Source organism: Antennarius striatus, chromosome 1, assembly GCF_040054535.1.
Source record: "Antennarius striatus isolate MH-2024 chromosome 1, ASM4005453v1, whole genome shotgun sequence".
Taxonomy (NCBI): domain Eukaryota; kingdom Metazoa; phylum Chordata; class Actinopteri; order Lophiiformes; family Antennariidae; genus Antennarius; species Antennarius striatus.
Genome location: NC_090776.1, coordinates 21839538 through 21983716, shown reverse-complemented (window position 1 = coordinate 21983716; position 144179 = coordinate 21839538). Strand labels below are relative to the sequence as shown.

Sequence of the window (144179 nt, the reverse complement as noted above, 5' to 3'; positions counted from 1 at the left end):
GATGGCTCTAACCTGATGATGAGCCTTGTGTCTTTGTGAGCAGAAACTCGTAGATGTTCAGCACATTTCAGAGCCCGGCTTTAGATATTTTTCGGCAGATTGTCTTATGGTCTTTGAAGCCCAGAAACCACCTGCTTCAATCCCAGTAGCGTTACCGCTCGGGTTTTCCAGGCTGTGGTTCCATTGGTCAATGTAAACAGCACCTATGAGCTGTACCCTCAGGGGAATTCTTATTTATTACTGACCGAAGTCTGAGAAGAAGCCCTGCACAGATCTTCAAAGAAGCACTCACAAATGTGCGCCCTATGAAATATGAATCATTTGGGAGAGTTGCTGGAAATCTAAAATACTTCTGTGTGTATGGATAAGTCAACATGTATCCTTGATCTTCTTCTATGGATTATAATTTAAAAAGAAAACCAGCCCTGCCGATACAAGAATCTGAAACAAGACTGCTAAATAAAGCAGTGCAGATTTGAATCTTTTAATTTGAATCTTTTGAAATCCCTGACATTTTCATGCATTTCAAAAAAACATTGAGGTGTTTTACATCATTTCATTGAGATCAGTATTAGGGATCACCGTCTACATACCTCCACCTGTCAGTGCTTCTCCGTTCGTCAGAAGGTGTCAGCTGAAGATCAATATATCGAGTCAAAATAATGTTGTTATTCTGTCTCTAACACATAAAAAGGGTATTACATTGAATCCACATTCATATGGATTGACTATCTTCATATTTCTGAATCTGACACATAGATGCATACCTTGAACACATGAAAGCTCGTGACACACAACCACTGGAAAACACAAAACACTTCAACTGGAGTAAAATGTCATTGGAGGCACATTCAGTCACAACTTAGTAAGTATTAGCAGGCAGGCCCTGAATGGAAAGGGGTCATCTTGCACTCTACCTTCAAGGTACAATGTATAATAAATGGGCTAGCAACAGACACAGAGAGGCATTATCAATATTTTAGTACTTTCACCTCTAATTTCAGACTCACTCCTAGATTGCCACCAATGTCTCAATACATTTTCTTAATCCTTCATATTTAGGACACGGCATACGCACAAAACTACAACACATATCAGAAAGAAAAGCAAAGCATCACCTGAAATTGGGGGGGGGGGAATACAGCCAAAGAAGTGTGCATGATTTTTGTCATATTTCAGAAAACACCTTTGGTGCATCTCAGCACTGGTTATCGCTGGGGACAAAATGAATGCAATAGTTAGGTTAAATTAAGCATACTCAAACTTCATTACTTTTAACTTTTTTGGGCTCATGCGCTCAAGTTTAAACTCAGGTTTAAAATGAGACGATCTCCTGCCAGGCTTTGTCTGTAAATCCTTTTGTTGTGCTCTGTCTCATAAAGTGTCACCGTCCTGATTACCCTGCAGTGCGGCAAAAGAAGCAAATGGATGAGCAGCAATGGAGGGGGGCGTGGTGGGGGTGGGAGGCAGTCGGGGTGGTGGGGGGGGAGGGGTGCGAATGAGATGCTCACTGACCCTGCCACCATCACAAAACCACCAGTCTGATCTAATATCATGACTGGTTGACTGAGTGTGTGGTTGAGTACGTATCAGGGCACCTCTCCCTCAGCTGCAGCCCTTGTTCCAACCACTCTCTGCACACACAACCCCATCATTAGGCGTCCGCCACACAGCTAGTTGGTGGAGGGTGATGTCTCTGCCCTGACACGGTTTCAAAGCACCGTAAAAGCAGTTTAGAAACTTAAACTCGCAACTTTGGACCAATCCATAGATGCTGACAAACACACTCCACTCTAAGAGCTTATTGCTCCATATTTGTTAAAGTCATAATACTAGTCTGCAGTGGAATGGCGCCACTTTGAAGGTTAACAAATCAATATTTCCAAGCTAGTCATTTATTAATACTGGAGATAATGATGACTGTGCAGATATCCTGTGACCATTGCAACAGGCCATTAAGAGCTGCGGAGACCATGAAGTAAAGAAAAGGACTCTAATTGAGACACTTATTATCCGTCTGTGGAGAAATCACCTCAGATATTACAAAGTTCTCTCCACAGCAAAGGCTGTCATTCAGATTTGTGTCCAAACATTGTTGTCCAAACCAGTCTAAAGTTAAAGCTCAGTTCCAACCAAGCAGCAACTGAGATGAACTTAATTTCTTAATTTGTGATGGTTCGGAAAAGTTAACTTTCATGCTCATCCCCTCCAGTGGAGTGGACTCCACGTGCCAAGACGACGTTGTGTGTGTGTGTGTGTGTGTGTGTGTGTGTGTGTGTGTGTGTGTGTGTGTGTGTGTGTGTGTGTGTGTGTGTGTGTCGAGTAATGGATTTATCCAAGCAAGCCGCATAAACTTGAGATCCGAGGCCACCAGACAGGCTTTACACACTGCTGATCTGAAGTCAGCAAAACGGACAGAAGCGCCAGGCACCGGATGCATTCCGTGTCTGTTCAGATTAAATGAGAGGCTGACGATGTTAATTAGGCAGAGTAAATTTACATCAGTAAATTATGTAAGCAGATAAAGGAGTAACAAAGCGTGATACCAGTTAAGTCACAGCTTGGCAAGCGCTGCCCTACCACTTCATGCTAATTTGGCCATGGTCGATCAAGCACAGAGGCCTCAAATGCCAATTAGACATGAGTGGGTAATTGTGACAGGGGGGGCTGGTGGCACAAGGGACTCTGATACAATGCCCTGAGGCACTTTGTGTTTCCCTGACAGAGCTAGAGACACACATAGCCTAAATGTTCTCTTGTACAAACAGTCAGACCAGCAGAAAATAAGCCTACATTCTAAGATGTTCTTGTAAAAGGTTGTTTGATATCTATTTATGAAAATGAAAAGGAAAATGTTGCACAGGGAAAATGCCAGAAAGAAGCATAAAACTGCAATCACACTGCAGATGCTGTTGGTCCGATAGCTAGATAGAAACGATGTATTACCCCACGATAATAAGAAACACAAACTCTCACCACTAACTGTATGTGCCTATAGGTTGCTTTAAGGAATGTTTTGCCAAAAAAGCCATTCTGATTACATAATGGTCTACAAATGTTAGAAATTTTTCATAGCAGTAAATAGTTAGAAAGAAAAAAAAAGTCTTAAAGCTCTCCAGCAGCATATTCCACATGTGCTTCCAATCCGTATACATGTAGTTACACAAAACTACAGATAAATGTAAGGTATCTGACTCTGGTCCTTGTGTATGACCCTGCTGTCAACTGTTGTAAGTCTTAGTCTGTACATAATTCATCAAGATGCACAAACAATATCAACAAAAAACATGCTTACATCATTTCATGAATGATAAATATGAATAGCAGTGATAATGTGTACATCAAGACAACAAGAAGGTAAAATATGAAGTTGCTATAGTAAAGTTGATTTGATTGCTATGTTGACCTCTAACCACATGTCAATGTGTCTCTGAGTCTGACATCCAAATTCTCCAAATGAGTTGTTTAAATGGAGACAAAAAAATTATAAAGTATCTTCTAATGTACCAAAACATCTGTCCAAAAATGTAGTGTGATTTTAAATATAGCATGGCAAAGACGTCAAAGAGTTAGCTGACACTGCAGACATGATTTTTCATACGACATCCCACTCCACACTGAGTTTAATCAAAATTCCTGTGGTGGTTTATGTGGAGATGTCCAAGATTTTTTTTTTAAATCAACCCTTTTATTTGGATATGATCAATCATATTAAAGTTTCCTCTTTGGTATAGGTGTTGAAAATTAATTTTAAAAAGTTTGAAATTGAAGAACTGTGTTCCTCAATTCATTGTGACATCATGCGTAAACACACATGCTGACTCCATGATCTTACTGTGTTGACAAATAATAATTTATGTCAATTAATTTTTATTTGGGCACATTTGGGGATGAATGAATGAATGAATGCATGAATGAATGCATGAATGAATGAATGAATGAATGAATGAATGAATGAATGAATGAATGAATGAATGAATGAATCACACCCCAGGCAAGACCACTTGGTACATAGCCCATCTTCACTCATGGTTTCACGCTAACTCTTTTTTTTTTTTTTTTACAGAAATTGAATTAGAAAATCTTGGATCAACTGTTTAGCCAAATTGACTCCAAAATGTGTTGCTACTTCCATCTATTGATTTCCAAATGCGGTAAGAAGGCTGTTTTTATGCTGGTCATGTTAATGTCATAACAAAACTCAAGCCAGTGTCTTCAACCTCTTCTCTGAAGTAACGCTTGCTTCCATCAGGCGCTGGTTATGATCTCCTCTCTCCCACTCACAGCAGGAGCTGGTAGCCTGAGATGCTCACCCACACCTCCACTTTCCCTCCTGCTCCTGATTGTAATTGGCTCAGACTAGTCGTATGCCTCTGTAATCCCTACATGTTAATACTCCCATGGTAACACTCTCTCAACTAATGGCCGCACAGTGAGAGGCCTTTTCAACTACATTACTTCTTATTGAATTACGGTGCCCCATCGTTCCAAATAAGACAAATTTAATTGACCGAGTCTATAAAAATCTCAGTGCTGCTGTGAAAGACCTGTTTCTTCGGCTTTCTTTATTTACTTATTCACTCTGTATTCCTGCCTTGGAGAGCAAAGCTCTGCATGAGGTACAAGGAAATTAGGTTTATTTTATGCCATACAAGAAAAGGAAGGATGCCGAAGAGGAATTCAAAGGTTTCAAAATTAGATCAATGACCAAAACAATCAATCAAAGGCAAGGTTCCTCAGGCATCAGCCTTAGCTGTGAATTCAAAATGAACCTTTACAACAGCAGGTAGTCCACTCCTTAGTGAACTATATACATGAGAGTCCCAAACAGCCAAAAAAAAAACACAAACGTGGAAAATAAGTAGAGGTTATGTTACCTTGATCTTACTTTTTGTGTCATTCTGGACACTTTATCCACATTAAGTAAGATAATTTACAGAAAGAAATATCAATAACAGAACTTGTGAACTGAACTGTCAGACGAGAGTGTTTTAAAGTAAAAATTACTTTTTTTACTGCAACTTTTTTAATGCCGTATGTGTAAAAAGTATGTTTTTGCCCAAACTTTGACCCATAATACAGATAATTCTGTTACGACTACTGAAGACTTGGAGCTCAGCATGATACTTACATGATTAACCAACTAAATATTTTTCCCAGAGTAAAAGCTTGGGATTGAATAGCGTTGAGCATTAAAACACTGGCCTTACACCTGCCTGTTGAGAAAAAATGTGATAATAAGGAAAAAAATGGCGAGCGTATACGAAAGTAATCCCTCCAACGGACTGCTTCCCCCCTGTGAAGGATTTAACTATTCCCAGCAACAAGATAAACCAGATATTATATTGCAGAGCAGGATATGTGTTGGTGCATGTGTGTGTGCAGTTTGCAGTATAGGTAAGGCATGTGTATGTGTGTACTCAAGGGGGCATAACCTCTGTCTCCCTTCAGAAACGCTGTGATTATAGTGGAGAAGTCTATAATTTGCCCAGGAGGATTTTGCTGCCTAACCGTATTTTGAAAGCAGCTGAATTAACTTTCTGTCCAGTAAATCCCATATCAGGACATATAATTCCTTTTCTATTCCCTTTTCTCACCCGTTTCGAAAAAAAATCCTATCAATCTCATTTAATGCATGATTACAGTTTTAACGAATGCTGGTCAGAGTAATTGCTGGGGTTAATCTCAGCTTTCTCTTATTAAATGCTGGTAACTGGGTTAAAGACTGCTGATAGAACTCCGGGATGGTGAAACTAAAGATTTGTTTTCTCATCAAAGGTTTTATACTTATTTAAAAAATTTGACAATACCATCATATGAGTGATTTCACAGTTAATTATCCATCACAGAATCAGTTTCACTTAATCACATCAAACCTTTCTGGATCTAATTATATATAGAATCAATACATCAGTCTTTTTGATCATTACCATTTAACATGGTCTCTTTATAAACAGCCAATAGACATGTTTGGACCTGACAGTATGATTCCCTCTCCCTCCAGTCTTTTACCTTTGTTGGGTCTCTGTTTTGTCTCCATGCCTTGTGTTTACCAGGGGTGTGGCTTACAGGTCATTTCTCACCTGGAGTGTCTCATTCATCAAGCAGAGCTGAGATCTATCTGGCTCACCTCCTCACCTGAGACCATTCTCTGTCAGATTTACTTTTTCTTCTTCTGGTTTACCTGTAAATCCACCAACTGCACTTAGGGGCCATTCTCAGTCTAACTAGTGTCGTCCCTTTTTGACCACTCACTCTCCTTCTCTGGCTGGATTTGGCTGAAAGACTTTTCCTTATAGCTTTACCTGCCTGCTCCAAATTCAAATTAGTTTCCTTTTGATTTGTAAAACAATCAATCAACCAATGAACTTTTATTTATATAGCGCTAAATCACATCTGGATATATTTCAAAGCGCTTAACAGATAGAAAGCCAACAGTGCCCTCCAGAGCAAGCATAAGCGACGGCGGCGGGGAAAAACTCCCTCAATGAGGAAGAAACTCGGGGCAGGACCCAGACTCTGGAGGGCGGTCCACCAGAGAGAGAGAGAGACAGAGAGAGAGAGAGAGAGAGAGAGAGAGAGAGAGAGAGAGAGAGAGAGAGAGAGAGAGAGAGAGAGAGAGAGAGAGAGAGAGAGAGAGAGAGAGAGAGAGAGAGAGAGAGAGGGAGTGGCAGATAGGCCAGACTGAGTTTAATATCCATAGTGAGCTGTTGCTGAAGTGGGGGCGAGATTTCCAGGCCTTTGGTGTCCTTTGGGTGTAGGTTTTTAGTCTACTCTTAAATAAGCTAAAACAAGTCAAAGCTTGGTCCAATCATTGACCCCAATCACCAATGAACTTGTCCTGCTAACCTGAAATACTACTAGAAATCAGAGAGGTAATTTTCAGTCTGATTTCAGTGGGTGTACATATTCAGCCGTATACATCAGTCACGTCTCCATTCACTGTCAATGAAGGTGCATGCAAAGTGTCATGGATGACACAAGGCAGACACCAAGGATGCTGTGTGCACCCACCAGGCACAGTCTGGCTTCACATTGAAAAAAAAAAAAAGTTCATTTATGGTTTGAAGTTATCTGGTAATCAATAATTTCTGAACTTTCTCAAGACAAAAATGTTCTGCTCTGTTGTTTTGAACAATTGGTTGCCCAGAAACCCCGTTTGTAACTAAATAGACAAATGACCCTTACCTTTAATGTGTTTACATAAGATTTAGAACAGTGCTAGAACAAAAACACTTGAATAGAATCAAAGCTTTTGTCTCTTGAAATCCTTTTATAAGTCTAACTTTCAACATCTGTTACTTTCTAAAACATCAAAAGGCATATTTAGAAGATGTAGTAACTTTAGAACTACGTATGTTACTCAGTCTATCAAGTAAGATATAGCGGCTTCAAGTGCGACTGTATTGGGAGGAATAGAACTTGCAGTGAAATTATTAGAATGGTTGTTAGCATTCATTTATGAATAATAAGATTTAGTGTCAGAAAAAGACTTTAAAGTTCAATGAAGTAAAATATTGAAATCAATATTATTCAAATGCTAGGTGAATTCTAATGAACATCACATACGGACCTGCTAGGAGAAATTAGGAATAGTGCAATTAAATAATGCCTGAAGCAACTTAATCCAGGACAAAGCACCCAATCTTTCTAATTAAATTTGTGGCAAACACCTGTTCCTTCACCTCCTCCTCCATTTTCTCTGTGCTCCCAGGTGGCCGTCACAAAGAACGGCTTCTTACAATCTCCGTACTTTTGTCAGGATGACAAAAAAAAGATCATATTATTCAAGAACAAATGTTCCCAAGATATATAACCAGCAGTAGTGGACTAGAATCATGGGATGTGTATAAAAGTTTCTATTTACCACACATCCCTGGCTCCTGTAGGAGTAGTCCAGCACACTATGTTACACTCAAAAGTCATCTAGTGATGATTCAAGCTAGGATGAGTGAACAGTTTTGAGCCATTAAAATAGCCCCAATCATGTCACTGTGTCATAGATACATGGGTGGTATTTGCATGGTCTGTATGCAATTTGATATGCGTTTCAGTATCAAACATCAAAAAGGATTTTTTTTTTTTTAAATACAAGAAAATTAAATTGAAATGCAAGATGTTTTTCATTTGTTGCCCAAATGAGAAGACAAAAATGTTAAAAACGATATCAGTAGAAAATAGAAATGAAAAAGGTCAGTTTTTCCATTTTCTAAGATTGGATGCAGACATATGGGTGCAAAACATGAGTGACAAGTGGTAATGAAGGGCTGCCAGTGTGTCAGAGTTGCTTTCACCCAGTCAAAAATGTCATTGTAACCCTTGGAAAAACAAGGTCTGTCATCCACAAAATGCTGAGGTTCATTTCTCTAGCAGTTCATCTCAGGCTTTGTGCCCCTGGACGCCAAGCCCAAGGTCACAAACCCTGGTAGTCGGGGGGAGGGAGTATTCAAAATTCAAATATCGACCAATTTTAATTTTTTTTTTAAAAATATCTGTTTTGGGAAAATGTTGGGTTTCTCTTCCTCTAAAAGCACTTTGAAATGTATGTTGATGTGATTAAGCGCTGTACAAATAAAAGCTGATTGATTGATTGAAATTACAAGACATCTGAAATCTATGACTGGCACACATTACACAGAATTTTAAAGATGGTGGGGCACAGTGTCTTGTGATTAAAGGGAACACATAGTCCAGGATAAGTGAGGTCTCAGTGAGGACAGTGAGGACGAACAACTATCAAGGGGAAGCTTCTTGGTGATGGTACGGAAGTTAATAAAATGAAGGAAGGTAATGGAAATTGGTTTTAAACCACTGACCACATTCCTCCTGAGACAGAGATGGGTTCAGCTAATGAAACCTGACAGCCTATTCCGCCGCAGCTCCACACTTACAGCACATTCACCTCCAACACCAGGACGAACCAAGGCAGGGGGGATAAAGTTACAACTTCACACCGATTAACTACTCCCTGTTATCTAGTTATTTAACACTCAGTCAAACTTGTCAATGTGGAGTGTTGGTATGGCCCCTCTGGCATCAGTGCACCAACACATTTCTCATTCCTCTGATATTTCATGTCGTGTGTGTAATAAATACGTGTCATTAAATAAATGACATCGCTGGCAGTGAACTTCTAGGATCAGAAACTGTTGAGCACAATCAATATCATGAAAAGGAGAATTAAACTGATTAAAATAGAAATTAATCATTAGTTATTAGATGAGGCCTTGGCCTTTTTATCATGGAGATGATTATTTTTAGAGAATTAGCTCATAGACTATGAGTAATCTTAGGGTTAATTGCTTTGGTGCTATTGCATGATAAAATAAGGTCAACCACGTACAGGGGAAGGGAGGTTATGAAGATGCTTTTTGTGTTCTACAATGTAAAATTTGACTTTGATTGTTGATTACCACCAAAATACTCCAAAATGACACCAAAATATGGTTTTTCAGCATTTTCTGATCTCACACCTTGAACAGTACATAAACACTGCATGTTCATTGCAAAAGTTATGATAATGAAGAAAAAAAATCCATTTAAATTACATATTAGATTCATTGTCTTTATGCAACTGGATAATTTTGAGCCAAAAAGTAAACAGTTATAATTGTGACATTATAACATTTCTACTGAATGGAAAGCATTAGAAGCAAAAGTCTTTTAACAGTCAGCAGGTTAAAGGTTGGCATTTTGTTTTTTCAGAAACTTATCACAAGACCCGAAACGTTTAACAGTTTAGAACATATTAATCAGATACTGTATCTGGTAAAACTGGACACAGTCTCTCAATGAACATAAAATTACAAGGACAAGAGAGAAAGGAGCAGCAAATGAGGTGCAGTTAATCTACATTACATGTGTGCAATAAAGTTTGGAGGACAGAATGAAGAGAGAGGTGCTTGAGCACTCTTTCTCTAGAGTGTCCCTGTCCACTAATACTCTGCAGGTCGTCTACGCTCGCTCCTTCTCTTTCTGGTCCACGTCAATGTGGTTATAATGCTTTGTTTATTTGTCCCCAGAGAAGATCCTGAGATGTGCTGTTTGCACAGCCTCTCCTTATTTTTAGCCACCGAGACTCAGGAGTGATGAGTATACACTATTTGGGGACAATAGTTTCCAATCTGAACAACCTGTGTTGGTGTTACACAATTATTATTGTGTGTTTATTCTAATATATAGATATGAAAAGACAGGGGATAGATGGCGCAGACTGTTGGGAGTATAAAAGTGGAATTCTGTTGAAGTTTGCTTGATACAGAATGGATTTCAATCGGAGGGAAACGAAAGGATCTTCTTGACAGCACATAAAGTAGACGGCATATTGTTCAATTAATTCATATTTTCACAAAGCTTTCCAAACCAACTTGTTTTTGTACACACTTTCATAATTTATGGATTGTTACCAATGTACCAGGACCAGACAGGTGTTTTTGCTTGAGCATGCATCAGCTTTCACAAGTCTTTTGTTGCTGCTATCCCAAATTATTCCTAGTTAACAGGAGAGTACTTGCTTAAAATCAGGATTACAAACAAATAAAGTTAAAAAAAAATTTCAATGTACTTAGTTTTTGTTACCACAGTTTTTATCCCCAAACCACTGTACACAGTATTGCCATACAAATCATAAGCATCAATTAAATAATTTTACCTCTGCTGTCTCATAAAGAATCCTTCTGCAGTTGTTTCAGTCTATGGAGGGAAAGCTCGACATAAGACCAAACAGTCTGCACTGAGAGCTTCATTCATTGGACATAAAATGCTGTCATTTATTTTGTGATAAGACATAATCCACGTAAGACTGCACATGCTGATAAAGGTCCACCTGCACATTAGTGAAAACACAATGGGAATTTCTGAATTGAAGATGTCAGTGATATATAATTCCTGCTACACAGAATATAAGAGACAGAAATAAATGTAATATATTCTCAACTCCTGTGAACATTCATAAATAAAATATTAACTAACTGAGACCCTAAAACCATCCCCATCAGGCTCCGCAGCAGGAGAAGCAACCATGCCTGCATATAAGAAGGGCAACCAGGTAAGAGTTTGAATCCAAGTGGAGTTAGGTGGTTGTATGTAATGAATTGGAATCAGGAGCAATTTTGCTAGGTTGCTGTGCCCCAGGTTGGACCCTGACTAGACCAGAGGCAGCCATCAGAGAAAGGTGCTCTGTCTAATCTGGCCTCATTTTATGCTTCTTTAACTGTGACCAATGTATTTAAATGCCTGTTTCTTTGACACATGCTCAACTCGAATTATTCCTAACTAGAAATTTGTAGGAGTGATATTAAATATCCTGCAGGCTAGGCTGCCTAAAGAGAACATAGGGACATCAAAAGGCCAAGCACTTCAAAAACTTAAACTAATGATCCTATCCCACCTCCAGGGAGAAGGAGGGTTTCAACTTTGTCCAGAATCCCCCTGGCCCCAAAAAAACATGACCACTTTAAATGGAGATTTGACCATTCCTCAACCTGAGTGCATTTACAAGTGATCCAACATGAGATAGATGGTCTATATCTATTTCCACATCACTGACGCCACAGGGGAGCAGTTAGTATGAACACATGCCATCTTATCTGACAGATCTATCCCTGTCTTTACAAACTCCACAATATGAAGCTATGAAATGAGGAAATCCTCCCCTCCATCTAAACTGCATTGTGCAGAATTTCAGGAACGTGTTCGTTGAGTCTCCAGTCTGAGTCTCCAGCGAAGTACTCACCCGTAAAGCGTCACCACCACCATGAGGCCACAGCATGTGGAGCAATCTGATATGATGAGAGATCAAAAGACACAGTCAGAAAGGAGAGAAGTAATGAGATCAGGGCAGCAGATGGAAACATTCATCATAAACCCAACTGGGAGACAGCGGCAGAGATTAAGGACTTATAAACTATTCAATCTGGAGTGAAATACCTGAACAAGCACACCTGGTCAGACAACGCAGAGGGTCAGACAAATGAAAGGAGACAGACGCAAGCAGGGTAGAGTTGACTCACTGTTCTAAGGCCTGCACAAGCAGATACCATAAATGTATGCGAAAGGTAATGGATAGACAACTCAGAAGTCAATCTGCATACATGACCACATTTTCCTTGGCAAATCATGCATCATTTTAATTTCTTTATCAATACTATATCAATTTTTGTGGTATTTAACTCCATATGTTAAAACAACTGATATTTGGGATCCATCCATTTTAAGTTTAACATAAATAATATAAATGAAGGAAAGTAACCAAGGAGCAATAAAAGAAATACTTTTGTGTTAGGTATTATATATAATAACTCCATCAATTATCAAATCCAGAAAAATGCCTTCTTTTAGTCTTGGTGGTGTTGCGACCCTTTGATCAGGTTTCTACAACTTGTACGTGTGTGAGACAGTAGTAGAAAGAAGACCATGACTGTGATTTAATATGAGGTGGATTAAAGCTGTGACGATTTCTACCTTTTAACAGTAGCCAAATCAAAGACAATGAAAAAAGAACTCGCACTATTCCATGAGACTGGTTTTTGTGTGTGTATGTCATTATTAAAAGATCTCTTACTTGTATTTATTGAATGTTTCCAGCAAGTTAATGGTTGGCTAGGATTTATTCTCAAATTTTTCCACCTATAAAAACATCAGATTGGGCAAACACATTAACACTAATACATTTAATGTTTTCTCAGAGTGTCATATCATACTGACAAAAAGTATCTGAGACATTGCTATAAAAAATAAACAATGCACATTAGTGACAATTGCAATTAAAATCAGTAAAATTAATTATCACCATATGTTTCTCAATGATTTTTTTTACAATGGTGTGCTTTCAGTCACAATAAGAAAGACATGTCTTCTTTCTATTGGCTGTTTGGCTAAACAAAAAGTAATTATGAAACTTCATTTCTGAGAAGTTTTGCATGGCATTGAAAAACAAAATGAACACTTCATAGCCAAGAATCACCCACTGCTTCACAAGACAGAGCAAATACCTGCACAGTTTAAATAATTTATGACACCATTACTTTAAACACCACTGATTTGTTTTTGTTTCAACAGCCAAGAACCAAGTGAGGCGAAATACCTGACAGTGAACTTTAAACTGGTTATTTTGAATGAACACAGTGTGGTTGTTACAATGGAGGCTGGTGAAGGTCGAACGACACTCAGGTTTTCCAGCCAGCAAGCTAATATTTACCTAGAGATGCATGCAGAGACAGACATTAAGTAATTTTGGGGGTTTTTGTTGTAATTTTAAGTCATTTTATAGGCTAGAAAAACAAATGAAATGAAATATCTCTAATTTTAAGACTAATTTCATAACATAACCAGTAAAGCTATATATAAAAAAATACAAGAAAAATGTATACCTTAAGGTTTTAACAACAAAAAAAAGGCTATTAAAAAAAAAGTTTTCATCCTTTCATATTTCAAATTACATTCACTCATTGTCTGCAGGCAATAAAACAACTCATGTTGTGTTATGAAATTCTTCTTTGTTACTGGTTATGTAACTTTTCATAGAATAGTTCCTCATGACCTTTTTTTCAGTGCTGACCACTTAAATCTCTCCAGGCCTGTCATGACCCAGCTCTGAGGCCAGAACAATTGTGTGAGGGGAAATGAAGCTTTGGCAACTGTTCAGTCTTGAAGACCAAACCTTTACAGACTCTTGGCACATTTTATTCTCATTTCACTTTGTTATCCATACTTCTCATGCATCCTCAGCATTCATTTCCAACTATCAAGATCTGTGACTGTCAATTGAGTTAACAGCTGTTCTCATCAGCTGATTATCAATCCTGTAGCCTTTTTTTTGTGCGGAGATTGAACAACAACACCGCTACAAAGTCCCTTCTCTGTGGCTCATTTTTTGGGTGGGGTTACACAAAACAATACAAGGGAGGGACAAGAACATCCAAGTGCGTGATTTTACATAATGTGCCAGCATTCTATAAGTAAAGTGTAATGAATACAGCAGCTTTGAGGTGACATATTAACACAAAAAAGATTCAAAATGACTAAAAAAGATTCTGACCCAAACCTTAACCCTTTAATATGATTAGAATACATCCCTGTAATAGCCTGATGGTGGATGTCATCCTTTGATTCGATGACCCGATGATGACCAGTTTCTCCATGACATTTTCAGTTGATTTTCTTCTTTCTTCTCTCAAACAAGCAAATGTTCCTGTTTGGTTTCTAATATTTAAAAAAAAGCCATTTAGGTGTTTCCTATTTAGGTGTGCAGATAGCACAGAAGTGTAATAGTGCATCAGAGGAACAGAGACCTTGGGTCCGACATGGTGGCTTTGTGTTTGATTTGACTCATATCAGTGTCAGCATTTTTCCTATTTCCTGTCACATTCTGTCCTTTTAAACAAGGTAAAAAAGTTTCACACAGTTTTGCTTTGAATGATTGTTACAATCACTGATGTCTTCATGTAGATCCCACTGCACCATTAATTCAATCACACTGGATGGATGGATGATAATTTTGTATTTCCTAAGTTTAACTCTTATCATAGAACACATTCCACTTCTTTCTACTCATTCACTCTTCATTATTTGAATTGCTCAGCATCATTTTTGTGTTCCCTGTAATTCAATGAGCTTCATCTATCATCAGATAGTGCCATCTTCATTAAGTCCTATCATTGCTATTAGTTAATTTATGCTGATGTTTTACACCCTATCCACCTCCTCATTACTGCACAGTCTTTGTGGACCCTGTAGCTGCATCATTTATCATCTTCCCTGAAGTCACCAGCCACCACCACCAGCAGTGGAGGGATATCCACATGCCTTGCTGCTACTCATGATAGATGCACTTCCACCTCAACCCCCCTGAATAGGCTTAGCACCAAAAAACTTCCTGACAGACTGATCATAACATATGTCTCTTCTGATTGAAAAAATATTTTTTTTCAGAACATTGCAGAACATTCTATTGCATTCTAAACCAACAATGCACAGTGGGAACATCATTGGCACCAAGTCATTTAATACAACCAACCTGTAGTACAGTGTGACCAATTCTGAGGAATCAGACTTAGTATTTATGATGTTGCAAAAACAGCAATATGCATCAGAAATAAAGTTGTTGTTTTTTTCTGAAGGAATGTTTTAAGTAATCTAAGCTATGGCTGACTGGATGTAAACCTGTGTGTTTTAACCCAGAACAGCTGTCCTCAAACCTCCAGGGCCAGCATAAGAAGAATAAGTCCACAGTCCTGTTAGCCACATGCTTCATGTATTTAATTCTCAACATCTGCTGAGCTTCATGCTTCTATGCTTTCCATTCCCACTGCACATTCTTCACAAATTCAGTAGCTTCCTTCTGCATTTGTAAATGTTGTTGATTGTGGAATCCATCCATGTTTACTTTGAATCTCTGGCCATTTGCTGGCCCGCTGTAATTACCTGCAGCTGTTCGCTTTGCTGCTTCCATTGGTTTTATCATTTAAACACAGTGTTTCCAATGTAAATTACACATTCCTAACACGACTTATTCGAACACACACACATACACGCACAGTTTACTATAGAAAGAGATTCCGTTTTGGGGGGAAGGGTGGACAAAATTGTCACAATTTGTTTCCATCCACAAATGGCAAATTAATGTTTCATGATTTGCTCTTATATCCAGCTGTGCATATTTGGTTGACTTCTTATAAATCAGTATAATGACTTGGTGCACTAATACACTGTCAAATTCAATATGCAACCCATATAATGCATGTTTCATTGCCAAGATAAAGTCAACATCACTGTTCTCTACTGTTCAGAAAATTCTACCCCAGGGACATCATCTGTATGAAAACTTTGGTATTTTACTTTGATTGTTGCTCTATTGAATAACATGTTTATTTATGGTTTCATGCTTTTAACATTTGACTGCAAAGAGAGGAGAGAGAAGTGAAATAGAGGGAGAGACGGAAACTCAGTCAGTTGCCTGCTGCCTGAGGACTCACCTGCTCTGTTTGGAAGCAGCGTAACAGCAAATTTTACACCATCTGGGACACAAATTGGCATTCTGAACTCTGGTTATTCCTACAGTATAATCAAATTGAAAAGACACTGCCAGTGGGCAAAATTGGAGCTTTATATATTTTGATAGACAGACATGAAAGTCTTTTTTTCAAAACATACTGGGCAAAAGTGTAAGACAGTCTTGGCTGGAAGAAGTTATGGCTAACTTAATTACCCTAACTGCATGTTCTGTGGTGGATATAGTGTATGCACGATTTTAAGCACTGAAATATGATTGACCATATTTTCAGGTTTGGAATCCAGCCAAAGATTTAAAGAAAGATGAGTTAGCTGGATAATAGGGAACCTTATATCAAAGTCAAAGTCAGCTTTATTGTCAAATGTACCATATATGCATGACATACAGCACAGATGAAATTGCAATCCTCTCTGACCCACGGTCAACAGGCAGTACAACAGCAAGTACAATAGGGAGTACAACACAGACAGTACAACACAGGCAGGACAACACAGACAGGACAACATAGGCAGGACAACACAGGCAGGGCGACACAGGGCAACACAGGCAGTACACCACAGGCAGTACAACACAGGCAGGACAACACAAGCAGTACAACAGGCAGTACAACACAGACAGTACATCAGACAGTACAGCACAAAGTATTAGACGAAAAACAAGGGATGGTAAACATCTCTATACACTCTCTAATCCCGTAGGGGAAGTGACGTGTGCGTAGTCCCTGAGTTGATGGGGGGAGAGACAGATAGGTACTCAGGTGCTGGGGGGAGGACAGGGTAGTTTCAAGTTTCAAGTTTATTTATTTTTATATAGCCCAGATTCACAAACAATGTCTCAAAGGGCTTTACAATCTGCACATGGACGATATCCCTCTGACCTTTGTGCACTGCAAGCAGTGCGACCCTCGCATCGGATAAGGAACAACTCCCCCCAAAAACCCTTTTAACAGGGGAAAAAATGGATGGGAGAAACCTCAGGAAGACTGCAGAGGAGGGACCCCTCTTCCAGGAGTGGACAGACGAAGCAATAGATACCGCATGTACAGATTAACAACACAATAATAATAACAGTAACAATAACAGTAACAATAAATGTATAACAAAGGCATGCCGATCCATCCAGTGGAGCGAGTCATCACCAGCCGATGAAGCACACAGAGGTCACCGATTGCCGAGGATCCACCACTCTGAGGACAGACCAAACAGTGCCTAAGTCATTCAGCTCAAAAAAGTTAAAGTCAAGGTTACTCTGGCAAAACCCCAAAACCACAGCAGAACCAGCTGAGGCAGAACCAGCACTCCCCTAGTGGATGGTGAAACAGGACCACTGTACAGCTTGTGCTATCGCCAGCCATGGAAGCAGACAGAGGTAGCCGATTGCCGATGATCCACCACACAAAGGCCTGTGAGAGAGAACAGCAGAAGAAGGAAGAGAAAAAGAGATAGCAGAGATAGCAGGGGCGAGAGTGGTGCTAGAGGGACCAGAATAGCAGAGAATTAATGGGAGGCAGGGGCCTAACTAAGAAATCCTATGACTCGTCGGCAGGACTAGGCTAAACCTAAACATTGAGACCGCCATCCCCGATATTACTTATATGTTAGGTCGAACAGATATGTTTTGAGTCTAGATTTAAAGACATTTACAGATTCAGACTGTCTAATATTTATAGGGAGGTTATTCCACAAGAAAGGGGCACGATAGGAGAAGGCCCTCTGGCCAGCTGACTTCTTTTTAAATCTAGGAACACACAAGAGACCAGTATTCTGAGAGCGGAGAGCCCTAGTCGGCGTATAAGGTTTAACAAGATCAGACAGATAGGTTGGTGCAAGCCCATTAAGGCTTTTGTATGTTAGTAAGAGTACCTTAAAATCGGATCTAACATGAATCGGGAGCCAGTGTAATGCAGCCAAAACTGGGGTGATATGGTCAAATTTCCTAGTTTTAGTTAATATTCTTGCTGCTGTGTTCTGAACCATCTGAAGGCCCCTAGTTCTAGACCGAGGCAACCCTGATAACAGAACATTACAATAGTCAAGTCTAGAGGACACAAAGGCATAGGGTAGAGTTCAAGGCTATGGCAGGGGGCAGAACAGGGAGGAAGTTGAGCCTCCTGACCGCCTGGTGAAAGAAACTGTACTTGAGCCTGCTTGTTCTGGCCCGCAGACTCTGCAGTCTCCTACCTGATGGCAGCAGGCTGAAAAGGCTGTCAGGGGGGTGGGTGGGATCACCTGCAATGCTGATGGCTTTACGGGTGAGGCGGGTGTTGTAAATGTCTGTGAGGGAAGGGAGAGAGACACCAGTGATCTTTTCAGCTGCTCTCACAATCGCTGCAGGGTCTTACGGCAGGAAATGGTGCAGGCGCCGTACCACACGGTGATGCAGCTGGTCAGGATGCTCTTAATGGTGCCTTTGTAGAAGGTGAGCATGATGGGGGGTTGGGCTCTCGCTCTCCTCAGTTTACGGAGGAAGAAGGGGCATGGTTGGGCTTTTTTTGCCAGTGATGCGGTGTTACGGTCCCAGGACAGGTCCTTGGAGATGTGCACACCTAGGAACTTGGTGCTGCTGACCCTTTCCACTGCAGCACCGTCGATGGTTAGTGGAGCATGCTGAGTGCGTGTTCTCCTGAAGTCCACAACAGTCTCCTTCATCTTCTCCACATTCAGATGGAGATTGTTGTCCTTGCACCACATAGCCAGATGGCTCACCTCATTTCTGTAAGCTGTCTCATCATTGTTGTTGATGAGACCCACCACAGTCATGTCGTCTGCAAACTTGATGAAGAGGTTGGAGCTGGAAGTTGGTGTACAGTCATGGGTTAGCAGAGTGAATAGGAGGGGGCTCAGTGCGCATCCTTGGGGGGCTCCAGCAGCCAGTTGCGTATGGAGGTGTTGAGTCCAAGCTGGTCCAGTTTATAGATGAGCTGCTGGGGGATGATTGTGTTGAATGCTTAGCTGAAGTCGATGAACAGCATTCTGGCGTACAAGTCTTTGGTCTCCAGGTGGGTGAGGGTTGAATGTAGGGCAGTGGAGATGGCGTCATCGGTCGAGCGGTTGGACCGGTAAGCAAACTGAAAAGGGTCCAGGGTTGAAGGGAGGGCAAATTTGATGTGCTGCATGACTAGCCGCTCGAAGCACTTCATGAGGATGGGAGTGAGTGCAACCGGGCGGTAGTCGTTGAAGCCAGATGGGGGTGACTTCTTCGGGACTGGGATGATGGTGGTGGCTTTGAGGCAGGTGGGGACAACAGCTGGCTCAGGGAGATGTTGGAGATGTCTGTGAAGACATTTGTGAGCTCATCAGCACAGTCTCTCTGGATACGACCAGGAATGTTGTCAGGACCTGGGGCTTTTCGGGCGTTGGTCCTTCTGAGGGCTTGCCTCACGCTGTCCAGAGAAAGCGTCAACGCCTGGTTGCCAGGAGGGGATGGCCCTTGCTGTCCTTAGGCCCACCTCGTCCCCAGCTCTGAAGGCCGCAATCCGTGCCCTCAGTAGCCTGTGGACTTCCCCTGTCAGCCATGGCTTTTGGTTGGCTCAAACGGAGATTGTTCTGGTGACCGTGATATCATCCATGCATTTTTGCATGGATGCCGTGATGGTCTCCGTGTACTCCTGGAGGTCTGTGGTGTTGTTGTGGGTGGCTGCGTCTTTGAATATGTTCCAGTCTGTGGTTGAGAAGCAGTCCCGGAGTGCCTCAGACGACCCATCAGGCCACACCCGTATCTGCCCTTAACATTAGAACGCCTATGGCCGAGCCATTTGGCTCAAAGGGTGCTCATTCCTTACAACCGAGCCGACTGGCAAGAAGGTTTTTATCTACACCTTTAATCACCTGTGAACGATCGCTATTGTTATGTAAATGAGGACATGCTGAGCCTCGTCAAGGGAACCTAATCACTTTCTCACTTTGTCATTTTAGGAAGAGATCCAAAGCTGTCTAAAACAATCCAGTGGACTTTAGGTTTCAAGAAACTTGAATCCAAGTCCAGTGGATTGATTTTAACAGCTTTTTTTGCACCACACTCTTGGGGTTTGCATGGTTAAAGTCCCCCGCCAGAATGAAGAAGGCATCTGGGTGTACTGTCTGCTGCTCACTGATGAGATGGTAGACATCATTTAGTGCCTCACTCCTATTGTTGCTGGAGGTGGGAGGGATATATACTGCCACCAGCAATTTGGCAGAAAACTCCCTGGGCAGGTAAAATGGCCGGCATCTGATGATCATAAGCTCCACCAGAGGAGAGCAGTGTGTGCAAACCACAACAGCGTCGCGGCACCAAGCTTCCCTGATGTAAACACAGAGTCCCCCGCCGGGGGTCTTCCCCCACTCAGCGAGCGCTCTTCAGCCCGATAGTACGTTAGCCAGTCCAGCTGAATGGCACAGTCCGGGACACTGTCAGTGAGCCATGTTTCCACAAATACAAAGACACAACACTCATCCACAGACTTAGTTGATGACCGGAGCAGGCGGATGTAGTCTAGTTTATTGTCCAGAGAGCGTACGTTAGCGAGTGTGATGGTCAGGATTGCCGGCCGGTGAGAGCTAGCTGCTAGCGTAGCCCGGATGCCTCCGCGCTTGCCCCGCTTCTGCTTCCGCATATTCCGCCTGTGGCGCTTCCACTGTGGGCTGGGTGCAGGAGTGGGGGTCGGGGGACTGGGGTCCGGAGCAGGCCGCACTCGAGCAGCATTTCCGCGTCAGCTGGGTCCAAGTCCAAAAAAGTTGTTCTGCGCAGGTCGAGCAGAAACTCAAGGGAGTATGAGCACCTTGGGGTAAGTAGACATGATGAAGATGGACGTGACAAAGATGGACAAACACACGGAGAGACAAGACACAAAAAACATGAAAAAAAACACTTTATCGTGAGAGAGAGGAGCCGCTGTGTGTGCACACGCTGCCATCCTCAGCAAAAAAAAAAGTCTCACTTTTTTTAACTGTAAATCATGGCAAATGTAACTATTCACATTTCAGAGATCACACCAATGAACAAATTAACAAAATGTAACAAATACATTGTTGTTGAAAGTGGTACAGTCAAGCAAGGCCATAATGTAAAAGATCATCCTACTGTTCTAGCATGGCAGGAGAAAATAAAAAATATATATATATAATATAATATAATTGATAAGAGTAGGGTTCCCAGCATGGGGGTCACAGCCTCTGAGGGTTGGGTGATTTTCTAGAAATCAAATAAATTGTTTTCTAAATTGCATGTGTGTGGGTGTGTGTATGTGTGTTCAGAACACAGAATTTCCAAATAATGAAACAGAAAGGTCAGTCATCCTCTAACCATGTGGATTTATTGTCAGACTCAATGAAAGTGAGACTTGGAACTAGCTCTGTTGATTATAGCCATGATTGACAAATGCTGTCCTACAAAAGATAAACTATATTCAAAAATTATGGTTGCATTGGTGAGACCAGCGGTCTTGTTTGGTCTAGAGACAATGTCACTGAGGAAAAGACAGGAGACAGAGCTGGAGGTAGCAGAGATGAAGATGCTGAGGTTCTCTTTGGGAGTGACCAGGAAGGATAGGATCAGGAATGAGTACATCAGAGGGACAGCACATGTCAGAGGTTTTGCAGACAAAGTCAGAGAGGCCAGACTGAGATGGTTTGGACATGTCCAGAGGAGAGATGGTGAATATATTGGTAGAAGGATGCTGAGTTTTGAACTGCCAGGCAGGAGGCCTAGAGGAAGACCAAAGAGGAGGTTTATGGATGTAGTGAAAGAGGACATGAAGGCAGTTGGTGTGAGAGAAGAGGATGCAGAAGACAGGGTTAGATGGAGGCAACTGATTCACTGTGGCAACTCCTGACGGAAAAAGCCGAAAGGAAAAGAAGAAGATGGTTACATTTTTTTAAAACTTTGAATGCCAAAAAAGACTGAAAATGTATTATTGTCTCCACTTTTCTGTACAGACTTCATTATTAAAATTATGCATTGACCATATAAAGCAATAATACATTCCTTACAAAATCTAAAGGTTAAATAGGAGATCTGTATTATTAACTATGAAAAGGATAATCACGTGCAGCATTGAAGCTACCCAACATTTCAAATAATTTGCAGTTACATTATAAATATTCATTGTATAAAGTACCTTGCGACAGATCCGACTCAAAGAAATGACTATTCAAAGAACAGTAGCTTGGAGCACTTTAAGTAGCTACCACAATATAAACCACTTTAAGGACCATTGGACATCTTCAGCATGAGTAGAAAAGCATTATCTCTTAAATTGCTCATCCATTGAACTTCGGAGAATTTCAAAAGGTAGGAGTAAAACTCTGCCTTTTTAATGTGCAAGCACATTATAACAATATTTCACAGGAAAATGTGGAAAATCTTAAAAGACTATAAAGAAATATAAGGTTCCCTATGATGTCCGGGACAGCTGTGTGAAATGTAAATGGCAATCCATAAAGCAGGCTAGGAGGCCAAAAATTATTTCCATAGTATTTAAAATATGAAACATCCTGATAAGGGGATATACAGGTGTTCACAGAGCAGCATGTCCATCCATTGTCAAAAGACAATTGCAACACATGACTTAAATGAACTGAACCCTTAACTAACCCTAGCCTTAAACCAGACTCTAATCCTAACCCGAACTCAAACCTAATCCTAAACCTAACCTAAATTTAGCATGAAGATCACATTTGAGCTGACCTTATAATCTTCTCACTGCTTCCTTGATACTGACATATGTGATGAACAAGCTGATGTCAACACTTGAAGTATAAGGCATGACCAGAAGGAAGGAATTAACAATGGAGTATGATTATTTGATGAAAAACAGGTCTTTTCTATCTACTTTCTTCACATGAATTTATTTAGAGTTAACTGGACATTTTGTTTATAAAAAAAGGTTTTAAGGGGAACTCAGGAGAGTCTAGTTGAAGCCAGAACTAACAGACTTGCATCTCTTCCCAATAGATTCCTTGAGAATTCTCCAAGGTACTTGCAGAGAGGTCCAGTACAGCAGCATTTAGCTGATGAAGACAACCCCACTGTGACTGGAGCCCAAGCCAAAAAATTGTGAAATACAGCTAGATACGTAATATGGATTTACATGGAGACGATTGCCATTTATAATGATAAATCGTCCACATTTATACATCGCACATGTCAGTGTATGTACTGTATAAGCAAACGTGTCAGAGTTGGGGTATTTTTTGTTCTGTCATGGACTCCGACCCATTGGAGTCCAACTTCATGTCAGAAAGAGATACAGTATTGTCAAAATGATTCCTCTCTTTCCAAATGGTTTGGGGTCCACATTTCCAGAGGCCTTTTATCCCACTCACCTGTCATTCAAGTCAAGTGTTGCAGACAGACAGTCCATCACTTGAAGGCCTTTGAGGGATTCAGCCCAAAAAACAGGATGTGCGAAAACGACACCGGGGTTAGATTGGAGAGGGTGTGTCGTTTAAGGTAAGACAGTGAAATACGGCTCAGGTAGTCTCGCTGGCGTTAAAGGATTCATGAGTTAAATCATTTGTCAGACACTCAAACTTTGTACAAACTTTTTAGTATGGACTCTTCCAATACTAAAAACTTATATATGACCATGTTTTCTTTGTTCCACAGTGATTGTGTGCACAAAAAAAGAAATAGATTGCCATAGAGGAAGAAAAACTGAGGTGAAAGGTGGAAAACTAAGGTGGCGCTAAACTAAGCAGACATAAAAAGTTGGAAAAATAACCTAAATGTGTCCTTTCAAATAGGCATTAACCAAAGGATTATCAAACTCAATGAGTAGTTCAAAAATCATTCTTGAAACTGCATTCAAGTCAATATTATTTAAATTAGATATAATAAGGTAACCGGTCCTATGCTCTCAGCTTTTACACCAGGTGATTTAAGCATATGTTTCAATAAGTTACTCTAAGTCAAAGAATCACATTAGTGAAGGATAGCAGCTAGTTTCCATGCTCAGATGTTTACACATAACGTTTACACATTTGTTGAAGTTTTTTTCATAAATGTTGTAAGACCTCCTTTGTCAGGCAGTGACAATTAGCACATTTCATTTCTCTTCACACCGTGTGTAAAAAATGATAATGGAAAAATTTCATTGCGTCTCCATTTATTATCCATTTATATCTTGTAACTCTTCTTTTCATAATCTTAAATAGTAAATTTCTGGAGACACTTGTAAAAAAAACAAAAAAAAAGGATGAAAGAAGACCAGAGCATGAAAATGGTTACTGTGTTTCCACTCCATCCAATTCCCCTCAGTCTTCTCTGGCAGAGGTTTTTTTTTTAAAGAGTTTTATTTAATTATCCCACAAAGCTCTATTTTACACTGGGCTGTCTCTTTATGTGTCCTACTCCCACTGTGTGTGCTTTGTAATTTAATAAAGCTTCATTTAAGAGAAGAACTTGATTAAAAAATTAGGCTCCAGTGATCACCACCGTCTCAGCCCTCCCCATTTTCTTTTTAAAGATCCAATATTTTATAATATGAACATGTCAGGCAGAAATTAGCACCGCAGGACAAGTTAATGCTTTCCATACAATAATATGACAATGACAGCAAACCCCACTGTGGTGAAGTCTCATTAAAATGGAGAATTACAGGAGTTGAAACAATTTCGCTAATTTACTGTAGGTCAGCCTTCTTTTCTTTCCCCCTGCTGTCATCCACATGTTAATTTTTTTCATTCATATTTCGTATTTTCCTACGTTGTCTGACAGGAGGTGACTGAAAATCTTTTACACGGCTATGGAGGTGATTTCTTATATTTCTGTCTCTTTGGATTGAATGATGACACTGTACTGCAATACTGTATTGAGAAGGAGAACTTACTGCCCTCTGCTTAGTTTCACTGTGGAAAATTGCACCAACAGCGTCATCACTTATGCTCCAACAGACTTTGAAACACAATCTGCCTAACTTATCCCATCTGTGTAGCAATGTGTACACAAGACGTAGAAATAAAATGTGCAGGTTGACAATTCTTAGTGTAAGGAAAGAAATTAAAAGATAAATGCAGTATCCACTCTGCAGCTTAAGGTTAAATACCTTCTAACTGCCGGTGAAATATAATCCACACAATTAATGCTTGACAATTTTAGCCTGGATCTTGCGGCAGTTTTGAAACATAAGTTATTGATTTGGAAATGAAAACCTGTACTCTTCAAGGTTAAATCCAGTCCACCCTCATTACTGCTCTGTCCTTGAGAGGCCCTCACCAGGGCTGCTGCAAGGAGTCGAGAGGACTGCTTTAATGAAGGTGAATTTAATGGGATTTAATGTTGCTGGGGGCAATGGAGCAGCAGAGATATGGTTTTAACAAAGAGCAAGGGACCAAGGGTACAGCCAAGAGAGCAGTCATTTTCCTTTCTTTTTATTTATTTCACATTTGGCCGAGCAGGGAGAAAGCATACCACATTTTCTTTTGACTGAGGCCCCCAGCTTTACATCTTTGCATTCACACAGATATTGTGTAACAGGCATCCTTTTAACTGACGTGATTGTGGAATTACATTTATTCCTGCAGGAAGAAAAAACACATTATTGACTGTGCAGTTAATATAATTTGAGATTATGCAATGATGCAGGCAGTGTTCCACATTCAGAGTTCTACATCAAACATCGTGACTACTTAACTGTTTCGATTCAGTGTTGTGATTGTGCCTTTACAAGTTTAAGGTTACACGCCCAAAATCCAAAATACATATTCATGTTTTATTTTGAAGTGACTTTCTGAACATGACGTATCAAAATTGACTGTAATAAAATGGAGACTAATGGAAGTAGATTAGCTTGTGGTATTTCTAGCTTTGAACGACACAAGCCAAGTGAACTCTTGTTCCATTATGTTGGTGAGAAGGCAGAAATATCTAACTCACAATTGCAAAACTCGACACAACAAAAAAACATAAATAGCACTAATGGTAATGTAATATTTATATATTGTTCATATAAGGGTGAATAATCATTTTGGCATAAATCCTGAGGAAAAAAAGTTTTTTTTTTATTTTATAACCCCTGGAATCTAAGTCCCATTTGCCTCATGCTGGTTGGCTCCTCAGCTGCAAGCTCACTGTCACATGGCTTTGACTTCAGCTTTTGTAAGTCTGACGGTAACATGTGCTTTCTGCAAATAACATTAAATGGTTGGCTATTGCAATAATGCACCATAAATATGCCAATATCCGTTCATACCTTTTTTTGAAACACTTGTGCAACCATTTGTCTTCTTTTTTTCTCCCTTCTTTTGCCCTTCTGCAGTAGAGCTAATTCACAAACACAAGGACAGGAGGGAAAGCAAGCATGTGATTGCAAATTCCACTGCTGTGATGTTATTCATACGGCGTGTGTTCTTATCAGTAGCGATTTTTAATCATGTTGGACCAATGGCCAACCTCATAAGCATTGCTTGTCTTTCCTTTGGCTTGTCTGTAATATAAAAACTGTTGGTCCAAACCTCAACTTCTTACACAGTCTCTCATTAAGGAAACATCAACATGAGTATTTTTATTTCCTTCTTTAGTTGAATATGTTTCACTGCACTAAAAAGTGATGAATTGTATTATCAATATGCCACTGTAGGCAGAAGCTTTCAAAAAATAACTCAAAAAAGATCAGCTAAAAAGCAGATTTTAGTACACATTAGTGCTGTACAGTATGCATCACCTAATTAAGACATACTTTTCATACACACAAACCTCCTGCCAGGTCCAGCATGAGTGGATATAATATCAGAGGTCAGGAAACCACAGAGACTATTCAATCTGCCTTTTTTTTCATCCTGAGGCATTTCAAGACATTTGAGGCAGATGTTCAGGGATACTCGCTCTAGATCAAGGATCACTCTTCTTCTTTTCCTTTCGACTTTTCCCTTCAGGGGTCGCCACAGCGAATCAGTTGCCTCCATCTAACCCTGTCCTCTGCATCCTCTTCTCTCACACCAACTACCTTCATGTCCTCTTTCACTACATCCATAAACCTCCTCTTTGGTCTTCCTCTAGGCCTCCTGCCTGGCAGTTCAAAACTCAGCATCCTTCTACCAATATATTCACTATCTCTCCTCTGGACATGTCCAAACCATCTCAGTCTGGCCTCTCTGACTTTATCTTCAAAACCTCTAACATGTGCTGTCCCTCTGATGTACTCATTCCTGATCCTATCCTTTCTGGTCACTCCCAGAGAGAACCTCAGTGTTACAGCCGTAGATCATCTGTGTATATTGTATATCCCTCTACAACCCTGCCTCTGATCTGCTGGCCCTGCTCTGGGATGCTCCACCCTCCGTCGTCAGTGCCAGGTGTGGTATCTCTGGGACTCCTGGCCAACCCCATCTCCTCATTGGTGTGCCATCTTCCTAATAGGCCCAAGCCCTGACTCATCACCTGAAATGGACTGCTTAAAAGCTCTGTATTCAGTCAGGGCGACTGTCTGACTGTGGCAGCATGATTTTGAGAGCTCATCGAACTGTGACCTTGTGATTTTTGGTTAGTGTACACCCTCGTTAAAGATTTGGCTGTGTTTTTGTTCCATTTTGTAAATTTGTTTTAGTGAAGTTTGCAGGTTTGAATCTCCTAAAGAGTCCTAAGTGGAGCGCATTTTTGTTATCGTTAAACAGCGCCCATTGGCCTTCCTTTGTTAAGTAAAAGAACAACCTTTATTAAACACTTGTACTTTGCTCGAGAATTTGAAAATAAATGTTTTATGTTTGCCCTTTTTATATCCTAGTTATGCTATTTCCCCAGTCCTCTTGCTTGGTCATAACACTCAGCATCTTCATCTCTGCTACCTCCAGCTCTGTCTCCTGTCTTTTCCTCAGTGACACTGTCTCTAGACCAAACAACATCGCTGGTCTCACCACAGTTTTGTACACCTTTCCTTTCATTTTAGCTGAAACTCTTCTATCACACATCACACCTGACACTTTCCTCCACCCGTTCCATCCTGCCTGTACTCCCTTCTTCACCTCTTTTCCACACTCTCCATTGCTCTGGACTGTTGACCCTAAGCACTTAAAATCCTCCACCTTCTTGATCTCTTCTCCCTGTAGCCTCACTCTTCCACTTGGGTCCCTCTCATTCACACACATGTACTCTGTCTTACTGCGGCTAACCTTCATTCCTCTCCTTTCCAGGACAAACCTCCACCTCTCTAGCTTCTCCTCCACCTGTTCCCTGCTCTCACTGCAGATCACAATGTCATCTGCAAACATCATAGTCCATGGAGATCCCTGTCTAACCTCGTCTGTCAGCCTGTCCATCACCATAGCGAACAAGAAGGGGCTCAGAGCTGATCCCTGATGCAGTCCCACCTCCACCTTGAACTCCTCTGTCTCACCTACAGCACACCTCACCACTGTCTTACAGTCCTCATACATGTCCTGCACTGCTCTAACATACCTCTCTGCCACTCCAGACTTCCTCATACCATACCACAGTTCCTCTCTGGGCACCCTGTCATAAGCTTTCTCCAGATCTACAAAAACACAATGCAGCTCCCTCTGGCCTTCTCTGTACTTCTCCATCAACATCCTCAAAGCAAATACTGTATCTGTAGTACTCTTTTTTGGCATGAAACCATACTGCTGCTCACAAATGTTCACTTCTGCCCTTAGTCTAGCTTCCACTAGTTTTTCCCATAACTTTCCACCCTGAAGCTTTGAGTGCTGCTAGGCCAGCTATGCATTACAATTGTTTTCAGAGTTTTGTCACAAATATGTACATTTCAGTGTTTACAAAAGATAGTACCTTCTTTGATCATTAATTTAAATTGTTTAATAATTTATTTAAATTCACGTCAAACAAATAAATGTAATACTTACGTCCCTTTCTGGTCTCAACCTTTTAAAAGAGTCATAGCGAGGTTCAGTGATCATTTTATTGGGAGGTGAAAGGGATCGGAGCATACCAATGTGACAGGGGTGGTTTATTTTAGTTAAAAATTATGTTTCTGTTATAAATAGTGGGGTTGCTGAATTTAAACAGAATCTTACAAGTGGGGTGGGCAATGAGATTATTGTGGATTGTGATTAATCTTGATGATGTACAAAATTTGCTTTTTAAATTCCACATAATAACATTTACTTGGATATTCATGCTGTACAAACACCATGTTACCCTCCTTAAATGTAAAGAAAAATCTGTAACATATGAGATGCCACTATGTTGAGTTATATGCAAATGTGACAGAACAAAAGGCACTTACAGAACCAAAGAAACAGAAAGAAAAAGAAACAAAGTAGCAGGGGCCCCAGCCAAAACAAACAAAAGAGGGAGAAGGCCTCAAACCATACCGCTAACTTGGCCTTCAGAATCAGAATCTCCCCAACCTAAAACATAGTAACTAACCTAATATAAAACAAAGCCAAAAACGGGACTGCCGGTAACTCCCAACTCAACTCATGAGTAATATTACTAAGATGTTAACATTAATATGAGTGGAGGAGAGAATGTCGTTCTGAATGTTGTTTAAATGCCAACTGACCACGCTCAGCCAGTCAGCATGGAGACTGTATTTGCACATCCCAACTCATGTGGGAACCAGTTGTCATGAGGTCAGCTCATCAAACAGATGCTGGAGATGGGGGAAACATTACTGACAAGGCATTATATTTATGAATGAATGGGAAAGAGCATGTAAACATGAAAGTGTGCATAAGAAAGTGAAGTAGCCAACAAAACGGTTATGTTGATTGGAGAATTAGATATGGCAAGTGGTGTATGTCAAGGTTGGGGCTAAGCACCACCAGAAAATCACTGCCTTCAGATATTACTTGGTTTTGGTTTGTAACCCCAACATTTTTTTGTTTTCCTTTGGTTACACATGTATAATGCGGCTGATTCAGAGCTGGCATTACCAGAAAATAAATTATTATAAGTACTATTTTATTTTGAAGTGGAAATTTGAGAAATTCATTGACTTTTTTTTAAGTACTGTTGTGGAGCATTTTAAAAAACATTTCCAAACATTTCCTTTCAGGTTACATTTACACACTTCAAAATACATTATCGCGATGGAAAGTCATAATAAATTAGAAAAAAAATTCAGGTATGACGTACATGATGATTCAACTGGACATTGTTGATAATGTGCCTGACAAAAATAAATATGTTTACCTATTGACCTTTCAACTTCCTTTGTATGGTGCCCTAATAATTTCCAGATTTTTGTTGTTGTTGTTGTTGTTTTGAGGAATGTCATCTGCATTTCTTATCGATGCCAGTCAATTTTTCAAAATTGCCAAAAACTTGCAATAGTTTTAAAATAACCTGCATTGTTTGCACATCTGCATTTTCCATGTAACCTTTGACTTTCATTGGTGCCCTCTCTGATCCCACAAACATGTCTGATGGAGAACATGAAGTAGAACTTTGTTAGCAAGTGGTTTTAATTAAAATACTCTTTCACAGAGGACCTTGGACTTTTAAATCATTCCTCTAACTTACAGTATACCATATGTTTTTTCTTTACAGTTTTAGACACACTCAAAGCTCAAAAAGGGAAAAAGAACAAAAGCATACCACCATAAAAATCATCAGGAATCCAAAATTCAATATGTGAATAAATGAATATGTGTGAAACAGGTTCAGATTGATGCATGGAGCTCTAACACTTTCAGTGTCTGGGTTTCCTTTTTACTTACCAGTCTAGATGGGTAGCATATCAAAGCATCTTGAGAAGGCCCCACCTGCTGTACATACTTTATTGATTCTGACAAGAAAACAGGCAGAAAGGTTTCTCCACTTCACAGCCATTCTTGAACTTCTGCTCTCAACTTACTTAATCAACTGTACTTGAAGAAATTCTGTGTCAGGGTCATGGTGACACCGCAATCTTGAGACCTTAAATAAAGAATAATACATATGGGCATAATCACCGTAAGCACTCAGAGTTTGGGGTCCACTGGACGTCTTTGGGGTTTGATGTCCCCATTATGTTTCATCACTATAACAGAGAGTGAAAAGCTGTCAAAGGATTTTACAGGGAGTTGACTTGAAAATCTTACAGTACAGGACTATACACACCCTTGGTACTTCACAGTTCTTTCATGTTCCTACTTTATGAATTTGTTTTTAGCAGTTATCACGACGTGTATCACCACTGCCCTCCTCTGTTCTTCGTTAACCATTGCGACTTCCTGCTGGTTAGCAAGCAGATGTTAGTCAGTCTGGATGATGTCCCATAGTACCATGGCCCCTCTTGTACTTCCAGTCCTTACTGGGTACAGATGTTCCTTCCAGCCACTTGTTGGTGCCTCTCCCTGTACACTGTCGCTCCGGTGCTTTCCAGTCATCAGTACAGCTTGTTTATAACAGCCACTTCCTCTATCTGGTACATGCCATGCCCCTCTATGTTGTATGCTCTTCCTCTAGGTGTCTACTGCTTGAGGCATGCACTTGCAGCTAATCCTTTGGCGCCATCGTCTTGATGCACCTTGTTGTTACCAATCAGCTGTCTTTTCAGGACTTGCCCTAAGTTATCTGGAGGTATCAGGGTGTATCTGTTAGTTGACTTCCTTGCAGCCACCTCATAGTTTCTATTAGCCTGTGAGATCTCAAGAAACAATGCAAACACTATAGACATTTCAATATACCCATACTTAACTAGGCCTGTTTTTTTTTTTTATTTCTATGCCTATTTATGATTTTCTATTTATATATTCTTGATGGGTTATTTATTAATCTTTCTATTTGGTGTTTTACTACTTTCTATGTGCTGGTGCTTGCTGTGTGCTTTTTTCTGTGTTTTGTGCACTCACTGTGCTGTGTGCGATCGAACCTCCTTAAGGGATAAGTAAAGTTATACTCTACTCTACTTTCATGTCTCCTGGATGTCTGCAGGCTGGCAGGCAGGCAGGCAACAATGGAATCTAAGTTGAGAAATTAACAAAAAACAACAGAAACAAGTAAAATCAGATGACAAAAGTCTCCAATAAGCTATTTAGAAATAGCCTAAAAAAATTTAAAAAAGGGAAACCATGACACAATAAACTAGAGTCACAGTGCACTTATTTCAAAACATTTGAGTGAGACATCATGCATAATAGAACTGGTCAACTAGGAAAGACCTTTCTAAAAGATTGAGGGCAATCCACCAAGACAAGACAGTAGCTCCACCAGGGAGTGGCGGTGGGTTCGAAGCGATCACATTTTTTAAAAAAGTATTTGAAGTGATATTAACTTACATATTCACTGGAGATCAAAGGTACAGTCTGCCATGCAGCAGAGGGGAGGGAGACACAAGTCCATGGTTTGACCACAAGCAGCAGACCAGAGTTACATTTTAATGGGAATCATTGTGAAATTCCACCACAGCAAAAGCTAACTTGAGCCGATCTACCCCACTGGAATGAGGTGCTTTAAGCAGGGTTTCAGAGTGGATCAATCACATTGGGTAGCTGTGCTGGAGAAAAACGAGCAAAGACTAGTGTATCACCAATTTCACACCAATAATCAGTACTGAGTAAGACTGCAAGAGTGCCTAACTTTACCTTCTGAATAACCAGAACCTGACGAGATCAGATACCTCCACCAGCAACAACATACAGTCAACTTAAAGGAGGGAGAGGAGATGACAGCTCAGAAAGGACACTGGTCCACTTATTGGGTCAAGATTGGTCCACCCACCAGTCAAAGCATAGGTAAACATCTCACAGGATAACTAAAGTAGTAAGATTTGTAATAGTATTAATGGTAAGTAACCTTTGTAAACTTTTGACAAGACTTACGATCGTGTCTCTGGACAGAGGGACTTTTTTATTCTTCAGAAAAGCTGTCACCCTTTAATTTTGATCAAAGTGTAAAAGACAAGTACAACATAATTGTAGTCGAAGAAAGAAATCCTGAAACATTTTACCGGTAGAAATAGGTAAAATAATGGGCAAGACTTAAGGACTGTAAAGTCCTTAGTCTAGCCCACTTGAACTTTTGTTTCAAGATGATAAAAAAAAAAGTCCAAGTTTGTCCTCAAGTAATTTAAACGCAAGATAAATTTGAAATCATTTAGTTTTTCTCAAACCCCTTATTTCAGCTGATTGCGTTTACCAGATGAATGAAAAAACAGGCATGAGATTAAAAACATGCCTCGTGTATAGAGATGAATAGTACTGCTTCAGTAATTCATCGCAGAGCATAGTTCATTAGTTCAGAGACTGCACATGCAGTAACAAAACTCCTTCCATTCAATTCTGCAGTGTTACAGTATAGCCTCTAATGCCTTTTGTGTTCCCATCATCTGGTTCTGCAGCTCTCTGCTTCCTAAATCTGGTCCTCTACTTTGCAGATAACAACCTCCATCCCTCAACACTGCTGTGACAGTGGAGTTGCAGAGCATCAAAGACAAAGCACTGATCGCCCATCTATGGTCTGTATGTGTCCGTCTGGAAAAGTCATTTGAACAAATAAGTCATATAAGAACCAGATTCTCTCTCTTTCTCTCTCTCTCTCCCATATCCTGGTGGTGTCTGACAGGCCCTCTCCTGGTGAGCAACCCTCCATGATGAATGGCTACCTTTCCACTCTTTAACGCCCCACTAAATCATGTGCTTACCATGCTTTTATGACCAGTTTTTGCTGCTTTGTTTTATTGTTTTCCCATTTTGTGAAAGAAAGCTGTGGTTTCATTTATATTAATTGAGCACTTTTTTTTTTTTCATGCAAAGAGATTAAGGTGGATATCTGATATCTGGCTTTAATGAACTTCAATGAGGAAAACATGTCAGACATTGATTGAGTGTGGTTTTATCCACAGCACATATACAGTATTTCCAGAATATTTCATTTCATTTCTTCAGTATAACATAAGTTTTAGCTGTTTCACAGAACTACTGTCTTTTATTACCACTGTAAATTCTGGAGAAGTATTAATTATTCATGTGAGAACCACACAGAGTTGGTTAGAGCTAAGAGATTGACAGACTGTACATCAGAGCAGGGAGCGGGCCTCGGCCTCTCCTGAGCTGTGATGAATATCAACACAATGAAGTTTGCTTTGTGTCTGTGGAAGCCCTTGTTTTACATGTACTTGCTTTGAACATTTAAAACTGCGCTAACTTGATATTTGAATTTGTGTTGAGAATAGTAATTCAGTAGATATATGATCTAATTCAAAAGATTGTAGAAAAGATTGACAATATTTCTTAAAATTGAAGCCAAATGAATGATGTAAACTCGTAAAATAAATCATGATGCGCCCATTAGAAAAAGAAACATGGTCAGTTTAACTGTCATAAGTCAATGAATAATGTATTTAGAGACACATGTTGCTTTTGATTACACAAAATATTGCTAATCAAAACTCACAAATAAACTGTAGGTAAATCTCTAGGTTTTATAACTACCCGCACTACATCAGTCAGTTTTTGTTCCAACACAGATTAAAATAAAGGCACGTTCAGCCACATATGATGTCCTCTCTCGCCACCTAGTGGAGAAAAATATTCCTATTTTGTAATCTGACCGGAATGATGTTCATCAGTATGATTGCTTTCTTTGTCCATGGGGATTGAACACTTAATACTGATGGACAGAATGAAATCAACTTTAAACATTACAATTTTTGTTTCTTCTTGAGAGTTTAAGAAATGTATTCACAGGCTGCTGATAATATAATGAATTGTTTTAATTTTGATGGTCATGTTTTCTTTAGATTCACACCCCTAATCATTAATATTCATTGGCCAATTTTAACACATACTTGATGGGACCCCTGCCTACTCGGCAGTCCTGTTCTGACTTTGAGGTTTTGATGATCTATCAATCACTTAAACAAAGCTTGAGTGCGAGAGCCACTGCCAGGGGAGGTCTGACCCCCGGCCTAGCGTGACATTCAAGGAAGGAGTGCTACTCACCCAGGAAATCCCATTACACCAAACTATGATGGATATCAGTACTGGGAAAGCTCATATGTGGCCTGACATCTAATTTGTTATAATTTTAAAAAAAGAAAAAAAGAAGAAGAATGCTATGAACACATTCACCTTTATTCCTGTCTTTCACTTTTTTCAAAGCCATCCCATTGATGCTTGCAACTGTTTCTGAGATCTAGAACACAATACAGATCCATCTGGTCACTGATAACACACCGAATACTAACTTATTAAATAAAATTCAGTGTCTTTATTGCAACTGTACAACACTAGATTATAGAACATGTACAGTGCCTTGCGGAAGTATTGGCCCCCCACAACAACTTTTTGACACATTCCAGGCCTCAAACGTAAAGACACAAAAGTGAAAATATTTTTCAAGAATCAACAACATGTGAGACACAATCTTGAAGTGGAACCAAATTTATTCAACATTGTATATTGTGTTTATAAATAGTTTCAAGTTTCAAGTTTATTTATTCTTATGTAGCCCAGATTCACAAACAATGTCTCAAAGGGCTTTACAATCTGCACATGGACGATATCCCTCTGACCTTTGTGCACTGCGAGCAGTATCACATCGGATAAGGAACAACTCCCCCCAAAACCCTTTTAACAGGGGAAAAAATGGATGGGAGAAACCTCAGGAAGACTGCAGAGGAGGGACCCCTCTTCCAGGAGTGGACAGACGAAGCAATAGATACCGCATGTACAGATTAACAACACAATAAGAATAACGATGACAATAACAATAACAATAATAAATGTATGACAAAGGCATGCTGAAAAGTGGGATGTGCAAAGATATTGGCCCCCTGTTCTCTCAGCTCAGGTAACAGACTCCAGAAGTTCCCTGATGACTTCTGAATGATCCAATGTTGACCTAAATGACAAACAATGACAAACAGAGTTCACCTGTGTGTCATTTGGTCTCACATTTACACATCCTACTTTTCAGTTTTTTATTTGGAAACACAATATAAAATGTTGAATAAATTTGGTTCCACTTCACGATTGTGTCTCACATGTTGTTGATTCTTGAAAAATATTTTCAGTTTGTTATCTTTAAGTTTGAAGCCTGTGGCAAAATGTCAACGAGGTTTTGGGGGGCTAATACTTTTGCAAGGCACTGTATAAATGTGGACCAGCCTCAGGGAATCAGTCAAAGGCATTTACATTGTTCACTTCCTGCATCTGCCCATCACTAACCCCAACCCAACCCCCTGGGTTATTTGTGCTTTATCATTCACCTGTGTACTGTTGAATCAGCTTATTGACGGGCCAATGTCAAAAAAATTGCCACGTTAATTTCCTGTTATGATAAATAAAAGACATACCAGCTTCAAACTTTAGGAAACATTCTTGATGTTTTTCACTTATATAAATTAGATCTTAAGGTATTGTTCCATGTAACTTCTGCATCCTTCTCACAGATCTCATGTGTTGTTGGTCTTCAAAGTGACATTTATTCCTCTCTTTTTTTTTCTTTCCTGAACTCATCATTGTAATGATCAAAGTTGATTTTTGATGCAGAACATCTGTTTTTGACCATTATTTTCTGAAACAGAACTTTATGAAGCATACTGGGTGAGGATCATTTCCATGGCCTGTTAATCTACGTTTTACTGCCTCAATTAATTTGGAATAAAGTTTATTTTAGCAGAAATAAAGTCAAAATTTCACAGAATCATATTTGCTTGCCTTTGATCTACAGCAGAACTATAGTTTACAGTGATAGAAAACAGCTAAAATATACTACAACTTTAGGTGAGATTAGGACCAAGATAGCTGTGTACACATTTTCTGCCTTTAGTAGTTGTGTCAGCACTCCACATTAATTTATATTCTGTTCTCATTTCTATCTTAATCCTATACCCTGTCTTCTTTATAATTAGGGTTCTGCTGAGTTGAATCAGGCCATTTCCTTGCCACTTTAAATGATGAGGCTTTTTGAGAAGGCCACTCTTCAAACCAGATAACTAGGAGGCAAATGTATTCTAATCTCTTCATTCAATCTAACTGATCTTTGACCACAGAAAGCATTTTCCTCGTTACATTGTAATCCCTGCTGCTTAATCTTCCAAAACTAAATATGCAATTTACATACATTATAGCTGGTGGTCCGTGCGGTGCAGGATCACGCTGTGACACGTGTTTGTCAGTGTTTTAAAGAGAGACAATTCCGCAGCAATCAAACATGGGCAGGATGCAATTTAGAGCAACATACATGGACACCGAATTTAAACAGTGTTCAATGTAAAACCAGCCAGAGGAGAGTAGTGGACCTTGGCTTGCCACTGACCTCTAACTGCTTTAATTAAATGTGGAGTTTCCTCTTCCTCTTGAGTAATAACTACCAGTGCTCCTTGGAGGCCGATGGCTCTGGCAGTCAAATAGAGCAGTAATGTGTCTACCTTGCCTAACCCTGTCTTTATTATCATCAGCACTGGTCCTGCCAGACCTATGAAACAGCGTCCAAGTGATTCCTAAGGAGCCTCAACACCTTGCTTCAAAGTTCTGTCCATGTGCAAGGTTATTTCTGCTCACAGAGATGAAAAAAGATTTGTTACGTGCTTCTGCTGATGGGAGTGTATGTGTGTGTGTGTGTGGATGATCTTTTCTGCCAAGGTGCCTTTCTGCCCTTTGCAGAGATGAAGTTCCCACCTCTATCTGATCAGTCTCAGATAATCAGTGATTAGATTGAAAGATATTATTTATTAATATATAAGGAAAAGGTTCCATGTCTTTAAAGACACACAGAATCACACTCCCCCATAATGCAGGGTCAATCACTTTTCACTATTTAATCAAATACAGAACTTTAGCAAACAATCCCCATCTTCTAGCACCTCTGTTTAATTTGGATTTTTTTTATATATATATATATAAGACTACTGCTGTCCACACCCACCATCATTGTCCCAGCCTGATAGAAATAGGCCACAGTGTTCTGTACCAGCAGACAGTAAGTACTAGTGCTTCTTCAAAAAGACCATTGGTTAACCTGTTTCAAATTTAACATCCATGGCATAGCACATCAGGATGTATCGTAGAAAATACATCATCCAATAATAGCAAGGCCCAGTTCTGACATGGCAGTAGAAGGGTGAGGCTGCAGCACCAGCGACAAAGGGGCTACAACTGAATCAAACCCACAACAACACGAGGACTGCAGCAGCCATTGGTGTACATACGTGCAAAACGACTGCAAAATCTGCGCCACCATGAACACTGATCTTAATGAAGTCACCGTCACTTCACCCAGAAGGTGACAAAGTGTGAGAAGCGAGACATTCTGTCACGCAGCCTCAGACAGCTGTTGATGAAGCTGTTTAGTGACTCATATAGGTGAGACAGACCTTAAGGCAGACATAATGACATTTGTTCATAGTTGAAAATAATGTACTGTTTGTGCAGAATAAAGCTCTGGAACTCTGACAGTGGTTTTGAAACTTCATCCTCCTGCTCTGCAGGTGGCGCTGTTGAGAAAAGGTCCTACAGATTCTAAAACTGTAGCCTCTGATGCTGGGAAATGGGAAATAAGACACGAGGCACATAGAAAATAGACAATAGGAAATAAAGTTAAAGCTGAAATGAGGGAAGAATTAAGAAATTACGCAGGGAGTAGGAGAAGAAAATGAGGAGGGAAAAGAGAAATATAAAATGAGGAAAAAGAAATGAGGAAGAGAATAAAGAAGGAAACAGAATACAAAAATACAGTGAAAAAGGGAATGGGAAATATTTTTAAAAATCCTCATTTCCAGTAATTGTATATTTGTTAAAAAAAAATTTTTTTAAAAACAAGGAAGAGCACAGGATCATCTGTAAGGCGTACAGACTAGAAGTTCTGTTTGTGAAACAACCGCTCTCAGATGTCGTGGGACTCTACCACCCTGACGTAGTGACTGACTGACTGTCAATGGTTCGGCGTGGCGGTGCTGGTGTGTGGCAGGGGGAGGGGCCAGGCTTGTGGGTGGAGCCACGGCTCCACACCCGTGGGTCCTCCCCCCACCTGATACTCATCCACACACCAGTAACTGAACGTCACACCTGAACATCGTTGGTGTTATCACGATGAGGCTTTTTGAGCCTGGGTGCTAGGTGCTGGTTCGTTTCTGAACATTGGTTCCTGTAAGTCTGTTCTGTTTTTCTGCCTTGTTCTGCCTGAGTCTTGTTTTGTTTGCATCTTGCCTGTGTAGCTTTTTTTTGGGTTTTTTTTATTAAAGCTATGGACAAAAGTGGTGTCTTCGGTGTTCTGCATTTGGGTCCAAACCCCTACCACCGTGACACTGACGATGGGCGAAGGCACATTAGTCTTATTTAATTTATTACACATTAGTAATGGATTAAATAAGATTCATTCTATATGATTATATGATTCCTCGAAGTTTACTTCTTGCCTAACACTTTACTCAGATGTTCACGGAAGATTCATTCGGGACATTGTCATGCAGGACCATGTCAGTGGAGCAAAGAGGAGCTGCTGCTCCTCCGCCTTCTCTAGTTTGATTAATACCCTCGTTATTGGTGGCTGAGAGGACAGCTCTGATGACTGATTACTCTGACACTCGCTTCTGTTGTCTGACTTTGTAGAGGAACATTGGAATCACTCTGAGGCCATCCAGATTGCTCTGTTTCTAACGACTCTCACGGAGGGGTCATCAACACGTGATGACCTCTCACGCACTACACAGACTCCACATCATCGAGCATCCGAGCGTTCACGTCCCTTTTTTATCGTCACGTCAAAATATAAGAAGCCGATGTCAATGCATGAATTTCAAATCAAGATATATCAAATCAAGATAGCTGTAAACAAGGTTGAAACGTTACCTTCAACAAGTTTGTTGCGGTGAAGTGCATACTTATAAGGTTTTAATGAGGCTTTCTCCACATTCATCTCCTTCTCTCTGCATGCACAACTTTTTAATCATATGGACAAAACTATGAGTCGTAGAATTGATGCATGTATAAAATATGATAATTAATGAAGAAATGATGAATGGCAGTTATAAGATAAATGAAGAAAAAGGAACCATTACATTTTCCCCTCAGACTTCTAATCTATTTTGTCATTTTTGTTTACACGTCCTTATTGTTCATTTCTACTCATTCATATTTCATCACTTCATATTAAATACTGCTAAACATTTTGAAACACATGCACTCAAGCCTCCATATAGAAAGGATTACCTCTGGCACGGCTAATGTTAGCACGAACTGCAACTTCCCTGTCACAGAGGATAGAGGGACCTTGTGGAGGCAGAGTTGGTCTTTTCTTTCAACAGAGGTTTGCAGCCGAGGTGAGGAAAAAAGTGAAGTGTAGAACGATTTTGAGAAGTCAAGAAAATCTTTAGTGTGCAGAATGAGAGGGAATACATCAACATTTGCATAGCCAGGAGATGGACAGTGGCCACTGTGCAACAGGTGACATATAACAGCTTTACACACGCATTGTAAAAGTTCCTTAACAGATGTTAACACTTATATGTCACCCAAATGACATGGGCCCTCTTTCTGCAAGTGGAAGCCAGAGACAGAGCAATTTATAGACAGAGGGACCCAGTCTCATTATAGCCTGTGTCACTATGTCATCACTGTGTGCCAATGTTAGAATACCTTCAAATAACAGATTGGTCTGTATGTTGTTTGGGTTTTTTTGTCTTGTAAATACCAACATTGATTATTAATATTCAAAGAGGTAGATGAAAATTTTAATATCAATATAACGTTAAAAATATTTAAAATGTAAGGTGGAGTAATTATGACCCAATTTACTCAAGTTCTATGTTTGACTACACCTTTGAGGTACATCAATATTTTTATTCTCTGTGATTTGATTTGATTTTTTCACGTCTTTGTAGCACTCTGAACTGTAATTCCCAAATAGCAGTATCACATGAGGTTACTGTGAACTGACATTATGGTATACCACCTTAAAATCCCAGCTCAGGTCTCACTTCTGAGGCGTGTCATCAACAGGCCTTTGTGGAAGATGTGTTCATGAGTCTATGAAACAGCAACTCCCCCTCTTGGTGGAACAGTCAACAAACATCCCAGAGTGATTCTACAGCTGGACAGACAACAGGAATGAAAATCTTCTGTTCAAACAGATAACCTGAAATTTTGACTAAGATTATGCCCATTTGTTTTACATTCACTTCTCTGTATGTGACATGACATCCAATATGTCTATGTGCCAGTAACACACACACACACACACACACACACACACACACACACACACACACACACACACACACACACACACACACACACACACACACACACACACACACACACACACACACACACTTTGTGAGCAGGGGATTGTGGATTGTAATTTCTGTTCTTGTTGGACCAGAAAATAACATTTTTGATTTTGTTTTTTAATTGTTATGTTGTAGGTTTTGGTGAAGCTACTGGTGCTGGTCTTCTTCATCTGTACTTTAGCCTGAGCAGTCTGGCTTCACTATTTTTGAGAGATTGTCTAATACTATGAACATATGCCGACGTCCTTGCCGGTCGACAGACATGGCCGCCTGGTGAGCTTGATGGCTCATTTACCTCAGACAGAAGCTTGAAGCAAAGGCAGGTTGGAAGACCGAAAAGTCTGAGGACTGAATTTGCAAACTTCAAATCAACTCTGCCCCACAGCACAGCAAAGACATCCGTGTTGTTTGGAATATTTATTATTGCAGATCATTTTGTCGAATTTCATTTGGATAATATCAATTCAATGTGTCATCATTTTAAATAGAATAATATTAAAGGGACCAAATTTTTGGCATAAACAAGATATGTATTAATTAATACATAATTTAGTTTCTATTAATGGCTAAAACAACAAAGACTCATCTGCTTAGCTACTGCTTAATAGAAAGGAGCTTTTATATATATATATATATATATATGTATATGACTTGCATATTGAGCTGTGGTGTAAATGTTGAAATTGACAGCAGAGGGCGTACAGCACCTGCTCTATCCTCTGTGAGGCCAGCTTTGTCGTTTCTCTGACTGCCATTGGCTATTATCATGTCATTATGTCATTATTATGTCAACCAATAGTCATAAAATCCTTGTCCTAATCCCAAAACATAGCAAACACTTATAAAGTAAGTACTGCCATTTCATACAAAGAAATACAACAAGTTGCAAGTTGTTTTTTAAATGCCACACCGCAGGACATCTCTTGAATCCACTAACTATCATTTTTATCTCCAATTTTTAAGTCATTTTAAGCAATTAATATGGCATTTAGCTCCAATTGGAACAAAAAATATGCCAAATGATCTACCAGTAATACATTAGCTCCAGATAGTCCAAGAGACGATGAATCTGTGTAAAAGTTTCATTGATTCTAATGCTGTCATTAAGTCATATTAAGTTAAAATGCGGTAATGGAAGATGAGCAGGCTCTTCTGTTTGTGTGGTATCAGAATGTCTCATAAATGGAGGATGCTTATTTACTCAAAAGCAACTGGCAACCATTTCCACAGCTGTAGGTCTAGTCTGGGCATATTAGTAGGTAATTGCTCTGTTCTGATGAATGAGCATTCATGCATTACAGAATCAAACTAGTTAGATTTGTCTTGCATTATCGAGTCAAATCCGTGACATTAAGCCTGAACCCAATCAGTGGAATAAGCTCTGTGATGAAACAAGTTATATAACATTATATAATCCAGTGGAGATGAGCATTTCAAAATGACGAGAGAGTTTAGTTTATGTTTCACTGGCTGACAGAAAGACTAAGTGCTTGGCTCAGACTCTCATCAGACGTATGCAGCACATTAAATCACACGGACCAGGAGCCATGTCCTTCTCAACTCCAGAACGACATAATGCTATAGGGATGGGACACCATGAAGAACAGCTTGAACACATCAGAACAAGAACTTCTACACACATATTCAAAGGACGTAAATTAATCTTAAAGAAATATAAATAAGTTAGAAAGAATATTATCCTTTTCGTAAATAGTCTGTCTGCTTTAACCCTGTAGTTGAAAGCTTCATCTAAGGGCTCTCCAGCAACCCAAAGACATCAAATTTGAGGTGACAAACACACATCCAGAGAGCTTATAGCATAAAAAGATATTTGAATGCATCTCCTGGATACAGAAACTGAGGGCAAAAGTAACTCCTCCATGCCTTTTATGATCAATTCTGTTTGAACAATCCAAGGCTTCAATAGGAGGAATGTTCCATTAGTTAGTCACCAATCTTCTGAGCGTCTATTGCTAATAAATCTGAATGGATATTTTTTTACTACTACCAGTACTATTAGTTATTGTTCTTGTTGTTGTTGCAGCTTATCATGAGCTCTTTCTGAATCAAAAGACAATCTTTGTCTTAATCAATAGATTATTACAAAAGGCACATTTGGATAATAAGCACCATTGGGCTACTAAACAGTAACATGACTAAGCTGAAAATAGCCTCCTTGTTATATTGATGTTTCCCTGTGAAAAGATTCAGCAACTGGCAATGTTGAGATATTGTTTTTTCTTCACAGAGGCCTGTTGTGCTTGCAGTTTATTGATCCGTCAAATTCAGCAAAGAAAACACTGATCGGCGTTAAACGCTGAACACTCACTCTCCCTTGTCAATGATATCCTCCACATCATGGGCAGACTGACGCAATCATTCATAGTAGAGCCAGTCGACTGCCAAACACACTTGTGCTGCTGGGATATGTGCTTCAGTATAAACATTGGGCAAACTCCAAACGCTGGCGACTGATCTTGCTTGAATCTCCCTACTGAGGGGACTGAGCTATACCACAGCATTATTGCATTACACATATTGGAAAGACACTGAGTATGGAGACAATGACTTTATTAGATTAGAGATTATTAAAATCAAATTTACATCCCTTTAAGTTTTGAAATCCTACCTCCAAGAGAACTTCTGAACCTTGACGACTTGCGTCACATGAAAATATTGCACGGTAAACAGTTTTGATTAAATGAAAGCCATATTTCTAAACTTAATGACAATGGAATAGAAAAAGAAGTGTTGTGCAAATACATCCTCAAAATTCCCAATAACAATGGAAAATTTTTCACACACAGTGGTTGAGCGCTCCTTGCATTCATTAAAGATGCATACCTTTGCGCACAAAAAGGCTTTAATACTTGACACTCTGTGATACTGATATCAGTTACTGTAATAAATCGGACTTGAAAAGGAGCCATATTTGTTCGATTGAAACGTCATTTTTGCTGCATTTTTTTAAACCTTTGTAGTTCTGCAAGGAATGAGATGAGTACATGGCTGTCAATACTCGTCTGGTGCAGGGAAAAGCAGAAATGATGGCTCCGACTGGTATGAAAACTGCTGTTACTGAAGCACTGACGAAGGTTGGGTACAGTTCAATCATTTTAACTCTTTGCTTTAATGGCAGTTCATATGTTAAATAATAAATAACATAAATAATAAATAAAATAATAAACAAATTACAATTCCTGAACTACAGGGAAGCCAGCATCACTTATGGACATAAATATTCAACCTATAATGTTTTTGATTACGAAAGACAAAATATGTCTTTCTGTCCTGTCGGGTTGGTAAGGTCTACCGTCCAGATGGTTTCGCTGCCCTCTCAGGTGGCAGAGATAGACAGCAGGCCTCTTTGTGTCATGGATTTATGACTGAAAACCGCTCCACCTAAATATAGCTGCTGGGCAGAGAACTGCATTCACTGTGGCCTGAATGTCAAGCAAGAACCCAGTAATAAGAGGTTGTTCAAGTACAAGTCTGAACTAGAATGTTCAACCAAAGGCAAATTAGTTTAAAAAAAAAAAAAAAAGTTGCTTTTTGAAATACAAGTATTTGCTGTGGCAGGAAAATTGAGCAAGATAAAATCTGCTGTCAACCTCCGAATAATTATCCTTCAGAAAACAAAATGTGGCCTTTTTTTCCTTCACTTTTGAGAGTAAAGCCAAGCAGAATAAATGTCCATTCAACCTTGAATTCAACCCTTAGTCTTTGCCAACCTCGCCAGGACAAGAACAAAAGGAATGTCTCCTTCAAGTACTCTCAGAAACCTTAGTGTGCTGCACTGTACAATAATGTTTGTACCACTTAAGTGATGCAGACAGACAAAACTGGGATACAAGTATATTTTCAGACTTCAAACAGTACTCCACTCAGTGAACAATAAAGTGAAGCTATAAAGTGATACTTACGAAAGCTGCACAATCCTGCGTTCCAAATACAATTTATAAGATGGCCTCAAAGCCCCCTGATCATGAAAGACTGTATCTAAACATACTTTTAAACAACCTTTTATGAGAAGTTCAGGTCTCAGTTTTAGGTGTATAAAATTTTACGAGGCTCCTATAAATGTAGAAGGCTAGCCTGGCCACATAACACAACAGGGCATACTAAGAAAAGAGGACAAATTCTGTTCATATGTCTGGTTTTCAAAAAAATGTTTTTCTATTATTAGTGTTCGATAAAGAAGTGGTGCAAGTCAGCATACCATGAGAATTATTTCATCTAATTTTTTGGATGACTTACGGCAGAAAGCTATGGGTCAGAGTTTAGGCCACACGGGGACACATTGCCCCACGTGCCACGACCACCATCAGTACCCCCATTAAAATTATTTTAAGAAATGATTTGTAGATGACATAATTGATTTAAATTGATATGTTCCTGAAATTACAGACAGAGCAAGAATAAATTAATTCCTGTAATTAATTATGTTGAATTATATTTTGTTTAGATTAAGTCCTCCATGCATCCTCCTACATAAGTGTGTATATGAGCAGATAATTTTATTACATGATGCTGACATCCCTGACAAAAGCATGTTGGGCACAGAGCTCTAAAAAGGCAGCGCTCTAAACCTTTGAGCTCTAAACCAATAATTCTTCAGCACAGTTCAGCATAAAATAGCCACAGTTGCGTTGTTGACCTGATGGTTTGTTTGCACTAGGGTATCGTGGGTAGAAGAACTCAGACAGAGCGGGGTGGCGTGGGGATGCAGGAACAGCTGTGTTTGCTCGGATAAAGGCAGAGCGGCACCTTGGACTCCTCCTTAATGCCCTCCAAGAACTCAAGAAAGCAAAGGCCAGTGGCTATCCACATGTAAACACAACCCAGGAGTGTTGGGGGGGGGGGGGGGGCACCTGCTCACACAGAGACACAGACACACTCCAGTTGTACGAAACCTCAACACAACCTCTTTACATTTTTGGTTTTTCCATTGCATGAGAAGCATGCTGTGAAAAACACTGTTTCTGTACAATGAGGTATCAGTTAAGAACAACATAAATCATATTCTCTTCATGATAATATGATATGACAGAGCGAATAATAAAATGTATTCATATCTGGCACGATCTGGAAATGTGACTTTTTACTCTTTGAAAGAGTTTTTAAATCATTTAAAAAAAAAAAAAACTATAAAAGAATTGTAACAGTCAACTTAACAAGGATTAGTTCAATGCGCTACTTTTTTGTAAAAAGTAATTTTATAAGAGATAACAATTTGGTACAGACTGGGTTACAAATATGGAAAACACTTTCTGCGCATCATCATCTCCCTGAGATGTCTCACATATAACTTGACTTGACATTCCATCTCCGTTGTGGGATGAAACTTTCCAAAAAGTCTTAATTATCAGCCAGACTTATTTCCATGTGTGCCTTGAGGCTCAGGGACCATACAGGAACTTAGGCTGTCAAGGAGAGTCATCTGTGTCTAATCTTTAACCACGTTTTTATAATAATATTGTTTTACACTGTGAAGCTGTTTTTGTTTTACGGCTACTTTATTTGAATTGGAGATATTAATTTTTAATACTGTTTTCAGTTCATGACAGTCGTGTTTTTGTCGTGTTTTAAGAGGCTATAAAAGAGTAGGACGCAAAAAGTGGAATCATTTTTGTTCTTGCCAGAAAAATCAAACACAAATATTAGGAGAGATAAAGGAATGTTTTATCTTGTCGCACGATGAAGTCATATTCCATTCATAGGTGGCATCAGTCCTGTGTTACATACTCACTTCAGAGACTGCTTCGTTCCAAAGGAGGAATGACGATTGATGGCATGGTGACAAGCGCATCCTGCAAAATCTACGAAGGCGCTGGAGTTGCCAGCGGCAACAAAAAGTTATAACCTTTTTTTCCTGGGAAGGGCTTACAGTTCAGCAGAAATGGAAAGATAAATGCAGGTGGATGATGACACACACTGGAAAGCAGATATATAATGGGATGACATGAGCAAATAAAAAATTAAAAATTACACTTTCATCAACCTGAGCAAACAGTTTTCAAGATTTTGTTCCGCCATGTCTGTGTAGATTCTCTTCATCCAGGTAGTGGGTGATCCTCGTTGGTTGAATCAGAAGTAGTTAAATTTATTTTTCCAGTTGCTTCTCAATCAGCTTTTGCGCATTTATGCAGTGTCGGAGGTTTGGGATGGGGGAGTTTTGTTTGGTTTTTTAACTGATTGCACTTTTGAGATGTTCATCAAGAAGTTCATGGAAGTGTAAAAAATTAAAGCACACTATTTCTTAGAAATATACAACAGTCTGTCATTAATTCAAGGAAGTGTCATCACAGTGAATACACTCAAAAAAAAAAAAAAAGGAGTTTACGTCCGTTGCTAGCTTCAAGCTGCCTGAGAGTGTTTGAGATGACAACGATTGACTGCTTCTATGAACTGCACAGGTTTGTGAACTCCCAGATGTGGCGAGATTTATTTCCGCACATGCCTTTATCATCATTATTATTGTGGATTCCTTTGGCTCATTTCATCTCCGGTAATGACTGCTAAGAACCATCCTGTCACTGACAGTATTAAATTTCTTCGTCTCAACTTTCTTGGTATGATCCTCCTGAGTCTGTTGTCTTCTCTATGTAGCCGGATTTCATCTTAGAAGTGCACATTTCCTATAGATGCGCAGTACTCAACAATTCAGCACTATTCATTTACATTTGTTTTGGTTTTTTTGTCTGGTAAGCTGAGGGTCCTCCTTTCAAACCTGGATTTTGATCTTTCTCTGGCCATCTGCGCAGGCCTGGACTCGTTCATGTCTAAATTAAATTGCTAAACCAGTCAGATCACTTTTAAAGTTACTTACTGTCTTGGAAAGTTGCGTTTTAAATGCTTCAATGTTTGCTTAGTTCACAATGAATATATTTAGGGTTCCGGGTTCTGAAGCAGTGTGGCTAGATGTTCCTAATTTCTCTCCCCTTTGATTTTCCTGGAAAGAAAAACTGTCTATGAACACATTTATTATGAATTTACCTGGGTAGAGAAGAAGAAAATCTTTCATTGGAGAAACATATACCTGAAAAAAGGCACAAACAAAGATAAGCCAACGTCTATGGATGCCCTTAATGTTTTTTTGATTTGTTTTGGGGTTGTTGTTTTTTCAAGTCAAGGATATTCATTATTAATTTGGGTTTTATTTTTCCTCATTTGAAAATCCAATTTTCTGCTACATTTGTAATAAATGTAATAACATATAATGATCTTCAGTCTGGGAGGCATGGAGGCGCAGTGGGTGGCGCTGTCGCCTCACAGCAACAAGGTTCCAGGTTCGATTTACTTCCATGTGGAGTTTGTATGTTCTCCCCCATGTCTGTGCGGGACATCTACGAGTTTGTATGTCTTTCCTGTGGCTCCGTGATGAGATGGCGTCTCATCTGGGGTGTACCCCATCTCTTACCGATAGCCAGCTGAGATGGCTATGGGTAGCCAACGCCAACCAGTCTGCATTCAGTGTTGTAATTACAGTAGTGATGCATGAGCTCTTCTGCCCATTTACCTCCCTCTTCTCAAAAGGATGTATTGGGACATTTTGGCTTTATTATCAGCAGCAGACTCTGGGTGCCTCCTCTCTTTGACTGTGACTCGTACCAACTTAACTTGACTCGTATTAACTTTTTCTGACTTTTATTAACTTATTCTGACTTGTATTAACTTATTTTTCTCTGCTACATCATTTGAAGGGGAGGTTGTGATAATTGTTGCTCACCATTGTTACTATTTTTTAATGTTTGGTCAAATTTTACAATAATTTCTCAAAAATAACTCCAAATATAATCTTTAGTTCGCATCATTTATGATACCTTTTTTGTGCTTTGAGTGCAAACAGTTTAGTTGATACTACGTCAAATGGTCATTTGTTTCACAAATAACACGTCTCTTATTTTCTTGAGTTCTTCAGATAAAAGACCTTTTCCTTAGAAAAGGTGTTGGGTTGGGGTTTTTTTTTAACCTATTCCATATCAAGTGGAAGGTTTTACTAAACTGTAGCTTGCAGAGGTGATGAGTCAAGGACAGCATCTTTGTGCTTTCATCTGTTAATATCTTAACTCCACTTAAAATATGACGTCTGAGGCTGGGAATAGCTGGTGGTGAATGTTAACGTACGTCAGCAGGGCTTTCAGGATCGTTTCACAGTTGTGTCAGCAGCCTGACCTCTCGTTGTGAACTTGTGACAATGCCACAGCAAGTACGTTGGTTAGTTCAGACGTCAAACTCTAACCACCATGCCCAAAAACATAATTAATGGTTCTTGAAGAAACAGAAGGGTTTTTTTTTTCCTTGTTCTTGCATGTCAGACAGGTCGTCTGAGCCAGATTTCAAATATATCTGAACTTGTAAATACTGTTATGCATCCTCTATCATAATTTGTGACTATCAATTACAGAAGGGACAAAAGAAGCATTTCTGGTTATAAAATTAAAATGAAAAATAAAATAAAATACTGAAATTGTTAATGTTGTAAGGAAAACCTATCGTTTTTTGTAGCACTAAAAAAATATATAAATAAATCAGCTGTCCAAATCTCCAGGGGAAGAGCCTCGGATTGGTCGACTAAACTTTTCTCACACTCATCGTTGGCTTTTCTGTCTGGGAACCAAAAGTTTCCCAGAGCCTCTACATCTGTGCAAAAGTCAACTTACAAATGACTTTCAAATTTCTGGTATGATAAAATAAGGATCACAAACTGGGATTTGCATGGGGTGGAGGGAGGGGGGTGCATTTGTCTTGGCGTGAGCAATCAGTGCCAGCGTCAGTACAGATAACACAATGACATCAGTCACATGGGAGTGGTAGCCTCAATGCAGCTGGTTCCATTTGGCATGATTTTTCATTGACACAGGAGTGGTAATGGCCCACACAGTAGCAGATGAGGACAATTTGTAAATAACCTTTTTCGAATGTGTCATAACTTACTAACTCACTTACGTTGTGGCGTTCACGTTTACACCGACTGCATGGAATAAAGACAAATCATATAAAAGCAGCTGCTGAGACAAACATTGGAGTAAACATAGCAAACAGGATAACCGGACACATGATGAGGAACGGGCCAAATATCTGCAGGGCTAAGTAGAACAAGCAATGCAGGTGCACGGCGGATGAGGAAAGCAGGAGCAGGTGTTTAGTTGGAAAAGATGGAAAGGAGGGAAAGTCTGAGGGCATCTGGTGGTCAGATGAAAAAATGACAATGAAGCAGGCCAGAATGCTCCGATGGAGCGTGGCAACAACGGTCATGACTTTCTGATGAAAGTCTGTGGACAGCAGAAAAACAAAGTTCAATGTTCTGACCCTGTGCAAAGTACATATCAGTCAGATTTTTCCCCACCCCAGCTTAAGTCATATCTGGAGCGGAGCTCTGCTCTGAATTTACGACCAGACTTCAAATAATAACATTCGTTCGCCTTTGGAAGAGACTGTATCACTGCTGCATGAACAACACATCTTAAACATGTGAGTTACGTCCAAAAATTATCATTCACAGAATGTATCACATATGTGGGGTGCGCTCTATTGAGTAGCCTGTAATTAATGGCCACTTCATTGAACTGAGGTTAGAATTTACGAGTATTAATTTAAATTTCTCTCTGAACCGGCAGAGGTCAGATTAATTTGAGGGACTGTATTCCACATATAACAGAGACAGAGCTACTGTAAATCTTCTTTCTTAAAATGTTTTTTTTTCCTTCCAGTGCGGAAAAGATCCCAACAGTGACAATATAAATCAAATCAAAACGATGCTTTAATACTCTTCAACAAAAAGCTGTAATGCACCAGGAAAAAATGAAAATTACTGTTATACAGTACCTACAAAATATTTTCTTTACTCTAATTCTATTTATTAACTTATTTCCCATTTTCAGTTTTTTTTCTCCAATTTTTAAAGGATTTTTTTTTTTATTCCTAGCATCATTCAGGGTTATTCAGATTGTGGACCATTATTGCTGCACCCTGCCCCAACTGGGATTGGCCAAGGGTAAATGTTTATGCACTGTTTGATCACTGCTGTCAGGACATCAGACTGAATGACTGTACTAAGAGTCCATAGAAGGCTTGGTTCAGATTCATCCAAACTCTCATAGCCTCTCAGAGAACGAAAACTTCAACAAACTAGATGTTTGCCAACTTGCCTTATTCCTCCTTCCTCTGCAGTTCACTGCCTGTATACTCCTGAAAACCCTCTGAGGATTGAGTTATTTAAACAGACAATAACACCGGTCTTAAGGCCTCATTTTCCCGAACTTAACTTTCCACTTGTCTTTACTGCTCTCCTCAAAAACAAAGTGGTGACAAACTTTGGATTCATCTTTTTAATAAGCAGGAAATAACTGGCAAATGAGGTACAAAAGAATCAGCCAACCATTATCAACTTGTGAATATGTGTCGGCTCCATCGTGTGATGTGGGAAACAAAACCATGCTTTGAGAGATTGTTTTCTTATGTCTATAATGAGGCTCCTATATTTAGAAAGCTTTACAGAGAGAAGGTTTATGAAACAGTTCGCCATGTACCGATCACCGGACTCATGGGAAGAGCGAAGCATAGAATGTTGTCTTTAACCTCATCATGTTGGACCATCGAGATGAAAAAGATGCTATTTTCAAGAACTTTTTCTATCACCTAGAAGAAATACTTAAAGGGTACATTTGTACTGAATTTTTTATAACGATACAGAAAACTAAATATAAACCTCATTAATTCTTTTCAATGAAAAGCAATCTCCCAGATTATTCTTTTATTCAACATCAGTATAAAACCTCTAGCTTTAAATACAAACAAAGTAAATAACAGGGGTTATGGTGTAGAACGCAAAGGCTGAGTGACACGCGTGTGTTTGATGAGTGGCTCTTAATCTCTTCTCAGAATAGATAAATCATTGAAGAGAAAGACAAACAGGGTGTGATAGTACTGTAGATCTACAGGCAGCACGGTTTTGTTAAACCATTCAATGCTTTGTTTAACATTGGCCGCCTGCACAGCATCATCATTTACTGGATTCTTCATTATCTCTGAGTCAAACAGCCTTTGTTTTTTTGTGTGTGTTGTTGAACAAACACAAACAAAACGTGACTCATACAACAAGGGAGTCACTGCGGTGTCCCTAATGTTGAGAAAAAAACAAAATGCACACCTGCTGTAAATGCAAGAAACCAACCTTGCATGAATTTTCCTGAGTGGTTTGACCGCCTTATTGCAGGATGTTGTTTCATAACGTTGACAGAAGAAAATAGTTTATTGCCATAGACAGAAGGTAGGGCCGTACATCAACCGATTCTCCACACAAACTACCTACATTTTTCTCAAAAAAAACCAAAAACATAAGTATTGATTGTAACAAATATGAGTCCAAAGAACCAATACTGTATGAAGCTGAACAAAATATAGACATTTAAACCTTAAAAAACGATTCATGAAATCCTCTTTGACTGTTTTGAAAGATCGTGTCTTTAATTTCATTCTTTTTAAATGTGAAATTTCTCCATTCAAGCTGGCTTCTGGCTTTTCTGAAACCCCGTGCTGTGCTTTGTGGTCCCTTTCACCATCACGGTCATATAATTTTCTTTCCATCCAGTGATCTCATGCCTGGAGGTCTTATCTAATGTATATAAACTAATGCAATAAGCTTTTGCCTCACATTCCAAAACCTCAGTAATAAAATACCCAATATTAAATTCTGGTAGCACACAGGGTGGTTACAACTGTGTAAAATTACATTCAGTGTCTTAAATATCCATTTTTACAAGATAATTGTGAGATTTTGTGATATTGTAAATCCCAAATCTCATCATGTGCCGCTTTTATGTTACACTACTGAGTCTGTAGTAGGTAATCACACATGTCAGCCCACTGTTTAAGGAGATGGGTTATGATTACCGGTGCCAGTGCTTCATAGGCGTGTACAGGAAAGGCTGGCCTCACACCGCAATACATAAAAAAACTAGGGCTGAACCATGTTCCATGGATGCTTCTGAAAATATGTCTCCTTCCTTATCTAATACCTACAGATCGATCCATCAAGATACTGTGATGATGGATAGATAGATAGATAGATAGATAGATAGATAGATAGATAGATAGATAGATAGATAGATAGATAGATAGATAGATAGATAGATAGATAGATAGATAGATAGATAGATAGATAGATAGATAGATAGATAGATACTTTATTAATTTTGGAGGAAATTGTATATATCCACTGCTCAGGCATTACATAACGAATAATACTGGATAAACACCAGGAGAAAAAGAAACACTGACATCACAGGACATACCACAAGACATACACTACACTAACAGACACATGCAGCACTATAACTAAAATATAAACAGTATACAATTAAATTAAATTAAATAACATAAATAAAAAGTGCAATTGAAGATAGCAGGAGGCCCACATGGTGGGTAAGGTACACCCTTCTTACAATGTAAGGCGTCACTATCTAATATCACAACACCTTGGCCCCACTACACTGCAGCACAGGCTGACATCCCATCTCCTCCCCTCAATTCAACCGAGTGCTGACCTCGCCACCTCCCCCCCTCTCCTCCTGAGAGAGTCATTGTAAGACCTGATGGCATGGGGCATGAAGGAGGACCTCAGCCTCTCTGTGGAGGCACTGTGTGACAGCAGTCTGAAGGTGCTCCTCTGCTGGGAGAAGGTGGTGTGTAGGGGGTGGCTGGTGTTGTTCATGATGGCCCTGAATTTAGACATGTCCTGCTCTGCAGAAGCGTCTCCACAGAGTCCAGGCTCAGCCCGACCACTGAGTCCACTCTACGGATGAGTCTGTTCAGACGGTCCATATCTCTTTTCCTGCCCCCCCACCCCCCACCCCAAAACACAATGGTGTATGACAGCACACTGCTGAAGAAATACATGAGCAGCACCAAACCCATGCAGAGTTCATTTCATTTTCCTTCTGGAATAAAGAGCCCACATAAGAATAGTTGGTTGATGAGATGGAAGCGTTGCACATTTTGTAGCATAACATATTTTCTGAGGAAGATTTCTTTTTTCAATGAAAAGGGAAATGCTTCCATCCCCTGACTGCTCCCATAGATCGTAGGATTAACACCTTCAGGATGTTACTTCTTCCAGATCTAAAGTCACAATGGAGTGATGACTACATTACAGAAAATGTTGAAGTTTGTGAAGCTAAATTTAAGTTTAAGTTGTTGTAGTGAATTGTTGAAAAAAATATAAGTTGTTGTGTCTCATTATGATTCAGTGTTTATGCATCTCAATGAGGAAAATAAGGAGGAGAAAGTTTTGCTTCACAGGCTTTAGTGGCAATAACAACACCAGTACAAATGCAGTGTTATGCAATGTTCCATAACCAATACAAAATGTTGCACAAAGTGCATTTAAGGACAAAAAAATAGACAGTTGGACTGCACCCCCCCCACGCCAAAAAAAAAAAAAAATCTCTTCCCTGAACAGTCTAGGAATTTATATGGTGAGTGCAAATCTTTCTCTCCATTGACAACGGGAGTCATCCCATGAGCCAGCTGAGGCTGTTTATCATTAAGGTGGCCAGGGCTGCGTCCAAGCAGGGATTAAGTGAAACGGAACATTTGTCACTAATAAAGATTTGGAGATATGGAGAGGTTTTTTTGTTTTTGTTTACGAAGTTGCTGTGGTCTTTATCTCTGGAGCATTCATTAATCGAATGCAGGGATCTTATCTCAGGGATCGTTTCACCAACTGTTCAGTGGTGAATGAGGACTTCAAGCTGGAGTGTTTGGGGAATTTCAAGGTCAGGAAATTTATGCCAAGGTGTTTCTCTTATTCCTCTGGACTCATTCCACCATAAGCTAAAGCCCGATTGGTAGGTTATGTACGGTACATAGTCCTCCAGTAAAAATGATTGCTTTAATTTATTGCTCCACTTCACTCGGCATGCGTGTGTCCATGAGAAGCAGAGCCAGGTTATGAACATGATCAGTGATATTCTTCCAAAGATAACAAATCCTGGGTGGCCTGGTTCTGATTTTCACTCGTGATGCATGACACACAGTATATGCTCTGGTCAAACTGGATTTAATAATACTCAGATATCATATGACAGTTATGTCGATTCTTTCATTCACTAGTCCAAGGAATAATCCACACAAGCCTTTGAGAGGTGTTTTATTCTTATATTTGTTACTTTGGATAACAAATGAAAATGGACACTTGACTTTTTATAGTGTATAAAGTCACGGAATCATGAAGGTGAGTGTTTGCTGAGTTTGCACTAAATATGGCAGGACAAGACCACATAACTCAACAGAAACATTTTGACGCATACAGTCTTGCTTTGTAAGACAAACTTTATTTTCCAATTGTGCAAAAAAATATAGCGCCCATTCTACAGTTGTATAAAACAAGACAATTAAAAATTCACATAACATATCTTACCGCATAAAAGGATTAAAATAAATTCCAAAAACATCATTGTATTTACAGTTCGTTTAACTTTACAAATCCTTTAGCATTTCTCATGTACATTTGCATAGTAAAGAGACAAAAAAAAGTGCCTAGCATAGCAAAAGGGTTGAGGTAGAATAAGGGGAATTTGAACTATGAGAATATTTTAGAGTTTCTTTTAGATCAGAGATTTCTAGTCTTTTAAAGAAAATACAAATAATACAAACACGCCATTAAAACATGTTTTGTATTTAATTTAATGTAAACTATCACAGCAACGATTTTTAATGGTAAAATAATGCTGTACTTTTTCCAAGAGAGCTGTTGACTTTAAATACCTTTTTGGAAGGACATGATAGAAATTGCTTTAGAAAACTGTAGGATGATCCAAATAAACTAAAAGTTAATCAAATGAAGCATTTGCTGGTACTGTACTGGTACGGCTGGTACGTACATTTCAGTCCAGTAGAATGACAGACGAGCACTGCATTTAGTCAAAATTGTGCTCCATTGCATAAATCATAGGTTGATGATCAGAATCCTTTAATCCCCTTTAAGAAATGTGATCTAATCTCGACATGAATCTGACATCATGACATCTCTGAACCTGAAATATGTGACACATTCTTCAGTCTTAGGTGGGTGGGGCACAGAAGCATCTTTTCCATATATTTAAGAGATACAACAGAAATAAGGAAAGCAATAGCACTAATAAATATGAACTGACAAATGGATGCTTATTATCTACTGTTTGCAATAGTTATTTAATACATCAATTATATTCCAGCCACTCTGAAAACACATCTGCACCAGTAGCCTATTAATTATGTTGTAAGGTCTCCTGTAAATCATCTCCACATGTCTGGCACTGAAGCGTCCTTAAGGAAACATTATCTATCTACATCAGTGCCTGCTGCCCACATACACGTTCATTTACCGCCCTGTTTCCTCTGCCTGACAGGTTCCGGTCTACTCACTACGGACACAGAAGTATCACTTATACTGAGATTTGATTTCACAGGCTGATAATTCAAGAGTAAAGGGCATGGAGTGTCCAAGAAAGCAGATAAGGCAACTGTTGTTGTTACTATGTGGTGCTCTATTTGTAAAACAATCACAATATCATATATTCTGTACACAATGATTAAATACAGTGTGACCAGTATATATTCCTTTCTATGAAAACTAATTTAAATTTGTAATGTAATGACAACATCAATGTAAACACAATACATTCTCTACAACATCTCTAACTTTCAACTTCCAGCACCAGCTGTTCAATGCATCATCATAATATATGAAAAAAAATAATATTCCATGTTCACAGATTGTGAAGAAGACGTATCCACACCTAGAGTGGATAAGTCTGTCTCTCAATCTGCTGGGATTTTGTGTTTTCGGCACACAGAATGATGAACAGCTGTGGTGTCCGACCTATGGGCACTGTGAGCAGCTGAGGTGACTGTATGGGTCGAGGACTTCTGACCGGAAGTCTCACTGCCGCACAGCAAAGACTCGGAAAGAGCCTCCCTCTACGTTGCTCTTGCTGCAAAAAAGAGATGATAGAGAAAACACAACACATTCCATCATTGCAGTTACGGATGCAGCTGTGATCTACTATTTATACCAAAGAGGTGTATCAGTGAGTTAACATGCTGCTTCCATCATGTTGGCAACTGTGAGAAAAGGATTGGAGCAAGAATGATCGAAGCTGCTGAGGAAGAAAACAAATTCCCTATATGGTCCAAAACTTCTCAGATATGAGCTGAGTTCAACAGACAATAAAAAACCTTTTTTTTTTCATAAATTGATAATCAATATCTCTGTAAACAAAATAATTGTAAGAAATAATCATATTAAGAACTCGATTCAAGTGACGGCACTGATGAGGTTTATTTTGAAATATAGCGACTTACAATCAGTGCATTCAACGTAGGAGAAATACTGATCATTTACAATAAAACGGTGAACAAGTCAATCTAATAATAATAATTACAATAATGAGAATTAGTGGAGAAACGGGAGACAATGACACCTGAAGTGTGCTCTGGATGTCCTGTTTACTCCACAGTTTGGTTTTCTTTACGGTCACTGTGGGCGATTAATTTAGGGGTAACGGCTGGTAACCTGTCACGTGACCCAGATCTGTGAAGCAGGACAGACGCACGCATTCGTCTGTGTGTCATTCCGCACAGACGTCACTTTTCAAAATAAAACATCTTTACACTGGTAATCAATAAACAAAAGAAAGTTAAACATTCTGTGCCGCCCGGTGCCTAGTGTCCCACAACCAGTTACAGGGTCGCGACCTGATGGTTGGGGATCACTGCCATAGACGGATCTAAGAGAGAATTTGGTAATTTTTCAAAATAAAACTTTTTTCAGTCTCCAAAATAAATAAAACGGAAGTAATGTACATTATTTTTTCTTTTTGTGCGTCCCGTTACCAAATGACCCACAGACTGGTACCGGTCCCGCGCCCGGGGGTTGGGGACCCTTGCCCTATACCACTGCAGTATTACATAAATGGTGGAGCCCCCTTTATGTGATCAAAGTAAGTGTTTTTGTGCAAAGATTGTTTACTATGACACTTGGTAGTCTGGATTTTACTATTATCCAACTCATTACCGGCTTAGTCAGACAATCATGGTGTTCCCAGAACCCTCCAACTAGACAGTGGCAATGTGACTCAGTGTTGCCGTGTTTCCGAGTCCAGCAAACCACACGTGATGACTTTGTAATTAGTTAATTAGCGGAGAGGCCTTGAAGCTCCGCCATGATCAGTAATCATGAGAGGTCAGTGCGACTGGTTTCAGATCACAGATAATTGTTCGCGTAGGAAAGCAATGACTAAGTAGCTGACGGCACTTCCATCCCCGAGTAATCAGATAGGCTGTGATTACTTCCCCAGCAACAAAAAGTCCAGTCCAAATACCCATGCTGCCATTCAAGTTGGCACACATCGACAACTCTTTCTCAGTCCTTCACTGACCTCCTACCCCAATGCCCTGAGTGGGGCTTTCACCGTTTCATATTTCATATTCAGAGTTGGACTATTTTGGCCGGTCAGCACTTTGCATGCTTAATTGCAATGCTTGGTTAAAGTAAGCAAAGATCCAATGTGTGGCCCATCCGCATACCAAACCACACCATTACTCTTACATCCCACACGCCAGCACAACTAGCCACAAGGGCTTCATTGGCTAAGCTCAGTCAAATGGAGCTGGCCACAGACATGAGAGTGACATGAGAAACACGGTGTATGTGTGTGTGTGTGTGTCTGTGTCTGTGTGTGTGCGTGCGTGCGTGCGTGCGTGCGTGCGTGCGTGCATGCATGCGTGTGTGTGTGTGCAGGGAAGCCACCACATGTTGTACACCAGGAGACACGAGTCACAGTAGGACAGAGTGAATGAGAGCATTTTATTTTAATGTATTTTCATTTCAAACGTATCTTTGGAATCCTTCAGATGTTCTACATAGGTTTGGTTTTTGTGGTCTGTTTTTCCCAGTTTGACAAACAATTCACCAATTCGGTTTGACTACTCATGCAATGACCCCAACCTTAACCCTATTAAAAACTGTAGGGTTTGTTTGAATGGGCGGATGAGCATAAATATCCACCACAGGGGCAGCATTTGATACTTACGCCAGTCATTTCAAATTTATGGTAATTTCCATCATGACACAAACTGCACAAGAAAATGTGCAAATAAATACAATGGTATGTTTTTAAGCCTCCATAAATCTAAGCTGGATGGAGCATAGACTCAGGGTGACTGTCAGCTTTAAGGTGCTACACCTTGTGTCTTTGTCCTGTTAGTGTGGTCGGTGCCACATAATTCTATTAAGAGACAATTTGATTTATTCTGTTCCACTCTGATTGAGACAGCCAGCTCTATTTCCTGCAAACACCATGTGGCTAGCGGTTTTGGAAAATATGATGACATTATTCAGGATTCCACCCACCAAAACCGTACGTTCTGGCCAGCTGCCATGAGACGTATGCAGATGAGATGTTGCTCTCCCAGATATATTAACAAGAATTTGCAGAATGGGAAGTTTGCGGAATAATGTGCCTAAGATGTTCCACCGATCTATAAAGTGCTTGCACGTGAGTTTTAGTGAAACAAGTTCACAAATGAACCATGTTACGACTAAATATCGAAGCTGTCACAATACCAAACATGAGCAGTCGTCATTGATTTGTGGCAAATCCTCTTTTACGCACTCTAAAAAGGTCGTTTCCAAGTAAATCCAAAAACATAGATTTCTTTATGGCGAATGGTTCTGTGATAACCCAAAGCGATCTGGCTCGGTGCTTGAGCATCTATATATTTGTGGTTTTTTTCCTCATCTGATAAAGATAATTGAAGTAAAATAAATTAGCAATTGACCACAAAAACGAGTCGTACCTCTCAGACTGGATGCCATTTTTCAGGACTCCAACATAGCTCTTTCTTTTGTCCAGTGGCAGAACATCCACCAAACCACCCTCTGGACTGATTACACCTGCGTGGATGGCTGATTTACAGATACTGGAGCTCTGCAATGAGAAGATGTGGCAAAGAGATGGAATCTTTTAATATGCTTGGAATCGGGGGGGGGGGGTTCTACACGGGTATCTTTCTAAATAATTACTTATCAAACAATATATTCACAAACACGCATTGGCAAAGGCGCACTCAAAGACAGACAACAGTGTCAAAGTTTGAGCCAAAACAACAGCCCCTGTGCTCTTATCAACAGTCTGGAGCAAATCCATTCACTTCTTGTCTAAACACATATTCCAGCAGATGGTTTATGTGTCATGTTTAACCAGGATCCAGCTTTTAAACCATTGCAGGAGTACATTTGGTTGCGTGAGATTGCGAAACTTCCTTGCACTGTTATAACAATGGCTCTCGTCGATGCTCAGCTCGTTTACCCTAGGTATAAATGTTATCAGGTGACGTTTACGAATGTGATCTGTGAGCAGCAAAACATCATTAGACATATACTGTAAATATGAAACTCAGATTATTCCAAAATGATCCACAGGAGTGTCCTGACTGTGGACTGAATGTCCAATGAGTTCAGTATGGAGGATGTGTCACTCTGACTCATCTCAGCTGAACATGATTTAGGTGAGTGGTTGCATAAATTCAGTGAGATTTGCTGTTTCTCCTACGTCTGACCGAATGCCTGATAGTCCCCTAATTATTTAGGTGCAATGCAGGTTGATGGATCCCTGGCATTCTTTGGCTTACCTCACCATTACTTCTATTCTCCATGAGCCATATTTTCACTGTGATGATTTAGTCATTTCCCATGGCTACTGTCATAACAAAAGTCTGTAAATCCCCTCCAACTCAACAATGTGTAAGGATTAGCTTTTTATTAATAACTAAGCCATGATGATTTGTACCGCCGATGGAGTTCATGATTTAAATAAAATAAAAATAAACAAATACGTTTTAAAAAATAAATGATTTCCGTAAATTCATTCTGAGTATGCTCATATGAATCTGTGTGTGACTTACATCCATGTAGATGTTGTTTCCAACCACAGGTGACCAATGGGAAGGCTGAGCCTTGCAGTCGGCTGGACAGAAGATTCTGAGAAGTAGGACAGAAGCAGCAACAGATAAAGTTCAAAGTAATGGAAAGAGTTGTTTGTAAAAAGGGTGACACTTGACATTAATATCTTAAAATTGGTATACATAAGCACTATATAAAGGTAAAAGCTTTATAATAAATAAAAATTTTAAAAAATAAGCTATGACATTTAGAAGATGTTTACTCATGTAGAGTATTTGCAAGGATCTCCAAAAGTTTACTAATTTCAGCTGTTGTTTCCGACGAGCCTGCGTTTACGGCGCTCACAGGATGAGTTATTTTTGTTATATATTGAAAACATTTATATCTTCTTATAATTGTTTTATAATAATGAGCTGTAAACTATTTATTACATATTTAAACAAACTAGTTTACATAAATAATCTTTAAAAATACAGTATGTTAAAATACAGTATGTTCAGAGCTACCTAGGACAGTGTGAGGAAGGCTTTTTGAACGGGCAGATTTCAGCCACTGTGGTGTAGCAGTCAGCCGTCAGTTCTATTCCATAGAGAGAGAGAGAGAGACCAGGACAACCCTTTTAACTCAGTTTTAGTGATATTGTGAACGTAAATACACATTAAAAATTAAAGTTATATCACTTACCTTCAACTTTGGCCACCACAAAGGCATTTCCGGGTTTTTGCTTGCTGTTAAAGACAAATGAGTTTGGAAACCAGGAAAGTATGGTTCATGAAAACAGTAATTATCGCTCAAAATATGACTCATGAAGGAAGAGGGAAGAAAATGTCTTCTATAAGTGTTGTGGTGACTTCGCCCACTTGTGAGATTTAGACCAAGCATAAATAGCTACCTGAGGGACTCGATGCCATTCTTGTTGCCTCTGACGAAAAAAGGAAATTTTTCCATTCTTGTGACTTCGACTAGTCCTCCATTGTTGTCGATGACACCAAAATGGAGAGCAGCTCTGCAAATACTTGATTGCTAAAAAAAAAAAAAATCAAATGAAGCATTATAATATAAAAAAGACATTACACAATCTGAGATGTGTGTTTCATGTTGGACAGACTCACCACATCATAAAAGAGAGTTCCCCAAACTTTCCCTTTCTTATTCAGGCAGTTAGCAGGACAGCTGTATCTGCAGATGAGAGTTACATGAGGTAATATTTAGAGGAGATTTATGGCAAATGAGAATAAATAAAAACACATCAAGATCCAGAATATTACTGCACCTGTTGCAGGTGGCACCTCTACACTTATCTCGCAATCTCGTCTCACACTTGATGTTCTGAGCTGAAACATTAAGGAAAAGATTAGTAAAGACATGCGCTTAAAAAAAAAGATTATTTTTGATTATTCTTGTCACTACCGAGATAGGTGTTGCTAGGTGTCTTTGAGGACGGGGCCCTGGGAGCGGCGGGTTTGGACACCGGTTTCTTCGGAGGAGCCGTTTTAGGTTTGGCGGTGGTGCGAGGAGGAAGTGGAACATGAAGCTTCTCCACCTCATTCATGTCCTCAGTCTCTGAGCGCTGAGAGTCTAAAAGTGGACACAGGCTTCAGGTTTGTAACTCGCTGACATCTTTGAATAATAATCCTGATAGGTTTGCTCACCTTTGAAGCACAGGTTATTCCTGCATCCCCCTCCATAACTGGGGGGGCACTGGGAACAAGGACGGCCATGCTGGTAAGGGGCCTCACCAATCCAGTTACCCCTGAGAAGGGAGCAGTGGACAGGTTGATTAAGGTGGAAATTAATCATCATTCAAGCATCACTATAGTAATGGCCTTGCAATTACTTGAAGATTTTTTTGTCTACAAAAATAATACCAAGAGTCATTAAACCCACAGTCAGGGGAAACAATCCCTGCTCAGCTATTTTTATTCCTCGTGCTTCACTGTTATTTTTAATTTTGATGTGTGGAAGAATCTTAATGGTCCCAACATGTCATACAAACGTCTCCAATAACCACTGCTGCATATCTGAGATACTGCTATAGCCAGAGTCAGCCAGAGGTAAGGCAGCAGATACATGGATGAAGAGCAGAATGTGGAGGAATGCTGATCTTACTTTGGAGAATAGTTGCACACCAGGTAAACTGAATTCTCCCATATTTCTCCCCACACGTTCATCCTTGGACACACATGCACAGCGCAGCCCACTCGGTTAGTGGTTGCCCAGACCAACTGTGAAAGGGAAGTAGAAGAAAAGCCAAAGTTAACATAATTGTTTGAATGGACAGGCTTGTGGCAGCAACGGCTAATGAGCTTGGAGCCCAGAATCCCCTGCCTCAATTTTCTTATTAATCATTCATTCATTTGTCACTGGGGCCATTATAGGGCCTTCGTCAAACGTGAATCACGTGTGAACCCAGTTTGAAGTCTGTGATATAATCGTGTTTATTTTTCATCATCCAGTCAGAAGTGGAAAAATACCAGTTTTAATATTTTAAGAGGAGGAAGCGTGGGCCCAAAAACTATCCAAGGTGAACTCCCGTGGAAACAGAAAAGCTACGGTGGTGTTACGGATGAATGGTGTGTCACTTGACAGCAAATACAATACAGCATGTTCCTTAACTCCTCCTCACTTTTCCTCCAAAACCTCTGCAGCATGTGGGCTTTCCCTCATCATGAATGTTCATCTTTTTCCCAGTAAAGCCAGAGACTTCCCACTGGAAGCAGTGAGTCAGCACGCAGACAGATGTTTGCTGAGTGTTGGTGGTTCGTCTCAATGAGTTCTCTTACTGAAGAAGGTCTAACATTAGTGCTGTCTGGGCGGCAGCAAATAAAAGGCTGAGACGTGGTGATGATGCTCAGACGTGGTGCTGTCTCCTCTCTGCAGCATCTTTAAAAGAATCCAGGTCAAGCAGTGAGGGGTGTCTAGTGTGTCGGGAAATGACTACCAGATGGCAGCCATCAGGATTCAGGGCGAGGGCACAGGGAGGAGTCTTGATGTTTCTCATCCCAGCGGTCAAAAGTAAACCCTAAGACAAGATGACTCATTTGTGACTCCTTTTGGATGATATTTTGTATTTCATTCCTTTATTGGATTTCAGCCTGCTTACTTACCTCTGATTTTTCTTTTATTACAGACACTCACTCTTCTCATGCCTGTCATTCAAACTCCTCAGTCCCTACAAGACCATGTCCATAAATACTGTGAAATATCATACAGGGTAGTTCACCGCATGCTGGCCTGCAACGTCCATCAAGTGACAAACAGTATGTCCAAAACAGATAAACGACGACACACGATCCGACGAACCTGACCTATTATAAATATAGCAGAGCTAATAGATGTTCAACAGCAAGTTGAAGATAGCATTCGATCGATTATTTTAATTTTAAGATGATTTAGGTGCTCTAGCATTCTCCCCCAGTCCAAAGATATAAAATACAAGTCAATCTTTCACTTTTAATCAAACTAATAAATTCAAAAGCACATCTGGATGAAATAAAATTACCATGGAGGACTGGACACCATAATAAAACAAAGGGAATTCAACAAACCGGAGGTGCTGATCAATGAGTTCTAGTAAAATCTTTTCCTTCCAACAACTCCAGATTATTTTTCACTCGTCGTATTTAGCCCCCAGCTAATGCCGACTCAAGTCCGTTTAGCAGATTTTCTTACACAATGTCTTCACATGTTGCACCACTCACACACAGACTTGACATGTAACAGGAGAAGACTGGTTTTTATCATTATTGTTGTTGTAAAAAAAAAAATTATTATAATCTCACCTGGGTATAATGAGTGCACATGGGCCCAGAGCAGCGCTCTGGACACCAGGGATTGCACTCATGGGGATAAGGGTAGGTGTAGTCCTTCACCTCATCATACCAGGCTTGGACGTGAGAGGCAGGAGAGCGGTATCTGCAGAACACACACACACAGACACACACAGACACACACACACACACACACACACACACACACACACACACACACACACACACACACACACACACATACACACACACACACACACACACACACACACACACACACACACACACACACACACACACACAGGCAGACAAACAGTAAGCTCAGTCACCAACCATCCAGGTACCAGGGGCAAAAGGGAAATATGAGAAGAAGCTGCCAGGTACTTTGGCTAGTCTTAAGAAACACTGCATGCACCTTCTCCTCCTCCCTTTAGGCTTCAAATGATTTCTGAATCGGACTTGGCACAGAAAACAGTAGTCTGTTCCTCTATGTAACAGGGAAAATTAAATCAGGTTGAAAAAAATTAGAGCAAAACCTAAATATGGATCCAAAGCTTGACAAATAAGTCCTAGTTCTTATTATATAAACATCTCTTTTTACGGCATTGAAAAGTGCTGAGCTTATACATGGAGAGTAGAGGGGGAGTGGAAAACAGTGGGTTTGGCAAAGGAACAGAAGAGGGGAACAGGGAGTGCGGAAGGGGACTGTAAGAATGAGAGCAGATTCCTGGAAGGGAAACTGCTGCACTGCCCATAAACTCTTGTAGACTCTTGGAGCCCTGCAGCGTCTGGTGTTTACCTGGACACACACTCGTTCACACAGGCATCACACCTAATACGTGAGCACCGGCTCGCTGAAAGTTTTTTTTTTTCCTTTTAAAGGAACAGTTATGCAAAGAGCTGTTACGTAATGAAAGAAGAAATGCATGAAGATTCAGAGTTTGTCTGAAATTATGATAAAGTAACTCTGATTTACTATTGCAGCTCAGTATTTTTTGCAGAACAGAATTTCTTCATCACACTGGGTGCTGAAGCAGAGCTGGCGTCCACTCCCTACATATTTTAATTTATTTGGTTTCTACTGATTGTGTTACTTTTAAAAAACAAATCATGCTTCATACGGTTATAACTAATGAATTTCATGTTTTTTTTAAATTATTCAGTAACTTTTTTTGTTATTTATACATGATGTAAAATTTTTGGGTTGCTAGGTTTTGAACGAGACCAGGGTCGATGCCGGGACGATGACTGTTGCTTCGTCAGGCTGTGTGTGAGCTGTGCTATTGAGTTACTGGTACAGAAATATTCGTGAGTCAAACCCCCAGTGCTGAACCTTTAAGGATGATTTATGATTGTGATCTTCCTGCATAATACATCATCTCACCTTCCCCAGTGGACAGCCAGGTTCTGACCGATGGACATGAGCAGGTCTTCTGGTCCGTGGTCCCAGTGACACACCTCTGACCAGTGGGTGGCTGATCGCTCTAGCTCATCATCCCAAACCTGCATATGTGAAGTAAAACAGCTTTTATTTGGATGGAATTCGCTCATTTCAGACATGTCATCATTCACCTACTGGATCTGCTGCACAATAAAACATCCCCACCCTGTTCTGACTCAGTAGATACCAACCGCATCCTTTTCAAGGCGTCTGCCCCTGCACTTCCTTTCTTCTTAGCGACATGAAACCAAGACGGATACGAGTCCGACATTAACCTTAGACTGTGATATTTGAGCGGGGGCAGCTGGTGCTTGGCCCCGGTCCACTACAAATCTACAGCAATCACAGCTGAATTATCCACATTTCCTGAGTGGGTTTCTTTACAGAGGTGGAGAGGAGGCTGGAAAGCTGAGAAGACACCTGACTCCTACATGGAGGGTGGGTGGGGGGGGGTTGCTGGGAAGGCAAGGGAGGGCTGCAAACAGCATGGCCCCTCAAAGCACATCTCCCCAGTAAATTTCCAGCCGTTTGGTGGTTGCTGAAACATGTACACACGGACACCGCTGTAAAGCCAAACGCCCATGCACCAACAGACACACAAACTGAATCTGAGAGCGTTGGGCAGAGCAAACTATTCAGACACTTTCCTTCCCAGTTATAACCACATTCCAAAGACAGACGGACCACCACTGATTCTCAGGAAAACGTGTGAGCCTCATCGTTCTCAATAACCTCCTTTGTGTCTCAACAATAATCCCTTCACACTGTCACAATAATTTCCCTTCTTCTCACCTAATTTTTTTTCTGTTTTTCTGCGTGTCTTTCCAGCACTAAGCTGTTTGCAGGTAGGACAGACTCTACATTATTATCCTTCTTTTAAAAAAAAATAAAAATAAAATAAAAAGCACAGCAAGCGGACGAAAGTTTACCCTTTTTACAAATGAGAGCAAAAGTTTGGTTTTAATTACATCAGCACCTACTTTCCTGGCAAAATAGTACTTATGAACCTGATCACCAGGACCGACCTCGAACCTAGTGATGTTGACACAATCAAGTTCAGTTCTCCATGATGCAATCGAAGACTGAAGTCGGTAATCATCATTTTAGATTAAGAATAAAGGCAAAATATCTCATTAAGGTGATGTGACAGGTCTCACCATGTACTCCATGTTCGAGGCGGTGGGGTAGACGCCGCCCCTCAGCTTGTTGTGCAGCTGGAGGATCTCCTCACGGTCCGACCAGCGGATGGCCCGTCGGGTCCTATTGCCGGCTGTGTTGCCGGTGGCGATCTGATCTCCTGCCTCCTCCTCCTCATAGCGGCTCAGGAGTTTTCTGAGCTGTATGGAGTCAGGTAGGAAGACGGAAGAGGAATCCCCGACCCACAAGAGCAGGACGGACAGGACAGGGAGCCAGGTCACCATCATTCTGACTTTGTGGACGTCTTGCGTTAAATTGTCAGACAATAACAGGCAGGGGAGTGTGTGAACGTTGTTGCCGGTGTTCCAGACACAACCTGTAGGGAGGAAATACTAAATGAGATTTTTCACACTGTGTGAGTAGTTCAGATTAGAAAACACAGGTGCACAGATCACTTTACTCTGAACTTACAACAGCTCTGCTTTTTTATGTCAGCTCAAAACCTGACATAAAATATTGATGCATTCGCTGTTGATTATATAGTAGTTATTGTGACTGTAATGCTGAATTAGTTTGTTCTAGTTTATGTCCTTCCTTACAATCCTTGCTCAGCATGATTTCCTTCCAAGACTTTTAAAAATCTTCCCAACAGCAACAATCTTTCTTCAAGTAAATCTTAATTAAAGGCTATTTTAAGCTTCATGAGTAAACTGAACACTGTTTTTCCTTTATACTAAATACATCATTCAGTATACTGAGAAATACCATCTATTGTTTCTTGTCTCCTGACTGATTATTTCTAACATAACTAAGGACCCAGAGGAGGCAGGTCTGAGTTTCACACTACTCAACCAAACCACTGCATTCCTGCTACATCTAGAGACAATAGACCCACACTAGCGGGTTTTGCATCTAATCTCCACTGGAAACCAACAAGTAAGAGTGATGATGGCTAAAATAAATGCTGAACCAAACACCTAAAGCTTTAATTAAGAGAACAGCACTCAGTCAATGCGATCAGAGGGAAGGAAACAGCTCCAGCAGTGGCTGCTCTTATCCTTGAATCCCTTCACCTCTTTCCCTCTGGCTGAAAAGGCGACTTGAGGTCTGGCTCCAGCTCTGTGTCAACATGCTGTGCCAGCTCTGGGCACTGCGAGCCAGCGGGCAGGCTCAAGGTTTTCACACTGAACCTCCACCAGCTTCTCTGTCTAGGCCCTTCTCATGACTCTCACGAATTTTATACCCCAGTGACAGACAGAGCATTCAACACATCGACATATCCACATTTTGTCTATGGGAAGTCTGACGCTAATGGCACTGATGGACAGAGGGACTTGACATCCTCTTCACCAGAAAACAAGTGAATGTAAGCACAACTTCATCACAATTTAAAGGCCTGCTTTATGTTTTAAACAGACACTTGCTTACTTTTTCTCATCAGGAGGATATTTTGTTTCAAAAATGTCTACTACTGAAGTCAACAAGATGTTTTCTGGATGAAATGTTGCTTTTCAATCCACTTGTATGCTCACATTTCTCCATCATGGAAGCTACTGCACTCCCACTGTCCCCCATGAGGCTGCAGACCCACAATGAATGAGTGTCATTACAGCAGGACATCTCAGATGATACTGTCATGTGTTCCTAGTGTCAATCAAATCAACACTCCTGACAGAGTTTAAAGGGCTCAAAACAAAATATATAAATAAAATGATGTCATTATTCCTGATGGCGTACAAAATATCAACACTTGATGCACCAAAACGTGCTTAAAGTGCCACTAAAACAACACAAATAAATGGAAGGAATACCTCGTCCGTCTCACCTCTATCTTTCAGATAGTATTCCGTTGCTTGGATGTGACGGAGCAGCTTCTTCTGCGCGCCGGAGGGCAGTTATTCCCCTGCGAGAGAACCAGGCTGCAGCTTGTTGGCGGTGTTCCTGAATCACAAAGGAGCTGTGTAACTCCTGAGCAACTCAGACAGCCTTATATAGAGAAGGAGACCCCTCAGGAGAGGAGGAAAAAATTACTGTCTTTCCCTCACTCCCCCCGTTCGTCAGCCTCCCTGAAGTCGGCTAAGTTCTTGGCAAATGAGGGCGCAGAGCGCGCAAAGCGCGCAGAGTGCGCAGAGCGCGCAGGGCGCGCAGAGCGCGCACGCTGACGCGCAGCATCGTGTCAGCAGAAAATTACAGATACTATTATAAATCAGAGGGTTTCAGTTGAATCATCATCTCTCAAACGCGTTTGGAGGGAAAGTTGCTCCCCAAACACGTCTCGTCATAGCCGTGTGTGGACGCGCCTGAATTCAGAGCAAACGAGAGAATTCATCATTTCAGTAGCGTAGAAATGATATCATGAAACGCTCCTGGGTTTCTGGCTTTCTATTAGGCCGTTATCTCATTAATTGATTTGTTATCAATAATTACAGGTTGTTATCAAATCGTTTCTTAAAGAGATTAAAGGATGGGTTTTTTCCCCCAGATAATCTGCAACAAATTTCGGGTCAAAAGGTCAAAGGGAGTTTAGACTGACGTTTTTCCTGAGCTGCTTATGATAACAGATAAGACATTTGGGAATTAATGAGTCATAAAAGCCGTTAGTTGCAACATTTTTTTATTTGGTGCTTTTGCTGAAAGGTCCAGATTCTGAACTACCTGAAACATCTTCTCTCGTTTCAAGTCATGCTATCCTTATCTGGTGTGGAGATAGTATGTTCTCCACGTCCACGTGGGTTCTCATTGGGTGCTGTGGCTGTAGAAATATGTTAGGTCATTAAAGTTGAGTTGGTGAATCAAAATTGCTTATAACTTTAATTTTTGTGTCTGCTTTAATAATGTTTTTTAGCCATTTTATTCTCATCAAACTATAACTTGACCAAGTATGTTCTGGTGGTTTTTGAGTTGGTTGCACTTACAATAGCTTTCCTCGCCAATGTGGAGTAAAAATATTTTAGAGCCACTACTGTGGAGAGCTAAACATGTCCATCGTTTGGATCTGAATCACGTGGGAGTTTAGGTTATCAGTAAATATCAGATTAAAACACTTAGCACAACTATAGAGCAGGTGTTGGAGAGTATTAAGTGGTGAACATGGACCGGCGAGGATCCCCTGCTTTGAAAACATGATTCATTACTGATCTCCTTTCTGACCTTGCAGAGAGGGCTCACTGTGTTGTGACCCAAATAGTTCACATTTTATTCCATCACAAGCTTGATGTCTGTCTGAAACATCTCAGATATTTACAAGAACACAGCCAGTCAGAAGGAATGTGAGCAGATTTTCTTCCCACAACGGCAGCGCCAGTCCAGGCTCTGCCCTCAGTCAAAATACACTGCCTGGCCAAAAAAAAAAAGAAGAGTCTCCACCTGGATTTAACTGAGCAAACAGGTACGAGCCTCCTACTGGATAATTACTACGGTTATCTTTCAGTTGGCAACAAGTTATTTAAACCAAACAGGTTCAATGAGGTGTTTCTCATTTCTTAAACGACCATGTAAAAAGACGCATCCCGTGGTCGTGGAAAAGATATTAGTATGTTAGAAAAGGGTCAAATCATTGGCCTGCCTCACGCAGAGAAAGTATCTAAGAGAACTGTCCAACGTTTTAGTAAAAACTGGAATGATAATGATTTGAAGAATAATGGTGGCTGGAAAAAAAATCCTGAATGGTCGTGATCGGTGATCACTTAAATGTTTGGTGAAATCAAATTGAAGAAAAACAACAGGAGAAATCAGGTCTGTGTTTAATAGTGAAAGTACAGTATGTAAGAGCATTTCTACATGCAGAATGCAAAGGGAACTCAAGGTGATGGGTGAATCGGGGTAAGAAGAGAGGCAGATGATGTGACGCACCCATCATGTCTGGTGCCTACTGAACAAGCCTGTGGGGGCAGTGTTCTGATCTGGGGTTGTTGCAGTCGGTCAGGTCCAGGTTCAGCAACAAAATCGACAGAATGACCAGGTTATTCCATCAATGGATGAACTACAGCTCCTCCATAGAGCGGTTAGTGGCATCATAACTAGATGCTGACGAACCCAAAAGTGCAAAAAACAAATCCTCAAATACTTTGAAATTTTACAAAATATTTTAGTTGATAGTTGAACGCAATCTAAAGACCATAGTTTGTTTAAAAATGTGTTAACTTTAAGACACATATTCTAAGTAGTGTTTTGATGATTGGTGTGTTGTATTTTTGTAACCTCCCCCAGCATCATCTCACGTTGATGACTTATGTTAAACCAGTCACGATTCATCTTCAATCCAATGTGGAAAAAAAGCTCATCCCACTGATATCTTCTTCTAACTGTTCATAGGTCAAAGTTGACCGTATATTTCACCATCCTTCAGAATGTTGAGAAATAACCGTCCATGATTCTTTGATACCTAGTATCATTTACCGGTCTGTAGTAGTTTAATGTAAAAAAAAGAGAATGGTTTCTGTTGTGTTATTCTTCATTCAGTTGCATCAACCCAGACACACAATTCTTACCCCGCCAGATGGAAACTGGAAACTCACAGCCCTGCATTAGTCTCAGCAGAGGATAATAGGATAACACGATTCCACCATTTAAACAAGGTTTTCTTGTTTACTTTCAGAAATTCATGATCTTAAAGAGGTGGGAGTATTTTTTTTTATTTTTTATGCCTTCAAATTCAAGTTCAGTATACACACACACACACACACACACACACACACACTGGAGAGCTGTACTTGATACACAAAGCTGAGCGTTGGAGTATTTAGACAGGGGCTTGTGGAGGTCTTTCAAAATGCTGCTTGCCATGTTTACTTTCCTGAGGAACTGGGACTGCTGGTGGGGCTCTAAACAAGATGCAAGAGGATGAGATAGAGTGGAGGCGAAGCTGGTGCAGAAGAGACCACATGATGTGGAGACTGAGAATAAAAACCAAAGCAGCGGGTGAATGAACATAAAATGTATTTAAAAAAATACTTTTGTTAGGATAAAAATGTGATGGAAATCCAGATTAACCAAAAGTAAGCACACACAAGAACGCTGTGTTCAGAACTTTTGTATACTTTAGTGGTCTGTTACGTCTTAAACGGAGTGGCACCAACACAGTGCATGGCAGGGATTCCACCTCTGAGGTTGGTAACTTCAAAAAAAACCCAGTCACGACAGAAGTTAATGACATTTATGGTGTGTTGATGGAAAGTGTTTGTGTGATAGGCAGAAAAGACAATCCAAAAAAATACTGGAGTCCTCACAGCACAAACTGATGACTGTTTGGAAGCTAGGTGTACACAGATGCTGGGCTCCAGTGTCTTCAGAAAGCACCCAGCGTTTTGTTACTCATCTCCACAAGTCAACAGTGGTGACATTAAATAAAACCCCAGTGTTTCTCCTCATTCTGCACCCCAGGAGATGCTGCATTAAAATATCTGAATGTGCTTCATGTTCCGACACCCAACCAACCACTTATGGCAAATGAGGGTCGTGGGGTGCATCATGCACAACATCCCTTAAGGCTGAGGAAAACACTTGTGAGTGTAGGTGGTCTATCAGTGGGTTTAACATTCAGTACACCCTTTACGCTATTAAAATGTTATTCGCTGACTTTTGACATTAACAAGGAAAATACTGCTTTTAATTATAAGTCTGAGAGCTAACCCAGATTTCAATAGAAGGCAAAACCCAAGTAAGAAGGGCATAAATAGTACTGTAGGCAGATAAACCCAACAGATATTTTTTAATCACGGGTCTGCTCTCAATTTAAAGTAAACAAGAGAGCTTAGTCTCGGCCCTTAAGGCAGCCCTGTGGGCAGCAGCAGCCACTAAACCACAGGAGGGGGGAGACTGAACATGCAACAAATACCACAGATACAAGTGGACACAGGAACCAAACAATTAGCAGGGTTTTTGTAGAGCGAGAAGCTGTGTTGTTTTATTGTTTTAATTGTGCACGCTGTTCTATAGGTCAGTCCAGAGTGTAGACTGCAGATGCTTTGCCGTATAAGAAAAGCAAAGTTATCTCCTGACTACACTTCATTAGCAAACTGTTTTCTGCACAATGCTTTATTTGAACAATTAACAAAATAGAATGCTGGAGATTTAAAATTAACAGACAGTATAGATTTGTTTCAGGTCAATTTTCCTAACAATCCCCAGCAGTGTTAGGAGCACGAACAAAAACAGACATTATTGAAGCATTTCACCGACATTTCCTGACCAGCATCGAAAGACTGAAATAAAATTATACAACAGAAAGCTCAGGTGTCCATTCAAAGGCCTAACTCTCATCACATTCTTAATAAGTGGGAGGAAAAAATTAGAAAATAAAAACACTTTGTGCAGATTTGACTTTCAAATCAGAAGCACAACTGAAAGACCTTTTAAGTTGTGGATGTAAAGATGTACCGAAAGTCTAAATGGCATGCCTCAGTTTCGTATATGGTGTGAGTCACGAGCTGTGACGAACACGTGGCTACAAGACCTCGGATGGCAAAGGCAAAATAAAGCTTGAATTTATACAGAAAGTCAGGAAGTGGGACCTAAATAACAAAGACCTTTGGTTTACCTGGGAAAGTCAAATCAGACTCTTCACCACAATGTTTAGTCCAGCTGACATCAATTGATAATTCCCATGAAACTATAACATTGGTCTTTAAAAATAAATAAAAAGCGTGACTTAAATTTTAAATCAAAAGGTTTAAACATAGTTACACTCTTTGTGGTGCAATGTTAGTACAGGAAAATCTTATTTTAACAGTTGGAGCCCTAATCCTTTTTTTTTTTTTTTTTTGAGGGACAACCACCATCTTATATTATTGCGGATGAAAGTCAATGTACACAAAACTAAATCATGTAGAAATACTTCAGCTCATTCTGTAATAATACTGAGATTCTGATACCGGTGGTTGGAATAAAAAATAACATCATAAAAACAAAAAAATGATAAATGGAAATAGAGCAAAAAAAACCCCCCAAAAAACTATTTTCATTCATAAATTGTGCTTTAGCCTGTGAATTCAATCCAAAAACCGATTCAAATAAAAATATCTTTCTGAATGGATCGAGGGCATGGGACATCCAATAAACAATGAGAAGAAAAAGAAAAGAATAATCTAATAAGGTTTAGCAATTGAAACAAAAATCATCAAAGATCAATGAATGATTTAAAAAAAAAAATCAATATCGTCAACAACAGCTAACACTATCTTCTTGTGTGCACGTGGTTCTGGATGTTTGTGCAGAGCCTACCACAGATGTAGACCCAATTACCCAAACACTCAATTTCCTGGACCGGGAGGCAAAGCTGAGCCACAAGACAGTAAATACACGTGTGTCAGGTACCGTCCCGACTCCTTACACATGAGACGTATTGTTGGCGTCCGATCAGACTGACTTGACACTGAGTGGAAAAACATCACACACTGATCCTAAGGCAGCCCCCATTTCCTGCTGGGTTTGGGGGTAGAGTGGCTCCAAACTACAGTGATAAGCCATCTACACACAGGCGGAACCTTTAGAGTGAAAAAAAAAAAAATGGAGAAAAAAAATGCACAAAAACAAGGGCAGGTTTTTAGCGGTGGAATCTGTCTTGATTGGTTGCCATCTCTCCAGTGCAAGAACTGAGACTTAAAACCAGTGCAGTCCTTTAGGACCCAAACAAGTTTTCAGTCCAATAGAGTTTCATATTTTTAGATTTTTTTTTTTTACATTTAAATCTAAATATTTGCAAAATATGGATTTGCCTGTCATATTGTCGTCACTAATCATTTGATACTTTGTGCACAGAAGCTTAGTTATTAAATTCTAAAGCGCTTTTTTTTTTTTTTTAGCCTCTCTAAATCTAAACCCAGACACCACAACAAGGATCTCTCTGAAAAACAGAAACTGTTCGGTTGCATTCATTCCACTTAATCTTTTCCCAACGCTAAAAGAGGATTCCAATATTTTTGAACCAGGGCCCTTTATTTACATATTTTGGTGTGGAAATTCATGTCCACCACAGGCTTTGGAACAAGTCCAGTAGAATGCTTCAACCTTATCTTTTTGAGCAACTCTATCAAAGTCAACTAATAGTACTTTACTGCGACTCACCAGCTGAGACCATTAGTCTATCAACATACTGAAAATGATTTCTACATATAGTCCTCTTTGGAGACTAAAAATCTTTAACCAAAAACAGATCTTGCTCGAGGAGAAGAGTGGAGCAGTTTGATGAAACAACAGTGGAAACAGTGAGTCAAGCTGAAGAGAAGGGTTTGGCATTTGCTTCCTGCATTATGGCTAAATAATCAATAAAGGTCAGGCAACGACCTGTCACACAATTAGAAGCAGGAATTTTCATGTAAAATAAAATTTAATTTTACTCAAACACAAAAGCCTCCTTTTTCTCATGTTTCCAGACAGATAACTAAGGATCTCAGACTGAGAGTCGCAAAATGCACCCAGCACAAGCTTTGATGGAGTTGCCACAAAGGAGTGTCGACAGGCGATCTGCTCAACAAATACCAAACAACTGGTGAGTATGAATCTTTTACATTCCAATATGTAAACATGTAGAACCAAAGTTTGAATACAGAGGAATTCCCCTTTAAAATGCTTCATAAAGTGAAGAAATGAAGGAGCTGTTGGTCGAAGAGGAAAAAGACGATCTGATCTCAGGTGGAGAGACTCATGATAATGCTGGTGCTGAGCCTTTTCAATGCACCACGGCAAATTCAAAGACTTTTCAACTGCTGCAAATTCATTAGGGCAATAGTCCTCCTTTATTAAAAGGCAAACACTAATATATCTGGGTCGTTTCCTTAAAAAGTTCATTCAAAAAAGAGAAATTAGCCCAGCAGTCCACTTGCAGCTTGTGGTGTAGTTCTTCCTTTGTGAGTCTAATGTTCGCTTTCTGAGCAAAGCTGTGCGCAGGGCCAGAGGTGAGTCTCAGGTCCGAACCTGTAAACCCTACCCCTACCTCTGTTTATTCAACAGTCCTTCCTTGTTGCTTTAAAAGTAAAAAACAAAAAAAAACAGCAGTGGTGCACAAAGAAGAGAGCAGTCACAGGCAAATCTTTGTGAAACGCAGCTTGTTTCTCTTCTTAAAAAAAGAAAAAAAAAAGACAAGGAGAAGGTGTTGGAAAAGATGGTTCTCAGGAAAGCAGGGAAAAGAGGGATGAAGAGGAGAACGAGTTGGGCAGTGTTCCTGTTCATTAGTTTGGTGTGTTTGTGTCCTATGTAAATGCACTTTAATGACAAGTGCATTTTGAGCATGAATGTTTTTGTGTGCATCTGTGAATATATTGGGTTATTCTTGCATGTATGCCAAGGAGAAAGGGGGGGGGGGTGTATTTGTGTGTATGTGTGTCTACAGCAGGTCAAAGCGGCGGTAGTACAGCAGATAGGCAGTGCGCTCCCCGGCCTGCTTCACCACCTGGTATTGGTTGATGATCTTCACTGTCTGGTCATCAATGCGCAGCCAGCCGTTGAGACCAATGTGGAAGACATCTGTGGTGTAATGACCACCTGTCGCACTGTTCCCATGGTGATAGACAACTGGTTAAGAAATAAGGTGAGAAAGATTCATTAGAGAAGTATAAAATTCATTTAATGTCATAACTAGTTGTTTCTGACCTACAAGGATTAAAGAAAATAAATTATGGATACTAGAAGTTACAAAGAGCATTTCTTTTAATTATTATACTGTAGTTCGGTGTGTGGGCACCAAAGAAAGATAAAACACAGAAAAATTAATATAAGATGACTTTTACTTCAGTAATTGTTGATGGTTTTTCTTCGACATATGCTCAAACTCAAATGAAGGCCTTAAATATTTAGGTTCTACACAAAGATGGACAGCCACTCCTAATGTACTGCTATTTTGATGGATAAAGAAGTCGCATCATGAATAATTCACACATTGACAAAATGTTGCAAAGACCGGTGAATTTAAGGCTGATTTAGGAGGAGTAACATGTTATGTAAAAACAATGAAAAGCAAGCGTACCTGCAAAGAGCCTGTAAGTTCTTTGGCCTTTCACAACTTTGCTCCGCACTCCAGACGACAAGAGCTCTGAAAGTAAATCATTGTTAGAAAAATCTTGTCAGTGATTCCAACAAGAAGTTCTCCAATAACGTTTGAATTCTTCAAATATAGAATTCGTTGAAACATATTCATCCCTAGCCAGTTAAAATTTAATCAACAGACAAAACCACTGTAGAGATGAGAATTTCACACCTTCATGTTGATGTTTAGTAACTGATGGGGCACCTGGTTTAAAATACTTATCATTAAATAAGTTGCACCGTTTTGAATAGCGTGAATTGGTGGTGCTGATATCGTGCTACACGTGGTAGGAAAAAACAAATTTCTGGAGTTTACAAACTTCACTTCAAAATTGTAATCCTAATTCCATCTGTGTCTGATTCCTTCATGGACATCTACTGTTATTTTCCTTTAACTACACATGATACTGATTTTGCAACCAAAGTTGATTGGTGAGTATTTGACATTTTCAAGAGTTACTCCAACAGTGAAGAAAATTCCTCTTGAGAAAGACACAACACTGTCTATTTTAATAAAAATGATCAGTAGTTCTTTGGGGTATCATCTTCAGATTGTAAATCGTGCTGCCACTTGAAGTTAATTCAGCCAACTTGTGGTCTTAATTAGAGAAAAGCTAAAATTGATTGGTGTTTCATAAGTTCAAGGATAAAATTTATTAAAAGGATAAATTTTGTTAGCATGTGCACACATGTTTGCATGCAGTACGTGACCAAGCTGAGATATCCAACTGTGAAATTTCCATTACTAATCTTAAGAGAAGTTAAAATAATGTAATGTGTGATCCAAGAGACGCAGGGTCAAGCTAACCACCCCTGATGCATTCACTAGAGTGTGGGTTCATACCTTTGCTGATTTCCAGGTCAACGGGGTAATCAATGGTCTTAGTTAGTTTCTGGCAGCCTCCAGTCTTTTCAAAAACAAACCTCTTGAGATGGAGCACCAGCACTGGAGGAAGCTCTTCCAGAGTCACCCTCCGACTGATCTCAATCTGAAAACCAGGACATGAAGACGTTGTCAGAGAACATACTGTAACGGCAGTAAAATACCACCAAAAAGAACGTTAAAGAAAAGGCTCTGAAACGTATTTGTAATGTAAGACTGAACAAAACAAGGACAATGTTGCAAGTACAGAACAAGGAGTATTATTTTGTTGGCAATGCAAGAGTTTGCTGAGTCCATAAATTTTGAGGGCTTTTGAAAGAACAAAAAACTGTATAACAAAGTTTACAATCTCTAAAATGACTAGAATGATGGGTTTATCCATCTATTATACAGCTGTGGAGCAGATGTTACACCATAAGTTGTTCCAGCTCTACTGTCATTAAAGTATTTTCAACAGTTGTGAGCGCTTGTGTAGTCAGAACAAACAAAACAATTACAGTATCATTCCAATAATTCCATCTGTTTATCTATATATGAAACTATCCGGGTAAAAATCCTAAATGTTTCCATCAGAAATCAGATCAGAAATCTTTTGTGTAAAAATTAAATACTCTAAAAACATTACTTAATACCAACATAAAGGTCACTTGATAACATTTGACACCGATGTCAAAAATCTGTGTTCAAGAGTATTTCCTTCATACCTCCTGTTTGGATTTAGAAGTGTAACCCTGCACCGACTCTCGTGCCACTAAGGTTTCTAGAGCCTCCTGGACAGTGTGGATCTTCTCCGACTGGATGTCCAGCTGCAGGGTAAAGAAAGGCTGCAGAGTGGCCGACTCTTTAGAGTTCTGTTGATACACCACCGATCTGACATAAAAGACACAAAACAACCACTTGCATATTAGAAAACAGTGACACATACCATTGTATTTTCACAATTAACAGGAATTCAACTAGAAATGATCAAAATGAACAGCTTTTTAATTAATTTCTAAGAATAACCTGACTGCAAATCAGCCTGGTTGTAATCTGGTAAAGCCCCTCGTGACCAAATGCTTTTGCTAAATACTATACTAATCCTAAAGGAAATTTAGCTTCACAGCTTTATCTAAGAAAAATAATTTTCAAATAGTAAAAATGATTCAAAACCAATTGCTCAGAACAGTACTAACAAACATCTATGGGGTTTAACTAAGATGAAAGAATACACATCACACTCTAAACATACACTCCTGATTCTGTTCTCTCTGGTCACAACCATTTCTGAGAAAATATTCCTTTAAAGACTGTGCAATCAGCGCAGACCAGAACTGTGCCAGACCAGAACCTCGTAGAATGTATTATTTGGGCGGGCAACACCCACTCAGGTTCTTAACTGTCTGATTTGTCTGAAAGTTAAGACCTTTGTTTGTGAATGTGCGTCCCACGTATTGCTGTCGAGACTTCTGACCACAATTGGTCCACAGTGGTTGTTATTATGAAAGATTTTCACGCCAGTTGGACAAATCTGAATTTGTCTGGTGACAAACCACCATTAAAAGAGGTCTTAAACTTTTAGAATAAGCTGCACAACCAATACAGATAAAGACGATGCAACTCTGTCTTAAGCTTGATGAATTTACTCAGAACTGGAGACATAACCATCAACAGGGTGAGGCTGTTTGTTATTCTTTCTGAGAAACGATGCGTGATGAAAATTAAACACTAAAAATCCGCAACTTCACCAGTCATCACATTTTCCCCACTAAATACATGGTACATTATTTTCACTTCACAGAAAAATGGATTTTTGAAACCCATTCAAAACCCTCTGTCAGCATACCTAATGTGCCCACCAAATATATCAGTGATGGGTGTGCGCACAAAGTCAGCTTGTCGAGTGATGGAAGTTTTATTTCTGGGGCCAACTTGCTCCCATTCGTCTTCACTGCTTTCTTCCTCCTTGTCAGCGACATCTTCCTCCACACCTGTCTGAGACTCAGGCCCATTGGGCATGGGGGCTTCTGCTCGAGAAAAAAAAAGAAACAAGACAAAACATTTCCCTTTAGAGACAAAGAGCGTCAAATGACTTTGGAGAACAAAATAATATGGTGTGAGTGCATTGTCAGCTTACATATTACATTTAATTCAACATTATTAGAGCTCGTGAGCTGTTCATTAAAGAGAAAAATTTGGATTTGTGTATACAACATACTGTAGGTATAAGGCACTCGTCACATTTGAGATAAGAATGTAAGATGCCTATTCAGTCTGATAACAGTTGTTTGTCTAGGGTGTGCTCCAAAAAAATTCTAGCTCCGGGATTACCGCCAGGGGTTGCGGTCCACCCAATATTCACAGTGGAAGATTGCATCATGCCTTTGGCTCCGATGGGCAATGTGAACCGATACCCACACAACACATGTGCACCACGTGCTCTTACAAACACGCATTAAATAAGCTCACCCATGGTACTTCCATCCCACAGCATTTCAGAAAGTGGTATCTCGAAAAGCAGCTCAAATATAAAATTAAAAAAATTGAATTAATGCCATAATCAAGCAGAAAAGCAAAATACCAAGTAATTCAATATTATGAAAAAAATTAAAAATTCAAAGCTGTATATCAAAATCTTGAAGACCTTTCCCTTTGCATCACCCAAAGACATGTTTGATGCTGAAGTTATTTTTCATAATGATAAAGGGATGAGCAAATAGTGTCAAAGAGATTCTTCAGAAGAAATATATCAACTTGATATTGCCAACAGACAGTCAAAGATTTCATTACGACGGAAAATTTATGGTGGAAAGTAATGACAAGTCTCCATGTGTCAGCTGCAATTAGAGAACTTTTAAACCAGCTTGATGCAGATGTTTGTTTTTCGTTCTTGAAGACTGTGCCTCAGAGAATTCAGGTCCTGATAAAAGCCAAAAGAGGTGCAACAAAAAATTAACCAAGATTTTATTTGTTAATGAGTTCATAGTTCTTTCTTAATTTCATAACTTTCCACTTAATCACACGTGTCATCAGTTAAAATAATTAAATTTCTTTATCTGAGGCACATATCCATTTGAGGATCACATCGCTGTTTTTTGCAGATGATGTAATCCTGTTTGCATCATCAGCCTGTGACCTGATATTCGCGAGAGGCTCAGAGTAGAGCCGCTGTTCCTGAGGTGGTTTGGGCATCTGGTGCAGATAAAACTCCAGAGCGCCTCCCTAGGGAGGTGCTCCTGGCACATTCCTGGGAGGAGACCTTTGGGCAGACCCAGGATCAGGTGGAGGGATTATGTCCCGACACTAGATTGGGAATGCCTTGGGATCACTCAGTCAGAGCTGGTTGATATGGTCGAGGGAAAGGGAAGTTTGGGATTCCCTGTTGAAGCTGCTGCCCCTGCGACCCGACTACGGATGAGACGTCGAAGATGAATGGATGGATGGATGTTAAAGGAATTTACCAAAAAACTCACCAGAAGATGATTCATTCCTGTTTATGCTCATCTTTAGTTTGGTTCATTGCAGAATAGATTTCTATTGAAGTGGTAAAAAGATGCTTACTCTCTTCCTGAGGTGAGATGAGTTTTTTCAATGACAGCATCTCCTCGTGTAATCCATTAAGAGTGAAGCCAAGATACTCCTCTGCATCTTCTTGACGACCCTTCAAGCAGAGAACCACAACATGAGCACCAATTAGCACACGAGCAAGAAAGTTGTCTAATACAGTGATTCTCAAATAGTGGGGCGAAACCACTAAGGGGGGGGCACGATGAAGTGCCTGGGGGGGGGAACATGTGTGACTCACGAGAATATGCACAGCAGTTTACCTTTTCATTGACATAACAAAATAAAGTGAAATTGCACGTCCGTTATAATGGGTAGTAATGGCGCTTTCACGTCTGCATACACGTAATTTGCCATTAACTGTGATTAATAGAGAATGCGCTCCGCGGTGCACTGGTGCCTCACAACCTCAGTCAGCTGGGATAGGCTCTAGGCATCCGCGACCCGCTACAGATGATGAAGCGGTTGACGATAAATGAATGAATGAATAATAGAGTATTGCTATAATGTTGGAGTCTTTTTCAACGAGCAAACACCCACCACAGAACGAGCTTGGCGGAAGGTAGGGGGACAAACTGTTTTATTTCTCGGGGGGCCTGAACAGAAAACTGAGGAGCACTGGTCTACTAAAACATGCTTGTGAACACATTCAGTAATTAAGACACAAACAGGCATATTTTTCGTGTGTGATATTATTCTCATTAAATATTAAATGATAAAAACATGTGACTAATTTCATTAAAACTGGGAAAAAACGATTCAGCATGTGTTAAACATGATTAAGGGTGTTGTCAAATTCTTAAATGAACAGTTTGTTCCAAACAAGGCGTACCCAAAAACACCGTGGTCATTACAAAATGCAGAAATCTTGATGCATTGCTTTGCAATGAATGCAGGGAAGCGGCACCACTCACCTTCTCAGAAAGACTCGACTTGATGAGGGTGAGTAGTCTATAAATGTAGGTTGGTTCAAAAGGGACACCGGTCCGGATGTCTTTCATGGTCTTCTCGCCGACTGTTGTGGATACCAGAAATCATACCAAAAGTATATGAATTTGTGTGAATATTTTGTATGTGAGTATTTTCATGTGAATATTTTACCTGGCTGTTTGGATTTAGTTGGCACAGGCATGTTGCTGAACTCATTCACCAGTCTTATGCTATCAGAAGGAAAGACATGATGGTGACGTCTCTGAACAAACGCATATCAGCAAATCAATCTTCTATCATGGGACTTACAAGTTGTCCATCATGGGTGTGGAGGTGCATGGTCTCTGTGTTTCATTATACAGAGGAATGGACTTCATCAGGTGATACATGGGAGGGCATGCAATCAGGGCCTGTAGAGTCTGAGCATTCAGAATAAAGGAAGAAAAGGGCATGTAGGAAAAATTATACGAGCTGCTTGACTGTTTTTAAATTTGACACCGTGGCTGAAGAGGTTCTAATTTGATGAAAATCCTGTGTCATGTTATAGCTTGTAAATTTGAGCTGTATTATAAATTTTTATTCTTTCACAATTATACTCAAAGAAGGAAAATGTCATACATTTCACCAGTATTGTCAATATCTTTTGAGCTGGTATTTTCCTCCATTTCATGGAAAATTTGAGGAGAAAGCTAAGCCTCGCTACTTAGCGACTGTCATTCAAAGACAAAGAATTACATCCCACAATGGAAAAGCATTTTTAAAGTTTAGACTAGTTTGCCAGCTTCACTTAACGCCATTTATCGTTTGACCAAATGGACGACGAAAGACCTGGTTGTGCTGACCACATCTCCATGTGGAGACATTGCCAAAAGGTTTTTAAAAATTTCATTTAAAAAAATACAAAAACTCTGCACCAAAAATAAGAGTGAAAGGATACAGCGTTGATATAGCACCAGTTTCCCTTGTTGATCAATCCTCTCGGCTGCAAAGACACTGGTTTATGTATCAACTTCACATTCTCAATAAGTTCTGGGGGTTCAAACAAACACAGTGATCTCATACATGTATCCACATACAACTTCAACAAACAGTGACTACATATGCAAGAAGGATTTTGTGAGTATTTTGACAGAATATCAGATTATTCCTTCATTCACACAACACTTATCATATTCACAAAGCCATTGTTCCTTCTTCTATTCCACTTGTGACAAATGTACAAGATTTTCAGAACAGGAGTAGGGAGTTGCTGTACCACGCCTAGGAAGGGAGACTGCCATCTAAAAACACAGCTCCCATGGTAACGTGGACAAATGTACAGTCAAAAAAAAGAATTTTACGGACCTGGCATTAGATGACCAAGATCACCATTAGCACAGATAATAGAAATAGAAAATAATTTTGTAGCATTATTGCTTAAACAATCAAAATTCAACATTTGGTGTCTGGAGTTCACAAGAAGCTTTCCGGCAACAAAACATTTTAGATTTGAAATATTTTTCAAACAAAAAATGCAAGTAAAATACACAGTACACCAAACAATAAGGAAAAAATATCAACTCGTAACTCAACATCGTTGAGTTCAGCATCGGTTTGCGAAACCCCTCATCCACAAAAACAAAAAAATTGTCACAAGGTTCAGGGTCATAAGCATATAACTTTAACAATAATGTGGAACGAAATTGCCCACCCCACTCCGCTGTCTCCTTAAACTTAGGACAATTTGAATGACTTCTGCTGTGATGTTCAGTCGGACTGGACTGGAGAAATGAGGATTTTTACTTCGTATCATCAATCATAGATGATTATAATGGTTGATCTGTGAACCTGACATAGTAATAATAATAATAATAATAATAATAATAATAATGCTAGTAATCAGCTAATGTTAACTAGCCAAGCAAATCCATTGAACAGCTGCTGTGGTGGATTCCCCACAATAATCCAGGTTTATTAGGCCCAGAATGAATTACCTCAGCTACTATGAGCCTCGTGCTGCCTAAAATGTTAAAAGCAGAGTTAGGCATTAGGCCAACCAAAATGCGTAGCTTTTTAAAAAATAAAAAAAAAAAAAAGTTAAAAAGTTCAATAAAGTACAGGTGAAGAACAAAGGTGAGGTACAGACATGGGACAAATGATGTGGGAATTACAAAAGTTCAATATATTTAAGTTAGCTAACCACAGAATCTAGTTTATTTGCTGTAACGTCTCCTGGTGAGGTGTGGTAGTCCACAATAAATGCCGTTTACTGAGTCATCCTCTCCTATGATCTATCTGTTTTAAGCTTTTCACATGGAAAAAGCCAAACTTCTGGTGTGTGTACATAGTTTCTGTCTGCTCTTGCCACTGGGCCTAAAAATATTTCAAGGGGAATCCACTGGGTACTTAAAACAGATGGGGTGTGGACAATAGGTACTTTTTACAAAATAGAAGAGAATACTTAAATCGATGAAAAGATTCAATAAGAATGGAGAATTTTAATGAATCACTCCTGTAAAAGTTTACAACTAAATGTAATTTAAGTATGTAATGTTGAAGGAACAAGTCACAATTCAGCTGTGAGCACAGTGATGCACCAGGAAAAACTACAGCACGCAAGATCCAGATTAATCTTGTGATTCAAAGAGTTAGGCATTAGGCAAACGCATTTTGGTTGGCCTAATGCCTAACTCTGCTTTTTCACATTTTTAGCAACTCTAAAATGTTGCTCTGAACACTTTAGAGTTCAGACCAACTTTCTGGTAAAGAAAACTTGTGCCAGCTTAGTGTCTGGGACAATGACAGCTTTGCCATAATTTTACATAAAGCAGAGGGGCTTCTCACCACTGCTGACTTAACCTCCTTTTCACTAAATTAGTCCCATGCAGCAATTAACACCACTAAATTTAAAATATAATGGCTGCAGCTCATTACCCTTAATTTAAAAAAGTTCTGTTTAAATTATACTTCAGCAGATCATGGACTAGTAGTAGATCAGGAATTCTGTGGTGCAAAATATACGAAAGCAAGAGAACATAGTGGGCCTGTAAGCATTTAGTCATTCAACAGTAATCAAATATTCAAAAAGAGATTATAATCAACTCCAATGGGATCAAAATTATATTGAGATCCCAATAGACTGACAGAAATACTGAAACAAATTATGTTTAAAGTAGAACTCAAATCCAAAACGTCTGAATTTAACGGATTACATGTTTAAAGAAATCTCTTGCCAGTTGGGAGAAAAACTGTACATAGTCCATAATATGTACATACACGCAACATAACTACATCATACAGATAGGATCATTTCAAATACTTAGCATTACACTAGGGAGATAGAGTGCCCGATTGCAACAGAATTGCACATGTTGCGTTGGTTTGTAAGATCTAAATTGTGGTTCTGTATGTGAACATTTTCATTTTTGTCTCTACTGCTAGGAAGGAGAAAGGTAGGCAATGGGGTAGAGTTAATGGGTAAAACATGCAACAAGAATCGCTGTTCTGTTGGCCATTGTGTGGATCTGATGGTGCTAATCAATTATCTAGCCAATTGTCCTATTGCTACTTGTCATATCTGATCGATGCGATGGTTCTAAAACTAATTATCTTCCGTTCTGGCTAAATGAAGCGCATTTCCCCCTGACACTACACCTGTTACTCTGCAGACTTACTCTTTCTATACACCAACCTCTCTGGAAGTTGAACGTCTGAATGTAAAACTGCATCTCCTGTATAAATGCTATTGGAATGTCTAACTATGCAAATACAAAAATTAACTCATAGTACCGCTTTTAAACTGCAACTTGAAATAAAAGTTAAATATGAGATACGCATTTACACATAACGTGATCATCATACTTAAGAGTGTGTGTATAAAAGTGTGTTATAAAATATCAACATCTTTAGAAAATTAATCACCTATCAATGCTTTAGCTTTCTTTTCCTGACAAGGTGAGCTTACAATGGTGACTGATGCCTGAACATTTGAGCAATTCTAGATGTGGCATCACCATCTAGTGTTCAGTTTTTGAATTTCTTGATCATAAGCGCAACTTGTTAGTTTGACTTATGGTAAGTCAATACTCAGCAGATTCAGCAACTCATAACTTACACTTAAACATATTTTTATATTATACGGGATAATCAACACAATATAGTCAGGTTCTTTCCAATCTTCTAAAAAAATCAAAATGTTAGGAAGTACCACTTCAATATAAAGAGTAGAAGCAGTTCAGTCAACTCAACATTGCCATCAAGTGGAGGGGGTGTAAATATAGCAGCAACGCATACGACTGCAAAACACTTCAATCTGAAACTAAATAAAACTGATATGAAGAGCGGTTCAAAATTTATGTCTTTATATAATACCTGCAAGTTTAGGGGCCATAGGATCCTCTGATACATGGACAGGGTCATCTCTGATCTCCCCAACTTTCCCAGGCTGCTCAGGTGTTGCAACAGAGGGAGACACGACTTCCACAACACTCTTTACCTCCACAAAGGCCTGAGGGCCCCCAGGCAGAGGTTTGGAGTTGTGGAAAAGGCTAGCCCAAGATTTGGGGAGATTGGCAGTAGGTGCAGCTGTCATTGCAGGAGAATGAGCCTGCTCTGTTACTACAGGCTTAGCAGCAGAGTCTAAGGGGACATGCTGAACCTGATCTCCTCTCTCACAGTCTTCTTTGTACCCATCTGCACTGACAGGGTTGTCAGACTCTGGTATCCCATTGACCACACCATTGTCTGCCAACTGCCTACCCTCCAGTTCAGCAGTTGTAATAGAGGTGGCTACAGGGGAGGAGGCCACAGCAGCTGAAGGTGGAGGTGATTTGGAGCAAGGACTGTGTGGACTTTCTGACAGTTCGGGACTCTGTGGAGTCAAATGATCTGGCGGCTGATCTGCAGTCCTCAGCTCCTCTGTCATCACTCTGCTTTGAGAAGAGGATGAAGAGGAGGACGTTGCATTGTTGCCATCTGATAAAGAGGCAGTGCCACTTGTAAAGTCCAAAGAAGAGTCATCAGGGCTATCACAAGTCCTGTCATTGGCAGTGGATGTAGGGGCAAACTTGGCTGCTGCCATAGCAGCTGTTGATGTTGAGACAGGTCCGGTCATGGAAAGCTCAACCCCTGTAAGTTCAGCCTTACAGTCCACATCTTCAGCACTGTGGTGTGCGCCACCCAGTGCATGGCCATTCACCAGTGCTCTCACAGGCGTCCCATCTGCTGCACTGCTGCTGCTGTTGTTGTTGCCGCCAGTAGATGGGTCCAGGTAGTTGTAGTACCCTGGTGGTCGTTTTTTCTTTTTCTTCCTCTCTCGCTGTCCTAGGCTGCCAGGGAGCCCATCCATGTCCTGGCAGGCCTGATGATTATCCATAGCTGACGCCTGTAAGTCAGAACCTTCTAGTGAGTCGAAGAGGGTTCCATCAGGGACATCGGCTGCTGGGAGAGCTGTCTGCTGAGCCTTTGGGCCCGACTGGCATCCTAAGATGAACTCCGGAGCCTGTGGGTTGAGTGTGCTCGACACCTTGTATAAAGGGTCGTTCACCCCAATAGCCTTGGCATCCATCACCTCGTCAACACCAAACTCGATGTGCTGATAGTCTTCGGCTGCAGATAACATTGTATAGATTTAATTAGAAGCATGTTAGATGCATTTATGAACAATATGTATAGCATGTCAGAATTAAGTTTAAAAAACAAGCATATAAATAAAAATTTTAAAAAATAGTCAAAAAATTAACAGGTAGTCCTCAAGATACAAACATTCATAGATACAAACAATTGCATGCCACCCTATCAGAGTACTCTAGTTTCTCTATGTGCCACCCCCCCCCCCCCCCTACCAAGCACCACCGCTGCCTATGTGCATCTCCACTACTCATCTCCCCCTTCTTGTTGTCTTGTCTCTGAGTGTCGCAGCGCATGAGGCTTCTCTTCCTTGGATACTCTGTTTATCCTGGCTGATAAAGAAAAAGCTAGTGAAGATAGTGGTAGTGGCAGCAACGTCAACTCCGCATCTGACCGACAATAACTCCTCCCTCCTCCTCCAATTTTAAAAATTGAATTACAATACCATGTGTTTTAAATCTTTTCTAAGGGACTTTACGAGTCCAACATTTGTGGTGGACAGACGTTAAGTCAAGTGAAATAAACTTGATCTTTGATTTTATGTGTAATTTTTTTTAAAAGCCGACCTACGTATAATTGAGAACAACTTAAAACAACCTGTGCCTTAATTTTATTTCATTGTTTTGTTATTAATGGCCTGTTATTGTTTCTGGTACGTCTCAGGGGATAGTACTTTCCTACTTCGAGTAGTAATGGTGTTTAAATTACCTCAAATGCAATTCGAGCTCAAAAGTCAGTAAATAACTTACAAACAAGTCAGCTTATAAATGACCTCTTGGAACCAATTGTGTTCGTAGGTTGAGGACTACATGTAAAATAATTTTTGAATTAACAGACCATCGAAAGCTCTTTTGACAGGATCATATGTATTAACAGGATGTTGCAGTCATCACTGCAACATGGATGCAACATGGGGAGGGTTCATAAACGTTTAAATTACTGCATATAATAAGATAAATAGTTCGTAGTTCTATACCGGAATTCGTTAATTGCGTGTGGTTCCTGGAACGCATTAACCATGAGGAACGAGGGCGCACTGTACCAGAAAACTTGAAACGTTGGAAACGTGCAAAAAAAAAAAACCATAAAAGTTTTTGTGGGCAAGATAAGTGCATTGATATATTTGTTTTTATTTTATTGTGAACGTTTTAATGCTTACATCAGCATTTTTACCAATTACACATAAACTGCCGAACATATTTTTATAAAGATCATGTTCATAGCTGATGTTAAGTTTACTGTAAAATTGAAAAGAACTGTGGCAACTTGGGGGAGTCATGGGTTCTACGTAGTGGTCAACAGTTTCAAATGGCTCTTCTATCATACTCAATATTTTGAGACAATCTTAATCCTGATGGCCAAATCATCCAGAATAATGACAATATTCAAGAAATCATCAAAATATACTGAAAAACGTAAGAACTAAACTACATTGGGATCACTTGCACTTACCGTTAGATTATAAATTAGAACCACATATTGTATCACAGATACCACATTCTGGAATGCCTCAAAAAGTGTGGTTTGGACCTTATGGCTATTCAAAATGAATCAGATATTCAAGAGATTTATCAGGGAAACAATTTGTCCTGGGCATTTTTCAAAATTAGAATCATTGATAACAATTCATCATTCTAATCTGGACTCATTTTAGTTTAATTGTGGTGTGTGAGGTGGTGTCATGATTTTAAGAACTAAAATAATGGACTTTCCTCTCAGAGAACAACTCCCATCACGCCAAACTGATAATGAAATTTGGCACCTGTGAGTTGTGTCGCTTGCTGATGTGTTTCAACAACTCAACACATTAAACTTGTCTGTGCACGGGAAAGGATGAAATATTTTGAACAGTCAAACAAAACTGTTGAGTTCAAGGGTGGGGAAGAAAAATTAATTTTGCTCTAGGTAAATCATTCACTCAAAGACAGACTGAACATGTTGCTCAAATGTATCAAAGCTGCTGGACACCACTGCTAAAAAGTATCTGAAATCTCAGTTTGTGGACAACTATCCTGAGAAATATAATAACACCGATGACCAGATATACGATAACTTCAACGTCAAAGTAGAAAGTATCAGGTTGTTGAGCAATTAAGAGCATCAGCTGGTGGAACTGTCATGAGACAAGACACTAAAATATAAATTTGGTGTAGGAAGACCTTCCCAGTTCGAGTGCTGGGATATCTTGGTCAGTTTTTCACCACTCTTGCAGTCAAATTTGTTGACTGATATAAATTGTTGACTGATATTCCAACATTCATCACAGCCTATCTTTGAAAGACAGAGTAGGGTCCTTTTGTTTTTCTCATGTTCAACATTAGTCATTTTTGAGCATGTAGATGTCATGTTCCTCCTCAGGGTTATAAATGTTGTTTTGATTTGTACTGTGAACCAGTTGTACCAGTTGAGAACCGACGGTCCATACAATTATGGTATTGTACAGTATGATAATCTAGTCGTCTGACTGAAGAATTGCATAATATCACAGCTCACTGGAACTGCAGTTATTCAAAACTATGGCAATTTCGCAGCTGAGCACAATAGCTGATTTATCTTTCTATTAATAAGTGTTATAAAAGAAATATGGAAAGAAAACAGTGCATTTTAAATATTGTACTCATTTTAGAGATGCGTGTAAATGAAAATGTCAGACTACATTTATTGTAGACATGTTGTCGACTTGTTTTTTTTTTGTCGACTTTCATTGAGTTCATCAACTACCGCACATTTGCAAACACAATTTCTTTGAAAACTCGAATATTTATATTTCTCAAATGTTACCAACGCCTTCCATCACAGGACAACACATGTAATCAAATGTATGTCATTAGTACAAAGCAAGTGTAGTTCCATTTAAATTGAATGTTTAGTATGGAAGCTTAAATAGAGTGATTCTGCAGTCAGAGTTGGAAAGTGTGAAGATGAATAAAAGGAAATATTAGCAAGCTCAAGCAATCCAAAAAACTTTCATCATGACACAGTTGACTGGTCACCCAATCCTTAAAAACTGCAGGGGTTAAGTATGAACACAGCAGTTATTAAACCAATGCAATTAGAACTGTTAGTGTTTCTCAAATCACACCCCATAAGTGTAACATTGCTTTTAGCCAAAAAACCTTGAAAAGGCTAAAATGTACACCAACAAACAAAACATTATCTTGAATCATGAAAAATTCAACCCAGTTTCGATTTAATTTGGAGCCCTGCAGAGGAGAAAATGCATTATTTGAAAGGAGACAAGATACATGCAAAGCTATAGATTTTACCAGTAGGCAAGAAACAGAAAGCCACCAGTTTTTGAAACCTGGATTTTTAGTTTTAAAGCAAATGTATAACAGCTAGTCAAGTCAGAGGATGTCAAACCCCTTAACTCACCGCAAACCTGCAGTCCCATAGACTCCATTATATAAGGTACAGCAGGAGTGCAGTAACTTCCTAAATAATCAATACAAATAAAAGTAAGACAATTGTAATAACAAACTGGTACCATTTCAAAGACAGGTGGCAGCTAATACAATTTTATTTGGTGGCTCAAAATCTGAAGTACTAAAATGACTGATGTATTCTTAAAACAATTAAATGTGAAATGATCAATACCTAGTAGTAATAAATGCTAAACAACACATACTGTATGTGTAAATGTACAAAAGAAATCTATCCACTTTACAATTTAAAAGGACGTCTTAGACAACTTTAGTGATGCCATTTCCTAAGAGATAGTAAGTAATTTTAGCAAATTTTCTGGTGCAAACACTATATGCTACTATTGTGAATTTAAAATGTACATACCAGAAGACTGAGTGACACAATGGATTTTGTCATTGAACGGAGGAAGCTGTGAAGACAGAGGAAACCTTTGGTTTAACAGAAGCAAATTAAAAACTACCACCATTATTTAGAATCTACAATCAATTTTTCAGAGAACTTAAACCACAAGAGGTGAGCAGAACCTCAAAATGATCCAATCTGCAAAAGTTGCGCAATTATTACAATGCTTTGAGATTAAATAGTCAGTCTGGCTCCTTACCTCAACATAACATCGTGGAGTCACAAAAAACTGATTGATCTCATCAGGGCTGAATTCCCCAAATATGTACTGTAGGAAGAAATCCATATAAATCATTAGTTTACAAGACAGGAAAAAAAGCAACAAAAACCTGTATAAGATGTAAACTTATAAGTAGACATGTATTCCCCACACATAGACACTGGCTCTGTACACAGGCTAATAAATTTATCCACAATTTTTCATGAAATCTGTTTAGTAATTTTTAAGGATTTATGGAAATGTTTTTAAAAGCCTTAATCTAAAATATAATAAAAAATTGTTAATTTATTTCACTTTCTCAATCCTCATCCAAAAGTTTTTCATGCCTCATATGCTCATGACAATACATTCAATTATATTTGTGAACACAAAGAAGCTTTGAACTCTATATTCTATATTGCATATTGTATGTATACCATAGTATACTCATACACAAAAGTGTATAATGAAGTTTAAGAATCATGACATCTCCAGTAAGGTCCATCTGAGCTTTCCATATATTTGATGTGCATGTCTGATTTGAAGAACACTAAAGCCAAACTTCCTTCCTGCATCAGCTACAGACTTGTCGCACTGAGCTGCTCAACCAACATTTTCTCATCCTATTATTATATAATAGAATATAGGCAAGGGAAATGATTGAATATTGGAATATTAATGGAATCATAAAAAGTGCACTATATAAGATGATTGGTTTGTCATAAAAAATGACAAATTTGTAGGTAGTTGAATAGTAAACTAGGGTCATGTGAGTACTAATAAGCATTTTTGCTTGAAATGCCCATCCTAGTCTGATAAAAATGAATAAATGCAGCTTTACTCTACCATTGGTAGATGAACTTTAGCACTGCCTCATACGCATACACAGGTGCATGCAAAACAGTGATACAGGAAAGATAAAATGAAGTCACTAGCCGTGCCATTAATCCTCTCAGTGTATCGTGAAAAGGGAGGCACAGAGAAAAGAAAGTGCAGCTCAAGCATATGTAACTCTTTGCAAATGAGGCCCCCGCACAAGGGCCCACATTGCTGAAATGGCACTACAAGCGACAAACAGCCAACCATAATCCAACAGCCTTGGGATGGCTAATGCAATCACAACAGAAAGAATGTCCCTTCGCCTTTTTCTACATGTGCCATACATACAACACTAAGCCTCCTCTGCTGTAGGTTTGGAGTGAGGATGCTATCGGATTCGGCATCTGTATGATTTCCATACAGTTTATTGATGACAACATATGCATGCACACTCCATATTAGATAAGACTTTACACGCACAGTCCTCAACCTACAAACATTATTAGTTCCGAGATGATGTTTGTAAGCCATTTGAGGTCATTTAAATGCCATTATTAGTTTTCACTATTCACTACAGTTTACAGGAAACAATAACATAAAAACAACACAAATAAAATAAAATACTGTAGTACCATAATGTAACTAACATCTCTACCTCTGCTCAATGAATTTTATCCTCAGGGATGTGGAGGTTAAACAAGCTTCAAGCCACTGAGGTATTCCACCAAACTTATGTGTATGATGAGCTGATACGCTTCCTGGTAATTAAAAGTTCAACACACCACCTTACACTTTATTACTGTTTTACATTGATTAAATTTCTCAGTTAACTAGAACAATAGTTAACATCAAACAGCAAAACATTCCGAGTTCAGCGTTAGTCTGAACAGAGCCGGATCGCATTTGGACACTTGCTAAAAAGCAGTCTGAACAGTCATCCCTAAAGATTAGATATGGAAGAAAATCTGATATGCCTGCAGTCTGAACGGGGCCCTAGGCGCCGTCCACACGATGCCACAACTTTTTTGTTGCGTTTACGCCTTCCGTTCACACGACAACGCAGATATCTGGAATGAAAACAACCTTTTTGAAAACGCTGGCAAAGGTGGAATTTTTTGAAAATGCTGGGTCTGCGTTGTCATATAGACACTGTATCCGCATCTTTTTTTATCCGGGGGGCGTGTCCCTGGGACCAAAACAACTATGACGTCATGCATGTGACCCGAATCTATGTGTACAAACGGAGCTAAAACCGGCTATTTTCCGATGTACAGGTGCTGGTCATATAATTAGAATATCATCAAAAAGCTGATTTATTTCAGTAATTCCATTCAAAAAGTGAAACTTGTATAATGTATACATTCATTCCACACAGACTGATTTTTTTGAAAACGCTGTCATGTGGACGCGAATCGTTTGATGCGTTTTTAAAAAGTTGCATTTTCAAAATAATAATAATAATAATAATAGACCTTAATTGTCCCACAGTGGGGAAATTTGTGACAATCCGTCATCGTGTGGATGGGGCCTCAGTCTAGTTCTGTAGGCTACACAATCATGGGGAAGACTGCTGACTTGACAGTTGTCCAAAAGATGACCATTGACACCTTGCACAAGGAAGGCAAGACACAAAAGGTCATTGCTAAAGAGGCTGGCTGTTCACAGATCTCTGTGTCCAAGCACATTAATGGAGAGGCAAAGGGAAGGAAAAGATGTGGTAGAAAAAAGTGTACAAGCAATAGGGATAACCGTACCCTGGAGAGGATTGTGAAACAAAACCCATTCAAAAATATGGGGGAGATTCACAAAGAGTGGACTGCAGCTGGAGTCAGTGCTTCAAAAACCACCACACACAGACGTATGCAAGACATGGGTTTCAGCTGTCGCATTCCTTGTGTCAAGCCACTCTTGAACAAGAGACAGCATCAGAAGCGTCTTGCCTGGGCTAAAGACAAAAAGGATTGGACTGCTGCTGAGTGGTCCAAAGTTATGTTCTCTGATGAAAGTAAAATTTGCATTTCCTTTGGAAATCAAGGTCCCAGAGTCTGGAGGAAGAGAGGAGAGGCACGGAATCCACGTTACTTCAGGTCCAGTGTAAAGTTTCCAGTCAGTGATGGTTTGGGGTGCCATGTCATCTGCTGGTGTTGGTCCACTGTGTTTTCTGAGGTCCAAGGTCAACGCAGCCGTCTACCAGGAAGTTTTAGAGCACTTTATGCTTCCTGCTGCTGAGCAACTTTATGGAGATGCAGATTTAATTTTCCAACAGGACTTGGCATATCCATGTCACGCCGCATTGCTGCAGTAATTCAGGCAAAAGGAGCCACAACTAAGTATTGAGTGCTGTATATGCTCATAGTTTTCATCCTCATACTTTTCAGTTGGCCAACATTTCTAGAAATCCTTTTTTTGTATTGGTCTTGCGTAATATTTTAATTTTCTGAGATACTGAATCTGGGGTTTTCATTGTCAGTTATAATCATCAAAATTAAAAAAAACACTTGAAATAATCAGTGTGTGTGGAATGAATGTATACATTATACAAGTTTCACTTTTTGAATGGAATTACTGAAATAAATTAACTTTTTGATGAGATTCTAATTATATGACCAGCACCTGTGTAACAGCTCCACGTCGAATATACGTTGATAAACATGCTTTGCACTTAAATATTTGTTTATCTGTTTCTTTATGTGTCATAAGGTTTATATATGTATTTATTCATTCATTCATTCATTCATTCATTCATTCACGTTCCTCGCCAAAGACGCCTACGCCAGTTCTGGGTCAGACCGGGATGCGCTGTCTGCCCGTGGGAGAAATCTGTGATAAAGATCGTCCTTCAGGAGGAACAGCGTGAATTTCCACACGTCCCGGTCCTCTCTCCTGTCGTTCTCGGAGTTGTTCTGCTTATACACGTGTTGATCAATGCACTGATGCATTTACGTGTGGACGGAGATTTTTTTGAAAACGCTGTCATGTGGATGCGAATCATTTTCGATGCCGGGTAAAAAAAGTTGCGTTTTCAAAAAGTTCCAGCATCATGTGGACGGGGCCTTAGTCTTATATTTCCCTTCAGGGAAATATAAGACTTAATTAAGACTTAATATAAGTCTTAATTTCCCTTCGGGGATCAAACCAGTATATAAATTTAAAATTTAAAAAATTTTTAAAAATCATTTCCTGAGTTACTTTGGCAGGACATGGGAAATCTTAATCTATCGGGTGTTAATGATACGCTTGGCGTGAGTTGTGGCAGAAAGGAGAACTACAGTTGTTGGATATGGCAGTGCACGGTTGTTCATATCTAAAAATGTTTATAAATTGACTGTTTGTATCTCGAGGACTACCTTTGTGTGTGTGCTTGTGTCAGACCTGATAAGATAAACCAAGGTTCAGGTCTGTGGTATGCTGTAGACATCTAATCCTGTTAGTATGGTACCTACATCCTGTCAACATTACATGGGCTGAGTCACCATATAATTTCTGACTGTCTAAAAAGCTATTTGTGTCCTTCTAAAGGGAAGACTGTCCTCATGTGTAGATGCAATACCTTTGCTGATGGCATTGGGCACATGGAGGTGAAGCCAGACGAAATTTGGAACCTCCAGATAGGATTGATGAATTTCAGCAGCAGATAAAATAAACCAGGTAAACTAATTATTTTAAAATGTTTAACATAAAGGATAGTGTCACAAGTTTCAATGGAAAAAACACTATGGTTCAGAATATCTGCACAACTACAGCACTGAAAAATTATTAAATACTTTCCATCAACAGCTTCAATCCAAATGCACATGAAGCCTTCCCTACGGGACATTTGCTATTGCCAACTCTGGAATTTGGAAATCAACATTCAGATGAGATAAATGTACCTCACAAAATACTGAATTTGCATTCTAGTCAAAACCAGATAAGTAATGAATGTTGTCTGAAATAAAGTCACTTTGTTTTTATTACTTGACTTAAAACATAGATCACTCCACTTCATTTTAGTATAACCTAGCCATACCACAAAAATGTGCTGCTGTAGCAATCTTTTTATTAACCATAGCAGGGGACATGACGAGCAACATTGTGTTTGTTCTCTGAAATTGGTATGCAGCTATTAATGGACAACTTGGCTGAGCATGAAAATACTGCAACACCACGACAAATAAGGTCAGACTAGTTTTCAATGGATCTGTAGAGCGTGCCTGAGCCTGCATTTTGCTATGATGTTGTAATAGGGTTGCATATAACTGGAACACAGTATATCAAGAGATTGGATATTGCACTTTCATTCTTTTGAAAGACAGGTGCCGGGTAAAAGCAACTGTTCAGCAATTCCACAACGAGGAAACAACTTCATTTTGGTATGGTGTGCAGTAAACCCTCTAAAACCATCCACATCATGATAATCTGGATTGTAATCTGGGTATTCCAATACACAGGAGGCTAAAGGGACAACACACTGATTTAAAAATCCTAGTGACCAATACCAGTGTTAAGGATAATGGCTTAACTGTTCCCTTTAATCCAACTTCTGTTTAAGTTCAAAACACAATGAGTTGGTAATTTATTTAAACCCCTGACTTAAAACATATTAATTGAAATACACAATGTGTTCCAACTTTCATGCTAAAAAGTTATTTTCAATAAAACTATTAGGTTGATTAATCTTGGAGGTGTTGGATAGTGGTGTTTGACCGTGTTCCGATACACTAGAGCACCATTTTCAATATACATTTTCCTTTTTGCGTTAACCGAACTGCTAGTTTTGGACTATTTATCAAAATAATGTACCTGAATCATTTCAGCAATTCCTCAACCAAACATACATTTCCATGATTCAAATTCTTATTTTTGTAATTAACTGTTGAAAATAAGGTCCTTCGATTTTTAAATGTTGGTTTGATTCAAGACGAAAAATTCAGGATGTCACACAGCTCTTTTAACCATGAACTTCAGCAGCAGATCAAATAAACCAAGTAAACCCATTATTTTAACATGTTTAACATAAAGGATAGTCTGAGACCACATTTCACAAATCTTGTTGAAGTTTCTACTGGTTGCACTACTACTACTGGCACAGCAGAATTGGCTGAATTGGCAAGACTAATAAAAGTTTTGTTTTATTAGTCTTGTGATAGTGTTCATAAAATTGTTACATCATGTAACTTTAGTGTGAAACATTTGTATTGCAAATTCAGAGCACCTAGAAATTAGTAGGTGAAGCATAATTTTTTTTATGCTTTCTCTTGTTAAACAGATAGGAGTACCGGTAAAGAAATTTTACTTCTTTAACTTTTTATTTTGAATTGGATAAGTTTAGTTGAAAAATTACATTTGTTTGTTGTCCTGGACACTTCAACTATTTAACAGTGGGGGCTCACAAGTTATATCTAGGTTCCCCTGAACGAGGAGCACAACTTCATTTTTTCCAGTCAAGCTGAATTTGCAAGTGGATACTATTATGCATTCATGTTGTTAAGTGGAAGTGAAAAACATCTATTCTTAGATGTCTGTGTAGGTTCTCAGTCATCCAGGTCATGCTTATCATAAAGCTGTTTAAGTCAATCCACTGGACGTTAAAGTTCTTGAAGACGTTCCGTCTCTCATCCAGAGACTTTTTCAGTCCAGGGGGTGGCTGATCATGTCCCAGTTTATTAACCCTGTGGGGTGTGGTCAGTGCTATTCACATTCCAACGACCATCGTTGAAACCCATCTGGCTTCTCAACGATTGTTGGTGGGGGTGTCAAAGGAGGGTCGCTGAGATGTGAGTTTCAGCTTTGTATGCTAATTAGGGTCATTAGCATGAGACACATCACCTGGGTCAATCTGCTGAGACAATTCTGACACAGCAGAATCTCCCATTTACATGATTGTAAATGGGAGAAAGGTGATGTTGTAGACCAACCCCCTGTTTAGAGATGGCTTCTCCACTTTGACGTGGATGGCCTCTTTCACTCCTCTCTCAAACCATCTATCTTCCCTGTCCAAGATCTGAACATTGGGGACCTGAAATGAGTGTCCCTCTTCCTTGAGGTGAAGAAAGACTGCCGAGTCCTGTCCTGATGTGTTGGCGCTTCTGTGTTGAGCCATGCTCCTGTGTAGTGGTTGCTTGGTTTCCCCTATGTAGACATCTGAGCATTCCTCGTTGCATTTAACTGCATACACCAGATTGCTCTTCTGAGTGTGTGGTGTGGGGTCTTTTGAGTGGACCAGTCTTTGTTGGAGGGTGTTGCCCAGCTTAAAATACACAGGAACCTTGTGTTTGTGAAAGATCCTCCTCAGCTTTTCAGACACTCCAAACACATACAGGATCACTATACCATTGTGTTTGTTCTCTTCCGTCCTCACTGGGTTGTTCTCCTTTCTGAATCTTGTGTGAGCCTTCACAAAGGTCCAGTCAGGATATCCACACGTTTTTAGTGCCCCTTTCAGGTGTTGGTGTTCTTTCACCTGGTCTTGGGCACTGGTTGGTAGGTTATCAGCCCTGTCTTGCAGGGTCCTGATGACGCCAAGCTTGTGCTCTCCAGTGGGTGGTGAGAGTCAAAAAGCAGGTATTGGTCTGTGTGTGTTTGGTTTCCTATATACCCCAACAGACTTCTGTCATCTTTTATGCCAACCTCGCGATCCAAAAAGGGCAAACTGTTGTCCTTTTCATCCTCTCTGGTGAACTTGATGTTGCTGTCCAGCGTGTCCTGTGAAAGCTCTTACACTGAGACTGGTGCCAAGTAGATTTGTCAGCACCAGATGTTGGCAACACAATTACAGAAGCATTATTTTAAATATAATTTTATAATTACTTGGCTTGCGCTAGCCATTCGCCACTTCGCCATAGGCGAAGTAAATTCCAGATTGGCTACAAGGTTTTCAGACTGTGCAGCCACAGTGGCGTTCTTATTTTTACGGAAAAAAAGGCTAAAAGTTACAACTTTTTCGCTCGCTACTTCTGCTAGGCTACTTCCTTTAGCTAGCGGCGCTAGCGCCGCTACTTCCGCATGCCGACGGAAATAGCCAAAGTGACCTGAAAGCTCCCGATCATTAAATATGCACTCGGGTCATGACCTCCTCTCGTCCAATGAAAAACAAAAATATTGTTTTTTTACAAGCTGAACCCTCAAATTGGTGTAAGACAAGGTGAGGTCGATAGATCAAAAGAATCCAGTGTTTTATAGTAGAGTTTGTGTTAACGTTCTCATTATTAAACAAATGGTGAATGCTGAGAGGGGAGAGGAGTTGTGACAGACCGATCAGAAGGTCAATGAAAGATATTATCAATACTTGTTTGTAGTCTTAGACTTTTGTTCCATATGACTGGCAGGAATAACCAGCGATGCATGTAAATGTGTATTCACCTCGCTTGATATTTTTCATGCCTTTTTAAATTGAAATGAAAAATTATGTTATTGAATTAAAAGATATAAATAAAATAAACTATGGCATACCAATGGTCTTGTCTAAGTCAAAGTTAAAATGTCATCTAGTCCAAGTAAAACTTACAAGTAAACATTGAGTAATATTTTGTATGACTGTATCTTCACATAGTGAATGGAAGTTTTCAATTGTTGAATCTCACATTCATACCTGCATAAAGTAGGACCGAAATAAAGATAGTTAAGCTTGAACTGTTGACTTTAGTGAATTTTTGTAGGTAAACTGAACAGAAGATTTTGCCCTCAGAATGCAGGAAAACAACCCCATCTTCAAAAAAATTTCCCGGGGGAGGCCCCCCGGACTCCCCCCCACAACGAGCGTCAGTCATCTGAGTGCTACACCGCTGTCTTGGACACAGAATGTGGCTTTTGTGGCTTACTCAATTCTTTTACACTGAGCCACAGTGGCTTAGTCACTATATATATATATATATATATATATATATATATATATATATATATATAATTTATTTATTTTTTATACTGTTTTATATTTTAATTCAATTTTATACTGTTTAGATTTTATTTTATACTGTTTATATTTTAATACTGTAATATTTTTAAATTTTATACTGTTTATATTTTAGTTATAGTTTAGTATAAGTCCTGTTAGTGCTGCATGTGTCTGTCTGTTAGTGTAATGTATGTCTTGTGGTATGTCCTGTGATGTCAATGTTTCCTTTTCTCCTGGTGTTTATCCAGTATTATTTGTTATTTAATGCCTGAGCAGTGGATATATGCAATTTCCTCCGGGATTAATAAAGTATCTATCTATCTATCTATCTAGTCACACTAGCTCCTGGTGGAAACCCAGAATTACTACATTAAATATTCAACAAAGCAGCTTGCCAACCAATAGAATTTGACAAAAGCTAATGAATTTCGTAGTAAGGACGAAGACTAGTAAAAAATTCAAATTACTTATAGCTAACTGCTGGGTAAGCACCCGAAACACTAGTCCAGTTTTGTTCAGGAAAACTACTCACAAAAACAAATGCTGGAGTCAATTTCTTAAAGCATCATTCATGGTATTATTATTTATTATTAGGTTGGTGTATTGTGCGCGCGCGCACACACACACACACACACACACACACACACAAACACCATTTTGAGCCTTTATTACACTAATCAAATACAGCAGGAATATCTTTATAAAACTCTAGAGAGGAGTTAGCAGGTTCCAGAATCTTCAGAACAATAAGTTTTGATTTTTGATCTTTTTTTCAGAAATATATCTAGTTCAAGTTAAATGAGAAGTTTTTGCCTGTAATTAAATTTTATGTACCCATTTTTCCACAAATTTAAATGACCCTAGCACAAACCTGCAAAGAGACAAAAAAAAATTGTTCTTTCTACATTCTCTAGAAACCTAGTAATATTTGCTGTGTTAACTCAATCTTCACTATAAACCAGCTAAAGAGAGAGCAGAGCAGTAGAAAAATTAACACTTAACATGTTTAGTTTCCATTTCCGAAGCAGAGGCACGCAGCCTCCAGTTTTCCTCTCACTGGTTGGATGAGTGCTATAAGCTGAACTCTACTGTGGAACACAGCGAATAGCACTCAAAAGGATGACATTTAAACTCTGCTCCGCTCATGGTGTAAGACTCTGCATTGTACCCTGAATAATGTAGGATCAGTGAACACATGTACTAACCTCATAAAGGATGTGCAATTAATATGATTTAACACCTTGACTCTGGTGTACCATTTAGTAGGTGTACTTCGGTTCTTCACCATCTCCTCAGTCTACCCAGAGCTAACATCCAGAAGTCAAGTGATAATTAAATTACATCAGCCTTGTTCTCAACCACTAAACAACAAATTCCTAAACTCTGTAAGATGCAACACTGAAATTCTAGATGGATGTCTGCTGATTGCTAACACAAGAGGCCAGTTTACTGCCAGTGAACTAGTTGCAATAGTCGCACAGCATGCTACTAGTATATGAATGAGTGCCTTCACAACCCAGACACAGGTCAGTTCCATAGCAATGAGTGTTTACTGCTTGAACGGGCACGTGGTGAATGCATCTTCACACCAGTAACACTGTGAGAATTACATTTGTGAATGAGCACGATGCCTATAAATCAATGTCACAGGCACATAGAGCTAACACTGAACTAAATTCATCAGGTTTATTACTCAGTGAAAAACAAGAGTTTTTTATTCTGTTGTCTGCTTCAGAGTTTGACACTTCTAAGTTGAATATCAAATAAAGGCTTTATAAAAAGGATTTTTTCCAAATTACCTTAGCAGGTTGACAGGCAATGTCAAAGAAGACAATGTCTGTCTCTCCTCAACTCATATTTGTTTGTTATTGCATTCTAGCTTTAATGACTGTAAATCCCATCAAATTTTGATATTTAACAATGCATCAACCTATTTATAATATCACACAATATCATGAAGTCTATTAAAAGCAAGCATTTGTCATTGAAATATTTAAAATAGAAACATTTAAATACAGTTTTCTTTTGTGCATACATTCATTCACATTTGCAATTGCCCATACTATACAATATCAATTACATTATTCTCTGGAGAGAAGCTTTTTTCACTGGTTTCAGAATATGAACTACAACAAGCAGTTCCAGCACAAAAACAAAATGTTGCATACATTTAATTGCTTCTTTAAGTGTGTAAATAATTTGTGTTCTGCTGGCTTCAGTTACAACCTAACATCTCGTAACCTTGCACGTAATGATAAAACATCACAATGCCTGCACTCAACCAGTAAGTAAAAATGTTCAAGATGGATTGGCATTCTAATTGTTTACCTGATCCTAAACGTCACCATATATTATAAATTCCCAGCTTTCAGATTAATTCCACTTTTTTTTCTGCAAATACATGGTTGTAGGGATGAGTAATTCTAGAAAGACCTGTCGTGCAATGTTCTTCGAGTGAGTAATACCACTTGAATTGCTAATATCTTTTGGCAAGTTATTTGACTGCCACACCTGTTGATCAACTACCACAGAATGCTCACATTGGTATCAATTACCTTACAGAGGATGGACATGACTCCAGTGCTTCATTTCCCCATTGTGTTTTACAATGACCGTGTTTGTAATTGGCATGTTGAAATTAAATAACCAGAAAAAAATCTAATCTTTCCAGGTGACTGTATTCACTTGTTTCAGAACTGTGCAAAATTGAGCAGCTGTTTACGCAAATATCAATACTAAATTTGGAGTACGGTATATAGGTAATTTTTATGTGTAGTGTTAAATACTGCAAGTATTTGCATTGAAAGTGGAAATATATGCAATATTACTATTCGATGTCGATGGATATATACATTATTCATTAACATGTAATAATAATCTTTTACTGGTCATCATAAAAAAACTTGTTTTTAGGACGCTGACAGTTCAGACCATGCACTTTCACCTTGTTTAACACTGGACCAATAGAAACCCTTCACGGAAGACACGTGGAAACATTTAGAATGAAGTCTTAAGGCAAGTATTCCATTCCAATAAGAATTAATTTTCTTTTCTTAACCATCAACTAGCGCTTGAACCTGATGTAACATGTATCGCTGGTTTATGAAATTAATTATATGGCATTCGTTTTTGCCAAGTTAAACTTTAACTAATAGAAACTTCAGACCTTGAATGTCTACACATTCATAGCTAAACCCCACACTGGGCCTTCCCACATGATGGCTAACTTCCTCATAAAAATTGCAATAAAGAAGATCCCATCCAAGTAAAACCGAATCAGGCGGCGTAGCACTAATGTCACTCAGCATCGCACAAGCTCATTCATTAAAAAAAACAAAAAACAACAACCTGTGCCCTCATCAAATAAATGTTCTCTACCAATAAGGGCCCACACTGTCGCATTTGTATTTAGCCAATCAGCTAACGTTAGCGGACTCGCAGCAAATTACACCCATACCACCTGTGCAAAGCTGTTAGCTTGCTATACGCTAAGTTAACAGAATGAAATTATTTACTTAGTCGTAACTGTTGTTAACGGAAACTGACCGCATGCATAACACTCTACGAAACGCTTATTATGCATACCAAACACCCAGAGAAAATCTAATTTGCAGTTATTACCAGTTATAGTACGGGCTCAAGGAAGGCCTGCCGCAGGAGTAGGCAGCTGGGCCATGCATACACGCAGCAGTTTTCTGTCACTTAGCTCTTGGAGATAAGATGTGACACTTGCGGGATCTCCAACTCAATTGACGCTTATATGAAATTAAGCACGATATCATGCTGTCGCTGTCATATAGAAAATTTATAAAGTTGAACCGCTGTCTAATTTGAATGAAGAAACCTAGGGCCCGATAACTACTGGGTTGGGGGTGTTTCAATGAGGCTTAGCATTAGCAAGCACTTTTTTGTGATTTCATTTTCAATGACACAGCCAGTCAGATGTTCCAAATAGCAAAACCTACCGAACCCACTTTCCAATATAGACTGACGCTATAGTAGTAATGTATATTGTACACATAAGGTACCATCGCGAGTGTGAGAGTAACGTTGCACGACGAGCAGCAGTAGTTGTTTTGCTGGCTAACGCTAGCCAGCTAGCTTAGCTACCTGGTTGCTGTAGGAAGCCATGCTCCCGGTGAGATTCTCTCTTCTGCGCTGACGAGATGAAAACTCTCCCGAGGAGATGCTATACGTTTGTAATGACAGTTACCAAGGGTGTCCTACTTCGACGTCATTTTCTTTTTCCAGCGTGTTCGTGGAAGTCACTAAAATTTGATCCATATAATGCATCAGCAGTTCATGCTACTCGTCTTGCCTTCACCGCCATTTCGCTATAGCCTCTTCCTCACTTGCTAGCCAAAGCAACGCGCGGTCGGTTGTAGTGGCAGCGTGAGCTCGAGACTGAATCAAACACTTCCGGTTGTGTGTTTCTCTTGGACTTCAAAGTAAAAGTTTGATCCCGACAAAACCTTCACATATTTGAATTTGTCAATCACGTTGTAGGATATATCTAATGTAACGGAATGAAACGAAATCAACTTTATTAATTATTAATATGATGATTAACTATTGAGATTAACTCAATAGCCTGTGAATTGTATTTATTCTTTGTATTTAGTCCTATTCCCTTTCAAGTTTTTTTTTATTAAAATGTGATAGATTCTTAGTCACTCGTTTTTAAGTCCCCGAATTTTGTGCAAATCAATATGGAAATCACTCTCACAGCAGAGCTCCTTAAAGGACGGGGGAAACCCTTTCAGCCAATACCAAGTTATTCATTAGCATCACTGCTTCTTTTGGATATCATTCCTATAAGAGGAAATATATAATATAATATATTCCGTATAAGTGAATTAAGAGTGACTTGGCTATGAATATGGATTAGAATTTAAGTTTTTTTTACTTTGGATTAAATTTTATTAAAGATTCATTTATTTCTGTAAATGTTTCGAAACTAGTGGGCGTGGCACCGGACAGGTGAGTTACCAGGAGGAGAGGGAACAGACAGGAAGCGAAAGGATGAACAGGTTTTGTCAACATTGATCTAAATAAACGGCCTAACTTCACAGGCAAGAGCTAGGAAAATATAATTATCTGTTTGTTGTGGCTATTAAAGCAAAAAGCCTGCATTGTGTTCACAACTTCAAGGTAGGAAACGACGTCGTGTCTTTGCGTCATTCCGACTTGACAAGCATTTCGCTTTTACGCACTGAAATTCAAACACGGAAGGAAAGCGCGTTGCAATGATTTCTTGATCTCCAGAAATTGACTCCCACTTTGAAATAACTTTTTTAATACACAGTCACGTAAGTCAAAGTGAATAGATTACTGATTTGAATTTATGTTTATATTGCTTGCTCACAGAAAATTCTGTGGACCCCTAAAATCATCCCCACCCTGTCGTCGCCACGTCGTGTTGTGTTTAACCCTTGTTGCGTAATCCCCACCCACCACCTCCATCCTGCTTAACTGCCAGTAGGGGCAGTTTCGGATATGCAGTACTGTATAAGCCCTCTATCTACTTTGCTTCTTGGGGTCTAATAGGATTCTTGTCTCTAATCTTATTTTGTAGGTAGAGGAAAAATGCCAGGGAGGGAAAGACACCATGAGAGGAGTGATGTAAATGCTGAGTACAGGAGCAGGGACAGGGATTATTCACACAATGTACCCCACGCCTCACATGACTCCAGAGGTCAAGGTCAAAAGACAGGACACATGGATGAGAGAAGCCCTGCCATTGACAGTAAGGCCAAACAAAGCAGACAGAGGGACATGACAACTGCCTTTCACATGGAGTCACCTGCTTACAGACACCAAGATCCTGAAGAGCACTCAAGACTGTAAGATCATGCACTCACTGTCATGATTTGACCATCTGTGACGGATTCTTCATGACTTTTCAGAGAAAGAATGCATCATATCTCACAGCAATAACTATTTTCCCCACAGGGCCAGAGAGTCTGACCTGTATCAGCCTGAAGGGGAGTATTATAAGCAACAACACACACCAGCGCTTTACAATCTCAGATATGTCTTCACTAGTAGAGGCAAGTGGATTTATTCCTTTTTGTGAAATGTTTGTTTTAGTCAAAGCTGGTGTCTGTCAGTATGTATAGTTTCAGCTTCTTTTGGGGATGGATCCCAAAATATTTTAACAATTTACAATACAAAATATTTATTTCAACTTTTTTTCTAATCGGCATTTGTTTCATTCCCTCATCCATTCATTCATCAATGCTGCCTCTTTCTTCAGTTGTTACTTTTGCAGGTCAAGACAAAATATCCCCTGAATATGATGAATTTAATACACCTAAATATATGCAATGTTTTCAATGATTTAGAAAGAATATTATATTTTTTGCCATTTGTATTCGGAGGCGCAATTAGTGATTTTTTAATCAAATAATTGATCATTCATTGTAATGTTCTTAATCCCAAATATAGAACTATTCCATTATCTACTATATATAAAAGTCATCAAATAAATTAAAACCATGAAAAATAACTCACTCCAAATGCTGTGATTTGAAAACATTAGAAATATTTTTGCTTGTAAAGAGAATGATAAAATTAAATGAAATGAAAATGATGGTACTTGCACATTTTTACCACTGTTGTGTTGATCCCGTGTCTCATAGGTCTCTGCCAGATTATGGAAGTGTTTGTGAATCTGCTCATCATCATCTGTGCTGGGGTTCCATACAGCAACAGTGGGGGGTACCGAGACCTGGCCAGCCTCGGCGGACTCTATTATTATCACTTTGGTGGAGCCAATGCCTTCACTGGAACTGATGCAGAAAGGGTGAAAGAGCTGGACCGGCAGTTCCATCAACTTAAGCGTCCCCCGTATGTCTTCACCATGGCCTGTGGTGGGATTTTAATGACTTACGCCTGCATCATGTTTGCCCTGGGGATTTTCAGAGTTCCTTACCGCTGGCCTCCTGTGCTGCTTGGGGAGGCTCTGCTGAACCTCCTGATCAGTTTGGGCTACATCGCCGGACTGGCCTTCTACTTCATTAAACTGCAGGAAATCTACAACAATCCCATTTGTACAGAGAGAGAGCAGATGTACAAAAGCAAAGGGCACCAGGGCTTTGAGTGCCAGTTCCATGGTGCAGATATTGCAGGGGGCCTCTTTGGCGTGCTGGGGGTGTTTGTGTTCATGTTCGGAGCCGTGTTAGCAGTCAAAGCTTTCAGGTCAGTACGGGAGCTAAAGAAGCAAAGGACATATGAGGACAACAACTTATGAACTTGCTTTTGCCCTGATGAATAAAATATAATGAATCCATGTGACGAAGAAACTATTATATTATGCTGCGTTGGATGTAGTTTACTAGTTTACTTATTCAATATGTGCTGTGAATTTTTATGTTTTTTGTTCATAGAATTTTTTTAAAATAGATTTTTATACAGTTATTTTTTAATTCCCACCATGTTCCCACCTTTGTGTACAGGTAATTTTTTATTGATGTGTTACAATAAAACACCCAAATGGTATATAAATGATAATTATATCGTGTTTTATTTGTTTGTATGAAAGGAAACTTCAAAGATAAAGTTTAGCTTGCAGAAAAACAGCCTAGAATTATTTGTTTTTATTTTCAGTATATTGCAGAGACAACCAGAAAACAGACTAAACTTCCTTGGATCTCTGTTCTGTCAGAGGAATGCGAAGCTTATTGAGAACTAATCCTGACACTTTGTACTGTAGAGTTTTGAAAATTATTCCGTAAATTAAGGGTTTTCTTCATCTTAATTTACATACTTTTTATGTTCAATCCATAAATATTCACGATATTTCTCAGAATTATTTGATGGCTCTTTCACTGATCAGCAAGATCTTTTCGATTTGAAAGAATCAAGGAGTGTGACTTTCTCCCTTTAAGGGGAGAAAGTCACACTTCTCTGAACTTCTCCACTTAAGAGTTAAAGGGAATACTTACACCACTCACCAGAAAAGGATATTTTATTGTAATTTAATCACATTTAAGCATATTTTTCCTCATAATTTATCAACCATTATGCTTGTCAAGTCAGGTTTTATTTACAAAGCAGCAAATCACAACAAAAGTTGTCCCATAAAAGTTTCCAAAAGCACAGGTCGAAACCATTCCCTTTATATGACAGAACCAAGAATTCTCCTATGAGCAAATACTTGGCAAAGATTGTTGTTAGGAGTTCAGGATGTCATTTTTAACAGTAGCATTTACTATGTGTGCGTTTTTACTAATTTATTCATTACTGCAATGCATGAAACGTGACTCTACATCAGTACATTCAAAAGAAATCACAAGAAATCAACCTTTCTTCCCTGCTGAGGTCTGCATCCATTTAGGTCTAACCTAACCCTTAAAAAGAATATTAATGAAAATTAAAAAAACCCAAAACTCTTTTACATATTTCCTCAATGGCTTGATTTCACTGCTCTGCTTCTATTTATTAAGGCTCCCTGATGAATAACAGAAAATATATGTAGAAGAAAAGGTAGATATTACATGACCTGCTTGTGGTTCAAGATATTTAAATGAATGACATGATAAATGGTACATTCTATGTCAAACTTACCAAAAAATAATTTTGATATTTATTGGCATGAAATCATAAAAATGATAAGCACAATGGACACTGGACAAAAAAATTCACAGTATAAAGTTTTATTGCTACTTGGCTTAAAGTTAATTTAAAAACAGCATGTCTGCTCAAAACTAATGATAGTAGCATTAGCAGCAAATAAAATTACAACCATCTTAATTTGTCAAAGTTCAAGAGAGTACATGTCTGTCTGATCCATAGCAAAATTGCTCATTAATAGTCCTCTTCCAAGAAGATTTTAATAATTAAAACAATTTTAGCAGTAATCTGCATGCTAGAATAAAAACCTAAAAATATTAGATATGCTCTGTTTTGTACAAATAAATCACATTTTGTCTATACTCTGTTTTTTATGTTGACACATATTTAGGGCATGCTTTCAACATTAAATACATTTATTTTTAGTACCTTCAAAATAAAGTACCATAATGAGGGACAGTTCTCAGTCGAATCCCACAATGGTAAACTCTGTCAGAATTGGAGTGGAAAGGATAATATAAATTTGAATGAAACAATGAAGTACAAAAATAAACATTGGCTTCTTGGCATCAAGAAAAGATATTCAAGCATTTCTAGAAATAATGTGCAGAATGGAACCGTGAGAATAAACAATGGCTACTTTGGTACAACAAACAACTTGAGAATCTTCCATCAGTTTCATTCGTAATATTCACAGATATTGCAGTCAATTCATTAATCAAATGGGCATGCACACATTACTGTACCTGTGCATCTATACTTCATTTAACACACACAAAACCACAAACATTTCACAAACATGGATGTACAGGGATCTTGTTATGTTGTGCAGGAGAGTCAGCAGTTAAAAAGAAGGACAGCAGAATCTCTAAGCATTATACTATTGAACTTCTCCACTTAAGAGTTAAAGGGAATACTTTAATCCAATGTCCTGCACCCTGTGCTCCCACTTCCTGTATCTGTGCGTACAACTGGCATATGCACAGCCACAAGAAATGACTACCAGTTTAAATCTATTCAATGTTGGCACTGCATACGTGACTGGTCAGATGAAGAATATATGGAGTTATCCAGGATTGGTGCCTTATTTCTGTTCAATGATGAGTGACTGGGCAAAATTAAAATAAACTAAAAGAAAGAGTGAAATGATCTGAGGGATGAGGCAAACTCACACAAAAATGAAAGCAATTTACGCTCACAAACCCATTATCATGCACTCATCAGTCAGTGTTATCTTTCATGCACATCTGGAAATAAGATTTGTATTTTAGGTGCTGGAAAACAAAACTCTAATAAACACTTTGCATATTTTTATATTCCTCTTCTGCTCTCCAAACTTGTTTCAGTACCAGTAACAATCATAATCTTGAGTCTTAAAACCACTCTATCTCCTCCTATGGCATGGGCATATGCACTGCACAGCCAGTGTTTCCATGCCATCAGTGCAAAGGAAGAAGAAATTGTTTGCCTCAGTGTCTGTAATCTCAAGCTGTACATGGCTATCTTCAACCACATGTAAACATTGGGCATAATTAATAAATTACTATAGGTCCTCATTTTCTTGCAGCACTTAACTAACTAGTTCATACACATTCTTGCTGATAGCGCTCATTAACATTGTACATTAAGTGGTTTGTGATGACAATGTAGAGCATTTTGAAAGTCACCACTTTCTGCAAGTCACCTGTGATTAGAATCCAATCAAAATGTTTAACAGAAAATGTGAATAGCAAGTCATTAAAGATGCAACAAAAGAGTTGTAATGTTGAAAAATGTTGTAAATTAATTATCTATATGTTACTTACTTACTTATAATTTCTGTTGGTTATGTGTTGTTGAGAGGTGATCTGTTGGGCCAAGGGAAACTGCAATCCCAGCACACTAGGCTAATAATAGCACATTAAATAAACTCAAACATACATAACTCTCATCACTATTTCCTATGTACAAAAAGGTTTAATAAATGTATTTATTTCTTTCATGAGACAAAAAAAAGGAAAAATTCAGACTTACGCATCAGTTTAGGTTTCATTACTGATAAATCACTCGTTCCTGTGGATATAATAAATTTTAGAGGGAGAGCTTTCATAAATAACATCCCTCCCAGAGATTAAGACCTCAGTCGCAAACAGAACATGAGTGGAATGCAGAAAGGACCCATCCTTTCAAAAACACTAAGCAGTGTTGCCCTAAGGCTAAAATAAATCAATGATAAGTACAGCTTTGCAACAGCTGTGGAATGCTAGAACTGTACCACAACAAACTTTGACTGGCAACCAAAAAATATACATCTGATGCAGGGATTACCGACATGGACATTTACATAACTTTGGCCTTCTTGTAACTCCAGCAGCCCCCGCAGAGCTGCTTTCTCTTTTGGCACAAGGTGGGGAAGTGAAGGAATTGACATCCTCATGTTTCCAGGGTTGTAAAATATCTATGTGACAATTCAAAGAACTGTCTTCAAGCTTAGACATATGTGATTTTTTTTAATGAAAATATATTAAAAAATAGACTGGGAACAGATGTCCTGTCAAAGGACTCATGATAGCGTTTACCATGTGAATTCTGGAAATTGCATATATGCAGTATTTATGAGAAAAAATAATTGTAGCCAATAATAAAAATCTAATTATGTGGCTGTAATTAGAGAGCTAGGATGCAAAGACATTTGTGGGTATGTATAAATTTCAATAAGTAAATTTGTCTAGAAGGATTCAGACAGGTGTTTACTATAAAATGGTTAGCAATGCCAAAAAGTATAGATATGTTAATGTTATCCTTCTGTTTCATCTAATTATTTTCTTTTATGTTTTGATTAATTTAATAGAGTGACTGATACTAAATGAACTCCAAGTCTCAAGGGAGTACCATTTAACTGGCTAAATTTAACAAAACTTATTATTTTTCACTGTAGTTTTTAAAGTGATCACTCCATCATGCGCACAGGTCACACTGCTTTAAACGCTACAAAACATCTGCTCTGTACAGTTGATTTGGATATTATGCATCCCTTAAACAGCACTTTCCAATCTTGATATCAGCAGCTCAAGCACAGTGCATTAGCTTGGCTGCTAGTTGAGAGTATCGTATAAAATAAATAAGGTTTCTGTTGGTGTAAATGTTGTTATTAGCGTTCATTCTAGTCGTATGTTTCATACAGGATTTGCTTTGTAGGTCACAAGAAGAAGAGGAGAGCAGAAGCTGCGGTAATGTCGGCCTCCTGGAGACACGGTCCCTCCATCCAATCTAACTAAAAACCTCACGTCTCAAACACAGCCTGAAAGTAGAGGAGCTCTACGCTGAGATATCTGCAATAGGCACTTTTTCAAGTTTCGGTCACAGGGGTTCTCTCCAGGACCTGACAGACCACAGGGCACATGTAGAGGAGATTTGAGCTCACTGAACACAATTTCATACACACCGACACACCCTCTACAGTGGTTGCTTTCTAAGTAAAGGGAAATGTTGTTAAAACATTTAAACACATGAGGTATCCCATTTCAAGTCAGACCTGTTTTGCTTTATGATCTTATCGCAACATCATGTTACAAACAGGAATCTGGTCGCCCTTATTTTCTTGGAGACTACAGACCACGCACGGAAACACTTTTTTTTCACCTCACATAATGGTGCAGAATCACAGAGTGTCTGTGTCCCAAAACATTTGTCAAGTTTTCATGAAAGATCTTAATGGCCACTTTATTTTGGAAAAATCTCACATTTGCAAAAATCTTCCCTTGCTCTCACAGGATTGAAGCCACATGATGCAGTGCTGCGTCCACGCTCTAGAGGGCAGTATCATAGACTTCATGCTGTAGGATAGGAACCGGACCTGGACCTGATACTAGGCTAGAAGCAAATGCAGGGGGGTGTGGATTATCCCACACGGGGTCTTTTAAACAAGGTTTTGAGGAAGGTAAGGAGGGGCCTGAGACCAGAGGGCCCTGGCCTCTTAGCTGCTCCCTGACTTCCTGCTCAAGACTGGGAGGCACAATGAGCTGGTCCTCAGGGTCCTGCTGCGCTGGGGCCGTGAAGTAGCCAGACTTCTTCTTAGGAGCCTCCAGGGCCACCTCGATGATATTATGACTGTCCTCGGGGGCGACCACAGAGCCATTGGACAGTTTCTTCCCAAACAGGCTGGATGTGGAAGGAGACTTCTTGAGATCGGCGATCTCTCTCCCACACACAGCCAGCAGGCAGCCATTTGTAGCCGAAACCACCACGCTGTTCTGTCTGCGCATTTTGCCGTTGGGATAGTTAATACCTTGCTTTTCAAATCTCAAGTCTTTGGGGCTCTCAGGGGCCCCTGATCTTAGCTGGAAAGCACAGCAGTGAATGTCCACCTCCACTTCTAACTTACTTCCATTGGAGATAACACCTTCAAGTGGAGCTTCGTCATCACTGTCCAAGCCATTGTCAGACTTGTTACTTGAGAACGCAGCACTGGTGGGCTGCTGCTGCTGGAACTGGCCTACATGAGGTCCTCCAATGGCCGAGCCTGGCACCATGATTCCACATAGCGTGGTAGCAGGATGTAGACTGCACCGCCTCTCTGAGCGTGACGCGGGACCAGAGGATGGATGCTCGTCCGAAGCGGTGGATCCTGCCTCGCTGCCCACCTCTGAAGCTGACGTCTCGCTGCTGAACTCAGAGACGACACCACTGCTGGATGAAAGAGTGGCTGGGTCATTAGGACCTGTGGTCGCCGACACAGGAACAGGCACGGGAAGGGGGCCCCGAAGTTCCGAGGTGGAAATCGGTGGCTCACAAGTGCAGCTGTCCTCGCTAATTTGCAAGGAAATCACCACAGCTTCGATGTTGTCTTTGCAACCGTAACTCTGGGCGATGGAACATAACTTCTTGGCTGCAGCGCGGGGATCCCTTACAGCCTGCACAGTCCACACGGCCTCCTGGTAGGAGACTCGTTCAAATAGCGCTCGATTTCCCAGGATCAGGAACTCATCCTGTGCACACAGCGGTGCGGTGTGCACCCAGGGCTTCGGAAGCACCCAAGGAGATAGATAAGAGCAACCCAGCAGGCGAGAACAGCATGTCACTCCACTCACTTTGTTATCCTGCAAAACACAAGCACTGTTAGAGCTGTAGATGCGAATAGGATTAAGATGTATGCGTACAACTCTGAATACAGTTCTAAATCATGTCTCGAGAAGATCAACAGAAACCCAACATACAGAGAATGACTTCATTACCTCAGTAATAATGGCTTTGCTGTGTTTAACTCGCTCCATCTCCTCTGTGCAGTTCTCTAAGCTATAAATCTTGGACAGAGGTATCGGTCGGCCATCCCGACATAACACAGCCTGGCAGGTGCCCACGTTGGCCACAGTGAGGCTGAAGAACCCTCCTGGATCTGAAGGCTCACGGTGAATATAACACAGCAAGGCAGAAGCACCCAGTTTCTGGCCAGCCATACCGAGTTTCCTGTGCAATAAAAACACCAACAGAGCTGCTAACAAATGCTGACAAAGCCCCCAGGTACAACTTCCAAAGGCTGCAGAGAGACTGTGTGGGTACCAGTTAAAAAAAACAAAAACTATTTTACCTGTGCGACGTGAGGAAAGTGTTGCACATATACACATTGTCGACACTGGAGTGCTGTAGCTCCTCACACAACACGTCTCCCATGGTGCATTGCAGCAGTCGAGGCACTTCCTCATTGCGGTCTCCGTCAAAGATACCGTAACACGCTTCCACCCTGTCTCTAAAGCGGTCGACAGCCAGTACAGACACACACAGCCTGTCGCCAGCAATAGATTGATTAGATTTATCTGCTTCAACAGTAAGGGGAACTACAGCAGACATAACCGTTTGACCCCCCGTGTTGTCCAGAATGACATGTTGCAGTAGTGAAACACTTTGCATTGTGACCAGTACAGTGCTGTGAATAAGTATTTGTCTCCTTAAGGATTCATTTGTTTTTGCTTGTTTCTCACACTTGAACAATAGTGAATAATTATTTTAAACCCACATCCCCCATGTGTAAAAGTAATTGCTTCCTCAACACAAAAACCAGTTGCCTATACTGGAAATTAATCTGTCACAACACCTTGGAGGAATTTTGTCTCATTCTCTTTTGTAGAATTGTTTTAATTCAGTCAGGTCGCAGTGTTTTTAATACCTCTTTACGGTTATGTCACAGCATCTTTAGACCAGGCTTTCACTAAATCATTCAAGCCCTCTATGTTTGATGATTTTTGTTGGTTTTTATTTTAGTCATTTAGAGGTAAGTAATTTTGGCAGACCAACCAATCCTAGGAAGGTTCACCCCTGGTCTCAATTTCATCCATTTAGGGATAATGGTTTTCACTGTGGTTCACTGGAGTCCCAAAGCCTCAGTAGCTTCATAACCCTTCATAACCCAGGCCGATAGACATAAATGACTTTATTTATTACCTGTCCTGGAATTTATTTAAATTCATGAGAAGATGTGTTTCTTCCTGATATCTTTTGGACTACTTTCATTTAGTGATTTCTTGATTCAACTGGTCTGGCAGCAAACAGGCCTGGGCGAGTTGAATGAACCTAAACTCAGCTTTTCAAAAAATGTGGTAATTCACATTTAATTCATGATTAAACAGGAAAGAATACTTTTTGACAAAGGGCCACATAGGATTTGATAGCTTTTTTTTTTTTGCCTTTAAAGTTTTTTAAATACTGCAATTTGCATTTACTCATTGTCTAATATTAATTTTTTTTGATGATCTGGAACATTTCAGTGTGACAGATGTGCAAAAAAAATACTTTTTTCACAGCAGTGTATTACTAAATTATTACACACCGCAGTAGCAGCTACTTTTCACATGGACAGACAAACGATATATCCAAAGCAACAGTAAAAGATTTTAAAAAGTGATTACAACAGATAGAAGATAAAGCTGAAAACCTCATTACGCTAGAATAATGTCAAATGACTGGTTTGCACAATTAACATTTGCATTATGATCATATCATATCATTATGTATTTATGACAAGAGTTAATCTCTTTTTTTCACAATGTATAACAAAGAAAGAAAACACACAGAAATGCAAATCAGTTCTCACTTGTTCCTTTGGCCGCTCATTTCAGAGTAACCATGGTTCCATGGAGTGGAGACGCTGACTGAGTCTCCAGTGGTTGCAGTGGATTTCTGGTCTAATTTCAGGGTAGTGATGTGACTGAAAATGGAGAATACAACAGAAGGCATTACAGATGAAGTCACAGCTATATTACAGTCTCATGTCTACAACATATTCCTCTGTGTTAGATAAAACTGTAGGATTTAAAACAAAGATGTAGACTTTATATCTTGTGCATCGTCTCACCTGAAGAGGTTGAGGGTTTTGTGTTCCAGCATCAGGCTGCTGTTGCCTGTCAGGTCAAGCTCTTGCAGGGTGGCAGGCAGCGAGTCAGGCAGCTGGATCTCAGTCAGCTCATTACAGCTTAGATCTACCAGCTGCAAAACACAACTGAGCTGATGCAGGCAGAGCAAAAACCGTAAAAGCACTGGTACGTCAAATAAAACCAATACCGTCTGTCTGACCTTGATCTCGGGAAGGTTGAGGATCTCTGGGAAGACGTTTATGTGATTGGAGTGTGCTATGAGGGTGTGCAGCTTCTTACAGCTGGACACAGTGGAAGGGATAGTTTTGAGCTTGTTGCCACTTAGATTTAACTCCTCCAGTTGTTCCAGTTTACTCAGCTTACTAAAAACACCAACAGAGAGTATGTAATTAATAATTTATACTATCTTTCCAGATGTATGACAATGTATTTTGCCTTTTAGAAAATGGTGCTTAATAACAGTAACGTAGCACGTACCAAAACATTAAGTATGTTAATGTAAGGCTTTACAGAAGTTGGAATATGATATAATGATTATAAGACAATGGGAGCATAGAATAAACAAAAAACGTGTTAAAAATTAAAATAACAGTGACAATTTTATATTTTTATTGTATATATATATATATACCTCGCAGGGAAGGACAGTAAATGATTGTAGGCAATGTGAAGAACCCTCAGGTTCTGGTGTCCGACCAAAACAGCACCGCAGTTCTCATTCAGGTTGTTCCTCGTCAGATAGAGCTCCTGGAGTGTACTGAGGCTCTCCTCTGATTGGCTACTGGGTGGAATATTTTCCAGGGCATTGGCAGATAAATTTAAGTATTTCAGGCTGTGAAGAAAAAAATTAATAAATTGAGATATGTGTGTTTAAAAGTAACGTAAATAAATATGCAACCTGGTCATTATGTGATAGCTGGGATTGCATCTGCAGAGTGCAGACATCCAGTGCTGGCTTATTTATAGGGGGCATGGAGACGGTGAAGACATAGTCTGAGGTTTATATTTTAGAGTTACCTGAGCAGACGCATCATGGACATTTATGTCCAAAATAATGAAAAGATTTGTTGAAAAATGTCAACATGTCAGCCAGTCCCAAATAACAGCACACTCTCCCCATCCCCTCTTTGTTTTTTTTGTTATACCTGTAAAAGTGTCTGTCTTTCTGTCTGTCTGTCTGCCTACATAATATAATGTGCAAGCATGTAAGTACATTTTTGTACAGAATGTACGACGTACAATTATGCGACTGCAGAGATAAATGTAAGCGTTTTCTTAGTTTTTAGGTTCATGTGGTATTTAAGGGCTTATTTTAGGAGTCTCTTGTTTTCATTTTGATTACCATTACACTTAAGATACATGTCATCACAGACGGTTTATTTATCCCTACGAGTGAACCGCTGCTCTGCATACTCTTAAAACTAGAAAGAGATGAGTCTGAAGTTCTGTTTTTCTTATGTAATTGGTGTAACTGTCTATGTCATGTAACATTAATAAAGTCTGTCATTCTAACACATAAATAAACCTTACAATTTAAATAATAAATATATATAATTACCCCAAGGGGAAAAATAAAGTAGGTTTCTTAAGTTAAGTGCAGGCATCTCTTTGTCCTTATGGCCTTTTATTTAATTGTCTGCATGAATATGAAAATGTTGTCAAGTGTTAGTTATCATCTTAGTTTCTTCAGATTAACATTTAGTCTGTTCAATCAGTCCTGACAAACTGCTTCCCCTTGTTAGCTGTGAAGCTCTTAGACATATCAGGAGACCCATCATGCAAAAAGCAGTCACTTCCATTATGTCTCAGCATTAGAGACAGTAAAGTACATTATAGCATTTGAACTGCTAATGGGTGTTAAGTGATTTACCACACAGGAAATAAGAGAGCAAATGAAGCTCCAGTTACAATCTAGAACGCTCCATTGATCGTGAGAACATTCCCCACATGCATTCATCCCAGAAACAAAAAAAACTGTGAAACAATAACTGTCAGCTGCAACCAAACAGGGAAGACACTGCTGGTAAAACTGTCAAAATAGAGTAACCCGCTGCACAAAGAAACAACTACAAGCTCATAAATAGTATTGAGGACAGCCTGGAAAATACTATGGATGTGATGAGATTGAGAGGCTCACTTTAAGGCCTTGTAAAACAGACTTTCAGAGAGTTCAGATAGTTTGTTGTGTTGGAGGTCTAGGGCTTCCAGAGGGACGTGGTCAAGTAGGACAGGCACTCTCTGCAAATGATTGTTCCCCGCCAGCAACTTTCTCAAACTCAAGCTGTTGATAAGTCTGTCAGAGGAAGGAAGAGAAAAATTAGGACCAACAAAAACTCAAAGGACCAGAGAACATCATCTGCTCACACACATTTGAATACTTGTGAAGCTGTTTGGGGTCAGAAATACCAACCCATGTTAAACAATCCATCAATAACCTTTACAGCTTGACCGCTTAAACACACCAACACAAGTGTGTTATTCTCTCCTGAAACCCTCACACAGCTCATGAAAGAGTGCAGTGGACAGAGAATTATTAACTAATTTTCAAAATCTTTTCTGGTGTCTCATTCTAATGTTAATTCCTATGCCAAGCGTTGAGAGCAAGCAGGAAACTCATTTAAAGATGGCCACGCTTCAATAAAAAGACTGCTGACCATCCGCGTTATTATTTACATGGTTTAATCATAAAAATTCTGAAGATGGACATGATGAATTGGCAAATAAAGAGTATGAAATTGTGTAAAGCTTCCTGTCCTATACTCTGGGCATCAGCAAGAAACAAGTTCCAAGCCTGAGGAGTGAGGCTTTTATGCTCTTAGGGTCTGCTCAATGAGGAATTCTCTGGACCACCAGGGAGTGTATGTACAAAAGTCAGCCAGTGTTACCAGAGAAACATCACTGCCATGCAAAGCTCTCTGTTTTATTCCACCAGGACACCTGAGCCCTGAAGACTACAGTGTATAAGTGTACTTTCCCTTCAGCGATGACTTGTCAGTGACACAACAGCAAGCTGATATTAAGCTAAAAGTAAATTTTCATCTGCTCATTCTGCATAAATTTGACATTTCCACGTACATTACTGCATTTATTACATGAGCCCGTTGATATTGTGCCACATATAAAATGATGCAGTATCAGGATGAGTGATGTCAGACACCTGGAAGGAAGCTCAGACAGGATGTTGTGCGAAACATCCAGCATCTCAATTTTCCTGCTGTCACATACCCAGTCTGGAAGGTACTCCAAAAGATTCCTGTCTCAACACACACAGTAACAAACACAGACAGACGCATGTACACAAATATTCAAAAGTTTTTTGCTATTAGCAGCAAAGCAGCACAATAGTTTGTGTAGTTAACAGGGGCAGCATTAACATCCTCCACTTATTTAAGCATGCACCTTTCTCCTGTTGGTATATAACACATTATAATAATAGATTTCTGTCAGTGCTGGAAGGTTACTAATGACTTGTGGCAGCTTTGTCATCTTATTTAACCTTGACATATTGTAACGTTTACTCAGCATAATGACACCTACAGCCTGCGCAACAAAAATGATGTAGAATAATAATTTAAAAGAGAAGAAATAATAAAACTTTGACTGCAGACTAAGTGGAGGAGGTGACACTTTTTTTTTTTTTGCAGAGAAAATAAAAGAAAACAGAATCAAATATGAAAAGAAATCATTTTTAAACCGTATTGATTTTATTAAGAAATGTGAACAACTACATTGATAAGTTAAAGACGTAAAGTAATGAACACATAACAACATGCAGACGATCATTCCCATTGTTCGAGCCAGAACTCACTGTGATACGTCCATGTGTGTCATCTGATTTGGGACTGGGTAGATGTTAACTGTTGTAAGGCCTGTGGGCAGACAAAGTCGCAATCAGCAGCTTAATACTTGGAGTCATGAAGCTTCCTAATACAGAGGGAGGATCTGTATTAAGTGTCTTAACCAGAAGACAGACTGACAGGATGTCAAAGGGGCGGGAGAAACGATTTCTACACAACGATTCGCAGTGAAGTAAAGAAACGTTTCAGATTACGATTTACAAGGTTGCTGGAACTCAGAGGTGCACTAACATCCCCCCATCGCATAATGATGCTGTAACGCGAGAAATAATAAAACATTAAGTTCTCAGGCATCCGGAAAGATCTATCAGTGCAGCAGTGATGTCAGTCCATCCTCTTCAGACCAACACTACACTCCTTACTGGTGGAGACAACCGGACATCAAGAGGCATGTCTGCAGCTCTATAGTCTCCCCTCAGCCTCACTACTTTCCTTGTCCATACTACATCGCACATCATCAAGAGTTCTTGTTCAACCAAGGACTAAACTGAATCACATCCCGTCGTCTCCTCACTAAGAAGTGTCTGTCTCCTCCTTGCTCAGACACTCCTAATTCCCTGATTTATTTCCGGAGTTCTCAAAGAGTACTGTCAAGAATATTTGTGAATACACAAACTAGATCTTTCTATTGTGTAATCAACGAGATACAATAGCATCGTTTGACTCACGGTTGTTGCTGGCGTGAAGGATGCGCAGTGTGAAACCGCTGAGTGTCAACGTCCCCAGCTGGTTACGCTGACAGTGCAGAGTCTCCAGGTTACAAACGGAGCTCAAGTCCAGTGAGTCCAAGCGATTGTCCCGTACGTCCAGCTGGGTCACCTGACTCACCGCCTCTAGACTCCCACTTTTTACCCAGCGCAGCCCATTCAATCTGTTAACAAGGAGAACAGGTGCTGTAATATCTCTCTAGGGGTTCCAACCAGGGCAGAGGGGAAAAAGTGCTGGATTAAGCATTAAGGAGACATCAAAAGATATGATGTGCTGAAGAAAAAAAATGCTGACATACTCGATAACATGAGGCAAAATACTCATGTTTTAGATCACCAGTGAGAGCAGGTTTAAGTACTATGGAATATAGAAACCTCAGTCACCAACGTCTCTAAAAAAAGATGTGCAGAAACAAATATTGTAACACTTTTAACAGTAATTTAAGACTTTAAATGATTGGACACAACTTCAGCTTCACAAACTGTCACTTAAGACACTGAGCCGAGATCCAGCCTCTCCTTAATCTCTTCCATGCCGTTAATAAACAACAAATCCTCTGTTATGAGAGCTGCCAGCCTGCTAATCCTCCAAATGTACTTTGCCATTATAAAAGTCGTCTACCACTGCCAAAATACAACTGAAAACCCAGGGTTTTATTACCAGCTGGTTTATTGAAGGTGCACTGGTTTCTGGTTTGATCTTTGCTTTTACAGAATTTTACGTCATTGTCCACCACAAACATTCCTTTGAGCAAGACATTTAGCCCCAAAGTGTTCTGGTAGAAGATGTGGGTGTGGAGGAGAGCACAAAAAAACATTTGCACTCAGCAAAAAATGCGACGTCTATAAATAGAGGTTCAATAGAAAAGAGAGAAGATTAAGGCTGAGATTCAGGCAAGTGTTCGACTCAGTCTTCTTTCCAGAGGAAGAAACAAAAGAAAACTTTTACAAATGTAGACGTAAAACAGCAGAAATATTCTATTTACTGAATGACTGACAGTGGCTGAGAGAGGGTGGGCCTTCACGCCACACATCACTCAGGGCTCGAAACTGCGACCATTTTGGTCGCATACGCGCCAAAATTTTTATCAGTGCAATTATTAAATATATTTGGGAGCACCGGTGCGACTAGGGAAAAAAATCTGGTGCGTCTTTGTTTCCCTCTTCTCTCTGTCCATAGAGCAGGGGTCACCAAATGGCGGACCGCGGTCTGGATCTGCACCACGTGATGGTTCTGTCCAGACCCGTGACCACTCCATGATAAATTCACGAGTGCAGATTTTCTTGGCGCATTTTACTTGAAGTTTGCAACTACAGACGGCAGGCGCCGCTCCTCCAGTTAATACGGTAATTAATACAGTCAGTTCAGCCAATCAGATCGTTTGTCTGCCCTGCTCTGTCAGTGCACCAGGAAGTGAGACAGCTCGCTGCCGCTACCGGTACGAGTTTACAGCTACAGGAGCACAGAAGAAGGGAGACAGCATAGCTCCAAACGAAGGGAGGTTAACGAGGAAAACCGCTGGTTAACAATGAGTGGATGAAATTTATGTTCATTCCTCCATTAGGCAGTGCAAAACAATTTTACCTCATATGGTCTGAACACGTAGCATGAATTAAAAGTGGAAACATGAAGCACCACCATGAAACAAAGCAGATATTTTGCACAGAATAATCCCCTGAAGTCCGAGCTGAGGGCAAAATGACCGAGAAAAATGTAAACGAATGTTCACTAAAGGCATGATGGAGTTTGGGACAACATAAAACATCTTTTAGTGATGTTTTAAAATACAAAACAATCGAATAATAACCAAAATGGTTCTGTCCAGGTACCGGGCTGGCCTGACAGCGTGCTACAATTCGCTATTTAATCCACACCCAGGTAGTGCCTCGGTTTGGCCCCTGACCCGGAGGCAGACCAACGCAGCCTCCTCAGGTGAGCGTCTCTCATACAGTTTTGTGTGGATGTGGGGAAAACGTGTAGGCGCCGAGTGTGCACCCTCGAACGCACTACCGCGACAGTCTGTTTGATGCGGACACATGAGTGTGGACCTGCTGGAGAATGTGCGCGAAACAGTCTGAGCAGGACTGCGGTCCTGGGGTCCTGTCAGGAAACAGTAGGGGCGCAGCTGCGGCTGCTCTCCTGGGCGAGGGAGAGAGGAGCGGGACGGAGATGGACGGAGCGTCTCTATCACTCCGTCACTGCCTTGCTTTTGGGTAGGTGCTCCTAAAGTCTTTGCTGGTGCTATTAACTTCTAAATTTTGGAGCACCAGTGCTACCAAGAAAAAAAAGTTAATTTCAAGCCCTGTCACGACTATTAAATGTTGAAGATAGCTGTCTTTTAAACTGATTCTCAAAAATATGTGCGGTAAAATATATACAGTATATATTATATATAATTCCAAGTTCAGTTTAACTACATGTTCGCATGTCTACACATTTAGAGGTGACTAAACCGCCCTCAGTTATTTTCTGGTCGGCATTAACCTCAGTCATGTTCACATTAACCTCAGTCATGTTTAATTTGACTTTAATAGACCATCAGCAGCAGTAACAGGCTGAAGGATAATGATCTCCAACATGAAAACCACACACGCACACACACACACACACACACACACACATGCAAAAGCCCTTTGCTCTACTTCAAATGTTATATTGTCTCACGGCCACAATAAAAAAGGATCAGCAATCCAAAAAGCACGCATCGACCAGCACTCCCTAATGGAGCAAGCATCTGACTTCTGAACAGATAAACGCATAAACTCGAGTATTAAAGTCAGCCTCTACATTGAAATTGTCTTCCACCTGGTTTACATGTGACAAAGTCCCCCACTTGGAGTAGTAAATGCTGAGGGAGGCTACAATGTCCAGTAGTGAGTCCAACATGATTCTGTTTAACGTTTAACTCGGTTCTAACAAACGAATCTCAGCTGGACACAGTCAAACTAAATGACATCACAGGCCATTAAACAGCAGCCATGAGGGTTAAAGACAGTGAATAACAGTTAGCTTTTCCTAATATATGTAACTCAAGGTGTTAAACATACCCCTACAAATTAAAAGTAATAATAATGTGACAGTAAGAAGCACAGAAAATCCCAAAACAATGAATGGGCCACATCCCATAGTGCTTGATCTGAGGGGCTGGACATGAGGTGACAATACATTGTGATTTGCTGATACTGCAGAAAACGACCCTGCTTGGCATTAAGAAGTATGAAACTGCCAATCAGATATATTTTCTTTGAACAACGTGACATGGTACCGTTTTGACAAGTTTAACTCCTGCATGTCACACATTAGAGAGTTATCCATGTGGTAGGTGTCTCACCGGAGGTCGATGTTTTTCAGATGGCTCATTTTAGCCAGAGTACACAACTCCAGACTCTCCATTCTGTTTCCAGCCATAGAGAGCTTATCCACTGCACTCAGTCTCTCCAGCACGGCAGGAATGTTAGAGAAGTTGTTGAAGGAGAGCCCCAGGCTGTTGAGTTGTGACATACCGCCCAGCTCCTCAGGCAGGGAGCAGAGGTGGTTTCCATCCAAAGACAGTATCTGCAAGCTTCAAGATGGAGAGGAGATGGTTTAAAATATCCACTTGTGGTTATAAAACCAAAGCTTACTGAGGAAATATCCTGCATTATTTACGTTTTTTATCTTTATTAATTTCCTTAACTCCATTAGATCCTTATTCCAGTTTAAATTTTAAAAAATCATTATTTTTTTCAGTGGCATAAAGTGTGAAGCATATCTTTTTTACAAAACAAATGATAAAAGGCAAAAAAACACAATGACAACACTAAAACAGAAATCACATTACAGAACATAGAGAATTCTTGTTCCTGGGTGCAAAATGATGACATCGGGTCCCGGGGGAGGAAAACAAAATCTCTTGCTTGCACCCATGGGTTCATTCATGTATATGCAGACTTGTAAGTAAAGTATATTGTGTGTGTGATCACACCTCTGAAGGTTTCCTATTTGTGCAGGGATGGTCTGGAGACTATTACAGGAGACGTTGAGTTCAGTCAGTGTGAAGATATCGCACACACATTCAGGAAACACCCCCAAACGGTTGTTGGACAAGTTCAGACTTTTTAACTGGGAAAACCTGAAGGGAGAGAGAACATAATGGAGGAGCTTAAGATGCATTTTTAATCCTGTAAAAACATCATATTTTCCGATTTTGTTTATCGTATTTGTGATGTTTACCCAACTAATTGACAAAAAAAGTGATAATAGTGGGTTTGTTGTCACCCTGAGTGAAGGAATCGTCATTTACAACTGTCAGATTGAACGTGGAAATATTTAAGCAAAGCTATTAAAACAAATGTTTTAAATAAAAGAAAGAAATTTTTTTTTTAGTGGTTTTAGGAAGACAGTTTTAAAAAAGAATTCAAATCACCATCACCGTTGCAATATTATTACCAGTGTAAGATGGTTTAGATCTGTGAGTCTTACGGTGTCGACTAGGTTTGAAGAAGGGAGCTTTTACTGTAGCCTGTACGTATTGTGCTTTTGTTCATATTAAAGCCACTTTCCCATTATTCCCCATTTTAGACCATTTCTTTCAATTTATTTAAAAAATGGAGGCAACAGGAGGCTTGAAGAGACCAGAGAGATAAAATGTTCTTCTTTGGAATAATCAAATGAGTAATGTTTAACACAGACCATAATTTACGTTCAGTAGCGGTCACATGTTTGGACACATCTGCACTTGTATATTCACCCAAACCTTTATTGAGTTTGACTATGAAATAATCTACAAAATAGAACATTAAATATGTAGGAAACAAAAAAAGCATTCGATCCAAAACACGATTCATCTTTGGAAACCCTCATCAATCAATAGAACCGCTTCATCAAATGTCTATTAGTGGGTTTTCTTGCCTTGTTAATATATTTGAGTCACTGATCAGTTTTGTTCTGACAAAGTAGCGTGGGAATACAGGAGTGAAACATTTCACGGTGTAGAATTATGGTTTTCAACATCCATTTGTTAGCAAATATTTGAGCCAGGTCCTCCAGTTAAAGGGTGTGGTTACCTGGGAAGGTTGAGTAGGCCGCCCGGACCCTTAAGGCTCATGAAGTTGTGTCTCAAATTGAGGTGAGTGATGTCCTGACTGTACAGGAGATATTCAGGCATCGCCTCCAGACTGTAACAGGACAGGTCCACCAGGCTAACTGTTTGAGACACCACCTAAAAACACACACATTATTCACACACACAAATTTTATTCAGAGTAAATACTACTGTTAATACTAGGATTTCTCTGTCTGCCCATTCAGCATCACATCTTCCGTGTCATGAAAAAGAAGCTCAAGCGGCAAACCTGTCTGTCTTCCCATGCCCTGCCAGCTTCTACCTGTTGCTGCAGTGTAGGCGTTAGAATAACAAATCAACCAAGACCCTTTTTTTCTTTGAAAACTTAGAAGCATTTAATCAAAACTGGTGTTTCATCATAGCTTGTTTCGTTGTTTCACTCATGTCACAAAGCAGCACACACCACTGTTCCAGATGATTCTGTACTGGCCAGCGTGACGTTCATCCGGTCCAGGCTGAGGGCCTGACTCTGTGCAGCGACCCAGAAAATGGGACAGCTTTTCAGCAGTGTGTGCCGTTACGTCACTGCTTTTAAAGATGACAAACACAAAACTACTCACGACAGCCACTTTGAGAACGGAACTCATCTTTAAAAGGAAAAAATGAAGTGATGTGAGAGTAGGATGGTCGACAGAACAATTAAAAAAGGACAGAAGGGAAATCTAACCATCTGTGATAACTCACCTAATATTTAATGCTGTGACTGTGAAACACAGAGAAGTAATCTGAATACACACAGCTAAATAAAACCACATAACCCTACTGCAATTCGGCAAATTTTTACCAGGTACACTGTTCTCGTTTGCATTTTTTGACAGGGAGGCAGGGACGCAAGCTTTAAATGCACCTCCATTCAACAAAAATATTCACAATTTTTCCATCGATTAAGCGCTAAACAAAAAAAGGTTGATTGATTGATTGATTTTCACCATGTCTCAGAAAAAGATGCAAAAGTTAAACAATGAAAAGTTAATGAAGAAAAAGAGACAGACATTACTGACTGATATTACTGAAATGTGTGTGGAGAAGGCTGTCAGCATGGGGCAGTGTCCACAGAATACAGTACAGCATATACTGTACATTAAAGGCAAAGAAAACTATTGAGTGAAAAGCAAAAGTGAAAAACATCTTTCTTTTTTTCTAAAACAGTTTTTTTAAATGACTACCAGGCTTTAACGTTGCGATAAAACTAATGTATAATTTTACTCTTTTTTTCTTTTTACTTAAACAGTTATGATGTTATTAATAAAAACATCAAAATTAGCAGTTTGTTTAGTTTTTATATTGCAAAACTCAATCCTTGTGTACACTTCTACCATATATTCTGTTACTACTTCTGAAACGCATGTACGTCATGTTGGGATGCACAAATTTTTCTTGAAGTGCATCCCAGAGGTGCGCTACTTTCTTGAGGTAATATGAACTCTGCATACAGACTTTTCAGTGTCTGATCAATATCCATGTGATGACACATCCATCTATTCATGTCATCTGGTGATGTCTCACTGTCCCTCTAGTGTGTGTGTGGTTGACCAACTTGAACAAGTAGCACAGTCAATCCCAGCTGAACATATTGCAAACATATTCTGGCGTGACTACTGATGTGTGCTCTTCCATACATAACATCACACTTTAACACGATATTAAAGCCTTGATGGTGAAATTCTTCAGCCTCCTCTGTGAAGTTCTTATTCTAGTGAGATTCCTTCTAAATAATTAGTACAGTACTGAAAATAGAACACTGTTCACTGATGTGTATGTCAATTATCTGATGTGTAATCAGGGCTACGCTTTTTAAAGGCCTTTGGCATGTGGGGGTTATTGTTTCTAACTTCTAACAAATCCTAACTTTCGACTAGGTCCAGAGAAAATAAGCAATTTACGGAATTTATCATTTTTTAAAATGTATTTATCCTAACCCTAACCATAAAGTAGAAAAAAAATCATCAATTAACAAATGCAGTAAAAAATTAACCATGAGCATCAAATTAGGGAAATCATAACATTAGACCAAAGTATTTCAAGTTGTCAGTGAATAAAATGTAAATGTATATACTTCGTTAAATCCCCTTAGGGAAATTATTAACACATTCTAGATCACACTGTTAGTTTTAGTCACATGCACACATAGTGTGTACAGGCCTTTAGCACACACACACACACACACACACAAACACACACACACACACACACACACACACACACACACACACACACACACACACACACACACATGTTCGCATATGATTTATGAAATGTAGCATAAACGTTGGCCATAACTCACCAAAAAACCCTCACCAGTCAGTCTCCATAGAAACCTCTTGTCTAATTCTAATCCTAAATATATTACACTAACAGACTACTCAAACCCAGTAATCCATACCACAATGGAAGAGAGATATCCTGGACTTAGCTTGAATCTGCAACTAATTGGATTTTCTTTTTCTATCGGTGGCTTTCTCCTTCCATGGTTAATTGTATTCTGGCTCTGCCTCAGTGGAGGCTTTCACAGAGACTGTTCAGCTCCAGGAAGGAGCTGTGGTTTAATGGTAATTAATTAGGACATTAGAAAACAAAGCAAGCTGCGCAGAACAAAAACAATGTTTTTGTGTGTGTGTGTGTGTGTGTGTGTGTGTGTGTGTGTGTGTGTGTGTGTGTGTGTGTGTGTGTGTGTGTGTGTGTGTGTGTGTGTGTGTGTGTGTGTTTGTTTGTTTAGAAAAACAGCTAAGAAGACCCGGTAAGATTCTCTGAAAGACACACGTTATGTAAGACGATACAAAAACAAGTAAATGTTGTTCACTTGTGGATAACTTTCCACTCTCTAGGTGACGTGATGACAAAGATCTAGAACGCTGCTGAAGAACATGACAAAGATGAACTATGCAAATACTATTATGCCGTTCAATCAAAGTCAGACACCTCTGAGAGAACGCCTCCATGGAGCCAATCAGACGCCCTCAGACTGCAGTGTCTGATGGGATGAGTCAACAGGCAGCTCAGGAAGGAAACTTGTCGCAGCATCTAATCTGTGATTTAAGGACAAGCCCAGAGGGACCAGCTGGAAGTAAACAACCTAAACACGAACTGTGTCCGGCATTAAAACGGCACCTTGACCCTTGCTTACTTTTGATGCCTGACGATGCCATCGCTGGTAGTCCGCCAGGGTGTCAAAATTGACAAAATATGTGTGAGCCTGTGAGCCGGCTGAGCTGAACATCAGACAGTGCTGCCTCCGCTTCACCTCCTCCACCTCAGTGTAAAAGAAAATGCAAGGAGAAAGAAAAAAACACATTTTCAAAATAATAATAATAATAATAATAATAATAATTATTATTATTATTGCATTGATGATCAATACGTATAACATGTCTGCTATTCTTTTAGATTTTGTAAAGCATTTTAAGATAAATGCTACTCGAAATACTTTTTGCTCAGCAATCATTTGCATACACGCATAAATCATGTATTAAACTATCAACCCACTCCAATGCATTCATTTTTCTGATTTAAAGGCCTTCCTTGCATCTCCAACAGTCCCTGTAAGCTATATTTCCTTTTAAATTACATCAAGCAATGCAGTCTTTTCAACTAATTGCTCTTTGGATTCTATATTGATGTGTGAGTATTTTCTTTTTTATACTGTACTTTAATAACTTGAGAGGCTAATGAGAATGCACCGAAGTCACTGCGGCAAAGAATCAAAAAACCTAAAAGCTGTTCTGATAATCTTGAGGACCGAGGAAACTCATCGGATGAAACTATGTTAAACTGTTTGGATCGGTCCGATGAAGCTCAGGATTTATATGAGAGACATTAATGAATTTGTGTAAACACATTCAATGCATGAACCTGAACCTGGAGTGTGTGTGTGATCATAAGACAGTGTAGATCTAACACATGTGTCAAACTCAAGGCCCGGGGGCCAAATGTGCCCCACCACATCAATTAATGTGACCCGCGAGAGCATAAAAGGTCAGACTGTTTAAAAGTAAATAGGCCAAAAGTGTGACCAAAACTCCATTTCCCACAATGCAGTAATCAAGCCCATTTAACTTTGACAAAAACGTTATAAACAAAGTTAATGTCCTAACTTGTGTTTGATGTTATTTGTCTTCATTCACTTGGATAGTTTGATCCTTGATTGATGGAGTTTAATTTTATGAGGGTTTAATAACCTGACAAATTAACAGGATTTATGTTAGAACAGAGAAACAAGCAAACATATTTTTTCTGTGTAACTGTCATGTTTGTAACTTGAATAATTAATAAATTCAGAGTTATTTAATATTAAGGAATAGTTACATTTATTTTACACTACATTGAGTTGTATTTAGTTACATTTATTAGTTACATCTGGCCCTTTGAGGACAGCCATTATGCTGATGTGGCCCTTGGTGAAAAAGAGTTTGACTCCCCTGGTGTAGGACAACACAAATCAATAGTTAACATTAAATCCTGATCAATTCTGTCTGGATGTACAGGGATTTAAAAAAAACCCCAACTACCAGGATATCTGACCTGAATACTGAACTCTCACCTTTCCCCCCACCAGGGGCAGGATGTGCATCTTCCCAGTCAGGCTGTCTTTGACAGAGGCCACAATCAGACAGGTGCCGCAGAGGATGACCTGCCGCTCTGCCCACTTGTGCAACTGTGACTTTCCTTTTCTGACACTGAATACACCTTTCAACAGGGTCCGCTCCTGTCGGTCTGCATTCACAGGACGCTCTGGAGGAAAAGCATCCCATGCAGAGAGGTTAGAGTACAACCACACCTTCCTGTAATTAACAAACATCCAATAGCAATAGGAAGTTAACTAATATGAAATGTTCTAAGTTTAGAATCATAATCTGATATCATCTTAAAGCCACTTTAGGAATCTGCTATGATTCAAACCGAAGCAAAACGCGACACTCTGTTGGGTGCTGTGTGACTTGGGTTGGTCTGGTTATTTTCACATTAACTCAGGGAGTCACAATCAAATAATTTTCTTGCTTGTCATGTGTTGCAAGTACATAAACAATACCCAGTGGGCAGAGGGAAAGAGACAGCGTACAGTACAGAATATCAGAAATGTAAGGATCAGGAACAGATGAAGCTGGATCAAACTGCATTTGTCAGAAGAGCTTGAAGATGTTTCGCCTTTCATCCAAGAACTGAAGAAGCCTTTCTTTTCTGTTTTGTCTGTTCTGTTTCTACCAGTCCAATTGGCTTTAGAGATCAACCATGACCTGCATGACTGAGAATCTCCACAGACATTAAGCAAAAGCATAATTTGAGCATTTTTCTAATAACTGAGGCCTGATATCATCAGTCAGGTTAAATATTTAAGATGTGGAAATGTTGAAGGTTTGGGAGTCATTTTCAGATCTGAATAGAATCTTAAAAATCATGGTGACCCAATGCTGATGGATTCTTTTTTTATTGATAATGCGGACTACTTCTCCTGCCCCTCCAGTCTTCAGATTTGGGTACAGAGGAAGCCAACTCAAAACATCTCAAGTTACAACGCGTACAGGATTGTCCACTAATTACATTTCTTCTCTCTCTTTCCAGATGGACTTGAAATCAACATGCCAGTCAACACATCAGAGCAATAAAAACATGAGGTAAATTGTCAAGGTGTCCCGTCAGTGTATGAATATGCATAAACTTCAATCATAAGGATGAATGAGTCAGGGATATGTCACATGTAAAACTGCACAGAACGCAGCCATAGCAGCAGCCACTGCTGGAATAAACGTCAGACAATACAGCCGTCTCTGCCAGTCTTTCAAGCACACTCAGGTTAATGGCAGTCCAACTGAGCACAGAGGAGACACAATGCCTCGGCGCCTTGTTGCCCGTTGCTGAAGTTTCTTCAAATCACCTTATGCTGCCTCCCACTCATAGGCTTTCATCCGCAATCTGCTCTCTCTCTCTCTCTCTCTCTCTCTCTGTCTCTCTCTCTCTCTGTCTCTCTCTCTCTCTCTCTCTCTCTCTGTCTCTGTCTCTCTCTCTCTCTCTCTGTCTCTCTCTGTCTCTCTCTCTCTCTCTCTCTCTCTCTCTCTCTCTCTCTCTCTCTCTCTCTCATCATTCTGTCTGACTCGCTTTTTCTTTCCACCTTCCCTTTCACCTCACAGGGGCATCCAAATGAAAGGAAAAGGCTTCTCATGTTTTTTCTCTGCCAAGGAAACTGATAATGAACAAGGCAGGTTCATCTCACAACAAATTGGCTGGCTGGCAGATCAATAGCAGGGAATGATCCTTCCGTGTCCTCTCCTTCAGAGAGAAGAATGGAGACACAAAGCATCCGGGATGTGTGAAAGGGGAAAACAACATGTCATCATCACAGTCCTGTTTGAATATTTGCTCCAATTCTAACTATTATTTACTTATTAAATAATGAGACATGGGATATCGTTCATAAATTTGCAATTTTTTAAATTGTGGTTTTAAGTTTTTTTGCAAGGTTGATTTTGTTTAATTTAAACTGAACACCAAAATTACATATTTTGCTCGATAAACATTTTTTTGTTTAATACATATGTGCATATTCCTCTATGTAAGGTACCAGAGAATCAGAAATGTAAGTATTGTATTTGCACCACTTGGCATTATTTCTGTCTCTGTCAGTTCCGATGCATCATTGTGCAGAGGTGAGGAACTAACTACTGACTCTGTAATGCAGAATAAACACAAATTGTCCAAACTGTGGTAGAGATAGATTGAGCACACGACAAGCTGCATATCAAATAACAATAATTAGTTCACTCCAAACATACATAAGTAGTTTACGATCCACAACATCAACATTTTTCAAGCTACTTCTGATGAAATGGAATAAAATCAAAATAATATATTAATTAATTAAACTAATTAAGAAAAACATTCGCCCACTGCAGCCCCCGCATTAATAAACTGATTCCAACATGCCCATTAACTACACACTGATACAGGCTGACAGGATGCCTCCACTGACTTCATAATAGATCACCAGGAATGAGTACATTCCGCTTTGTTTTGCTGACGGGGGCCGTATCCTTAGAACCTTTGTCTACAGGATGCTAACACACACGGTCATGCCGGATGACATCACATTTGCTTCTGAGAAACTATAATGGGGATTTCTCATTTCACGGATCGAACGACTGATCAATTATTTGAGAACGTTACTGGCAGGTCCAGCCAAGATGAAAAATATCTCCACATCAGATTATATCACAGAAACTAGATAAAACAAGGATCTTCAACTTGATCAGACAAGGTCTGAAGTGTGAATGAAAATGTTCTCAAATCCAATACAGGCAGGTCTTTGGAGAGAGCCCATTCATTGTGTAAGAGTGTCAGCATTCACACATCATATTACTTTTTACACTTCAATACCAATAAAAGCAAAACTTATGAAAAGAGTTCAACAATATCACCCAGACCTCAGCAATAAAAGACCAACTTCAAAAACAAACACACATGATATCCCTTAAGGTCAGTGAGGCTATTAGTTTCTAGGGAAACAGGCTGTTCATAAAATCAAAGTCCAGCTTCCATAAAGTGTCCAACAACCTCTGGTGCTCTGTAGAAAGATATCTATATCAGTCTTGTCCCACAGATGATACAGGATTTAGTGATATGGTTGCTGCTGTTGCGTCACACCGTCTTCTGTTGCAGGATGTTTTTGTTCGAGGAGCGAGGAGGAGTTGGAACGTAACTAATGATGGACGTGACAAACAGCCTCCTCAGAGACGCTGCCAAACCACAGTCACAAATCAGACAGTGTGATTTCTTATCTTTCCTCTGCTCAACTCGAAGTGTGGCTGCTGCCTGCACTGACAAGGAAACTAAATGACGTCTCAGATAATGCGGCGTTAAAGATGAGCAGCAATGCTAAATTCCGCTTCATATTAAGCCAAAATCTAAAAATGGATGGAGAAACGGAGAAGACAGAGGGATGCAACAAAGTAGAAGGTGGAAGGATCAACAATTCAAAGTGCTTCTATTAAAAGAAAAACATCATCACAGCTAAAATGCACACTTAGTGGAACGTTTTGAGTCTCCGGCTCTCGATCTTTGGTCTGGAGTTTGCTGAATCTTTATTATCACATACAGATGATTTCAAATCAACTGGCGCTCAATTGAACACAACACTCCCCGTATCCCATAGCTTTATTTATCTTGTTCAAGACCGCATGGATTGCATTAGCATGCTGTTGGGGGGGTCTAAACACAGTCTGATTTGAGTCAGAACAACAAGTTCTTTTTGGCAGCAAATTCAAATTCAACCCACCATCCAGATGCCTCATTTGGTGGTCTGTGATTATGCGTATTTAAAGAGAATAATATTTTAAACTATGTGTATGAAATTCTTATCTGCTGCTCTGCTTTTGAAAACAGACGACAATACAGAATAAATAGTGGATTTGGTTCAGTGGCAGTAAGACACCTAATCAGAAACCTGACCATGAGGAAAGTCTGAGACTTTCTGTTGGTTTCAAGTGAGAATGTAGAAATCCTCATTTGTTGTCACCTCACCAACGCATCACTGCCGAAGGGTCTCTGCTTGGTGTGGAGGCAAAGAGGGTTGAGAAGATTGATGAGTTTAATGAACTACCACCCCAACCAAGATGCCAGCCCATCACCGGTTCATGCTTATTGTGGTCTTTGCACTATTGCAGACTGGGAGCACCAAACAAGAAGTTTTCAGTTTTGGAAATGCATCTTTCTATATCATTTAGCCATCATATTTAGGTCTTTATAAAAGTTGCACATTATTCCTGCTTCAAATACATCAGCTTCAAGAAGAAAAAAAAAAAAAGCTAACTCCCTGCCTAACGCATCCCACCCACTGATAGGTTCCATTGTAAGTAGCAAATCAATGTAACTCAGATCACCTATCAGGGGTGACGATGTTACGAGTGACTGGAAATTTTAATTTAAGTTGACGAACTGACGTCTGTTGTACCACTGAGGAGACATAAAGGGAATGTGTCATTTTAAAGAGGCTGAAGAGTTCTGAAAACCGAATATTATACTCATCTGAAGAATGCTTTGTTGTTAAATGTCCGTAGCCAGTTACAGCGCTGTGGTTACCTTTTTTGTAATTCAGAGTGGAGCAGGGCGAGATTTGTCTACTTTATGCCGGAGGGGATTCATGTGAATGCTTCAGACCCTGCTGGTCTTCTTTTCGTGGGGTAGCGGCATATGCAATGAGGAATAGCGCTGACTCAGCAGGAGCATTAGTGAGTTTATTAAGTGGAAACACATTAGGGGAATATCATTCACCATTTACTCTCAGTGGCAAATACCTTCATCACTGCTACTGTAAAGTATTAATAGAACAATTCACAGACTCAAACAGCGACAGTTTAGAAGTCTGTGGGTTTCTTGTGGAATAACCTCCCTATAAATATTAGACAGTCTGAATCTGTAAATGTCTTTAAATCTAGACTCAAAACATATCTGTTCGACCTAACATATAAGTAATATCGGGGATGGCGGTCTCAATGTTTAGGTTTAGCCTAGTCCTGCCGACGAGTCATAGGATTTCTTAGTTAGGCCCCTGCCTCCCATTAATTCTCTGCTATTCTGGTCCCTCTAGCACCACTCTCGCCCCTGCTATCTCTGCTATCTCTGTCTCTCTTCCTTCTTCTGCTGTTCTCTCTCACAGGCCTTTGTGTGGTGGATCATCGGCAATCGGCTACCTCTGTCTGCTTCCATGGCTGGCGATAGCACAAGCTGTACAGTGGTCCTGTTTCACCATCCACTAGGGGAGTGCTGGTTCTGCCTCATTTGGTTCTGCTGTGGTTTTGGGGTTTTGCCAGAGTAACCTTGACTTTAACTTTTTTGAGCTGAATGACTTAGGCACTGTCTGGTCTGTCCTCAGAGTGGTGATCCTCGGCAATCGGTGACCTCTGTGTGCTTCATCGGCTGGTGGTGACTCGCTCTACTGGATGGATCGGCATGCCTTTGTTATACATTTATTGTTACTGTTATTGTTACTGTTATTATTACTGTGTTGTTAATCTGTACATGCGGTATCTATTGCTTCGTCTGTCCACTCCTGGAAGAGGGGTCCCTCCTCTGCAGTCTTCCTGAGGTTTCTCCCATCCATTTTTTCCCCTGTTAAAAGGGTTTTTGGGGGGAGTTGTTCCTTATCCGATGCGAGGGTCGCACTGCTTGCAGTGCACAAAGGTCAGAGGGATATCGTCCATGTGCAGATTGTAAAGCCCTTTGAGACATTGTTTGTGAATCTGGGCTATATAAAAATAAATAAACTTGAAACTTGAAACTTACATGATCTTTAACCGTGTGTGTGTGTGTGTGTGTGTGTGTGTGTGTGTGTGTGTGTGTGTGTGTGCGTGCGTGTGTGTGTAGTGATATCACTCTCATAGAGTTAAACAGGAAGCATATACACTTTGTCAAGAGATGAAGCCTTGCTGAATACACACACAGTCATGAGTTTCTTTTTCTTTTCATACTTTTCATACTTTATAATTGTTTAAATAGCTTATGTATAATTAATCATGCACAGGAAAAGTATACATCTACTGGTTGATAAAAATTATGTTTTTTTTTCAAAATGTAGATGATTTGGAGGCTTTTTTTTACAAGGCTGGAATTGATTAAAATGGTTGTATTTATTTGAAATGGGGAAATGCTGTTTGACTTGCAAGCTCAGTCAGTTTCAGGTCAGTATCAGAGGAAGACGTTCAGCTTCTGCCGCTCCGCAGCGCACATAGTGAGGATTTGGGGAAAAAATGGCCCATATGGTGTACTCACCACTGTAGAAACGGATCAAACAGCTGAGGTCTGAGTTGGCTGCTTCTTGCTGCACTCGAACAAGATCCTTATAGCCAATAGCCGCCAGGTAGTCGTACACCATCTGGAGTGGACGCTCAGAGGAATCCATCCTCCTGCAAGACCAAAGAAAAGGAGAAGCAGCGTAACAATCCGTGTCACAAAATAGTAACACTATTTTATCTCACTTTATGTAGGAGGGGACGCGTCAAACTAAAGGTGGTGATTTTCTTTATCACAGCAGACAGTTTGAAGAGTGCTAAGGAGTAAATATATGGCACACTGACTTTCAATATACTGAAGTATATATAAACTTCAGTAGCTTCAAGTATAAATGATATTTTTTTTAAATTAATTAATTTAAAAAATTAATAATAGTGCACGGATTTTGAGGAGCGGTTGAAATTGTAAAGATAAAATCAGAGTTCTGAGAGAAAAATCTGAATTCTTAAAATTACAGCCGAATTGTAGAAATTAAATGACTGAATGAGCAGCAATTTTTTTTCCCTTGCTAGTAAATATTATGTTCAAAGATGCCCTCATCTCAGCAGCAAAAATAACTCAGATTTTCAGTTTTAAACTATTCTTTATGCTGTAATAACATATACGTATATAGCCTCTTCTATATTCATGTAATACATATTGGAAAATCTTTGTCTTATGTTTTATCTTTACTGCACCTCAGTTAACATTTCTGTGTTGAACCAGGGTTAGTGGGACAGTTTGAGCCACCAACTTCCTAAAGTGAAAAGTGGGAAAAAATGCACATGTGCAAAATCTAAAAGGATTATTGCTCCAGCATTTGTACTTTCAGTTTGCACATAGTTGATTCATCTGCACCCTGCAGAGTATCTAGTGTTATTAGAGTATGATAATTATAATCTACAATATAAAAAATACTTTTCTTGGGCTTTAGCCAAATCTTCAAATCTGTCCACACCACACTTATTTAAAAAATGTTAACATCCATTCATTTATAAACATCCATTCTCACGTAGTCATTACACTTCATACCTTCACTTTGAGTCCTAATCATAACAGTTCTCCTAAACTAATAAATACTGTTCTGTCATCACACTTCCCAGGGACATCCCAGAGAGATTACCACTGATTGGTCCGATCATTCAGAAAAAAAATATTTTCTATATTATATATATATATATATATATATATATATTTTGTATATATATACTAGATATATTCTATTTATATCTTATAAAATAAATAAAAGTATAACATTAGACTACAAAACATATAAGCTGGATAGAACTGTTAGCCAACCTGTTTCTCCTTCCTTCATTTTCACTACATATCTGCCATATAACTAAATATATTGTTTAGAACTTGTACCGAACCCAATACTTAAAAAAAAACAAAGTTCAGTTGACAACAAAAACTACTTCATGTATTTTATTTCCTATTTCTTAGCACTGCCTGTGTTTTGTGTTCATTGAATCACTTTGAATGAATGTATAAAGCAGTTGCTCTCTAAATAGTTCTCTTAATCTTGTGATCAAACCCCTGAATATGAAGGGATTTTCTGAGGCTGTTCCGTAAATAGTTTTTGAACAAACAATAAATATAGCAACTTCTAATCAACCCATATCAACTTCAGGCCTAAATTATCAACTTCTATCCACTTCTAGTTCCAGGTCCACTCCTTCAAAGTACAGACGGAAAATACACTCATTTCTGATCCTATTCAACCAGGTCACTCCTCAACATCTTCATTTCCTCCACCTCCATCTCGGCTTCCTGTCTTCTTTTCAGCAGTACTGTCTCTAATCTGTACATCATGGCTCGCCTAACCATGTCTTACAATTTTTTTTCTTTATTCTCACAAAGACTCTTCTGTCACATAGGACATCTGACACTTGTCTTTGCTGTATATGCTGTCGGTCTGTCAGGTATTGCCTGTTCCATATACAGAGTTGATTGGGTTAGGTCACCAAAGCTTTCTTTATGGAATTAACCTAAATATTCATTTTAAACTCACATGGTTGTCCTTACTGACAGAATGCAGTTTAATTGCTGCATTGTTGGAATGTAAATGGAAATAAGACGGGGTATCCATTTGCTTTTATTTATTACGAATCTGTATTACACAGAAATTTTTACATGTTGCTTTTATGTTCTTAGTTCTTATAAAATCAGTTGGCTTCTCCACCACCAACCAAATGGTTTTTGCTTAGTCTGCATGTGATATAGATATTGCTTTATCTCATATTAAAAATACCTGAACAGATGGTAAGGCAAACATAAAAAAAGAAAATCAGCCAATGGGATTCAATTAAACTAAAACATCTCACGTTTCTGTTGCACATGGAACACAACTGAAATCAAATCAGGTTTTCCCTCAGCCCATCAACATCAACAGGTCAATACAAGTATTTGTGATTAATTATGGTTCATTCAAACTCATGCAGTTATGTTTTTAATCAACTGAAAATATTAGTTTTTATTGCCGGGGCAGATTCTCATTCCTCCAAGTCACGGTAATTCCCGAAGGTTGAATCTGAAGAGCATGATGACACAGCCAAATGAAGGAAAATGAAGTTCATGAGTCTAGTGACCTTAATGACTGTCAATGTGTTAGTGATGAAATGCCCTTTAACCCCAAACAGAAGTCCAGTTGTCAGGACCAGTTTTTATACTTATTTTTTATTCTTTTCATTTCTATATTAGTCAATTATAACAATTTTCTCACACAAAATGACAAACTGAAAGGAATTAACTTGCGTATGTATTTACCTGACTAGGTCTCCATGAAGCTGAACATAGAGCCCCTGTCCATCTCTCTGAGCACACAGTTCCTCCACCGTCGTGCTGGTTGAACAAAGCACCAACTGCAGGTCTGTCTGAGGGGTGGAGGACGTCTGAGGGCCGGAGGCCTGTGGCTGGGGGTCCACGGTGCCCCCGTACAGACATACACAGCCACGCTGGGTGTCCCCCTTCAGCCAGTCCCTCTCTCGTGATCCAAATCTGGTCTTTCTAGTCACACAGCCACGATTCCCATTCCGCTTCATGTTGCGCTGCTGGTAGAGGATGGAGAGACATTTCAATACAGAAGTTATACATATTTGCAATGGTTGCCTATGAATCTCCCAGGGGGGGGACCGTGGACTGACTTCAACACAACATCTAAGTTATTTATTGGGTAATGGAAAAGATAAATAATTTAGTAACTCCAAACAAAGATATTAATAAGTAGTGCAATATTGATCCCACATGACTAGTACAGATTCAGATACTAGTTAATATCTGGAGTTACCACCATTTGTCTTTTCCAGTGCAACACACCATTTTCAAATGGAATTGATCAAGTTGTTGATCAAGTGATTTATTCCTCTTCAATGGCTATTGGACATGGCTCGATACTGGTTGGTGTTGTTATATACCCTCATACACACTGATCTAAAACATCCCACAGATGCTTTAGATCCCACAGAAGCCCAATGGCATTTCTAGTGAGACTGTATGACATGAAAGAGCTAACCGATCGTTGCAACCTTGGGTCGCGCGCTGTCATGATGCAATGACATGAGGTGATGGTGGCTCATGGATGGAACAAAACAGGTCTTGGAATCTCAGAATGATACCTCTATGGATGGAATGTGAGTATACGCTTCGTTCATTCACTCATTCATTCATTCATCTTCTTAGCCATTTCCGTAAACTCTGCACAGAACAAGACTCGTACCCGGAACCTTCTATCTGTGTGGTGACACCACTACCCGCTGCACCAACATGCCGCTCTACGGTCCGTTCAATATGAATAAATAAAGATCAAGCGGGTGAACGGCGCTCTACGCAGGGGCAAGGGTTTTGACTTGATGAAAGGAATGTCATCTATGACTGCAATGTCTCATGATCCAAAATAGCACATTCATGGATTTAAGTATGATTCCTTCCGAAAACGAGCGGCAGCTAAAAAATCCTCACCCTTGATTGCCTCTTATTGAGGAAGAATTTCAGAAAGTGATCAAAGGATGTGGTGCGCTGCGATCTCTGGACATGTCTAATGATCAGAGCAGTGCAACTGACCCGCACAAGGATCTGTTTATTTTTTTCATTTTGCTGCATTATTTACAGTAACCAGGTAAATTTAACAGAAATTATGCTGTACTAAAATTATAAAACAATAGTTACTCAGCTGCTCTGCTACTAAGGCAGTTACATGAACAGTTCTATTTGTAATTTGCAATTCTTTTTTTTTTTTTTTTAGTGTTTTGACCCTGGTCATAACTTCCTGAATTCCAACTGAAGTTTTGAAATTACAATAAAACTATGATTTTTCTTTGTTTTTTAGTATAAAAATGTAGATGCAACAAACAAAAACTTGTCATTGTTACCTGATAAATTATTAAAAAATGATTCACTTGCTTATGAATAACTGTGTTATGTGGGAATGTCATTCCCATCTGCTGCAGTAGGTGATGGAATACAGAAAAGTGTTTTTTGTGAATGACATTCCTTTATAACTTCATTGCCATGACATGGATTTTCAAAGCAAAATTTTAACATACTTGTCTGATCTTTTTATTTATTTTCTTTACACCTTGCTATCATCCATTTCTCAACCTAAATAACTGAAATATTACCTTCAGTTTCTCAAGTTCTTGAATAATTCTTTTAGCATTTGCATCAAAAAATTGAGTTTTCTCAGTTGACTCAGTAAGTGGACCAAGGGAAAATATTATTTAACCCAAGTAATGCAACCATAAAGTTTTAGTTTTAACTAACTGCTGAAAAAAACTGCAGTCAGAAACTGGGTAGGTCCAGAGGGCTACTCCGATATCTGGACAAGCATTGCTGGGTGAACGTGAAGCAACGTCGCACTGAATTAGACTACGCGTATTCAGTCAACCTGGACTGAGTCAGAGTGGAGAAGCTTAATAAACTGTTTATTTGCCTACGGCCCAATGACTGGCTGAGCTGCCACTTAGACTATGTAGGCTCCTTGTAAACTATATGATGATATTGTATTTAACTGGAAAGCAAACTGCATCTTCTGCTTACAAATCAGAAAACTTTGCAATATTGAAATTGGAGATATAATAAATTGACCCTCATGGGATTTTAGGTTTACTTTAAAGGGTATGAAGAAAAGGAAGTAAGGATTGCCCTTTTAAACCAGATGATTTATGGTTGAATGCTTTCAGACTCAGCATTTGCACTTATTGCCAAGACATCCTACTTTATTTTCATAACTTTCTATGTGCACCATCCTTCCCTTCCTGTTTACAACATCTGAGCAATGAATGTGTGATGATTAAACAGCAAAAATGGCAATTTGTGTGTTGCTGCCTTGCAAGCAGGGACTTAATATGTCATTACACATCATGTGTTTCACTCTTAAGATGTCATAAAAGAACTGTTAGGCAACCAGCATTTCTATAAAACCTCTATCTGCCCACACTGTGCGTGTGCGTGTGTGTGTGTGTGTGTGTGTGTGTGTGTGTGTGTGTGTGTGTGTGTGTGTGTGTGTGTGTGTGTGTGTGTGTGTGTGTGTGTGTGTGTGTGTGTGTGTGTGTGTGTGGTTTGTGGCTTCTAATTGGCTCTGGTACATTCCCCCATTTAATGACAATCATCTCCAGATCAATCATCAACCAGAGAATATCAATTCTCAACGTTAAAAAAAAAACCCCCACAGCACAGAGATGCGTTCTAGTACTTTGACCTGTTTGAATCACCTACTGCATTTGACATGGAACACAATACAGAGACATTAGTGAGGACTTGGTTCTTTTGGAGTCGCCAGGAGCAGAAATCCTCCCTAGGACTTGCCTTCAGCACACGGATCCCCGTGGCCGCAGGAGCGCAGACGCCACTGCGGCTGCCGCGTCCTGCGGCCGGATTCAGCCCCGCTTGGCGGACCACCGTGTCCGGCTGCCTGTCGATGCAAGCCCCGATACCTCCAACATCACCTCCTTTCTTGAAGCCCGTTTTCGCGTTAGTCACCACGATCGGCGTGTTATTGTCCTCGTCCTCCATCGCCATGAACGATCCTTTACGAACAGCGCGGAGAAACCGAATGAGTCGTTCCGTTACGCGACGGGCAAATTCCACAGCAGAGGAGAAATCTCATCCTGTGTCGGTGCAACGACGCCATATCCAGACTAAATCTGTTTCCAGATAGGCCTGCCGGACAGCTGATCAATAAACATTAAATGGGCGGGTTCCACGTATTTATTATTCATCAGACACTGCCTCTTCCATGGGAGAAAGGCGTATTACAGTGACGGGTCAGGCAAAGTCTTCTCCCCACTTTACGCAGGACTAATCACGACATGCGCTTCCAGGGCGTGTCGACTGAAGTCACGGAATACATTTGAGTTCATAATTGTAAATAGATTCGTACGGTACTGATTCAGAGTCTAGACACTGTCATTCAATAGCCTCTCTGTTAATTTGATTTCTAAATTGCAGAAAAATACAATTTACAGATGTTTATTCTATCTACTGCACATGCTGTAGATAAAGATTTGAAAAATGATGCAATCTCTAAAAAAAAAAGGGTTGCCCTAATAATACATGATTTCATATATAGACTTCAAATGTTGATCAACGTTAAGGAAACAATATGTATTTGTGTATTAATTAGAGTATATGGACTCATGTGAAGAGTAAAGTTCAATTCAATTCAAAAAACTTTATTTTTCCCCAAAAACACAATCAAGCGAAATAAAATAAAGC

The 144179-nt window shown here is 39.5% G+C and overlaps 4 protein-coding genes across 6 annotated transcripts; 1 reads left to right on the top strand and 3 right to left on the bottom strand.

Annotated features, from left to right (window-relative positions):
- Positions 1 to 55439: 55439 nt before the first annotated feature.
- Positions 55440 to 69497, bottom strand: crispld2 (cysteine-rich secretory protein LCCL domain containing 2). Its single transcript, XM_068316984.1, has 15 exons — positions 69245 to 69497; positions 67440 to 67795; positions 66226 to 66344; positions 64854 to 64986; positions 63181 to 63296; positions 62724 to 62824; positions 62482 to 62649; positions 62345 to 62405; positions 62184 to 62250; positions 61964 to 62094; positions 61756 to 61799; positions 61578 to 61650; positions 61074 to 61149; positions 59967 to 60097; positions 55440 to 57100 (listed from the first exon to the last, which is right to left on the bottom strand). The coding sequence occupies exons 2-15, from the start codon at positions 67704 to 67706 to the stop codon at positions 57049 to 57051; spliced, it is 1539 nt and encodes a 512-aa protein (XP_068173085.1). The 5' UTR covers positions 67707 to 67795; positions 69245 to 69497; the 3' UTR covers positions 55440 to 57048.
- Positions 69498 to 71146: 1649 nt separating this feature from the next.
- usp10 (ubiquitin specific peptidase 10) lies at positions 71147 to 105470 on the bottom strand. Of its 2 annotated transcripts, XM_068315121.1 has the most exons (15): positions 105232 to 105470; positions 92430 to 92498; positions 92192 to 92237; positions 91778 to 91837; positions 87146 to 88381; positions 83733 to 83824; positions 83105 to 83214; positions 82967 to 83025; positions 82780 to 82880; positions 81863 to 81962; positions 80148 to 80328; positions 79027 to 79192; positions 78284 to 78428; positions 77381 to 77446; positions 71147 to 76929 (listed from the first exon to the last, which is right to left on the bottom strand). In XM_068315121.1, exons 1-15 carry the CDS (start codon positions 105250 to 105252, stop codon positions 76742 to 76744), a joined length of 2640 nt encoding a protein of 879 aa, XP_068171222.1. In that variant the 5' UTR covers positions 105253 to 105470; the 3' UTR covers positions 71147 to 76741. The 2 variants fall into 2 exon arrangements, with proteins under 2 accessions (XP_068171222.1, XP_068171232.1); XM_068315131.1 differs by lacking the exon at positions 91778 to 91837.
- Positions 105471 to 106121: 651 nt separating this feature from the next.
- Positions 106122 to 108548, top strand: marveld3 (MARVEL domain containing 3). 2 transcript variants are annotated; one of them, XM_068319067.1, is made up of 4 exons: positions 106122 to 106151; positions 106697 to 106964; positions 107074 to 107171; positions 107763 to 108548. In XM_068319067.1, the coding sequence occupies exons 2-4, from the start codon at positions 106708 to 106710 to the stop codon at positions 108371 to 108373; spliced, it is 966 nt and encodes a 321-aa protein (XP_068175168.1). In that variant the 5' UTR covers positions 106122 to 106151; positions 106697 to 106707; the 3' UTR covers positions 108374 to 108548. The 2 variants fall into 2 exon arrangements, with proteins under 2 accessions (XP_068175168.1, XP_068175158.1); XM_068319057.1 differs by having other exon boundaries at positions 106128 to 106272.
- A 582-nt stretch (positions 108549 to 109130) lies between these two features.
- phlpp2 (PH domain and leucine rich repeat protein phosphatase 2) lies at positions 109131 to 140513 on the bottom strand. The gene is made up of 18 exons (XM_068318370.1): positions 140235 to 140513; positions 137466 to 137599; positions 131248 to 131438; positions 129835 to 129960; positions 126652 to 126806; positions 125571 to 125717; positions 124938 to 125168; positions 121567 to 121769; positions 120850 to 120910; positions 120199 to 120294; positions 119179 to 119334; positions 117673 to 117873; positions 117241 to 117403; positions 117023 to 117153; positions 116762 to 116875; positions 115262 to 115456; positions 114909 to 115140; positions 109131 to 114773 (listed from the first exon to the last, which is right to left on the bottom strand). Exons 1-18 carry the CDS (start codon positions 140507 to 140509, stop codon positions 113484 to 113486), a joined length of 4101 nt encoding a protein of 1366 aa, XP_068174471.1. The 5' UTR covers positions 140510 to 140513; the 3' UTR covers positions 109131 to 113483.
- Positions 140514 to 144179: the final 3666 nt, after the last annotated feature.

What these genes read in the sequence shown, in the direction of transcription:
- phlpp2 (XM_068318370.1), bottom strand. Translation starts at nt 140,509, where the DNA reads ATGAAGCGGAATGGGAATCGTGGCTGTGTGACTAGAAAGACCAGATTT. An exon ending in CTGAAAAACATCGACCTCCG is followed by an intron (nt 121,770 to 124,937) that starts GTGAGACACCTA and finishes CCTTGTTAACAG; the next exon opens with ATTGAATGGGCTGCGCTGGG. An exon ending in GCAAAGCCATTATTACTGAG is followed by an intron (nt 114,774 to 114,908) that starts GTAATGAAGTCA and finishes TGTGTTTTGCAG; the next exon opens with GATAACAAAGTGAGTGGAGT.
- crispld2 (XM_068316984.1), bottom strand. Translation starts at nt 67,706, where the DNA reads ATGATGGTGACCTGGCTCCCTGTCCTGTCCGTCCTGCTCTTGTGGGTC. An exon ending in CCTCGAACATGGAGTACATG is followed by an intron (nt 66,345 to 67,439) that starts GTGAGACCTGTC and finishes TCACATATGCAG; the next exon opens with GTTTGGGATGATGAGCTAGA. An exon ending in AATGGCATCGAGTCCCTCAG is followed by an intron (nt 61,800 to 61,963) that starts GTAGCTATTTAT and finishes TGTCTTTAACAG; the next exon opens with CAAGCAAAAACCCGGAAATG.
- usp10 (XM_068315121.1), bottom strand. Translation starts at nt 105,252, where the DNA reads ATGGCTTCCTACAGCAACCAG. An exon ending in TATGGCCCCTAAACTTGCAG is followed by an intron (nt 83,825 to 87,145) that starts GTATTATATAAA and finishes TTGAACCCCCAG; the next exon opens with AACTTATTGAGAATGTGAAG. An exon ending in AACTAAATCCAAACAGCCAG is followed by an intron (nt 82,881 to 82,966) that starts GTAAAATATTCA and finishes TATCCACAACAG; the next exon opens with TCGGCGAGAAGACCATGAAA.
- marveld3 (XM_068319067.1), top strand. Translation starts at nt 106,708, where the DNA reads ATGCCAGGGAGGGAAAGACACCATGAGAGGAGTGATGTAAATGCTGAG. An exon ending in CCTGAAGAGCACTCAAGACT is followed by an intron (nt 106,965 to 107,073) that starts GTAAGATCATGC and finishes TTTTCCCCACAG; the next exon opens with GGCCAGAGAGTCTGACCTGT. An exon ending in ATATGTCTTCACTAGTAGAG is followed by an intron (nt 107,172 to 107,762) that starts GCAAGTGGATTT and finishes CGTGTCTCATAG; the next exon opens with GTCTCTGCCAGATTATGGAA.